At 50.1% G+C, this 120,889-nt stretch overlaps 3 protein-coding genes across 17 annotated transcripts; 1 reads left to right on the top strand and 2 right to left on the bottom strand.

Moving 5' to 3' along the window:
- Positions 1 to 12,342: 12,342 nt before the first annotated feature.
- On the top strand, positions 12,343 to 21,766 carry PRR7 (proline rich 7, synaptic). Of its 4 annotated transcripts, none has more exons than XM_082212049.1 (3): positions 12,343 to 12,627; positions 19,844 to 20,157; positions 21,014 to 21,766. In XM_082212049.1, exons 2-3 carry the CDS (start codon positions 19,860 to 19,862, stop codon positions 21,400 to 21,402), a joined length of 687 nt encoding a protein of 228 aa, XP_082068175.1. In that variant the 5' UTR covers positions 12,343 to 12,627; positions 19,844 to 19,859; the 3' UTR covers positions 21,403 to 21,766. The 4 variants fall into 4 exon arrangements, with proteins under 4 accessions (XP_082068175.1, XP_082068174.1, XP_082068172.1 ...); XM_082212048.1 differs by having other exon boundaries at positions 19,062 to 20,079; XM_082212046.1 differs by having other exon boundaries at positions 19,062 to 20,157.
- Positions 21,767 to 22,264: 498 nt separating this feature from the next.
- DBN1 (drebrin 1) lies at positions 22,265 to 65,583 on the bottom strand. Of its 9 annotated transcripts, none has more exons than XM_082213373.1 (15): positions 65,355 to 65,583; positions 39,149 to 39,204; positions 38,051 to 38,163; positions 36,077 to 36,151; positions 34,960 to 35,106; positions 34,370 to 34,447; positions 33,840 to 33,991; positions 30,442 to 30,505; positions 30,095 to 30,154; positions 29,411 to 29,522; positions 26,694 to 26,837; positions 24,922 to 25,056; positions 24,066 to 24,805; positions 23,399 to 23,501; positions 22,265 to 23,248 (listed from the first exon to the last, which is right to left on the bottom strand). In XM_082213373.1, exons 1-15 carry the CDS (start codon positions 65,438 to 65,440, stop codon positions 23,178 to 23,180), a joined length of 2,136 nt encoding a protein of 711 aa, XP_082069499.1. In that variant the 5' UTR covers positions 65,441 to 65,583; the 3' UTR covers positions 22,265 to 23,177. The 9 variants fall into 9 exon arrangements, with proteins under 9 accessions (XP_082069499.1, XP_082069493.1, XP_082069494.1 ...); XM_082213367.1 differs by lacking the exon at positions 65,355 to 65,583 and adding an exon at positions 43,215 to 43,236; XM_082213368.1 differs by lacking the exon at positions 65,355 to 65,583 and adding an exon at positions 43,215 to 43,236 and having other exon boundaries at positions 26,694 to 26,834.
- A 2,803-nt stretch (positions 65,584 to 68,386) lies between these two features.
- PDLIM7 (PDZ and LIM domain 7) lies at positions 68,387 to 110,657 on the bottom strand. Of its 4 annotated transcripts, none has more exons than XM_082213271.1 (14): positions 110,524 to 110,657; positions 105,590 to 105,696; positions 86,666 to 86,817; positions 85,362 to 85,392; positions 81,876 to 81,892; positions 80,621 to 80,704; positions 79,622 to 79,776; positions 79,047 to 79,083; positions 74,058 to 74,116; positions 73,453 to 73,693; positions 72,533 to 72,713; positions 71,431 to 71,551; positions 70,102 to 70,217; positions 68,387 to 69,674 (listed from the first exon to the last, which is right to left on the bottom strand). In XM_082213271.1, the coding sequence occupies exons 2-14, from the start codon at positions 105,692 to 105,694 to the stop codon at positions 69,588 to 69,590; spliced, it is 1,386 nt and encodes a 461-aa protein (XP_082069397.1). In that variant the 5' UTR covers positions 105,695 to 105,696; positions 110,524 to 110,657; the 3' UTR covers positions 68,387 to 69,587. The 4 variants fall into 4 exon arrangements, with proteins under 4 accessions (XP_082069397.1, XP_082069398.1, XP_082069399.1 ...); XM_082213272.1 differs by having other exon boundaries at positions 110,505 to 110,592; XM_082213273.1 differs by lacking the exons at positions 79,047 to 79,083; positions 79,622 to 79,776; positions 80,621 to 80,704; positions 81,876 to 81,892 and adding an exon at positions 83,747 to 83,919.
- Positions 110,658 to 120,889: the final 10,232 nt, after the last annotated feature.

Below are 120,889 nucleotides of genomic sequence, written 5' to 3'. Positions count from 1 at the left end.
GGAAACCATTTTGATGGCTTAAAATGAGATCCCCATTTAATCAGTTGGCAGGTGTTATCTCTCTTCTTCTTTTTTAAAGATGTGTCTAACAGTGTTAATTGAAACTGCATATGGCAAGCAACACTTTAGGAGAGGTATTGCCTCGTAGGTGAGAGAAAATGAACTGCCTCTTTTAAGATGATGCCTCCTGCGACACATCTCAAAACAAGCTAATCTTTTCTGCAGAACTATTTTTTCTCAGAACCAATCTTTTGCAGACTTAACTGCTAAAATTGTGATTTGTATGACTAAGTCTGCGGTTCCTTTAATCGATAGTACCCCAAGTTTGAATGTTCGCGAATTCAGCCTGGATAGCCTGTGCTCTTGATGAACATACGTAACCTGCACCCTTTTGCAATCACTGCATAATTTGTCTACATTTGTTGTGTTTAAAGTCTGGGTTCACTTTACATTTTCTAATCCTTTGCAGAGTTTAGCATCTAATGCCATTGGGTGTCTGTACAGCTATGCTGCAACAGATGCTTGTTCTCATACCTCATACCCTCATACCTGGATTAGCAGGTAAAACATCTTATACTGTATTTCTCCGACAGGCCTAGCTTTTGACATTTCAGCTTCAGTAGAGAGGTTGATGGGCGTGTAAGCCTGCTGCCATATATAACATAATCACTTAACAGAGTAACATTTAGTTTATGTTAAAACAAATCATTGTGAGGGTGTGTAATAGTGCTCTCTGTTGGGCTGACTGTAGCTAAAAATAAGAAGAGAAAAATCAACATTCTGTGCCAGGGAAACTTGCATTTTGTGCTTAAAACAAATTACGTCAATCCTGAAACTAATTAATTTGCATAATGTCAGTATTGCACTATTTTTGGTATATGCAAGGTTCAGATTAATTTGGCAAATTGGGATTGGCAGGGATGGGGTGGGCAATGGAGCACAGATAATGAGATAGGAGGAGGAGGTTTATGCAGCTGCCTAATTATGAACCCCACCCCCCCCCCAAAAAAAAGTATTTCCAGGGCATGTATGTCAGTCAACTATTAGTTGAGGGCTCTGGTCTTGACAGTTGAAGGTGGTAGCTCTTCCCAGAAGAGGCCAAGGATTGCCCTTCTCATCCGAAGGCTTTGGTTAAATAGCTGTTATCAAAAATCCTTACTGTAAGAGGCGGGGGGGGAGAGAGCTCTTCCCTGTTCTTTCACCCTGCCAAGAAGGAGCGAGACACGATCTCCGTGCTGCTGTTTCTCCCCGACGTCGTTTCCAAGGCGATGAGAATGGAGGAGCAAGGGGTGAGCTGAGCAAGCAGAAGCAGTCGGCGCTCTCGCTAGGGGGCGCGTGATTCTTTCCCGCTCGAGCCTCCTGTTGCTTGCAAGGGTTGCACCGCGGATGGAGGCAGATGGGGGTTGAGCGGAAACTGCGGCTGAGGGATATTTTGAGGGGGGAAGGAGGTCGGTGGTGCGCAGCACGCGAGGTGGTCTGATGGCACATGGGATTCCTGAGGGCTTCGGCAGCGTGCATCCTATTCCACGTCGCTATGCAAGGAACATGCTTAGGTTTCCTTTGTCGCTGGGATCGAATGGAACAAAAAGGGGTTGCTGTATTTTTTGACCACACACTTCAGTCTTCTAAGAGTTTTGCTACATTGTGGGGGATTATAGAACTTTTAAAGACTCATGTAAGCTCAGCTATCAGTAGATTTGTCTCATTTGGAGGTGTTTTTCAAGCAGCAGGTTGGCCTGTGTTTCAGTAGATCTGTTGAGGTTTTAGCAGATGTGGCAATATTGGAATAGCTTGAGGACATAAAGTTATTTCCTTCGTTTTGGAGGCTCTGTGTGCCTCGGCCTACCTAGCTCAGCCTGTGTGCCTAAGTAGCTGTCAGTACGGGGGTTTCTCTGAGCTGGTGCTGCAGCTGCTGTAAATTGAGAGAAGGGAGGAGGAATCTGCAGGCCTGAAGAAAGAGTTGGGCCCTGTTTATATTTTTTTTAAAACAGAGAGAACTAACAGTTAATGATCTCTGTTAGAACTTAGCAGAGCCGGGGCTGAAGAACTCAAGGGCAGAGGAGAACTGTAGCTTCTGGAGATAGGTTTTGGAGTTCGTTACTGGCTAGGATATGCTCAAATCAAGGTTTGAAACTGTAGGGGGACATATTTAGCAGGGGGATATATCCTGCTTCCCCCCCCCCATATATGCCCCTCATCCCTGAGACCTCAAACACTCAAAAAATAATAGCATGTGGTGTCCTGCTTCCTCCGGTGAGCTCACTGCAGTCCATACTGAAAGTCTGCACTGCAGACGCTACTGACCACGGTGTAAAATGGACCAGTTTAAACCACAAGCTGAGTTGTGCTTTGATGGATGACTTTCAGGATGATCCGACGCCCCTGGCGCAAGGGCCCTTCGATTTGTCTTGTCAGTGACCATAATAGGTAAGATCTCCTAACTCCTGCGGGGAAACGACCGCTGAAAAGAGGGCAATAAGCACGGAGCAAAGCATGCTTTGTGTTCCCTTTTTGTTGCTTTGATTGTGCGGTGCTGCCGGTGGGAGAGGGGAATTGGTACCTTTGGGAAATCTGCTTTAACACGCACAGCCACCCAGTCTTTGCCCCTCAAATCCTTGCAGGCAGCACTTCCAGCACGTGCTCAGCGCTGGCTCTGTCTGCTCTTTCGGAGGCTCATCTTGTTTACACGAGATTCGCCGTCTCGACATGACAGGCCCCTTAACTCGCCTCAACCGAGGCGGGTTTTGCTTGCACAACGGGAAGGGTGGGAAGTAAACACGTGGGAGGCTGAAATGCGTTATAAAGGAGGAGAGGAAGCAGCCTCGAATGCGGAGGAGTGCTTTCCTCCTTGCCGATTGGGTCGAAAAGCGCGAGGCGCTCCACTCCCGGAGCTGGGGCGGGGGGCTCCTTCCCCTTTCTAGCCCCGCCCCGCCCCTTGCCTTGGCGACGGGACGTCCTGTACCTCCGACGGACGTGGCTCCACACGGTCGACGCCCGCCCAGCCTTGTCTTGGAAATCTCCAAAGAAGGGCATTTCGCAAGCTCACAAAGGCCGTTGTTGTTCCATTGTTGAAATGCCCTTGTCCTGACGAAGTTCTTCCTAATCTTGACTCAGAATCTAGCTTCCTGTCTTTTGGAAACGGTGATAAAAACCATTGTGTTTCTCCCCCCCCCCCCGATCTACCCAACTAGGATGGAACAGGAAGAACCTTTTTATTTTTCCTTTTTTGCTTCTTTGGAGAATGCCTGGTGGTGTTGCTCGTCTTTTCCTTAACTGTACCTTTATAGGTGGTGATTGTGGCTTTCCCCTGCTGTCAGGGAAAGTGGAGGGTGAAGTGAGGTTAGGAAGAGGAGGAGGAGGAGGCTGGCGCTGGCTGGGTCATTTGAACACATCTCTCTACCTCGGCGCTTAGCAACTCCGCTTCCTTCCCAGTGACAGCTCCGCCTCTCCGATCGGGAACAGTATGTGGGGTGGAAGGCTGTCTGCCTAATTCTGGAATCATTTACACTGACTTCAGATCTGCCAACTGCGGCTGCAAAAGGACGGGGAGGGGGGGGGCGCTGTGGGAGAGAAGAGAAAAAAGATGAAGGCCCCTTTGCTATTCTTGCTTTGTAATTTACACAAAGGGGGGGGGCAGCTCCCTTTTATAGCTGAGTGAAGAGTACTTGAACCTCCAAGGTAGTAGCTAACCAGGCTATGACCCTCCTGTGCTTGTTTGACTCCAACTCCCAACAGCACCCAGCCAGCACGGTCAGTGGTCAGGGATGAGGGGAGCTGCAGTTGCCTACTTCTGCTCTAGAGGAGTGCTGTGGGCCCGGGGGTGGGGTGGGGAATAGCATGGTGTTTTCACTCACAAATGTTTCTCAACGAAACAGAAGCTCTGATCCTGTCACCTCCTCTTCCACTGAGCATTGTTAAGTGGGAATTTTGGTTTCAGATTGCCATTTTTAAAGGGGGTTCCAAAATTTGATGAGCTTCAAAAAGGCACAGGTGTAGGGACACTTGAGGGCTGTACTGTAGGTCCAATGATTTAGGCTGTCAATGTTCATGGAGCTACCTCATTCACTGCAAGTACAGGTAAAGAAGCTCTAAGGCAGGGGTCTGCAACCTTTAAGACAAAAAGAGCCACTTGGACCTGTATCCGAAGAGAGAAAAAACAGGGAGCCACAAAACCATTGCGACATTTAAAACAAATATAACACTGCATATATTGTTTCTTACCTTAATGTCCAATCTGACAGTGGGCGGGAAGGTGACGTCGGGACGGTGCGTGACTAACGCATGCACCGCCCCCATGCGACGTCACAGCCAGTACAGCACCCGCCACAGTGGGGAGTGTTGGGGCGCACAATGCGCCTCCTCCCCTCGCTAGTATCCGCCCCGGAGCCGCGGCAAATGTGTAAAAGAGCCACATGCGGCTCCGGAGCCGCGGGTTGCAGACCCCTGCTCTAAGGCATCCTCTGCATTCCAAAGTAGCTTCAGGAGGAGATGCTTTGCAATGTGAATGGCAGGGAGAGTTTAATCCTCCTGCTGTCCACGGTCTTCCCCGCTGCCCCTCAAGTAAACCCCAACAACTTCTCACCTAGCTGATTTTACTTCTGCCAGAGTTCTTACCTGGTATCTACCTCACATGAGTACACATTTTTTGAAATTGTAACTAAACGAAAATACCCCAGTTTGCAAAGATGCCACCTCCCAAAAACACACTTTGCTCAAGGAACAGAGCAGGTCAAGCTATTAGTTCCACTGTAGTTAATGGGAGAGAAACAACTGAGTTCAACACAACTGGGTTTAGATGAGCTGAACTTTTGCTGGAGTGTGCCTTATGAGCTGACACCTAAACTGGGCTTCCTTTTGAGGATGGGGCCATTGAAGTTCTGAAACTCCTTGCAAACAATTGTCTGAGATTGGGTGAGGAGGGGATTGATCCCAATTCTAAGAACCATGTCCCAGCTACATTTTCTGCAGCGCTTTGCATGAGACTGGTGAGTGCAGTTTGTTATCTTGGGAACAGTTGCCATAGAAACAGGCGGAGGTGGATGGATTTTTTCCCCCCAGCCAGCAGGAAAAGGGGGCATTTTAGGGCAAAATCCCTTCGAATATTTTAACTGCAGAGACTCAGCAGAACCAAACTCTCAGTCCTAGAGAGGAGGCCCAACACTGGTCTCCTGGAGAAGCACAATGCATCCACAGCAGGAGCAAAAATAGGGAAGGGAGTTGCCTGCAAATGGGGTCACGGCAATCTTTGTGTTCCATCAGTAATTGTTATTCATTCCCTATAGACTTATTCCCACTCCCTGGACAGCCATAATATCACACCTGCACTAGCCTTAATACTTGATGGGGTAAAATATATGAAGCTGCTTTGTACTGATGCAGACCAATAGGACTGATATTGTCTACCTTGACTGGAAGTTCTCTATGGCCTTAGACAGGGATATGTCCCCCCTCCTCCCCTAGCCTTGTTCTTCTCTTTTTGGTCCCAGTTCTACAAATGATGTCAAGTATGCATTGAACTGGTCATTTTTTCCAACAAATGTTGCTACTCAGGCAAAAGGCTCTTGTGTCAGCTTAATAGACACCAAGTTAAAACACAAATAAAATTCAACATAAATAACACACAAGAATTACAAAACCTTGACAGCAATAAAAGGAAGTCACAGAAGTCGCAATGGACCATTTATCCAATGGGCGATTCATCCAAATGTCATCCTCTTAAATGGTTTAAATTGGCTCAGTCAACTGACCAAGTGAGTTTCTTTAGGCAAATCATTCCCCGGTGAGGTTTCTACTATCAGGGAATGGGCCCTGCTCCTCATTGCCCTAAGCCTTCTTTTTGAAGGGAAAAGTACCTCCTCAGAAGGTCTCAAAATAATGGTGAGAAATGCTGGAGATCACGGTTAGCCTATGAATTCATGAGATGAAAAGAGGGCAGCATCTAGCAGTGAATCCTGAAAAGAATAGCCAAGTGTGATATTGCATTAACTACTTGCTCCTAATTCTAGAGGAAACTATCCTTCAGCTCTCAAAATTGAACCTAACCAGGACCAGTCTAACAGAGGTGAAAGCTAGAGCTAAAATAAAATTGTCCTAATAAACTGTCCCAAGAAGCAACTCGGTGTGTTTTGATATCTGCTAGATTTTTGATATATAACACTGGATGTCACGGTTTGACAATATAGTTGATTCCAACTATTGGACACATTGCAAAAGACTGCTTAATATTTCACTTTCACTAAAATAGTCTATATGACATTATCAGTGGTATCTGATATATATAAATCTATATATATGATATAGATCTATATATGATATCTATATAAAATTTTTGTATAATTTTCTCCACTATTAATGTATCTATTTATATGTTCATCATTTGATAGCTGATAGTCAACATCAGTTGACAATTATCTACATATCTTCATATTTAAAATCTACATTCCAAAGGAGTTCAGTTAATTCTTTGCAATATTGCAATCATGTTTTTTATCTGTTCTTGACAATAATTATTTACTAAGATACATTTTCTACAAGGTTCATGAATTCATAAAGGCAAATGACTGATCAACAAAACAAAGAGAGGAATAAAAGTAAAATTGTCCTTCTTTGTGGGTGCTAGAAAGTCCCAATATGATATAATTGCCCCTTAAGTTGCTATTCTCCCAGGCAGTTCCATGCAGATAGCATACTTTTTCTGTCCAAAATATATAGTTCACTATGGAGAAAAAAATTATCTGAACTTCTTCGGTAGGAAGGGTGGGATATAAATTTAATAAACAAATAGATATTTTAATGACCTGGATTGGAGTGCTGCAACAGCTTTCTCTTTAACAAGACACCTGAAGATAGCAACATGTGCAAAAATGAGACAAGCTCTTGACACAGTACACTTAGAAAACTAAAACTGCCTGAAAATGGAATAAGTACAAGTCTCACTCAAAAGCCCTAGGACACAAGACACATTCCCTCAGAGATAATTTGTGGATAGGGACAGAGCCACAACTGAGCAGCCCTTTTTATTTCTGTCACCCCTTTGTCATGCGCCTGAGGTCTGAAATGTTCACTTGCAAAGGGCATTTGAAATTAGGCTGTGGGCCACAGGTTGCCAATCCCTGTCCTATGAAGAACAATGTGCTGTCAACATAGCAGTGGTAATTGTGAAAGAGGGCCAGCCCAAGACATTTTTGTACCTGAGGTGAACCACAAAATGGCACCCTGCTCCCCACCAGGGTAGAAACTGGGAGTGAAGATCAACATCAGGAACAAAGGGGAAATAAAAATCTACATCAGATTCTGCTGCCCCTGTGGATCCTGCCGCCTGATGCGGTCTCCTCACCTTGCCTCATGGGTGGGTCGGCCCTGTTTGGAAACAAGCTACTTCTTAACTGAATGCACCAAATGTGGAGAAGCCTATCTTTTTATTGTCACAGCCATAGGTGTAAACACGATGGCAAAGTATAGAAAAGGCTACACCTCTCTTTACCACAGATGCGGTGATACATGCAAGCTCTTCCACATCCATAGCCAGAGGGTTTACCATTTCTTGATTAGATTGCCACTTACAAAATAGCCTATTAAATGTCTGACAACAACCATTTAAAAAGACTGCTCAACAGTTGAAAGCTCTTACAATCTGCCACACTTTAAATGTTGAGGCAGAATACTGCAGTTAGAATCCCAATGCTAAAACTGGAAATCTGGAGAGTTCAAAATGTCCCCCAGATCCCAAATCTGCTTTATTCCAAGCCCAGCCAATGGACTCCCCCCGCCCAACTGTTCACTGCTGGCCTGGCAATATGGCTCCCATAAAGGTATTTCAAAACCAAGCTCCCCTTCCCTTGACTCTCAATTAAACTGGGCCTATGCTACCCTCTTATCCCTGCAGCAACCTGATGTCCTGCTTCTTTTCCTGGGATTAACTGTGGGAGGCTTCTTTTCAGGGTGAGCAGCGCTCTTAGCTGTTGCTAGGAAACAGCTCCTCACTCCGCACAACACGCAGCTGATGGCAGCAGCTTTTTTGGATACTCCCTCCTTTCTCTCGATTCTAGCCATGACCTGTGCAGTTAAGAATCTAGCAGCAAACCTGATTTTTTAACTGGGTTGTGGTGGAGTTGCAGTCCCAAGTGTTGTGTGCCAAAGTCCAGAGCATTATGAGACTGTGCTACCCTACAGTATGGCACATCTGCAGGCTCCCAAAGTCTTGGGGCTTGTGCACACTTCGAGGAAGCTGGGGTCCATCCAAGCAGTTTTCTGTTTGCATTACCACTTTCCCCATTAAAATCCGCTCTTTGGTGCTGAATTGGAGCAAATGACATTCCACAGAAAACCTGATTGACATTTGCTCCGACTGAGTGGTAAAAACCAAGTTTCCCTGTGGGAAAAGGGTGGGACACGTAGAAGTCTAGATAAGCCTTTAGTGTGATCTTCCCTCAGTGTCAGTGTTTCTCAAACATTAGGCCAGGGCCAAGTGGAGATCTGCCCACTTCCAGGTAGGCCTCAGTGCCTCCCTCACTTGCCCATACCACCCCTTCACTGTGGTGAAATATTTTGGCTGGAGACCTGGAGCAATATCAGCAGCAGTAGTTCCCCACATATTGTGTAGAGGTGAGGAAGGGAGGGCCCCTCTTTTAAGGGGTGAAGGCCAGAGATGTTGTTGAACGAAATTAGAGAGATAAAAGGTTAATCTTTGTTTAAGAATAATACGAAATGGGGGAGTAGAAAGAAAGGGGACATAAGAAACTGTTATGAGGGAAGAAGTGACTGTAAAAGGACAGGGAATGAAAGAGAGGCAGCTTGGGTGGCAGATAGAGTACAAGTGTGACAGGGAAGAAATTGCAGGAGGTGAATAAAAATATTTTGAGAGGCATGGGGGCGGGGAGAGCATCCTATTCCCACCGTGGCCACCCAGATACCTGTGGGAAACTTGCAAGCGAGACCTGAACACAAGAGCGCTCTCCCTTCCAGTGACTTTCAGCAACTGGTATTTAGTTGCATTATTGCCTCTGACTGAGGAGCAGCCATTGATAGCCTTCTCCTCCATGAATATGTCCAGTCGTCTTTTTAAACCATCCAAGTTGGTGGCCTATGAAGTTATTTTATCTGTCCTGAATTGTCAAACATCCAGCTTTACTGGATGTGCATGAGTTTTAGTGTCGTGAGAGAGGGAGAAAAAGTTTTCTCTATCCACTTTCTCTACGCTATGCATAATTTTATAAACGTCTGTCATGTCGCCTCTCTTACTCACTTTTTCGCTCAACTAAAACGTCCCAAATGCTGCAACCTTTGTTATGCCCCCCCCCTTTCATTCCCTTGATCATTTGGGCTGCCCTTTTTTCAACTGTTTCCAGTTCTACAATATCCTTTTAACCAGAACTGTACACATTATTCCAAATATGGTCACACCATAGATTTGTATAACGGCATTATGATACTGGCAATTTTATTTTCGATTCCGATATGATGCAGGGTCTAACATAACTAAAGTATGCTAGTAAAACCAGGGAAATATGCTAGAAGGCTCCGGTGTTCAGTAGATTTTTGCTGAAGAATGGGCATCCGCAAGTGGCCTGTTCCAGTAGGAATACAATGTTCCATGCACAACGCTGAGTAAGTCCCAGTTCCTACCCACACACAGGAAGTGCCATTCTGGGTCACATTCCACAGGGGGCAACAGCCACAGCACAACAGAGCTGACTCACGACATGTAACTGTTTGCTCTCTCGGAGTCTATCCCATGATGCAAGTGAAGATTCCCGGACAACTCAGTGATGGCAAGGAGTGTTCATTCTTCTGTAGCAAAGGGAGCAGTCAAGTAGGTACATCAGGACCCTTAGCAACTGAGAACACTTGACATCTATTTCTTGCATCACACAGCTCCCCATGCCCAACATGGCTGCTGACTTTGCCTGGTATGTTGCATGTAACCACTTGGTAAGCTGCTTGCCAATGCTGTCTTGCTAGGTGGCAAGGGATTATTATTTTTGTCACACCCATGTTGTCCAGACACCTTGGGCAGCAGGGAGGTGGTAACATTCTCAGCACCAGAAATCAGGACATTGGAGAGATTTCAGATTGGTGCCCAAGGTGCCCTGGGGTGAGCTCTCTCAGACTGGGACAATGTGGCCACCTGGGTGATGTGGCAGCATGCTTGCCTAGGCACATCCTGTGGGTCTGTCAAGTGGTCATGCCACTTTGAGGATGCAGCTCAGTGGAAGAGCATCTGCTGTGGATGCAGAAGGCCCCAGGTTCAATTCCTCGCATCCTGAGGGACTGTCCCTCATCTAAAAGCCTGGAGAGCCACTGCCAGTCAACACTGAGCCCCAATGGCCTGACTCAAGTTTCAAGCCAGCTTCCTATGTGTGTCCACTGTCTCCCTTCCTCGCCATTTCCTTTAGGGTGAGCCATACCCAAGTCCCAATACCCTTGCTTTGCCCCTACCCTGTGGTGAGGTGACAAGGTTATCTGTCCACTTACATTTCCCTGACAGGACTCCTCACAGCTCCCCTTCCCCAGGCTTCGCCAGGCAGGCACAACACTTTTCATTAACTACTACTGAGTGGCAGCTTCGTGTGTTTCTCCCGGCTCTGTCGCCATGACAGCAGCACAGAGAGGCCTGCAGGCTGCATTATTGCTGCCATGGTGTGTGCGCGCCCCCCGCACCCCACCCTGCTTGCTTCTCTGCAGTCAGGAATGACAACTGTCAGCTCTGCAGAGAGCACATGGCTGAGTGGAGGAGGCACTGCTGACCAGCCCCAGACTCTTCCACAGGGCTCCTTGCAAATCCTCCAGTAACAATGACCCAGGCAGCCCTTCCAGGCACTATTGCCAGCCCTCTCTGGTCCATGGGGTGAAACACAGCTGGCATCATAAATGAGGAGCAGAGCACCCAGGGAGTGTGGTGCAGTGACCCTTCCAAACAGCTAATTGGGTCTTTACAAACGAAACATTAGGAAACCTCTGCGCTTGATGGTGTGCAAGTGGTTAAAGGCCAGGCTCTCCATGCTGGCAGGTTGGGTGGTTGTAAGGGGTGATGAGAGACTTTACAACCCCTAGTTAGTAAATATCCCTCACACCTCCCAGACGATCTGCAGGGAGGTTAGTCAATGGGCAGAAATGGTGGCTGAAAACCACAAAGCAAGGGTTATTGAAATTCCTGACTTGTTCTTTATAGCAATAAGTCACCAGCTTTGGGGGGAGCGGATCTGTTGCACAAGACCTCCATGTATGACCTGGGATTTGTGCCAGTGCAGTGTGTGATTATCCCACCGCAAAAACCGGCAGCAGTCGGGAAGCACCCTCTCTTGAACAAGGTGTCGGATTGCTGGCCAAGCCATGCCACATCCCACTGGAGGCCTCCCTTTGCTACACCCACCCCTCCTTTCATACCCACCCTTCACATTTGGGTTAAGAAGGAGAGGGGGCCAGGTAGGGGAAGGGCAAATTTGGGCATGGGCTTTCCATTGTTAACCCTTATCTTGTACCATTTTAAGGAGAGCCTTTCGACACATGCTTCACTTAACTGGGTCCCCTGGTGGACACCTGCACTGGGCATTCCAGAAGAGGCAGGAAAGGCCATGTCACATTAAGAAGGAATCCGTCTATCTACAGGGGGCTTCCAGAACCCAGATCTGAGAATAGCAGGGGATCTGCAGCACGGCCGGTTTTAGGTAACCCGGGGGTCTCCCCCAACCCAAGCCTTTTCTTCTGTCTTGAGGCTTTGCTGTGTTGCTGCTCACCAAGACAAGAGCCTAGGAATAGATTTCCTCTTGCGTCTGTGTGCGTTAGGGTGGCGGAGGTGGGGGGAAGGAGGCTATGAATCAAGGCCTCGGTTCCAGGGGCTATTCTTGGCTCGGGAAGCGAGGAGGGAGAGATCATGGATTTCTCTTCGGGGGGGCTGGGAGGGCCTCGGAGGTGCTTTTGCCGGACTTTCCCTGCTGCCTGGCGTTCTCCCCACCTCTGCTTTGGCCCTGACGTGCCGAGGCTACAGTCGTGACGTCGGGAGGAGAGGGAGAAGCCCGCCCGGATCGGAAAGGACAGCGAGGGAGCCAAGCGAATCCCGGCAGGAAATTCCAACGAGGAGCAAAAAAAGAAAAAAAGCAAGCAAGCCAAGGAGCCCCCAAGATCAGCGAGCCCCAGGCGCTGCCGCCACTGCTGTTTGACGCCTCCCGGCGACCCCCACCGCACCCCACTCCGGACGGCCTTGGAGTCCCGGGGTTTCTCCTAGGAAAGACCCGCGCGCCGTCCCCACGAGGCTGCAAGCCCCCCGAAGTGGGCAGGAAGAGGCTGGCGAGGGCCGCCGCCGCCGGAGGGAGGAGCCAGAGGGCGGGGCCGGCAGAGCAAGCGAGGCAGGAGCTGCTGGAGAGAGAAGAAAGAAGAAAGGAAGAGACGCGCGAGCGCTTGCGGCGGCGGCGGAGGAGACAAAGGGAGAGCCCGGCACGGCCCGCGTGGAGCTGCCGCGTCGGGCAATGGGCAAGGCGAGAGGCAGCCCACACGCCTGACGCCGCGCTCTCCCGGCCGCGCCTGCCCCAGCCCCGCTCCACGCCTCGCCGAAGCCGAAGGGATGGCTCTGCCGGCTTCCCGAGATGGGGCTCCTGCGGGCGATCCCTGATCTCGGCGCTGGAAGTGACGGTGAGAACGAAAAAGGCGAGAGACCCTGTGGGAGTCACCGGGGCCCCATCGAGGCGAGGCACCAGCACCAGCCACCTGCCAAGCGAGGCTCCTCTGCGCTTAGCTGCCTGTCTCCTGCTCTCTTCTCCCCCACCCTTCAGCTGCCCACAACTGGTGGAAGGGGCCCGGCCGGCCGCCCTTCTCCCCACTTGCAGCTGCCCCTTAAGGTGCCAGCAGACAGGACTGATGGTCTGCTCGCCCCCAAGCGAGCGGGGCGACCCCAGGGAAGACCCTCCGGGGTTGCAGCTTCGGCGCCTCCTGTTGCTTGGGCACCTGGGGACTTGGCATAGCTGGGGAACGTGGCGGCGTCACCCGGCGCTGGCAATGGACTTGCTAGGAGGCGGTTGGCAGGTTGGGGAAGGAACGCGGGGGGGGGGGCAGGAGAGAAGTCCTGCGCGCTCTCGCCTGCCTTGGTTGAGCGCGCACCCATCTCTGCGTTGTAGGGTGTGCGTGTGTGCGTTTGGTGTGTGTGCGCGCGCAATGCCAGTTTGGTAGGCGCATTCAGCTCAGGATCGGTGCCTCTCATGTTGGCTGGAGCCGCTGTGTTTGCGGGGTAGGGTGGATGATAATGGGCACTGCCACGGTAGAGACGCTATTCCGAGAGGTGGGAAGCATCTTAAGCTAGCTGTAAGCACCGGAGATCATCATGCACCAAGATGGGGGAGAGTCGGAGGGCCTTGCATAGGCTCACTGGGTTTCCCCCAAATGCAAGCAGCGTCAGAAGGTTGCTTTAGTGTTTTGAGTGGACAGGGTTAATCGGCCTTCTAGAAAAACAAAAGAGATAGATGGCCCCCCTCCCCATCCTTCAAGAGAAGGAGGCACCGTAGCTCAGTTGAGAGATCAGGCCATGGTCCTTGTTCCCCAGTTATTCTTGCTCTGATACTAATTTCTGTGCCCCACCAAAACACTTGGCCAAGGAACTTTAGCTGCTGTCAGTCTGCGAACACAACACTGAGCCAGATCAGTGGTCTGATTTTAGTATAAGGCAGCTTCCTTTGGATGACAGGCAGTGGCTAAAAAGATGTCAGTGTATTAAACCTGACCTCCAGGGTTTAATTTATGCCTGGGCTCAGCCCTGGAATTTGCTTTCTAGGCTGCATCTTGATCCTGGACCATAAGATGGAAAAGCAGGACACCAGTAACCTTTGCAGGCTGCCTCACGTGGTCACGATCAGGAGGCAGGTCTTTTAGGGCAACCTGTAAAGCTTATCAGACAAGAGACAGCAGAAGTTAAGTGCCCCTGGAAGCCATAGTGGTTCCTGGATGCCCACTTTAGGAGTGGATGGATGGCTGTGGATTTCCAGAGGGTCAGATGGACATGCTCAGTGGTGTGTTTGACTTCATGTGTATCAGCTTTAATTTAAATTAAGCCTGGGAGCTTCTGTAGTGGTGGCTAGGTAGGAAAATGTAAGAAGTGCTTGCCTAGAATCTGAGGTGCCCTCTGTGCTATCAGAGAAAATAATGGAGAGCTTGTTCAGTGTGGACACACACACACACACACACACACACACACACTGCTGCCCAGGAATGTATGTACCCTACTTGTGCACAAGGGCTGTTGGTGTCATCTGCATGGATGAGCAAAGCTGGTGTTCAAGAAGAAGCCACAGCCTGTAACAGTACAGGTAGGGACATATTACCTGTAAAGGCACCCTATCTTCAGAAGCGAACATGTGCCTGAGCGTATGTTTGAAAATGAACGGGGAAGGGCAGGCCTCATGCACACAAATGGTGGATCTGACGTTGGAGAGGCAAGGAAGCCCAGTGCTCCAGAATCACCAGAGGTTCCAGCTGCAGGCCAGAGCAGTGCCTGTTCCAGATGGATTGGCTGCCTGTGCTTTTAAGGTAGACTAGTCCTTTTGATGCAGTGCTCCTCCCTCCCTCCCTCCCAACCCCCACCCCTCCAGCAGCCATAGCCAACACAGCACACCAGTCATCTCAGTGTCCCGTAGATGCCAGCCTTGCACGAGGCCAGATTCATGCTGTGGAGGAGTCCTTGCCAAGGTGCTGCTAAGTCTTTACTTTGACATTTATTGTCGTGATTTGAGGCTGGGATCTGCATTGCCCAGCACAGGCGTAGCTGTTCTCTCCTATTTGAGGAGGAGGGGAGGCACTGGAGTCTCGGGGAGCCGTGAACAGGCCCTGTTGCAATTCCCTCCCGCATCACCAGTTGCAATGCTTTCTATGCAGAAACCCTCAATAGCATACTGAGGTGCATGTATCCATAGCCATCCTCATCTTATTAGGGACGTCTAAAAACACACCCAGAAAGGATATTTATAGGTAAAGATGAGCTACATTTGGAAGAACCATCCTGGCCTTCTCTGCTGGAATGGACCATTTTTATTAAGTATCTTAAACAGGATGTTAAGGCTGCTGGTGGAGGCATTGCCTTGAGAAGACCTTGGTACTGAGGACCGTGGGATCAGTAAGACAGGGTCATATAGTAGGTTCACTTGGAACACAAGTAGATCCCTGCTGGATCAGACCAGAGGCCTATCTACTCCAGCTTCCTGTTCTCACAGTAGCCACCCAGTTGCTTTTGGGAAGGTCACAAGCCGGACATCAGGGCAATGCCCCTCTCCCGCTGTTACCTCCCAGCAGAGGCATATATTGGTCACTGGTTTATGGCCACCTGTAACTGGAGCTTTCTGTCCTGCAGGTGTGTGAATATTGCACTGGTCTCTGCTGGAATTATACTGTTCTCATGTACAGCAGAATATTCAGGGAGATCTAGGCAGCTCTGTGACCTCTTCCTTCTGGCCAGCAGCCAGCAATCTCACCAAGTACCAAGGTTGTCCCAGGTGGAGGTCTGGCACTGTGACCTTGTCTTTGTTACAGAGTTCTCTGTGCTCTGCATTTAGAAAGTGTCTGCAATTCTATACTTTTTCGGAAGCAGGTTGTGTGTGTGTTTGCACTCAGTTAATTCTAGGAAAGCTGGATCTTTGTACAATTATGCAAATCAAAGCATATTATGCAAATCAAAGGTGAGCAAAAATTGGATAAGATGAGGTAGGCGCTCTCAGATGGCATATTTTGAGGTACCATCAAGGGGAACCAAATTGTCAGTGGTTTTCTTATTACCATTTTTCTTTTTTTAGATCTCCTGGGAGATTTTTTGGGTCATTTTGCATTATACTTTCTTCTAACCAATGGGAAGGTGCAGAGAGCTATGCACAGCCCTGTAAATCTTCTCCCTGGCAACTGAATATCCTGTTCATCTCCCACTGTGGCTTTTGAAATTTCATGGATCCCCCCCCCCCCCGTCTATTCATTACATTTATTTCTCTGCTTTCCTCCGCGTTACTCAGAGCCACATACCTTGGCCCTCTGCTATTTTTCCTTCACAACAACCCAGTGGGTTAGGCTATGCTATAGGATAGTAGCTGAACCAAGCGAGTTTCATGACTGAGTGTGGATTTGAGCCCTGGTTTCTCTGGTCCTGTCCCAGTACTCTAACCACTTAACCAGTCTGTCATGACACATTGCTTAACCTTACAAGCCTGCCTTCATGGCAATAAAGGTTAGAAACATACTTTAAACATAAATATTTCCCGGAAAGCTGAATTCAGGGCCTATTAACAAATTTCACCCTTGTACAACATGATCATTTGCAGCCTTTTTTGTGGGCATTTAGTTAATGTCAGCTTGCTGTTGACCTAATCACGCTGAAATTTTGTAGTTCCTTAGAAAATCCTGTTTTTAATTAGCAGATTTTGGGGAAGAGTAAACTGGGAGGAAGGGGGGGGGGCTTGATCTCCCCTGTTGCTGCCATATTGGCAACTGCAAAGTTGTTCTTCCTGGGCTTGTTTTAGCTCAGTCACACTTCCTTGATGGAGCCACCAACTGGGACACGTGCGTTCAAAGAAGGGACAAAGGACATTCCCATTCAACCCGTTTCACGGGCTGCTTCATTTCCTGTGTGGATTCAGCCACCCACCTGCTTACCCAGTTACACTTCCTTTTTCTTCTAACTTGTGGCCACCACTTCTGAATGTAAACTTGACAGTCTTAATGTAATTTGTGTTTTTAATAATGGGCCTGCACATAGATAAGTAGAAAGGCTTATCTATGTGCCTTGTCAAAGATTCAGAAGGCCTATAGCTCAAGGTAATATATAGTTCAGTTGGCTGAGTCCCAGATGGAATATTTGGGGGCTACTGCCTTAGAATATGGATAATAACAAAGGAAATGATCCAGACAAGCATCACACAAGTGGCAAAAGGGTCCATTCAAACCCAAAACTTTATTATAGGGCCATTATGAGGAAGACGTTAAGCAGTGGTCAACTGTATTGAGGCTAGAAGACTGACATTTCAGGCATTTTCTGTGATTGGCTGGCCTGTGGTGTCTCTTCTGACTAAACAGTTTAATGCTTACTGGTATTGATTTGCACCTGCCTTATGATGTATGGCAGGCAGGTGGAAGGTAAACAGCAGCCTACTTAGACCAGGGTCCCTGTTTCTGACAGAGCACTCAGTGCTTGTTGACTGATGGGCTTCTTGCAAAGAACACTTGGCCTTGATCTGACCTGATGTGAAGCAAGAGAACAGATCCAGGAACACAGCTTAGTTGCTAGCTGTTAACCTTAACTGTTAATGGCTGCCGATCATGCACTCTGGCTCTGTACATTTAAAACACACCAACAGGGTTGGCAGCTGACAGGGGCTCTCGGTAGCGTGAAGGAGATCCACACGAGGCTGAAGCTCAGCCCACTTCTGAAGTTTTAGCGGCTGGTTTGGGCTCTGATAAGAAGGCTGGCTTAGTGTAAGCAATAATAAAAGCTTGCAGGCTTATCTCTTAATGCCTTGATATGGTGGGGAATACCCTCTCAGCTGTGTTTGAGGTGACAGTGAGATACTTTTAAAGGAGAAATGGAGTTGTTCCTCAGTACAGAGTTACTCAGAAAGGTCTAATCCCAAATAGGTCCTGTTAACATTTGGGGAAGCTCTGATGACACTTTGAAAGGCCATTCTATGAACGGTGCTTACAGAGATTCCCAAGTTAAATAGGGTGCACACTAGCCAAAAGTGGGCAACAACAGGCCTCTCTACCTGGCCCTTGGTTGCACCCTCCCTGCCTAGGCCACGCCCCCTGCTGCCCTCTTCTGCAGCCTCCTCCTCTCTTTGCCTGGGTGGAATGTGGAATACCTCTTGCTGCATGTGTGCCGGTCTAGAATACAGCCTAAGTGTACAAAGGCAAGATTCAGATCACCTCATCCCCACAGCTTGTGATCTGATGCAGTATACATGCAGGAGGAATTCTCCCTCTGGAGTGATTGTGATTTCCTGAAATGGGGTACTGGGATCAGTCCATTTATGAAATATCCTGGGAATAACATACTTACTTGCCTTGGATTATGGTGGCCTAGCTACTGGCAGACATCAGAACTAACAAGCAGGCAGGAGGAGGGTGGAGATGGAGCTGATGGTGGGGCCTTTACCTGATGCAAGTGTCAAAGTCCAGTTTTAGCTTAGGGCAACCTGCTTTGCGCTTAGTGGTCCTTAAGCTGCATTGGAAACAGCTTTGCTATGAATGGGAGGTTGTTGCTTGGCACCCATTACCTGGGGGTAGGGGGTAAGCGAAGGCAGAGAAGGAGGAATCAGCACACATCTTGGCAGTGGCGTGAGATGCACCATGTGGAGAGCAGTCCCTTGAGGGGTGAAGCTGTGACATGTGTGGGCAGGAGGCTTCTGTGATGGTTTGTGGATGAGCAGAGGAGTGCCGTTGGGCTAGCAGTGCCATCAGGAGGAGAAGTGAGGTAGTGCTCTGGTACTTGTGCTTTGCTGTCTTCTCTTGGCCTCTCCCTTTTGTGCCCTGCTGTTTCGTGAGTCCTCCCTTTCACTGCCACAGCAGCAGCAGCAGGTCTGGAATTTGGGTTTGCTCCATCCCTGGAAGTTTATCGCCTCAGTCGGAAATGGCCAGGGCGATGGGGGTCCACAGATTTGGTTGCAACCTGTGCAAGGAGCATGCCTGAATGCTGTAAGCCCAGCCTGATCTATGAGTGTTCAGTGCATGAATGAGAGTGGGCACATGTGATGGTGAATGTGTGGGCAGTACTGTGGCTGCATGAAAGGGGGCACATGCCCACTTGGTAGTCACAGGCTTAGATTGCTGGACAGGGGTAGGAGGCTGTACAATACACCCAATTTAACCAAAAGCTTTCCTCCCCTCTACTTTGCAACGGGTGGGAAGCCAAGTCAAGCCGTAGGCTTTTGTGTTCAAGGGGAGGGCAGTGTTTGCAGTCAGGGTCTAAGCTCTACACCCCTTCATTGGACCACCAGTGGCTTGTGCTCGTTAGCTGGGGAGGGGCTTAGAGCAGGCAGGGTGGGTTCTGCAAAATAGCACTTGTCTGTCCCCTCCTACAATCAATGGCATTGTCTGTCTGTTTGCAGGGAGCGAGCTCCTGTCGGAAGTGCTGTTGGCCCTGCAAAGCCCCGAGCCAGCAATGGGAAGAAGTTGGGCTGGGTGCTGGTGTTACTGGTCGTGTTACCCCAAGTATCCAAGAACTCAGGAGTTTGAAGAAGAGAGCACAGGCCGTGCCCATGAGCCTTCCCAGCACTCTCCTTTCCTCCCTTGGGCTCCTTTAGGAGCCAGAACTCCCCCCTCTCCGTGAAAGGCCCAAGCCTGCGCCCCAGTCTCCGGCCAACCTCTTCCATGGCTGCAGTTGTGGAGCACCTCCGGGAGGCCGCGTAACTCACAAGGGGCTGAGCTGCTGCAGACCCTGCTTCCACTGCCTTGACTGAAGCAGGGCCCTGTTGGTGGTGGCCCCTGGATTGTACTGCGGCTGAAAGAGAGCACCCTGCACAATCTTTGGGGAAAAGGCAAAACTGGACGTACAAGGAGAGCAGAGGGGAAGCTTGTGATCCCATCAACATGACTAGGCAGCAAGGGAGGAAGCAGAGCAGGCAAAGGCACCCGCAGAACTCAGCCTAGTCCCTGCCTCTTTGCAGAAGACCCAAAAGTGGGGGAAAGAGAGAAAGAGTCTCCTGCCCACCCCCCACCCCCAAAGCTGGAACTGAATAAACTCCTTGGCTTCAAAGCTCGTAGGGCGAAACCTCTGCCAGTCCTCCGGAGCGAAGATGGTGATGTCCCACGGCACCTACACGTTCCTCACCTGCTTTGCCGGCTTCTGGCTGATCTGGGGGCTCATTGTGTTGCTATGTTGCTTCTGCAGCTACCTGCGGCGGCGCATGAAGCGGCGGCAGGAGGAGCGGCTGCGAGAGCAGCACCTGCGCACCCTGGAGATGGAGCCCCTCCACTACGAGGGCTATGGGGGCCCTGCCTATGGGGGCTCCGGCTACGGGGGCGGGTACATCAGGAACCCACCGGGCATCGCGGTACCTCACCGACTCCGGATCGAGCCCCATCGCCCTCACCTCCCACCCCCGAGGCCGTGGAGCTGCAGGCATGGTAAGGGCACCCGAAGGGGACTGAGCCCACTCCTGGTGCAGAATACAGTCGCGTTTGGGAGGAGCGCTGCTTCTGCAGGTGGGTAGCTGGCTGGCGAGAACAGAGGAAGTCAGGCCACTGGTCCATCTAGCCTAGGACGGGCTGGACTGGCTGGCAGGGGCTCCCCAGGGTTTCACGCAGGGATCTCCCCGCCCTCTCTGGAGATGCTGGGGATTGAACCTGCAACCTTCTGGATGCAAGGCAGATGCCCCACCACTGAGCCACAGCTAAGGGAGCCAAAGCTGCCTCCAGTAGGCTGAAAGGGTTCAGCCTTCACCCAGAGCCTGCAAAGTTTCAGCTCCCTTAATGGCAGCTCCCAGCAAAATATGAAGGAATGAAACAAAACATTGCTTTGGGCTGCCTTCAGAAGCCTTCTAAAAGTCAGATAGTTGTTTATTTCCTTGACATCTGACACAAGAGTGTTCCACAGGGTGGGTGCCACTGCAGAAATGGCCCTCTGCCTGGTTCCCTGTAAATTCACATCTCGCAGTGAGGGAAGCGCCAAAAGGCCCTCAGAGCTGGACCTGTGTCTGAATGATGGGGGTGGAGAAGCCCTTTCAGGTATGCAGGGCTGAAGTGGGCAGGATCTCAGGAAGCTTATTTAAGAGGAAGGTGAGGTCAGAATGCCCATTCCGTATATCCAAAGTCTTGCACCATCCCTGATCCCATTTGCTTGCCTGTGAAGTGTAGGTCTGTGGTTGTAGCCAGCTCTTGGGTTGTGATAATAGAGCTTAGGGTGTTTGTGTTTCTGTCTCTCCCCAAACCTTGCTTGGGACAGGTGAGCTTGTATTTTGTATGCCTGGGGGGGGGGGGGAGAGAGCAGGCAATGGTGGGATGGCACGCTTAACTGTATCAGTTCCTTGCACTCGGGTCACTGTGATTGCTTTGCTTGCAGAACCAGATCCATCCAAGCCACCTTGCTACGAGGAAGCAGTGCTGATGGCCGAGCCGCCGCCGCCTTACAGCGAAGTGCTGACGGACACGCGCGGCTTGTACCGCAAGATCACCACCCCCTTCCTGAGCCACGAGCAGCCGGAGAAGCAGGAGCAGCCGCCCAGCTACAAGCCCCTCTTCCTGGACCGGGGCTACAGCTCAGCGCTCCACCTGCCCAGCACAGCCAGCCGGGGCCCCACCTGCACCAACCTCTACTTGGAGGCTGAGCACTCGCAGCGCATCTTCCCCAGCTGGACAGACTCAGAATTCAGCGCCAGAGACAGCTATGAGCCGGGGCCCTGGCACCTGCCGGTCTCAATGCCTTTGTTTGGCAGGACTACTGCAGTTTAGCACGCCATGCCGCGCCCTGGGTGGGACTGTGGCTGCTGCTGCTGCACACAAGCTGGAGGATCCCGGCAGCCTGTTTGTTCCCTTGGTCTGCGGGAGCCACCAAGCCTCTCAGTCCGAGCCTTCCAGCCATGTCTGGGCCATGAGCCCTCACAGTGCAAAGATCTCTCCCCCCCCAGCTGCTCTTTGACCTCCTGGCCAGGGTGAGATTGGGGCTGGTCTCCCCATCTCGCCCACTCCCCTTTTTCTGGGCCCGCTACAGGCTCTGTTGGTGCTGACTGCAAGGGGGCCTTTGGGTTCGTTTCCTATTTTTCGTTTGTTACATTTTGAAAATAATAAAAGTTTGTGGAACCTGATTTATTACAAACCTGGTGCTGGGTGGTTGATGAGTCTGTGCTGTGAAAACGGTGGGTGTGCTGTGCTTTTAAAGAGTCCCATGTGCACTGTGGCAGGAAGTGAAGCAACCCCATTCCTAAATAATCCCACAGAATTAGGAGGATGGAGGCCTAGGCATGTTCCAGAAACACATTCCTTTGTTGGCAGCGACATCTAGTGGTGAGTTCTCCTGCTCAGGCTATGACTTCACGCAGGGCCCACTATAGACCAGACAATGCCACGTTCAAAGTGTTCCAGTTGCTTAAAATAATAATTCCCCTCAGCTTTCATACCCCTACCCCATCAAAGTACATTTTTGGCCCTTAAAAGCAGCTACTGAAAAAACTCTGAATAAAAGACCAGCTGTTTTGGTCTGTGGAATATGCCCACCCGACCACCCGGTGGTCTTGCGTTGCCTCATTAATCCTGCCCCACCTTTGAAAGCAAAAAAAAAAAAAAAAAAAAAGGCACCCTGCACTACAAAGCCAGCTGCCCTGCTTGGAATCAATTTATTTATTAACATACATAAGCACATTGCTGTTACAGAATTTGTGCTTTCAAAAAAACAATTACTGTACGTGAGAGAAAGGAAACCAAGCATGGAATGAAAGAGGAAAGAGGGTAGGGAAAGAGGAAAGGGTTTTTTGGAGGGGGGAAGAGCCCACCCAGAGTCTCCCCTTGTCCCAGGCTCTCAGGGCAAATAAAGGCCTAAGGAGAAGGGTCTGAAATGGGCTTATTTCTGAAACAAGAGGGGCATTTGGGCGCAGAACTCTGGAGGGGGGGGGAACGTTCCTTGCTGCTAGAGCCCAGAGATGGAGGGGGCTCTCCTTTGCTTCGCTGGGTGCCTCAGGTGTGTGTTGGGGGGACCAAACAGAGAAGTGGGGGGGTGGGAGCCAGAGCCTTGCCCACACAAGGGCCATTTTATTGCCATATTTTATTTTAAATTCGTGCAAAATACTCAAAACTCTGGGCAGAGTCTGAGAGGAGGAAGCGACCCTCCCCACCCACCCCCAAGAGCAGCACTCACAGGAGATCAACCCAGATGGTATACATGGCATTTGGGGGGGTGTCAGAAAAAACCCAATGGGCAGAGGCAATTGGGAGGGGGAAGGATCTGCAGGGAAGCTACCAACAAAGAGGGGGACCAGGCAGATTTACACGTTTCCTATTTGACAACATTAGAAAAACAGGGAGAAGAGAGAGAAAGAGAAAGAGAGCTGGAAAAAGTTACCCCGGAGTACCATGGAGAATATCCTGTCTGGCTGGGGCACAATCTTAGGCCCTGGTCCGCAGGGCTACAATACGGAGCAAGCAGGCACCAGGCCCTCACTGCGGCTGCTCCAGGCTTGCACTCGCTGGGCTCGCTGGGTGCAGGATACAGGAGTCGGGCAGGGGAGCTGGCCTTAAACGCTGCCCCCAAAGTTCTCCTCGTCTTCTGGCACTGGGTCCGCATCCCAACAGGTGATATCAATCTCTGAGGGGGGAATCAAATGCATGACCTGTGAGGGAGGGTGGCTAGCTCGTTCCCCCCTTTCAAAAGGGGTGGTCCCCAAAGCCCGCTCTTCTGGGGTCCCCAGAAGAGGAAGCGCAAAGGTGGATCTTCCCATCCATCCCTGATCCTCACCTGGGGGCTTATTGTAGAACACTGGAGGAGGAGCTTTAGCAGATGGTTCTTCTGATTGGTTAAAGTCTTCATCTTGTGATTGGCTGAAATAACCCTCGCTGGTCTGGAAGAGAAAAGCAAACCGTGGCATGTGCTGTGCTTTGGAAGGTGTCCCTATTCTTTCCCTTCCCAGTTAACCCAGAGCAACAATCACTTTCTGGTTTTGTACTCTCAGACAACGAAGGCCTGAGGAGTAAAATGCTCAAGCTACCCATGAGCTAGCACGCGTGAAAGGGTCCAAAAGTTCGTGGAACATCATCATTCTTCAACATCAATCAATAAACAAATATTTCGTCTGTGCGTGTATAAATAAGACATGAAAGAAGATGTGTCATGCATAGGGAAGGTTTAAATGTTTGATGTTTTACTGTGCTTGGTGTTTTAATTTGTTGCAAGCCACCCGGGGGTGGCTGGGCCAACCCAATCAGTTGGGCAGCACATAAATTACAAAAGTATTATTATTATTACTTCTCCAGTGGCAGGGCCCAAAGGAGACACACTTCAAATGAACACGCAGAAGCAAGCTGTGGTACCTCACGATCCTCTGTTTTGATCTGCAAGGCAGGGCTAGGAGCTTTCAGAAGTGCCCCCCAGGCCCTGCTGCCAGCCTGAGCGCCCCTCTCCTCACCTGCGTGCTTTCCTTTTGGGCCGTCTCCCCGTTGGTGAGCAGCTGGGGCTCTTGGTGCACCCCAGAAGCTTCCTGCAGGGCATGCTGGTAGCTGAGGGTCATCTGGTGCAGCCCCTCAATGGCAATGATGCTGGCCGGCTCTTCATCCTGCTCAGCGTCACAGAAGGTGGCCGGGGGCTCGGGCAGGTCGTTGAAGTTCAACAGGTTGTCTTCCAGGAGGCTGGCGGAGGGCGGGGGCTCCACCGCCCCTGGGGGGGCATCCACCTCGACCAGCATGGGGGCGGCGGGCGGCCCGTCATGAAGGTCCCACGGGGCTGGGGTGGGGGGCCCGCCCTGGAGCTCCCAGGCGGCGGGAGGGGTGGGCTCGGCCGCAGCGCTGTCATTCTGCCACAGGTCAAGGATGTTCTCTGAGGGTGGGGCGGGGGGCTGGGAGAAGCCAAAGGCCTCGCCCAGATCCAGGGCGCCTTCGCTCTGCATGGGCAGAGGGGCTGCTGGGAACAGAGGCTCTTCTTTGGGAGGCGGGGCGTCAGGGAACAGAGGCTCGTCTTTGGGCTCTGGAAACACCAGGTCTTCCGTGGGGCCAGCCCCGCCTTGCTGCGGCTCTGCCCAGTCCGCTGCCTGCCAGGCTGTGGCCCCCACAGGGGGTTCCTCGGCCTTCTCCATCGGAGGCTCCACGCTGGCAGGGGCCCAGCTCATTGCGGATGCCACTGCTGTCTCGTCACTGCTGGGGCTGGAGGAGTCTGCAGCAGGGAGGAAGCGAGAGGGGAGGTTCCTCAGCAGACCTGGAGGGAGGGAGCCTGCAGCCCGAGGACCCAGGAGGGGGGCAAGCCTATAGGGGCGAGGGGGCTGCACGTACCTTTCAATGCACCCTGCTGCGTTACCTCATCCAGGGCCCGCTCAATCTGCTCCCCAACAGGCGTCGAGGCTGTGCTGGAGTCGCAGGGGCTACTGGCGGAGGCAGAGACCTTTCTGTGCGTTTCCGACTGGCTGCCTGTGAAGGAGCCACACGGGCACTCAGGTGGGGAGCCCACAAGTCAAAGGCCACGACACCCCCCTAGCCACAGGGCCCGCCAGTTGCGCTCCCAAGCACGCAGGGCAGCTCCGTTCGAACAACAGTGACGGCAACAAGGCACCAAGATCTGACTCCTCCTGAAATGTGCCATTTCCCCAACTTACCCAGTCGACAAAATTAACCGGCTGCCCTTCAGCGACCCTAACCCTACAGCAAGTTATATGGCATAAAGGTTTCACTTTGATTTTTGCGGACAAATGTGCTGGATACAGAAGGAGTGAAGAAGGGGGAAAAGCCCTCTTTTGCGGAGGGTGGAGGCAGAACTCTTGTGTCATGTACAACCATGGGGGCCCTGAAGTTCCTCTATGTCAAATGGCACTTAAAATTAGGAATGAGGAAACCATGGCTCTCCCAGCTCCCATTGTCCACAGCCATCATGGCCAATGGTCAGGGATGATGGGAGTTGTAATCCAGCAACACTGGGAGGCCAGTTTCGCCACCCCCTCCTTTATAGAATAGGAAGTATCCTCCCCTTTTTACTATCTTTGGAAGCAGAGTCTACAGGAAAAAATAACACCCCTCCCCACTGCAAACATCAGGTGAAGGGACAACTTTAGAAGGTCATCTCTGTCCCAGACTTAGTACTGCCATCACAAACCCAGTTTGCCCAGTATATCCATCCTACACCCTGGTTCAGGGATATCCCCTGTTCTGCAGTGCAACTGGTCCAGCAGAAACATGCTCCCTGCAGCATGGTGTGTGTATGTGTGTGTGTGTGTGTGTGTGTGTGTGTGTGTGTGCCTGCCTGCCTGCCTGCATCATAGCTGTAAACCTTTTCCTTTTTTTGCAGGAAATTCCCTTATTCCAGTGCCGTTTCCCGCTGCTTCATGCTGCTATCCTGGATTGTTAGATATCCTGTAGACTGTCCCCGGGACAGTTGAGGCTGCTGATCCCTTATTTTCAAATCTGAAAGTTGACAGCTATGGTGTGCATACTGTTTGTCTCTCTGTGTGTGTACATGTGTGTGTGGTTCATCTTCTGTTTGCATAGATTTTGGCTCCCCCTTTTCTAATCTGGGGAAACGGGTGCTCTGTTCTACAGTCACAATCGGCCTAACTGGTTTTCATTTGAGGCTCTCTGTTCACTGCCTCCACCCTGCCTATAGGGCATCAATACTTGGATTTACGGTGTAGCTACTGATGTTGAGAAGTCCCTGTTGCAGCCTACCTAACCGAAGCTGTTTTTTAAAAGGTGAACCGGACGAGGGGCGTAGATGTGGGGCGCCAAAGGGGAAGTTTCCGTCTTATATACTAAGCCAGCCCTCCCGAGGGTGGTAGCTGCCGAAGCATAACGCTAGGCCCCTCTCTGCTCTTCTGGGGCTACACTCCTGCCATGCAGTGAACACGAGAGAGAGCAGGCTGCGCCCTGAGTCTTCCCTGGTCCAGTCTGCGGGGCCAGTGTTTCTCATGGACTCTTAGTCCTTCCTTTCAGAGATGCCTGCGGAGTGAGATTGGGCGTGGCCAAAGATACAAGGTGTGGGGCGGGTGGGCAAGGCCCCCGAAGCAGCTGCCTCCCCAACCGACTCCCCAAAGCCCGGCCGGGGCCTGGCTACCTACATGGGAAGAAGGAGGAGAGGTTTGGTGTGCGGTGGCAAGAGATATAGGGGAAGGGAGTCCGTGGAGGGGAGGAGGAGGAGGAGGAGGAGAAGGAAGGCGGCCCACTGTCAGCTGTCTTTATGAAAGGACAGTGCAGACGACCTGCTGAGAGAAAGACAAGACAGACGGACGGAGACAGAGAAAGCAGAAGAGAATGATCAGTCTCCCCTCCAGCTGCCCACTCCATCTCCCGCCCGCCCCCTGCTCATGCCACTGGGCAAGCAAGGCCCACGTGAGGGGCTGGGGAGGCAGGGGAAGACTGTGAGGGAGGCGGGTCTCTGCAAAGGCAAGGAGGAGGGTGGGAGGAGGCTCCTGGGGGCAGCAGTGCAGGGTGGGGGGCTGGGGGAAAGCAAAGGCAGTGGCTGGGGGGGCACGGGGGCCAGGCTGGAGCAGTGTGGAGGGGGCAGGATGGCATCAGGAAGGCTGGGCGGTGCAAGAAAGTGAAGCGGGAGAGAAAGAGGAAGCTCGGAGGCAGGATACGCAAGTGGTGCTGGGGAAGACGAGTTCATGCCAAGGTCCCTACGTCAACTGGCAACCTGGTTCCCAACAGAGAGTCGACCCAAACTATCACACAGAAGTGTGAACCCAAAGCCGTAATGCAGAGGGCTCCAGAGAGCAGAGTTCATGCCTCAGCCCTGAGGCAGGGATAGTCGCAGCTGCACCATCCTCTGCGGTGAGCAGCCCAAGGAGCCAGAAAAAGCCACAGCAGAGGTGCAAAGGAGTTCTCTAGCATGAACCACCCATGGAGGCTGCTGCAAATACAGCACTGAGTCTCTGTGCTTCTTTGCCAAAACAATGCCTGGAGGTTCTGCGGCCTACTCAGGTCTGGTGGGCTGTACAAAACTCACAAGCAGCCAAGTAGTGTGTCCTAAGCAGCAGCCAGGAATTGGGGTGGGAGAGAGCACAAGAGAAAATCTCACCCGCTGCCGCCCCTGTTTTCTTTTGTCCAGTTCCTTCCATAGGGAAACCTGGGGCCTCCCAGATAATATCAGGCTACATATCCCATCCCCTCTGATCATCAGCCGTGCTGGCTGAGGCTGAAGGAGCCCAACACCTCCTGGAGGGCCACAGGTTCTCCCTCCTGGCTACAGAGGCACAGACTCGCTTGATGCAGTGAAAACTGTGGCAGGATTTCTGGGGCCCCTGTCTTGTTTACATTGGCTTATTCCTAGTGTCCCTTTGCTCACCTGCCCACCCCAGCAGTACTATTCTTCAGACAGGACTGTCAAGGGCAGAAACAGGCTGCTAGGCCGGAGCACCCCCCCCCCCAAGGCTGGCCTGCTGCCTAGCTAACATCAGACCCACTCGCATACTGGGATGATGCAACTGAGGTGATGGAGGACCACTCTGCTGTATGGACACCACTTGGAAACTTCCCATCAGGGAAGCCAATTGTCTGCAGGATCCAGACACCATGAAAGCAGGGTGTGGTGACGACGGGCTGCCAGTACAGATTTAGCCCAGAATGGAACGTTTTCTACATCAATGACTACATGATAAATGAGCTTTTGCTTCCACGTTAAATTCTCAAAGGGTGAGAGGTTCACTATAGTGTCCTCAAAGACACATGATCTCCCAGACCCTGTCTTGAAAATCAAGCTATGCTAGGTTTGATCCACAGCCCAGAAACACACGCCTTGTGTGGCGTTGGCACCAGAAGCAACCCCTGATCCAGGAGCGATATTGTGAGCCTTGAGCAAGAGAAAGGCCGGACAACCTGCGCCGCAGATGTCTCACTCTAAGCCCCATGTGATAAATAATGACGTACAGTGGTACCTCGCAAGACGAATGCCTCGCAAGACAAAAAACTCGCTAGACGAAAGGGTTTTTTGTTTTTTGAGCTGCTTCGCAAGACGATTTTCCCTATGGGCTTGCTTCGCAAGACGGAAACGTCTTGCAAGTTTGTTTCCTTTTTCTTAACACCGTTAATACAGTTGTGACTTGACTTCGAGGAGCAACTCATAGAACGCGGTGTGGTAGCCTTTTTTGAGGTTTTTAAAGGCTTTGGTGATTTTTGAAGCTTTTCTAAAACTTTCCCGACACCGTGCTTCGCAAGACGAAAAAAATCGTAAGACGACAAAACTCGCGGAACGAATTAATTTCGTCTTACGAGGCACCACTGTAGTATAACCCTGAAGATCTCATTTCTACTGTTCTCCAAAACTGACAAAACTGTTGCCGTTTTGGACAATGAAATAGATATGAACTAGAATATATATATCCAACAACAACACCTAATCAAATTATTGGACGCAAAACTTGGTTATATGTGATAAGAAAGGACATAAGTCTTTTGTTATAGCTAGGCATTTGCCACTTTTCAGGCTTTCATAGGATGCTGGCTGTTTTCCTAATGGTGAGACTCAGCAGCAGGGAATGTCTCTTCTCTGCACCTCATTCTGTGTTCAACTGACCTCTGGTCATGTTTCTGAGGTTTTTGCATTTTGCTTCCTTAAACAACCCCCCCATCTGCTCATATCATCCGTAGCAGACATTTCCAAGTGTCTGGATGCTCCCGCTGCCTTGCCCTGAGATTTATACTTCCCCACCTTCCATTCAAAAACAAAAACAAAACCAAAACCAGGTTGCTGAAATCTTCCTGACCGCTTCCCCACCAACCCTCATCCCCCCATTTTCTGTACTCCCTGCCTGAAGCGGCGCCGGCGAGGGCTCTCTACCTGTTCTGTTGATGGGCGGGGCTGTCTCTGAACTGGCCGAAGCCACTCGCTCTTGCTGCCTGAAGAACTCGCGGGGGTTCTCGGGCCTCTGAGCAATGATGGCAGCCGCCTCCTGTCAGGATGCGAGGGGAAGAGGCGAGAGAGGACGGTCAAGGGCAGCCCAGTCCACAGGCCCACACAGACCCCGTCATAAACCCAGCCCGAACCCCCTCACACCCAGCGCTGCCCCTCCCCATGCAGTTGCCAGGGCAACAGTGACAAAACATGATACGTGCCACACACAAACAGTGTCCCTCACCCCATGCCCCACCCCCACCAGCAGCAATGGCACACAGTGACAGGGGGGGGGGGAGAGAAAAGTGACAGCACCACAATCTGTCTTCCTCTTCTGACAAAATGGAACATGTATGTAAGCAAAGGAGGAGAGACGAGGACAGCCGGGATCCCGCCTTGCTTCCCAGAGAGAGAACTGATGCCCAGCCTTGCTTAAGCACAGACTTCCGCTCATCAACAGCACACTCCAGCTTCTCCACAGGACAACAGTCGCCAGAATTGAAGGCCCCCCCTCCCCGCCAAAACTCTCCACACACAAACGCGACAACCCTCATGCGGCAAGAGCCCTGTAGGGTGCATGGAGGTCCTGCTGCCTACACAACGCATGCTGTGCCCCGGGGCCGCACTCACCTCCACCTCTGACTCAGACTTTTTGGGCTGCTGCCTGTCTTCGTCGTCCTCCTGCTCCCCCTAGGGAGAGAGGTCAGCGTCAGCCCCAGGGCACCTCAACCACACCAGAAGACCCTACATTTGTCTGTCTGTCTGTCTGTTTGCTTTACTGTTATTCTCCTGGCCTAGCACAAAGCTGGAGAGAGGAAGAGCTCTTGGGCAGCAAGGCGTCCTCACCCTGGCTGCAGAGTGGGTCCCCAATGTCACCAGCCAGCCTTGGTGCTGAATCCCTACCTCTGCCAACCTCCTTGGGGGAGCCAGTGGCACAACTGGGCAATCCTCCCCCAAGCTCTTGAAGCATCACTTACAAAGATGGACTGCTCCTTCAACCGCTGCTTGGCTTCCTCCGCCTCCAGGGTCTGCTGCTTTCGCCTGGTGGGAAGGGAAAGGAGGAGGAGAGGAAAAGAAGGCTTGAGAGATCCGGGTACTGGACTGCTGGGGCCTGGGCAGGACAGGCCGCAGGCTGACTTGGCTTTCTAACATCAATAATAATAATAATAATAATAATAATAATAATAATAATAATACCCCACCCTTCCTCGCAAAGCAGCAGGAAGTAGCCAATCAGTCAAAAGATAGCCTTATCTTTTCAGGAACCATGGAGATCCGCCTGACCTCCAGCTTTATTCCAAATTTGTGTATATTTGAAATTTTCTGTTGCACCCTCACTTAATCCTTATTATGCACCATTTCCTCCATTAGCTCCTATTTCAAGGCCTCTTAAATCATTTTCACTGGTCTCTAGAGCCCACTCTAAAGCTTGCTCTGTGCCTATTTTGCTTGCAAGCAGGAAAATCTTGAGCACCTCCGGATAGCATGGCCTTTTTTTGCTTCCTGTGGGTATTTTCTGCAATGTGTCTTTGATGCAATAATAACGCATTAGCCGTGGATTTACACTAGACAGCTCACACATCATTCCGCTTTATTAGTTGTTTGGCAATGCTACTGCATGGGCTGCTGCACGATTGCCATCGGGAGGGAGGGGCGCCCTTTTGCTATAGCACAACCAAAGCAGGACCACCCGCCCATCCCAGAAGTTGCAGGATTTCAGCAGGAAGCGATGGGGCATGCACCAGCTGGAAATGAAGCAGCATGTCCACCTCTGAACTTGCGCAGGCCCAAACAACACTGAAAGCGGAATCACGTATAGCTGCCCTAATACCATCTTGAGCACAGATCATCATGCTTTTGTGAAAAAAAGAACATTTGGAGGGGTTATCATGCCTTGTATTCTGGGAGCTGCTCTGCTAAATGCCTCCTGTCGCTCCGTGTTTTGCAAGTGTGTCCCATTCCAAATCCTATCCAGTTTCTGCCTCCCACCAAACTTTAAACGGTTACCTTCTGAGCTTCCTTTCTTAGGTGTTACACTTTACATGTTAGCCTATTGCATTCCATACCTTGTCACCTCACCAAGGTGTTCCAATTTCTTATCCTACCATTTGGCATTCTGTCTGCTGCATGTTCACCTACCTAGGAACCACTGTGTTGTTGTTTTTCCAAGTAAATTTTTATTATTTTCTTTACATATTCTTTTTCCAACAATCCATATTATTACAATACATTCCCTTTGACTCTGCCGAGTCTTGACTCCCCTCCCTCCCTGCAACTGGTATATTTAACCCCTTTTTATCGTGCACACCTAGGAACCACTGTTGTGTATGAAAATGACGAAGTGTTTGTACTCTTAATCCAGCCTACCATAGCTGTTTGGATATAAACCACAACATGAGAAAGTATGCCCAAATATGTCCTGCCCAGGCTGGGTCCAGTCTATTTCTCTATTAAAATTTCATCACTGCCACTCATGCAAATGCAAAATGATTTAAGTGCTTCACTTCAGAGACTGTCATCGTTCAGCAGTTATGAAACAGCACTGCCACCCGACACATACAGCCCTCCAAAGAGCTGCAGAAGTCCTGATAAACCTAGAAAATCACAGAAAAGGGACTGTTTATTGCACACATGGAATATGAAACCATTAAAAGCACATTGGCTACTGTCGCATGGTTCCCTTTGGTCCCAAATAAATATGCAGGAGGTGGCAAAGACCTATAATTTCAGGTGTTTCTTCAATCTATTCTGGTAGGACACAGGACAAGTGGTATGGCTTTGACCAAAGCAGCCAATCTTTCTGTCATCAGAAGAAGTAAACATTGATCAGCCCGGACACTGAGGTCCAGCACCGAGGGCCTTCTGGTGGTTCCCTCACTGCGAGAAGCCAAGTTACAGGGAACCAGGCAGAGGGCCTTCTCAGTAGTGGCACCCTCCCTGTGGAACGCCCTCCCACCAGATATCAAAGAGAAAAACAACTACCAGACTTTTAGAAGATACCTGAAGGCAGCCCTGTTTAGGGAAGCTTTTAATGTTTAACAGACTATTGTATTTTAATATTTTGTTGGAAGACGCCCAGAGTGGCTGGGAAACTCAGCCAGATGGGTGGGGTATAAATAATAAATTATTATTATTGTTGCTGTTGTTGTTGTAAATTGAAAGCTTTGGATGATCCTACAACAACAAGGAAGACCAAACAACTGGGAAAGGGCACTGTGCCAGGGTGCTGCTGTGCAGTGGCTTTCTACCGCACTCGACTGCAGATGAGAGTTCTTTCCAAACTCAACTGCTTAGCCCCCCCTCCCCCAATCTGCCATGAAATCCTTCCAAAGAACACACTCAGGTTTCTGCCAGGACTTTGGGGTCTCACCTCTACTCAGGGTGAAGTGCAAGACTGTGCTCCAACATAACATGGCAGAGAACAATCAGCAGCGGTGGGCAAGCCATTTTTCAGGGGAAATTGCCTGCCATTAATGGTCTTCACTGGCTTTCAAAGAACCCCAAGATCCCATGAAGCACAGCTTGAAAACCACTGGTATTGTGGAGAGGAAGTAGAATGCGGATTGGGGAGGTTCCAATCCCCACTCGACCCCCGAAGCGCTCTGAATGACTTCAGATCAGCTGCTACCTCCCAGCTGAACCTACCCCCTAGGAATGTTTTGGAGGAAACAGCTATTACCAGCGCAATACATTCAGTAAACATGTATATGGCTCCGTGAGCAATTAAATTCAAAACAGCAAGAGGTGAGGCTGATATAGACCTCCAACCGCACTAAATAATCATGCTGTGTTCAAGCAGACTCTCACCACCATTAGTACTGGCGGCATAACATTCAGGAAGGGCCGAGAGGCACTTAGGCCTATCCAAACAGAGGGAGGAGCAACAGCGCAGCCAATGAAACAGGACCACTTTTGCTTCCAACAAGCTAGCAACGTGGAAGAGACATCCTTGTATGACCAATCCAAGAAAGGATGGGGAAGAACCTTAGGAGAAGGGGGAATAACAGATACAACCACCCTGCTACCCAATCATGAGTGGCAAGAAGGACGGAAGACCTCATAACATCCCAAACCCAGCATGTGACACCGCTGGAATGTAGTGGACAACGAAACCCAACACTGCTGCAGATAAGAACCTAAGAAGAGCCCTGCTGGATCAGGCCAACGCCCATCTAGTCCTGCATCTTGTGCTCACAGTGACCAACCTGATGATGGGAAGCCTGCAAGCAGGATTAGAGGACAAGAGCCCTCTCCCTCCCGTGGGACGAACCAATATTTGCCCGTCTTGGCTTGCAGAGGAACCACCTGGGTTGCCTCCTTGGCTCCCTTTGCACACAGACAACACCACGGCCAGACCCTCCCTGCTGCCCCTTGCCTGTGTTCCTCAATCTGCTCCTCACGCTCCCGGTAGCGCTTCTCTCGCTCCTCCTGCTCCTGCCTCTCCTGCTCCATGCGCTCTTGCTCAAAACGCAGCCGCTCGTCCAGGGCCTTCTTCCGCTCCTCCTCCTTGCGCAGCTCCTCCTCTTTCTGCAAGGGACAGAAAAGAGGGACAGAATTAGGTGCTGCACCTCACACAGAAGGGCTGGAACAGGGATGAAGGTAAGGAAAGACGTATGTGTGTGTGTGTGTGAGTGAGAGATATATATGATAGTTTAGATAGATGATAGATAGATGATAGAGATAGAGACAGATAATAGCGATAGATGATAGATAGATAGATGGATAGATAGACAGATAGATGGATAGATGATAGATAGATAGATGATATAGATGATATAGATAGATAGATAGATAGATAGATAGATAGATAGATAGATAGATATAGATAGAGAGAGAGTCATAGTCATAGCTAATCACAGACTTGACCTGCCCAGGGAGAGGGCTTCCTTGGTAAAACCTCTCTACCTTGGCCTGCTCCCAGAACTGCTCCCGGTTGAGTCGCTTCATCTCCACAGCAGCATCAGTCTTCTGGTAGGTGGTGCCCTGGAACAAAGAAATCAAATCAGGAGAGAGAGATGTGTATGTGTGTGAATGAGAACACACAGATAACAAGACAACTTGCCAGGTTCTCACTGCCCTGGTGTGTTTCATAATGCTTTACAACAGCATGGGGGTAACTGACCAGAATATTCTTCAAGGCAGTTTATAACGTATGCTGGAGTATTTGCAGTGCACCCATCGTAGCCAGTGAGGTTAATTTGAGGTGCGATTATTGCTAACTGAAACATCCACTCCACTGTAACCATCTTTCTTACCCTGCGTCAACAGCCTTCCCCAACCTGGTGCCTGCAGATGGTGTTGGACTACAGCTCCCATCTTCCCCTAGTCCCAGGCCATGCTGGCAGGGGCTGATGGGAGCTGGAGTCCAAATCTGGGGAAGGCTGCCCTAAGTAGAAACTGCTTTCAGCAGACCAACCACACCCAAGCCCAGAAGAGGCTGGCGTTGCTTCTCCCCAGCAAGGGGAAAGGGGGGCACGGCAAAGAAGGAGCATTACCACTGGCTGCGCATTCTCATCCTCACGCAGGCGGAGACGGTGCAGCACGGGGCTGGCAATGCGGGCGAGGCCGTTGGAGAGCCGCTGCCCAATGGCTCCTGGGTCGATGTCTTCTACACTGCTAGCGTTGACAATGACATCCACACCCTGTTGAGACATTCAAACCACACTGAAAAATGAGGGTCCAGCCACCAAGCTGGAGAAGATGGACTAGGACCAGGAAATGGCAGGGAACAAGATTTCAGCTCAGCACCAGAGGACACTTCCTATTTATTGGGAAGAGAGCTGCTAGACAGTAGACAAAGACTGTGCTGGGAGGCGGTGGGCTCTCCTCCAATGGAGCTATTTAAGCGGAGTCTGGATGAGCATATTTGTCAGGGATACTGTAGCTTCAAAGGCAGGGAACCCCTTTCAGATAGAGCCTGCATTCCCTCCTGGGTAGTTTTCTGGGGGGCTGCTTGCCAGGGATGGGCAGGGCCAGAGGCAAAAGCAAGCAGGGCAAAGGATGTGTGACGTTTACCTTTGCAGAGCAGGCTCTACTCCAGCCACACAAAAGCCAGGGGATTACACCCACCTGCGCACCCGCTACCTGCCTACCTAAACTGGGCAAGCAGGAGGCATGATCATGGCTCAAGGACATATACCAGCCAGGCAAAAGCACTTTAGAAAGCCACAAACCAGGCTGATGAGAGGCAAGGACTAAGAAGAGTCCCAAGGGATGGGTGGAGAGGCCTGTAGGGCCACATCTGGCCCCTGACCTCAGGTTCACCACCCCACTTGAAGCTGCATTCTGCATTGAGCAGGAAGTCAGATGAGGATTTAAGGCAGCTGCCTTGGAGGACAACAGCGGAGACCCAGCAGCTGGCACAGGTCTCCTGCCAGCAGCTCACGATCAAAACTCCTTGCCAATCCCAGATGTGGATCATGTGCCCTTCCAGATGTTATTGGGCTACTCTCTGTCCACATCTGGAGGGCCACAGGTCTTTCCACCCCTGCATTGCAGGAAAACCACGCTCCCTCTTCCACAAAGTCCAAATCCCTTTTCCACAAGATGGGAAAGGACTGTTGCATAGGCACTCCCACCTGCGCACCCTTCCCCAAACAGTTTGCCACTGACCTGGAAGAATTCCGCGACTTTGGCCACATGGCTGGCGCAGGTACACTTGCGGGCATCAGCAACATCCTCTCCCACCTGCCAAGCATAAAGGTGCACAGGGATGGGGAAGGTTAGTGCTGGGAGATGCCACTCTTGTGAGACAGCAGCAGACAGCATCTTATTCTACATGCACATAGAGACACAGGCTACTTGGGAGAGCATCTGGAGAGCTCAGAAGGAGGAGGACAAGGGTGGCACCAGCACGCAAGAAAGCGGGACATTTCTCTGGATTTCTGAATGGAAAGCAAGAGCAGCAAGGATTTTCTCTGCAGAAAGGTCTTCCTTAATAATTTTGGATGAGATGTAGACCAGACACATCACTGTGCCAACGAGGTAGGGAAGCAACACTGCCCCACATACCTAAATCTGCAGCTTCTTCTAAGTCCTGGAGCATCAATGCTTGGCAGGAGTTTTTTTGCTGTCTTTTTGTTAAGGACTGGGAAATGACACAGAGAGTACATCTTATATTCATTCACAGTAGATTTCACCCTTGCGAAGGGGGTCTTGCTAGGGCTAGTAGCGATATTCAGTGGTTTCCAAATGGCTGGGTATTTGTTGTTCATTTCTGCCCCTGGGCAGCACTTCGTAGTGTGTTTCTTCTTTTAGGTCACTCTTCCCCAACCTGGTTCTCTCTAGATGCTTTTGGACTACAAGTCCCATCAGCCTTAGTCACCATGGCCAATACACAGGGATGCTGGAAATTGTAGTTCTGCCCAGACACTGAGGTCCAGCTCTGAGGGCCTTCTGGAGGTTCCGTTACTGTGAGAAGTGAGGTTACAGGGAAGCAGGCAGAGGGTCTTCTCGGTAGTGGCACCTGCTCTGTGGAACGCCCTCCCATCAGATGTCATGGAAATAAACAACTATCTGACTTTTAGAAGACATCTGAAGTTTTTAATGTCTGATATTTTATTGTGTTTTTAATATTCTGTCGGGAGCCGTCCAGAGTGGCTGGGGAAACCTAGCCAGATGGGTGGGGTAATAATAATAATAATAATAATAATAATAATAATAATAATAATAATAATATTCAAAATGTCTGGCGGCATCAGGCCAAAGGCAGCTGGTTCAGACTGCTAAACTCATATTTCTACAAAGGCATTTTTAAAAAGGCCTAGTGAAAGGAACTTTCCACAAAAGCAGTATTTAAAGATTGTCACAAGCTGAATATGTCAGGTAGGATAGGAAGCAAGTCTGGACAGAAAGTGGGAAGGAGAAGGAGTGGTGTGTGAGAGTGGTCAACCCTTTTAGATTCATTAAGGAAAATGGAATTTGTTCCACTAGAGGGCAGTGCAGACAAATCAATGGAAACCCAGCAGTCACAAGGGTTGTGCTAGAAAGATCAACCTCCACATTACAGGCCTCCTCAGAGCTAGCCAGCTTTATGTGCCCCTGTATTCACAGCCCAAACAGCACTCGCGCCAGCCTTCACAAATGATGGGCTGGTGCTTTTTCCTACACAGAGATTATCTTTAGGTAAACAAAGACTGTGCACGATTAGGCCCTACGGTTGAGAGACCAGGGACCTACCATCAGCCTTCACCATTCAGTGTTTCTCAAACCTGGGTCTCCAGCTGTTGTTGGACTGCAGCTCCCATCATCCCTGACCACTGGTCCTGCTAGCTAGGCATGATGGGAGTTGTAGCCCAACAACAGCTGGAGACCCAGGTTTGAGAAACACTTGGCTGTTTCTGAATCCTCCACCCTAGTTTGTACAGGGCTGCCAGCTCCAGATGCTGAGAGGATTCCTCTGCATAAAGAAGGCTGGATTTCTCCTTGTCTGGCTTTTCTCACCATAGTGGGAGGAAAAGCTGTAACTGGTGGAACTTTCCCTTCCCATGCAGTACCAAGGTCCTCTTTTGGTGTGGCCCAGTCAACTTTAATATTGCTCCCCTTCAGGACAGAGCAAGCTGCCTCCCAGACTCTTCTTGGACTTACCCAGTTAATGAGGACATATTTAGGGAGGGTGGCCTGAGGGTCTTTGACACTGCAGAATCCATACATCACTTTCTGGTTCTCAAAATGGCTGGAGAGTTCTTGTAGGCCGCCAGCTGAAGAAGCAAAGAGACAGATTTTATGGGACACAGACCACACTGCTCTTTCCCTTAGGGACATGATAGGGCACTGCCTTTCACAGAGCCAGGGCATTGGTTCATCTATCTCGGTACGGTCTGCGCAGATTGGAGAAGGCTCTCTGGGGTTTCAAGCAGGGAATCTTGGTATCTGGAGATACCAGGAACTGGACCAAAAACCTCTGCATGCAGAGCAGATGATACAGCACTGAACTTCAGCCCTTCAGGTGGGTAGACAGAGGAACACATGATAAAAGGGAATGATCTCTCAACTTACTGGGTGTGCCCTTGCCACAACTCATGGCCATTTATCTCCCCACCCCTTGCCTCTTCAACTCTAACCCTGTTGAAAAATATGGGATTTTTAGTTGTCGTCTATTCATGTATGTGACGACAGCAGCGAGGATACTACTGGCCCAGAGATGGAAAGAAGACAAAGTTCCAACCAGAAAAGAATGGCTGATGAAGATGAGGGACTATGCCAAAATGGCGAAACTGACTGGGAAAATCAGAAACCAGCAAGAGAAGAATTTTAAGAAGGAATGGAAAAAATTTACAATGTACTTAAGAGAACACTGTAAACAACTTTGGTGGGATTTGAGTAATGCTTGTAATGTACAAAAACCTATGGAAAAATGAATTACTATTTTTTTAACAAATTAAAGAAAATAAGATAAGCAGAAGGGGGAAAAAGATTGATAATGGTAACCACGGAAGGGTGGAGGGAAGTCAAGGGATTCAGAGAATCCTAATTGAAGAGGTGAATGATGTGTTTGAATTTAAATTTGTTATGTAAAACTTAATAAAAATATATTTTAAAAAGAAAAAAGAAAAAAAGGGATTTTTGTTTTTTTGTTTTTGGAGAGGGAAGTTTGGTGGAGCACTGAGAACTGCCAGGACTGGATCAGCTAAGCAACATAAGGATGCCCAGCAAGGAGGCAAGGGCAGGGACAGGAATACTCACTTCCCGAAGCAGCCAGTTTCAGGTTATCGGAGTCATCTTCGTAAGTGTACAAAGCCCTGCAAGTCAGAGAATCACACAAACAGGTTAGGAGAAGCATGTACAGATAAGGGCAGGACCGCACAAATCCTTCACTATCCAACTCCTGCACCGAGGAAATGCAGATATAGTGCTAGGTAAAATTGGAGGCTAGGGCTTGGATTAAGCAGATTTGCACATGTTGGCTTATTTTACTGAACTGGTTCTGTTCCTGTAGCCCTCGAGTAGCAGGGAGAGGAACAGAACCACAAAGCCCAACCATGTAGTCACTGCGGTTGTGGGGCTTCAGAGATCTTGGTGGGATAGATACACACTCTTCTTAGCCCCCAAGGTCTACAAACTTGATTTTAAAAATAAAATGTAGGTTTCCTGGACCAACACAATAAATACTATTTTAATAAAATGAAAGTTGACCCTTAGGATGATGAATTCTGTATTTATGTGGTGTTTGCACACGATGCAGGGATGCGGGTGGCGCTGTGGGTTAAACCACAGAGCCTAGGACTTGCTGATCAGAAGGTCGGTGGTTCAAATCCCCGCAACGGGGTGAGTTCCCCTTGCTTAGTCCCTGCTCCTGCCAACCTAGCAGTATGAAAGCACGTCAAAGTGCAAGTAGATAAATAGGTACCACTCCAGCAGGAAGGTAAACAGTGTTTCTGTGTGCTGCTCTGGTTCGCCAGAAGCGGCTTAGTCATGCTGGCCAATAAAGTGAGGTGAGTGCCGCAACCCCAGAGTCGGTCACGACTGGACCTAATGGTCAGGGGTCCCTTTACCCTTTACCTTTACTGCACATGATGCACAATAAACACAGTCCTGAGTAAAGGACAACAATGTCTTGTCCAGAGAATGCCTCTCATTCCAGAGAAAGTCTAGATCTTGCATTACAACATAATATATTTCAACCCCTCTGAAAGCCCGTGCCCCAGGAAACAGAAAGAAAGCAACAGATATTTCCAAACTTGCTTCCTTCCAAATCACATTTGGAGTCATGGGGAAGTAATGATGGGGTCACCCACACAAATCCAAGATGATGTTCACTGTCATAGGGTGATACATCTACCAGTGTCTTGGTTAGTGAGGGAAGATCCACAGCATGTTCCGGAGTCCTATTCTATCACCCCTGAAACTTTGCTCCTCCTTCCACTTGTCCCCCAAAGAGGCACATTCCACAAATTTGAGAATTATTTATAGAAAGCACCATGTATATTGGGCAGCAGGCACCCTCAGAGGACTGGGCCTCCTGGAGCATGCCTGGAGCAGATAAATTGAAAATGCCCTTGAGCAACAGCAAACTGCCTGTCTCATGTGCGATTCCCAGATGGCTATATTTGGTTTGTGTGCATGCACAGACATAGAGTCATTTGAATTAAACTATTTTCAGTAGATTTCCTAAGAAAAGCTCTGCTGAATCAGACCTTTTGTCTGTTCTGAACTTTCTGCCACTAAAGAGCTAAAGAGCCCAAGACCCAAATGTTGTAATCTTTCCTTATTTGGGAGTTTCTCCATCCCCCTGGTGACTTAGGTTGCCTGTTTCTACACAATCATCCCAGACTAGCAAGAGGCATTCTCAGGTTTCAAGGACTCATTCCAGCCAAGCAAAAGTACTTGGGTGGGAAGGAGGGCCAGTGAAGGCGTAGGGAGAGCTACGAGGGCCACATACAGAAGCCTAGAGGAGCTGCATTTAGCCATGGGGCCTAAAGTTCCTCACCCAAACAGATGCAACCCAGGACTGGCCTGTGCATGCAGGATCCGGCTGGGCTCTCAGTTCCTCCCGTCAACTTGTGTAGGTAAAGCAAGCAGGCTGCCATATTTGATATCACCAAGGCAGGCAAGTTCCCTACACTGGTGGGCTCAGTCTCCACAGACAAGCGGCCCCTAGTGGGTTACTGCAGCATGTGCTGCAATGTCCAGTCCCCTGCAACATGATGTAGACTGCAGGGGTCAGCAAACTGTTTCAGCAAGGGGCCGGTCCACTGTCCCTCGGACCTTGTGGGGGGCCAGACTATATTTTGAAATAAAAAAAATGAACAAATTCCTATGCCCCACAACTAACCTAGAGATGAATTTTAAATAAAAGCACACATTCTACTCATGTAAAAACACGCTGATTCCTGGACTGTCTGCAGGCTGGATTTAGAAGGCGACTGGGCTGGATCCGGCCCCCAGGCCTTAGTTTGCCTACCCATGATGTAGAGCAAGCATTTCTAGAACACGGCTGCTCCTCCAGCCTGCCTAGAACAAAGCCCCCATCCCATCCTGCCCGCCCTTTCTGTTTTACATTCTGTCTGGCAATGCTGTGATAAGGAGAGGCGCTCCCCAAGGTTTCAGCTGGTACATCTGCCCCAACTTCACTTCTAGAAGAGGAACAGCAGGGAAGAGCGATGAAAAGAGGGTGTTCAACATCTCCTACATTACGGGGGACAGTCTTCTGTTTGAGGGCATCCTCTGCTAGAAAGGTCATTAGGTCTAGGCCTGGTTGAAAGACAAAAGAACCCCAAGATGGCATGTGGGTGGGTGTGGGGCCCACGGGATGGGATGGGGCAGGGCACGCCAGAATCCCAGAGCCCGAGCCATGTTCTGCGCCTGTGTCCAGCAGGCCCGTGTTGCTTTTTCGGGCAGCGCGGAGCCTGCAGGTGCCTCAGCCACTGTGTCACTCCCAGGAGAGCTGTGTAGCTCAGGCGCGCTGCAGGCTCCATGGTAAGTGCTACTCCCCGCAGTGTGGTGCCCAGTGTGCCCCACCCCCTGCACTATGCCTCTGGACAGGCACAATCACCACAAACACAGAAGTGGCACAAAGGGGGCAAAAATAGCCCTAAAGAAGCACAAAAATGGCACAAAACAGTGCTTAGGAACCCCACAAGCCTTTGCATCAAGGCCTGTGGGGAGCTTGAGCAAGGTTTGGAGGGAGCGATTGTGGCGTTCATTTGCAGGCTTTTTCAATTGTGTTCTCATTACACAATTGCACTTAAATGCGTGGTGCCTCGGAACGTAACCGCTGCGTAAATGGGGAGTCGCCTGTATTGTATTTCTATTCAAATTATACTAAATTATTTCTAAATTTGCTTCCCTACAAAACTATTAGAACACGGTTTTTAAAAATGCAAATCAGCACCTGCCTTTGTCCTCTCTTTCGTTGATGCGCAAGAAAAATGCTTCCCTGGTATCAGTTCCAGGTGCTTTGTGCTCAAGTGAGAGAGACCCCCTCCGCCCATATCCCCTTGTCTCCTTAATGCTGCATGTGTCCGCAGGCCACATGCAAAAGGCTGAGGGAGGAGCTTCTGCTAAATGGGGAGAAATGAATGCGCTGCAGCAGCAGAGGCCTCACCCCTCCAGGATGGTATAATTGTTGCCCACCTGGGGAGTAAGACCCACTCACGCTTCTGGCAGTGAACTGCCTGCTGCCCAATAAGAATGTGAGGGGTGGAGTGGGGTGGGGTGTTAAGAGGCGGAGAGGGAGAAATAGTGAAATTAAAGCAGCAGTAGCAGCATATCAATGAGCCATCAGGGCTTGTGTGAAGGGGCCTCCATGGAAACCGTCTCCAAGATACCACCCTCTCTTCCATCTCTGGTGGGGTACAGCCATTCCCTCCATCCTTTGCCAATCAGCCAGCAGAAATCAGAACCAAAGGCTTTCACACCCTAGCCGAGAGCACATGGGGGTTCTGTTCTCTTCGCAACCTCATTTCGAGACCTCATGCGAAGGGGGAAGGAAGGAGCACGGAGAATTGGTCCAGGTTGTGTGGGCGAAGAGACCGAAAGGGGGGGGGGGAGACTCCCTCAGCTTATCAAAGCAACCAGCATCTCTGTGTCACCATGGCAACCACGCTGCCATCCAGCTGGGACACAGTTCATGTGAGGAGGAAGGAGGTGATTTACAGGGGAGGCTGGGGGGTGGGGTGGGGGTGGGAGGGAGGGGGGAGGTATTCGCTGGCAGCTGGCCCCAAATGCTGCTCCTCCCGTGAGCACCCACCGCCACCCTCTCGTGGCAAATTGGGAGGCGCCTTCCCTGCCCGGCCTTTCCACAGCTTACAGTGGGAGTTTGCTGAGTTGTGTCTCTTCCTGGGCATCATGTGCTCCATTTGCTGACCTGCCAAATTCTTTGGCTGTTTGCATTCCAGTAAAGGCCGGGGGGGCGCCATATGACCTCGGTTCCTTGGGCCAGAATCCTGCTGGAGTCAGAAGGGGAACTCCGCCGGCAGGAGGAAGGATGCTGGTTGCCGGGAATTGCAGGTGGGCAGAGGGCTCTTGCACGCAAGTCCCGCTCGCAGGCACGCAAGGACAGGGTGCTGGAGTAGATGGGCCTGTTGGCCTCATCCTGCAGGCCTGACACATGTTCTCAATTCCCAACATGAACTGGTTGCCTTTACTCCCTGGCCCCAAACCTTCCACAGCTGCATCTCATCACAATATTGGCTTTAGCAGGAGTTGCTTACACCATCGCTTTATCTCTTTGTTTCTCTGCGATAAGTCTAGTCCTTTGATATCGGAGGAGGGAGCAAGGCTGCCAACAGCACCTGGCATCCTGCCAGGGTCTAGCAGCCTGGTAAGGCCTCTTCCTGATTACTGCTTATGAGCCCTCGCCTTAAAGATTATCAGGCTCAGCACCAAGCACCTGAATACAGTCACCTTTTTAGTTTTCCACAACACCCTCAACCTATTAGGAGGTGTGAGGAGGGGTGGGGAACTTCAGGCCTGTGGGCCAAATGCAGCCCTCTAGGCCTCTCCTTCTGGTCCTTCTGCACCCCCGTGTGTTTTTTGCCTGGCAGAGATGTGTCCTTGTGTGCTGGTAACACTTCCTGCTTGCCTGGACGGAGAATAAAGTCGGATGTGTTTACTTTTGTAGTTTCCACACAATAAACTGCCTACTGCTGGCATGTAGGCCTTGGAGGGGTCCACAGAAAAGAATGCAGCTCTTGGGCTGCCTGCCGCAACCAGGCAAGGCCCCCACCTCTAACCCACTGACAGAAGAGACACCCCACCAGATGACACTTTGTTCACAGAATATGACTGCCTTTGACTGAGGGGAGTGAACAGTTGCCAAGGGAGGCTGGAGCTCTGCCCCGAACCTCCCCATCTCATGTTCACACGCATTTTGGCTAGATCAAGGGAGTAAGCAGAGGGTGGGTGTGTAACAGGATGAAGGGGCATACAACGATGCATGCTTTGGAGAAAGAGCTTCTCCATCTTTCGTAATATTAGAACTTGGGGCCACACAATGATGCAGAAGGGTAGGCGGCTCAGGTAGACAAAAGCAACGTTCTGATTCACACAGCACATAGGTAAACTGTGGGATTCACAGTATGTGGTGACAACCACCAACTTTGAAGGGGGATTAGACAAATTCATGGGTGATAAGGGTACCAATGGGATCCAGTATTAGAGGCAGTATGACTCTCAGGGTTCGAAATTAGCAGGGAGCCAGGAGAATTTTGCACCGAAAGATTCTCCATTTGCGAGCACCTCAAAAAGTCTGGGTGCCATTTTTTTGTGCCTGGCTGACACTCAAGGATTACTGAAATGTATGTGCTTTGAAGCTTTGAAGCATATGTTAAGGAAAGACAATATAAGGAGTTTAACAATAAAGAATAGAATATTTTGAAAACTGAAGTATGGTACGAATATTTTTATTTAAACACCAAATTAGAAACGTATTAACAATTTATGTTAGACATATGATATTAACAAGGTGTCACTTATGTGACTTGCGCATTACTTCATGCTTATCACAATAATAAATAAAAGGTGTTGCTGCCCCCCCAAAGGTGACTAGACATTCTGTTTTGGCGCCCACAACCCAGGTTCTAGGAGCCAGCCTAGCTTTTCTATCCCGATTTCTAATGCTAAATTGACTCTAAAGTTGCTGAGGAAAATGGGTGGGCTGCTAAGGGCTTCCCAGAGGCATATGGTTGGCCATTGTGGGGAATAGGCTGCTGGTCCAGATAGGCCTGTGGCCTGATTCAGTAATGTTGAAACTACAAGCCTGCCTTCTTACTCCTTTTCCCCAATCACTGTGCACGATGCTGCCATGTTCCTTGGAGTAAGCTTTGCCCCTCCCTGAGACTTTCCCCATTGATTACATCTGGTCTTGTACCTGGGCTGATGTTGCGTCTTTATTTTGCCATAGTAAGAATAGAGGATGCTCAGCATTTTTATTTCATGACTCGGGGAGGGTTACTGTGACACGGGTGGTGCTGTGGTCTAAACTACTGAGCCTCTTGGGCTTGCCAATCAGAAGGTCAGCAGTTCAAAACCCTGCAATAGAGTGTGCTCCCATTGCTCTGTCCCAACTCCTGCCAACCTATCAGTTCGAAAGCACACCAGTGCAAGTAGATAAATAGGTATCGCTGCTGTGGGAAAGTAAACGGCGTTCCCATGTGCTCTGGCTTCCATCACGGTGTTCCAGAAGTGGTTTAGTCATGCTGGCCACATAACCTGGAAAGCTGTCTGTGGACAAACATCAGCTCCCATAGTCACCTTTGACTGGACTTATCCATCCAAGGGTCCTTTACTTTTTACTGTGACCAAACTGTAAAAAAACATGACATCTGTTGTTTGACTGTACCTTCAGCCAAATTGATGGGGGGGGGGGAGAGAATACTATTCTTAAACTCATACTACATGTATATTAAGGGGGTGTTGGAAAAGAAACCTACAGAAAAAGAAACCCAATTCTTAAGCTTTTTCTACGCATCTATGGAGCTGGATGAAAGAGGACACCCATGGATTTCAAAAAACTGGGAGGGAATATTTGCCTATGGGTCTTTTTAGCCTTCCAAAGCCATCAGCATTTCCTAGCATTATAAGCACATTTTTATTACTGGCTATTGCTGCCTTTCGAACAGCAAATGGTTAGACAGTTCATCTGTGTGCTGAAAGCACCCACGTCAGCTAAAAGTAAGCTGCCTGTTGGTTCTTAGAATAGCATATTTTTACCCAAACAACCTGAAGGGACACTCAAATGTTTGGATGAGATTAAATGAGAATGATGTTATAAACAGTATTGCAATTGATTTGCCAAAGGATTTTTTTTTAAGAGGCAAGAGAAGAGACTTGGGGACTGTCGTGCCAATGCTATGCTGTTCAATACAGCTATGATGCTCTGATATAAAGGTCATCTCTTGAAACAAAGGACGTCTGGTAACTATGGCTTATGCAGACATGGAGTCACATGAAGCATACACTGAATTTATTTATCTATCTGTCTCATTCCGACAGGCGGGGGCCATGGCTTTCTGATATAGCCCAGCAGCGCCCACTGCTGCCTCCCAAGGTACGGTGCTGGTCTCACATTCACCTTTGGCCAGTCTCCGTTGGGCCAGTAAGGCTGGGGCCATCCTCTTCCTAAGCCCCTGTGGGTCACTGTGAGGAGGCACCTCTCTTTGAGGCGGCAGCTCAGAGACCAGGGAGCTGCTCAAAGGACTCCCAAGGAGAGGGGAGGAGTCTGAGGGAACACTCCACAAGGGAGGGTGCTCAAAAAAGAGCAAGAGACCACCAGCTCTGCAGGGGTGACATCACTGGGCTCCTGAGCCCCACAAGGGTGCTGCAGAAAGAATGTAGTTGGTCAAGGGAGCCGTGGACTCAAACAGGTTGAAGACCTCTGCTCTAAGGCAGAGCTGGATAACCTTTTTGGCTCTATGGGGCTGCCCACCTGTCAATTGTATGTCATTGGGTTATTTGGTGCTTTGGAGCATCCAAGTCAGGATTTCACCTTGGTCTACCCCTCTTTTTGTTTTAGCAGGGATTTAAAGGCAAACCCCTTCACTCAGCCATGCAGGGGCAACCGCTCAACCATTGCAGAATTAAACCCTATCCTTTTGCTTATCAGTTAGTGTCAATGAGTGGTATCTGCTGATTGACTTGGCATCAAAATGGAACCCTTGGTGCGTCAAGAATGGTCAGAAATTCCACAGCTCTGCTCTAAGGAGCTCATGCAGCCTATATGTGAGCTGTCTGGTGTTATCCTCATTAATGAATTTGTGGAGACACTGCAGACCAAGTGAGGATGATTGGCTACAGGCCATCCAATGAGCTGCTTGGCTGGATATGGATCTGAACCCAGGTCTCCTTTATCCAAGCCCAGCACTCAACCCCCTATGCTACCACACTGGTTTTCACTTTATACCCTCCTATAACAAGAATTTCAGAAACAGAAGAGACTATACAAGCCTTGCCAACCCTGCCATCCTCCAGATGTTCTGGACTACAACTCCCATCAGTCACTGTGGCTTGAGCTGATGTGAATTGTAGTCTAAAACATCTGGAGGGAGCCAGGACTGGCAAGGCTGAACTACACTGTTCTGTTATTTATCACCATATTATCCTAAGCAAGTTGGGGTCGGCTACTGTTTGTTTGTTTTTTTAAAAAAAATATTTATTGCTTTTAAACCTTACAAAAAAGAGAAAGGAAAAGAAAAAAGAAAAAAGAAGAGAAAAGAGGAAGAAGCGAAAGAAAAAACAATACAGTACAATATATAAACAATACACAACACAACATTAACACATTAAACAAAACAAAAACAAAAACAGTTCAAAAAACACACATCATACCATCTCAATATCCTCTCTTTCATTCCCTTGTTTCATCGACCTCCTCTCACCTCCCTTTTTGTATTCCATTTCTATTAATTATTTCAGCAAATCCCTTCCATCTTTCTCTATTTTCTGTCATATGATTATCTTAACATATTTTAACCTTATATTCCATTAATACTATAATACTTATTTATGCTTAATTCCTTAAAACATTTCTACTAAAGCCGTATAATTCCCTTCCAACATTTTTCTAACACTCATTAATTTTACATTATTTCCATATATAGATTTTAAACTTTTTCCAATATTCTTCCACCGTCTCTTCTCCCTGGTCTCGGATTCTGCCAGTCATTTCCGTCAATTCCATATAGTCCATCAACCTGGTGATCTTCTGTCCGAGGCTCTTAACTCTTTTCCAAGTCATTTCTGCAGGTCTTCTTCATATTTATACATGCACTTTACTTTGTCTTCTCCTGATCTTGTTCTTACAGTGGTGCCTCGCAAGACAAAATTAATCCGTTCCGCGAGTCTCTTCGTCTTGCGGTTTTTTCGCCTTGCGAAGCACGGCTATTAGTGGCTTAGCGGCTATTAACGGCTTAGCGGCTTTAAGAAAAAGGAAACAAACTCGCAAGAACTTGCAAGATGTTTTGTCCCTGCATGAAGGGATCTATCCAACTTTCCTTCTCCAGTCCAAGCGGGGCTCCAATCCTCAAAGGCTGACTTTCTCTAAATTCAGTCATAAAAGGCATCAACTTATAGTCATCATGTGAGGCTGGGGCTCTCTCCCTCTCCACTTGTGCTACTTTAGGTTCCACAACAACAACTTTCTCCCCCACCTTCTCCTCAATTTGCCATGTCAAAGTAGATCCCTGTATCGATTCCTAAATAGTTTCTGTATTAATATTCACTTTTTGTCCCAAATTAGTCACTTTTTGTTCCAAGTTATCAATTTTTATAATCATCACATCCGTCTTCTTATGGAGCTGTTCCAGTGAGTCATTAATCTTACATAATGCAACCACTAAGGCTTCTTCTGTCAACATTCTTAACGGTCCAAGGTCAATCCCAGACTCTCACAGTCTTATCTTGCAGCTGGAAATTTCCCCAGCTCAGCTCATGTAACAATTTCAAATGCTTCCTCTAGGGGGAAACAATTTCTATTTGTATCAATCCTTTTAAGCACAGTTCAAGCAATAAAGTTACCTTTACTCCTTTTTAAACACAGAAGGAGCCAATGGAAACAATGTATTTCTTTTCTTTAACTTACTGTCAACAAACAATCTATTCACAGTCAATGAGCATATCCAAAACTTCAGTCTTACTAGCAGCCCGTTTCCAGGTTCAGAGCGGTGGTAATTTGACTTTCTTCACTCTCTCCTGCAGGCTTACGCAGTCTAAAATTTCCCCCCTCTTCTCCTGCTTCCAAGGGGGGTTTGATGATTTTAGCCGATGGAAGTTTAATCCTTTATGAAAAGCTTTCCAAGACTTTAGCTTGCAGCCTCTTTGCTTTCAGTCTATTTACAAAAGGGGAAGGCGGACTTCCTGTTTGAAACCTCCCCCGTTTCGGTGCCAAATTAAGACGTTTAAAAATCCAATTTTCCGTTCTACTCACAGGTAGTTGTTTTAAGATCAAATTGTCCACAGGAAAAAGTCAGCGCTCTCTGGCAACAGCAATGCGGCTTCACTCCGTGAAAGAAGCAGTCAATTCGAAGCACCGCGCCACTCACCCCACGTCGCTCCGGATCCCCGAAACCAGGTTTCCCCGCAAGTAGGGGAGGCGCAAAAGGTGCCAGCCGAATCCCACATTCACAGGCTTCTCATGCCTGTGATTTATTTGTGGGTCCCCGCCTTCGCCTTGCCGGCCAGACCCTAATTTCCACGGAGCAGATTCCTCCCGGTCAGAGGAAATCCGCCATTGCCGGAGGCACCAACCCGGAAGTTCCTGGGGTTGGCTACTCTTTATCCACCTCAGGGGTTAAATAGGATAACCTTCCATATACCACACTGACAATGGAGGCTGATACCCATTGAGATGGGTAGGGCAAAGGACAGGTGGTCAACAGTAGATGGAACCAGAGCTTTGGGTCTGGTTGAGACCAGACTGAGATTAGTGGGGCAAAGCCCTATTCACTCTTATGGACCAGCCTCTACTGTACGCGAAGTTTCTTGGAAGAAAAGTGGGACACAAAAACTTGATAAATTATACAACTGTCAGCAATTTTTTTAAAAAAATCAAACAACCCCTTTCTGTTTTCTAAACAGAAAGTGCCCTAATTTTGCATGTCTCTTTGACTAGATCCTGTGCCAGAATGTCAATAGTCTGCCTTCTGGAAACTTTACCAGCTTCCTGTGTAGTACAAAGTGTGGAGCATCTGCAATGGGGACATGGAGAGCAGAGACCCAATATGAGTTGCCTGCCCAGTGCATTCCTTTAAATCAGAGGTGGGGAACCTTCTTCTGATGAAGGTTCATTGGGTCACATGAAAAGTCAAACAGGGGCCACAGCCAATGGTGGGCAGAGCCATCATCAAGAGCGGGTGGGGTCTGCAGGAAGGCATAGCACCCTTTTTGTACCACCCTATTTCCACTCTACCTTTTCCAAAGCGGAAGCAATGCCAGGGTTTTTATGCCATGGGGGGCGGACAGATGGACGGTGTGCTGGAGAACAGAAGAGGGGCTTCAGGAGGCAGAAGGGCTGGAGGATGCTGAAGGCTGCCTGAAATCAGGGCAAGGAACACAAGCCATCCCCAGGAGTCTGGTTCCCTAACCCAGCTTTAAATGGTTTTGTCAGTTTCTCTCCTGCTTGTGATTACCGTTGCAAGTAAGTTCAGACCTGTCGGGGAAAAACCAGGAAATGCACCAGGAGCTATATAGCACTCTGGTTTGCCCTTCAACATTCCTGCATCTATATACCCAAGGCAAACCCTGCTATGCAGAAGGGTGATCAGCTTCTGCCATGGTGGTGATGGCTGATGAAAGCAGGAACTGATGAATGGTTCATCAGCAGGACATTTTAAGATGTTAGACCCAAAACAAAGGCGGCATATGTGTGCACACAGCACTTGGCTCTGCTTCATCTAGCAAAACCACCCCATCACTGGGATACTGGGTTTTGTAAACTCTGGGTACGAGAGCATAATGTGCATTCTGCACATATGCAGAATTTGCCAGCAAGCTGCTTTTTAAGAATAACAAAAGATTCTAGCTCTCATGATTGCAGACATGCGTTTGGAATGACGTCGGCAGAGTCTGATATTCATAGTCAGGCTGCACTTCTGCTGATTAGTGGTGTGTGCAGGATATCAAAATGGCGCCACCTACCTCCTTGCGCTCTGCCCACCCGCTCCAAGCCCCCTGTTTCCCCTTCTCTCAGATCCCTTCCCACTTCTGTTTTCTGCCACCCGAGCTCTTGCCCGAGAACTCTAAATCCTTTTCAGAACTTGCTCATTGCAGAAGGGGAACTATGCAAAATAGAAGAATGTAAATAGTTTGATTTGCATAATTTATCTTCCAAGCAATATAATTTATACCTCTTTGGTATCAAACGCACATAGCACCATCCACCGCAAGACGCTGCGAAGCAATTTAGGGCAAAACTACCCACTGCAAGGCAAACACCGTGGTCTCTGCCCTTTAACATTCATTTTCAGGAGGTAAGGGCATTTTCAGGGAAGAATTGGTAGGGGCTGACTACCCCTTCCAGCCAACATCACTGCTCCATTGCAAACTGGTGTTTCAGTGCCAACTCGACGCAAGCCAGTTCTGCCCCTGCCCCCAACAGTCCCCCCCCGGCTTTTCCCTCCACACCAGAGGCTAGAAAATCAGCTGGAAGAAAAACAACCCATCCTGCACCCCAGGGTATATATAGGGAGAAATTAGCATCTTCAGTTAGCGTTTGGCACCCCCACCCCCAGCTGTTTCTCCCTTACAAATACAGTGGTTAAGTACTTAATTCATTCCGGAGGTCCGTTCTTAACCTCAAACTGTTCTTAACCTGAAGCACCACTTTAGCTAATGGGGCTTCCTGCTGCCGCCGGAGCACGATTTCTGTTCTCATCCTGAAGCAAAGTTCTTAACCCGAGGTACTATTTCTGGGTTAGCGGAGTCTGTAACCTGAAGCGTATGTAACCTGAAGCGTATGTAACCTGAGGTACCACTGTAGCTCCCTCTGTATTACCTTTGCAAATGCACATCTGATAAACAGGTTTTTGTTGAAGTAATGTGTGGTGTCCGTAAGCTCCACCTTTGACCAGATTCACAGGGAAATCTCCAGGCGCAACCTATGTAGAGAGGGGGCTATAGAAGACCTACCCCCAAACTGTAGCAACTGAACCATGGGGTGGCACCCTGTGGCTGCCTAGATGTTCCTGGACTCCAGCTCTCATCAACCATGACCATTGGTGATTCTGACTGAGGCTGATGGGAGTTGGAGTCCTGGAACATTTGGAAGGCCCTCATGTTCCCCATCCATGATCCAAAGCCTTCAGACTTGGTGGGTCCTTCCCCCCATCCAGCAACAAGCATGTGCTAGTGCTGCTGGAAAAGGCGCAACACCCCATTGCTCTTCTCCCCACCTTCAGTGAATGCACTAGAAGAGCTGCAGCAGCACCAACTAGCGCACTGGAAGGAGAATGTGCTGGCTAAGCATTTCTGTGTTAGGTGGGCACTGCACGCAGCCCAAGCCAGGGTAGAAGGGAAACAAGCTATGGACAATCCCTTCTCAGCCCCTCATGTATGAAGACAAGAAAATCTAATGAGTTAACCACTGGCAAGAGAACCTAACACACTTATGGCCCTCCTCTGCAAAGCTCATGCCTCCCTGGAAGAACTCTGGGGAGAGAGCTGTGGGTGGCACAGCAGGGGCAGGGACTGGCATGGAAAAGGAGCAACAAAGCTGCCCAAGGTGGGAATAGCAGAGGACTGAAGAAGAGGTGTCAACATATAAAGCAGCTTCATAGTGGGATGCTAAGCTTCTGGCTCACACCAAACCCAATTTATCCTGCAAGGGTCGTACAGCCACCATCCCCATAGTGGGAAGGCATGGTGCCATGCAGCACCCTTCCCACGGCTGGCTAGGCAAGGCAACAGCCACACTGCAGGGAGCCGGACACAGATAATGGCACAAATGAGATTGACTCTAATCCAAAAAGCCAAATCCGCTAATTGGCAGCTCAGGACCAGGCTCTTTCCGGGAATGGAGCTGCAGCTGCTTTCGGAGAAGACCTTGTGATCAGGCACACCTCTGGGCCCAGCAAGCGGCAAAGGCAGGATGTGAACTCGAGTCCCCTTGGTGGGCACATGTCTTACTGGCCCAGGCCACGCAGGCGCTGAGGCAGCGCCAGCAAACATGCCAGGATACACAAAGCCAGCTCCAGAAGGTGGCAAGATGGGAAATATGCCAGGGACTGGAGGCCAACAAGGGCTGAGGAAGCTAGGAAAAGGCAACGAGGGTGTCCTTGATTTCCTGTATAATAGCTGTCCTGTATAGTTATATCTCACTGGTTAAGGAACTATAGGGGTATTCTAATGCTCAGGAACCTCTAGCATCCTAATGGGGGTCCTGCGGATATTCAGCCAGGGTCAATAGCAAGTGAGAAAGTGGCTGAGGGGTTCTTACCTAGATTTATATGGCTTAGGAGCTGGGGACCACATCAATCTGTGCTCAGGGTTTATCGGCATGAATTATTCTGTCCCTGGAGAATTCATTAGCTCGCATGCACATTGCTGATTCCTCTTGGAATCTGGACACACTCCCTGTGAAAGCAGGTTCCTTACGGAAATTACGTCATTGCGGTTCCAGGGCTCACGGAAGGTCCAGCACTGCGAAAGACAGTCCATGGCAATCTGGGGGGGGGGGCAACTCACCTTCCTCACAGCCCATTGAGAAGAGAAAAGAACACCTTCAACCTCAGCCTGGGCCATATTATTTCATGTTGGCTTCCAGCTTACAAATGAGATATATATAGCCCGCAAATTATACTATATATTACACACACAAACATGGAATCAAAAGCCAGAGATTAGTTGGGCGGAATGTCCTCGCAGCCGTGAAGTCGCTGCCGTTTTGAAGGTAACAATGAGGCTGAACCAACATAGGCAGCTAAACACCGACAAAGAGCACGTCGACGCATGTGGCATTGCAGAACGAAGAAACAACGGACAGGGGCTGGCAGGGCAGCTCGGGGTGGGAGCGCATCAGAAAGCAAGAGGATTTAGGGGCTTTCCAGACAATGTGGTTTTCAGAAGGGTAATGAGTTCTGCTTACTAATTTACTGGGCTCCTGCCAGATGATGTCGCCCCAGCGAGAGTATCTCTTACTGAAGGTAGGGAAGAATTGTGGTTCCCCAGAACTCAACCCACTCAGCTCAACTGCTACGAATCTGAGATTCTTTTCCCAGGGAAGCACACCGACTGCACTGGAAAGTACTGTGTGTTTTGGAGTAGCGGGGGAAGTGATTAGTTACCGCCCATGACATGATCTATTGCACTCCTCATTATATGCTGGACTCCACATTATGTACTTGTGTCATCCTCCAAAACACAAACAAGAAAACCCAACCCTGTTATCCAGGCAGTAACCCAGTTTGGAAAGGTGGATTAAATGAGTTATTTCCTTATCCAGGAAATCTCAGTGCCAACAAAGACATCTAGGGGCAGAAGGGCTGGCCTAACAACCCACACACTTTACCTTGGCTGAAATGTGTAGTGGAGGAGAAGCAGGAGGAAGATTAGCACACAGTGAGGCAAACAGTTTAGAAACTAAAATTTGATAGAACCATCAAAACTTCAGAAGAATGGACAAAGCAGAAGGGTTGTGCTGGAACAAAGAGAAGGCATTAGCTTTTTAGGACAGAGCCTAGTGTTTGAACTGGGCTTACTTTCTAAAAATGGCTTTACTCAGTTCTGCTTTCTAGAAATGGTCTCACCAAGCTGGTATCTGGCCTAGTGTTCTGTCTAGCAACAGTAAACAGTAAACATTCGTTTTTGAAACTTTGGGGGAGGGGGGACTGACATGGGCTTATCAATTTTGGAGGGCCTTACTACCTAGCAGTTCGAAAGCACGTCAAAGTGCAAGTAGATAAATAGGTACCGCTCTGGCGGGAAGGTAAACAGCGTTTCCGTGCACTGCTCTGGTTCGCCAGAAACAGCTTAGTCATGCTGGCCACATGACCCGGAAGCTGTAGGTTGGCTCCCTCGGCCAGTAAAGCGAAATGAGCACTGCCACCCCAGAGTCGGCCACGACTGGACCTAATGGTCAGGGATCCCTTTACCTTTACTACTTACAGAACTGGTGTCCTTTGCTTGCCCCTCTAAGTAAGGGGGTTTTCTTGACACAGGACGCAGGGAAGCAGAAACCAGCTCACAGGAGTTTGAGGACAAGCTGCCAAAGGACCATGAGACATCCTCAGAGCCCAAGCAAGAACACTTGGTATTCTATTTTTTAAAAACAAATTACTTGTTTTATAATTTACTTTTTTATCTTTTTCACTTCTACAGATGCAAAACGCCCTGTGCCAATGCAGCAGGGAGTGCTTGCTATACTTTTACAGTCTGGGAGGAAGGAAACAGGAAACCTGCATCCCTTCTCTCCTCTCCATTGCAGACATTGCCCACCATTTCCAGCTGAATGGTTTTGTCTTTTTATTTAACCCCACCCCTTCTCACTTTAAGATATGACTACTGCACACTGCCTCTGCTTAGGACTGAAATGCATGTGCACCCTTATATGTGGTGTGTTGTTGTTTTTTAAAAAAAGCAAATAAAAATAGAAAGAGCCACAAATAGACTTTCTGGAATCTAACGAAGTGTCTATATCCTCGGCAGCGGGGTTTGTCATGCTATAGCAGCAGCAGCAGCATCAAGGATGGCCAGAATGCTTCCACTAAGGAGATGGGGGCAGGGGAAGCAGTTAAAAAACAAAACAGTGAGAAAAATGGCCTAAATCAGAAAAGCAAGTGGAGGGGAGGGGAAGAAGGAAGGATGCTTTGATCTGGCATCCAACAAAAAGTGAGTGGAAGTTTAGCTAATGTGTTTTTACGCATCTCTTCCTTTAGCAAGGAGCTTGGGGAATGTGCCCCTTCCTTCCCACTTTGGGCTGATGGCTAGAAGCCGGCCCAAGGTCACCTGGAAACAGTGTCAGAAACTCAGACAGATAAGCTAAGCACCAAATTGCACCTTATATCTAGGCTATGGTTGCTGCAATGGAATGTCTGTTCGCAAGGGGGCTGGACTAGATGACCCTTGGGATCCCTTCCAACACTACGATTCTATGATCTCGACTACATCTGCTTGACAGTAGCTTCTGCTCTTACAAGAATCTGCTCGTCCTGCTATGCAAGAAGGAGAAACAAAAAACAGTGGAAATGGAATTGGCTGTGGACTAAGGCAGAGGATTTTAAACTGGCGCCCAGAATTATCCACGTACTGCAGTTGCAACTGGACCCGCACCAGTAGCAAAATGCGCTTGGCGAATTTCGAACACGGCCTGGAAAGTATCGAGGTCAAGCGAAGATCTGGGTCTCCCAGGTCTCAGTGCAACACTCTAACCTTCCCACCACACTGCAAAATGTTGTGCTCCTGCCTGAGCTGTCCAGCTATGGCCTGAGGTGGAGAAGGGGGGCTGCTTTGCATTGGGCAGAGAAACCGCATAGCACAGTTGGTACCTTTGGAATGAATGGAGCGGATAACTGGTTAGCTATCTGCGTGAATCCAGAGCGGCTCTGTGTCCCCTTTTCCCAGGTGACCTTGTGGAGCAGCCAAGCCTAGCACTAAAAGCAGAGTCACCCACACTCACCTCCGTTCGAACAATGGGTAGCTAATTTTAGTAGTCTTTAGCCACTGCTAGTTTGCCCCCCCCCACCCCGCAGCATGCCCCAAGCTAGCAGCTGGAGTCAAACATTTCCAAGGGCACCTGCAGGCATCTGAACTTGAGCGGACAGCAAGAGATAGAGCCTTTCACAAATGACAGGGATGTCTGGCAGCCCTATCATGCGAATGGGGCAGAAAAGCTCTGAATTCCCTGTCTCCAAACCGAGCAATTAGGCTGCTAGCAGGGGCTGCATACAACTTCTCCCCGGAATATAATTGCTCCCCACGGGTGGGAATGGAAGGAGATCAGCAGCAGCTGTTTTCCTTTCACTAAACAGAGCCCCACTGAGGTCCTCCCAGCGGCACAACCCACCATTGCCACCAGCAAGCGGCAGGTGAGCCCAGGCTTCCCTTCCCGCTATTTATTATTGTGTTTATACCCCACCTTTGCAAGGAGCCTAAGGTGATGTACATGGCTCTCCCTTATCATCCTTCACAACAACCCTCTGAGGTAGGTTAGGGCTTAAGAGTTGGTGGTTGGCCCTCCTATAAGGCCACCCAGTGAGCATCGTGGCCAAGTGGGGGATTCGAACCCTTGTCTCCCAGGTCCTAGCCCGACACTCTAACCACTACACCACCATGGCTGCCTTTTTTCTTGCACTCCCAGCCAGCTCTGTAGTTTGTAGTGCCAGGATCTTGTCCAGTGATCCATGTGTTGATCCTCACTCCTCCTGCATTGCTGGTGGGTTGCAGCATGCTTCTTAGTACTAGTGAAGCTGCAAGGCCTAACCCTCTGCTCTGGATCATCCCACCATGGGCTAGTCAAAAGGAGAGGAGTGTGGGGCAATGAGGGGCTGCCCAAGCCAGACATTCTGAAATGAGAGGTGGAAGCAGCAGAGAAGAACTTCCACCCAAGACCACCTGGATGCTTACTGACTCCAGAGTTTCCTAATGCCTGCAATGTGAAGGGGGGCATGAAATTCTCCTAAAAGGAGATAAATTACACCCACCCACCCACACCCACTTAAGAGGGGGAGCTCACCTATTCCACGGCAGTCATAAATTTTACTTTTCTGTCTCCGAGTAAAAATAAACCACGCATGCACACAATACTCAAAACATGACCAGCTTGTGTTTAAAGAGACACCCTCGCTACACCTTCTCCCACCAGGCCACAATTCCAAAAGGAAGCCTTCTGTACTTATGGCTTCTGGCTTATCCCAAGTGCCTGCAGTTAAGGGAGGGCTGAATGCACTAGGCAACAAAAATGTTTTCACCACCAACCAAGTATCTGTCCGCAGCCAGGGCCACTGTAAGCATCTGCTGCATAGCCCACCAAGAGCACCAGGTTTCTGCAGACAGAGCAGGAACAAGACACCAATCCCTGCTGCCTGCCCACCACCCCCCAGCCCTGGAGTGGAAAGGGAGAGGAGCAGACCCCCACCCCCAGCGCCACCCCCCCTTGTGCAGCCCCTGGCCCATGCACATGTGTTTCTAATGCACCGCGAGCCCCAGGGAACCCGTGTGCAGAAAAACGGCACCAAATTCCTTTCTGATCGAGTAATGGGCCCCAGCAGCCTCCGCATGGGGGAGGGGCAGCTTGGACCACCAGACCCTCCGCAAAGGGGAGCGGGAGGGGGAGGGAGGAAAGAAGCACATGAAACCTCCTCCTTTTGTGGAAGGGGCAAGGCCGGAAAACAAAGCTTGGCCTGAGGATGGGGAGCGCATTTAGGGATTCTCAGAGAAAGCAAGGACTAACTGTCATCAGGCGGATCGCAGCTCTGGGTCTGTCCCACCCCCACCCCCCAAGCACGCAACTTGCTCTGGATTCCCCATTATTAGGCCACAGCCTCTGCAGGCCTGCGCTCCAATGCAATCTGCACCTGCGCAACAGGGAGCATGCCTTACAAAGAGCACGTGGGCTAATGTAATCCCAAGGCAATGGAAAACCAAAATGCGGGCAGGTACCTCTCATCCAAGGTCCACATCTAAGCACTCCCCTCCCCCCACTTCCCCCATTGTAGCCCAGGACCTCCCTCCTCCCTGCTAGCTCTCTGGGCGTCAGCTTCCAAGCAGGCCCACATGTGCCATCCCTACAGCTGGCGATTGCAGAAAGCACAATTCAGACGGGGCTGCTTCCTCAAGGGCTGCCAGTGGCCTGGCCATTTCGCCACTGCCCTGGTGGGCCAGCCCTGTAGAAGGTCACAGGTGGATGGGAGGCAGCAGCAGCAGCGCCAGAGCCGAGCCAGCACTTTCTACCCCACCCAGCGCAGAGAGGGAGAGAGGCCTTTGTCCTTCCTCCACCAGCTGTTTTTTTTTCTGCCATGTTCAGCACTTTTGGTGGCTCTCAATCAGGATTCGCTCCTGCCAGGTGATTGAATGGATGCCCCACAGCTCAGTAAGCAAGCGCTGCCTGTCTGGGGATTTACTGCTCCCCACAAAGGTAGGCAGGCTGTCTCACCCCAATGACCTTGAGCTACAGGAGCTGGCCAGGTGCCCCCCCTCCTCCACCCCCTACTGGATTTCTCAGACCACATGCGCTGGTGCATTGACAGCTGCTGGCCCACCAGGGTGGGGCTCCCCACATAAAGAAGTCATTGTTCAGCCCCACCCCTTCACCCCCAGCTGCCTCTCACAGCTCCTGCCAGGGAACATGACCCAGAAGAAGGGGTGAGCAGGCTCCTTCACCCAGTTTCCTAGAAGCCCGGGCAGGGTTTCCTTTGTGCCAAAGTTCAAGCCCAGATTTCATTTTTAAGTGCCAGAGCTGAATCCTGGAACATGCCTCTGTGTGTATGCCATGTGTCGTCCCTATGCCCTACTCGGCCCAACAACACATTTAGAGTGAAGCAGCATGGCTTTGGATTATTAGAAATTATGTACAGGGCAAACGCAGGGCGGGGCTTTTTCATGCTACATCTCTGCACAGTCTGATCTTAGTTAGCCACTTTGATGGTCTGGAGATTTTTTATTCTCTAAAGCAGCAGAGCTCCCCGCCCCCATAAACTGCACCCTAGACCTACAGAGACCACCCACGTGCCACAGCTCTTGCGAGCTCAAGCCACGCTGGAGCTGGGGAAAACTCTCCCAGAAATGGGGAAGTGACTCACAGGGAGTCAGAAAACAGGGAGCCAGGAATCTCCACTTGCAAGATGGTTTTAAGGACAAGGTACTGGGGGTTCTTTTGCAATGCTTTAGAGAGAAGGAGTGGGACCCTGCACAAGGTTTGCCTTTGATATTTGTTACCTTCAAATCCTGTTCTCCCAACTCTAGGCTCAAATCCCAGTGGTCCCCTCTATACATTTTCTCAGCTGCATGGCTTCCCAAACCCCACCCAGTGACTTGGCCTGCTCCAAAAGGGCAGCCCAACCTTCCCTCTTCCATAGTCTACATCTCTCTGTCCCACTGAATACCCTCCCAACCCTCTCCTGCTGAGAGTTCAGCCTTCTTCTGCTCTGGCCCTCGCTGATGCAGTTGTCCTTTGTCTTTGCCATCAATTTTTTTCACACGGAGAGATCTGGGCACAGCTAATGGATCAGAGGCCTGCCCTGGGCCCCCAAAGTGGGGACAGCCTCTAACCACGAAGAGAGAGAAAACACCTTGGAAGAGCACATTGCATGGGAGGGGGCGGGAAGCCCCTTCAACCCCGCACCAGATGGAAGGGACTTTCTCTCCCAAGGCCAGCTTGATGCAAGCACTTCTGCTGCTCAGGAAGCAGGAGCAGACACAGCAAGGCCAGCCAGCAGAGACGGGATCCCGGTGGCAGGGTAGTTGAGTTGCAAAAATACACGCACACAGGTGCCAGGAATCTAGATTCAGGTAGGTAGCCGTGCTGGTCTGACGCAGTCTAAATAAATAAATAAATAAAAATGTCCAGTGGCACTTTCGAGACCAACTAAGTTTGTTCTGAATAGAAGTTTTCGTGTGCATGCACACAATTTTTAAATTTATTTCAAGGTGCCAGGAAGGCAGAGAGAGACTCCAGTAGGAGGTAAGAACCAATTCGGTGTAGCGGTCAGAGAAGAAGCTGCCGACGTGGTCCTCCCAGATATTGCTCCAACTCTTGTCAGACTTGGCCAGCACAATCAATGGGCAGGAATGATGGCAGCAGAAGTCCAGCAACATCTGGGGCCCCCACACTGACTCCCTGGGTAAGGACAGGACCAGGGAGCTCAGGATTGGAATCCCTGTCCAGCCACAAAGCTAGGCCATTGGGTCAGTCTGTCTCTCTCTCTCCTTCTCCCCACCTTCTCTTTAACCCACCTTATAGGGTTGTCGTGAGGATAAAATGGAGAAGGAAAACCAAGGATGCCACAGAAAGCTTTTTGGAGGAAGCACGGGATAAAATAGCCGGAATATGATAAAATAGAGATAGGTCGCACAACAGTGGAGCAGGGGGAAAGTCACAAAAAGGAATGATAATTATAGGAAGGGGGGAATCTGGGAGGAAGGGGGTCAGTAATATTTTCACAAGGGAGGTGTAAAGTTAGCGGGTGCAGTGAGTCTGAACAGTCAAAGCTGGTTAGGAGGCTAGATTCTCTATCCAGTCTCTGGCCAGCCTGCAGCATAGTAATTTATATCCTGTGTCTGTGGAGGCGGTGGGGGTGGTTTAGCTTCTTCCTCTTCAGACTGACACAGGGCAGAGCACTAAAATCAGAGTACTGCTATAGAGCTCCCTGGCAGGAATATTTTTTGACTCGGATCCAAGATATGCTGAACCTCTAAACCTTTCTCTGCTCACTTGGAAGATCTCTTTCGCAAGCCGCTCAGAAACTGGGGCTAGAGACAGGGCAGGGTGTGGTAGGGACATAAAAGGCTAGTAGACCAATTGCTAAACCGCTGGGGACATTTACTCCGCAGAATCTTATTGGCTGCAAGGCCAGATTCTCACCCTGGCAATTGCCAGACAGGCACCAGCTTTTCAGAAAGGATCAGATTCAGGTGAGTTGAGGGCAGCCCTCTGGTGAGCAGTTCATCAAGGGGGCACTAGGTTCCACTCAGGCTGGATTCCCTTTGTGCTCTCTTCTCCTTAAGACAAGAAAACATTGCCCAGGAGACAAATCCATTAGCACACCCAGAGCACTCAGCCCACTCAGAGCACTAGACACCACTGCAGAAGCAACCCCATTTTCCATTCAAGAGATCCCCCCTCCCCCGTTTGAGGCCCTGCCAGCAGTACTGATTATATTTCCCATCACCTGTGGCCGACATCTGCCGCTCACTGTCTATCATCCCACAATGACAGTCCATTGTCCTGGTGCCTCAGCGTGGGTGCTACTAATTTTGCTTGGCTCTTCCTTCTCAATCTTCCCCAATAATCTCCTATGCACCATCATTGATAACCAAACCATTATTGTATTCCTATGGCCCTCCATACATTTTTGGACTCCAGATCCCATCTGCCCCAGCCAGCATTGCCATTATAGCCAGGGGTGATGGGAGTTGTAGTCCAACAACATCTGGAGGGCCAAAAATATATCCCTGACAATTTTACAGTGGGGAGGGGGCAGGAAGGAAAGAAAGGCCCCTGCTTTTAGGCATTTTCAGTAGGTTAAGTCTGAAAGTGGGGAGATTACTTCCTCTTCACTCTCTGCCTTCCTTAGTTTGCCTTTGTCTTGGAGGGTGACCTGTCCTCCCACCTCTCCAATTCATGCCTTTCTGAGCACACAACTGCACCCCCTCCACCCACACTGTCATCTCATTATTGTGTGTGTGTGTGTGTCCCACTTTCTACAACAAACACCACACATACCATGTGCCCGCTAACCAGCCACACTCCTTTCTGTTTGCATGTGTGTGTGCGTATCATTTGTGGGATACGTCTCCAGCTGAACAGACCAAGAGGCCTGGCTTGCAAGCTGGAAACAAGAGAGGGGTGTCTGAAGTGCCTGGGCTTTGAAAGAGAAGGAAGCAAGCAAAGAGGAGCAGCTGGAGACCTTCTGGTCTAGAAGGAAGAGGAGGAACCGGGTGGGGAAGAGCAAACTACAAAGAAGCAACAGCAAAATAAAGCACTGGGGAGGAGGGGAGGAAAACTGATAGCAGTGCAGAGTTTACTCCATTTGCACTAGCAAAGTTATAAATTGTCAGGCTGCAGCAGGTAAGAGTACTGATGAAGCTTTATCTAAAGAGAACAACCAAGCTCTATGACTCTCCACAAGCTGACATGGAGCTAGTAAGTGGCATACCAGGACCACTGCCTCCTTCCTCTGTCCCCCTGTAATCTATGTGCTGCTGATGTGGGCAGCTCCAGCACCACTGTGAAAGGAGAGGCTGAAAGGAAAGCAGCTGTGATGGGTTTCAGCTTCTGAACCAGAAGGTTCATGCCGCCCAAAGGCCACTAGCCTTTGAAAAGACCTTGCCTGGGAAGGATGCCACACACCTGAACAGCCAAGGTTAGCAAGGAATGGGGTCAGAAATGGCCCTTGGAAGTGAAAGTGTTGGCTCACAGGGAGAAGAGCACTTTCACATCCACAGGGCGCGTTTTCATTTTTTTCATTTTGGCCTTCCGGAGACAAATGAGCTTTCAGCAACCTGAGTGGGAAGAGAAAAACCACAACAGCCGATACAGAGAGCAGAGCTCCTGGCAGACAGAAAGGGCAGGGTGTGGTAGGGATAGTATGAAGTGGACCCAGGAGATGTAAGAAACTATTTGCAGAGAGAGAAAACACTGTATGTCAGTGCAGACTGAGAAAGTGAGGATCAGGGCAGAAGAAATCTCATAGGATTTCAAATTCTGGGTTAGCAACTCTGGAAGGAGAAGGGAAAAACAACAACAATTCTCCAAGCACACTATGGACTTGATTTCTTTAAGAAGCATAAAGTACTTGCCAGTTAGGTTTTCAAAAAGCAAAAGCATTTCCTAAGAGCTGCTCTGGAACAGACCAGGAAGCCTATAGTGGCTCCAATTATTATCAGTCACACACAAGCACATGTACAGTACAAAGTGATTTCCATTATTCTTTAACCAGCTCATCTGCATAACAAGGTATGGGCGGTCTCCCATTCCCATTTTACACATGGGGAACCGATGCTGAAAGAAAGTGACGTGTTCAAAAGCATCCCACAGAGGCTATAGGTGGCCACTGTTTTGAACCTAGGTCTAAGCACTTGTAAATAATTAGTCCCCCTTGTGGTGCATATTAAGGACCAGATTAAGTGCTCCATAATTGCAGGGTGAATTAATCTTACAGGAGACTACGTGGCAAGTGCTTCCTGGCAACTGAGTCCTGCCATCTTATGTTTAGGGAGCATCACTCGAGCCCTCTGTGCAATTCTGCTTCAAACAGAAAAAAAGGTCCAGAAACTGAACTACTGGGGAGAAACCTTCTGTTGCCTGGGCCATTGCTGCAGACATGGGTGGACTGCTTCATCGCTTGCAGGGAAGTCTCAAGGCATGAGGAAGGCAAAGGAAACGTAGCATGAAGTCTCTGAAGAACCTTCTGCCTCTCACAAAGTGTGAACATTCATTGGCTGGGAACGCCAAGTATGCAGGCCTCATTAACAATAACTCCCAACACCCCCAACACCCCCCCACACAATTGGGTGACTGCAGAAATGGAGCACATGTCTATTGTTTGGGGCTTTGTAGGAGATGGCTCCCATTTCATCTCGGGAGGCAGCCTTCAAATCAAGGCTTCCCCATAGAAGCAGGCCCAGAAAATTGCAAATAAAGGGTTGTGCTGAAAACATCCCCCAAGTCTATTCTGGGAAGAGCCCCTGCGAGCAGGGATGGGCCTTCGCTGCCAACCCCACCTCCAAAGAGAAAGGAGAGCCCCTTTGCCAAAGAGACAGGCGGCCTGTGGACAGCCAGGCCTCGGCAGCCCAAAAGAAAAGGATGCGGCACTTGGGGGCCCTCGACGCCTCCTCCTTGCGCGGGGATGGCTGCCGGCGGAGGGCCCCCTTGGCTCCTCTCTGCCTCTCTCCTTCTCCTTCTCCTCCCCTCCAACCCCACCTCCTCTTCTCCTCCTCACAGCCCACCAGCCCCGCCCCTCCATCCTCCAGACCCCCTCCTCCCCCTCCCCCTCGCCAGCCCCACCTTCCTTTGTGTAGCGCGTCTCTATCAGATAACTTTCAACCCAAAACTGGAGGGGAAGAGAGGCTGGTACCCGGAGGCGCGGGATAAGCGCAGATGGGCACCGGGCGCCGAGCTGGACGGCCCGGGCTGGCTCGGGAGGGCGCCGCGGGCGGACGAGCAGGTGGAAGAGGCACCGCGCGGACCCGCCCCCGCCGCATCCGAAGCGATGCGCCCGGGGATGGGGGTGCGGGGAAGGATACTGCGGGAGGGTGGGGGGAAGAAAGGGGGCGCGTCCTGGCACCGGGTGGCTCCCACAGGGCGGGTTGGTGCGCCCCTCCGACCCCCCAATTTTAGGGGTGGAAAACGCCGTCGGGACTTCTCTGAACTGCTCCCCTCCTCAAAAGAGCTCCGTGGGGCTCCAGGGCGGGACGCCGCTCAATATCCCCCCTCCGCCCCGGACTCTGAAAAGGCTGCTGGAGCATCCTCGGGCTGTGCCCTCCTTGCGCCCCACAGAAAAAGGCCTCGCCCCAGGTCCCGGGCCTGGCCGCGCGTTGCCAATGCACCATTTTGGGTTGCTAATAGCTTCTCCCCCCCCCCCGCCCCCTAGTCATGTCCCAGGTCCGGGAGGCGAGGAATCTCCCGGATCGCCTCTATGGGGAGCGGGAGGGTGGCGGGGGGGAGCGCTGTTGGCGACTCCCGGTAGAAAAGCGGGCGGGGAGACGCCGCCCACGCCCCCCTGCACAAAGCAGAGACGGCAGCCAGCGCCCCCCTCCCCACCGCGGGGACAAAGAGCCCGCTCCCCCCGGGGAGGGGGCTTACCAGTCGGTGGGGCTGTCCTCGCCGATCACCTCCTGGTACGAGGCCAGCAGCTCCAGGCGGTTGGCGCCGAAGCTCACGCCAGCCATGCCGGCGGCGGAGAGAGAGGGATGCTGCTTTCCGGGACGTCGGCGGAGGGGCAGCGAGGGAGCCGCGCTCGGATGGAGACAGGCCGCCTGCCTGCTTGCCTCGGAGACACTGCAGCAGTAGCAGCCGAGGGAGGGAGCCGGGCGGCGCGGAGAGGAGGCTCCGCCTGCTGGCGCACCCGGTCCTAGCGCCGGCCGCGGCTCAGCATCCCCCTCCCGCCCCTCGGCCGCCTCTCCAGCGCCAGCGCCGCCGCCGCCGCCCACCTCCTCTCGATTTGTCCACATGTGGTTTGCCTGGGATCAGCCATCTTGAGCTGGATCACTATAGGCACCACCACGTATGTGCGACGGCGGCTCCCGCTTACATTCGGCCCGAGGGAACGGGGAGAGCCGAAAGTTAGAACTCGAGGCACCTGCGCCGTCGGGCCCAAGTTTTTGCAACAAAAACCTGAGCTCCACAGAGGAGAAGTTCCCCCACACTTTTTAAAGCTCAGAGTTGCTGCGGCAGCGCAGAGGGGTCTAGGGAAAGGGGCACTCTGCGCACGCTCAGAGGCACTCACATTCATCGCAACTTTACACAGTTGGCAGCTGAGCCTTGCCCGGTTAAGTGTTATAGGTCTGGGAAAGAGGATCAGACTTCGCGCAGGACACAGCAGAGCAGAAGCTGGCAATTCAAATGACTAAGGTGCCGGCTGAGCTGGGATGCAGCCTCAGGCTCAGCATCAGTGATCTACACCAAACCTCCAGTTGCATTGATATTGTAGCATCAGTCAGAACTGACTCATCCTCATCTCATGCACTTCAATAGAAAGCGAAGTCTCGCTGCCTACTATAGTTCAGATCACATTCTTGTGATCTCAGGGGGGGGGGGGAACACTTGGTGGCACCGTGTGAAAAATCCCATTTTGTTGCTAGTACACTGTTTGCTATATAGCAATCATGACTAAACTTTGAGTGATTGACAGACAATACCCAGCCAAACAGAACCTCATGGTTTTGTAGTAGTAATCTCAGCACATCTCTCATTCTCCCCAGGATGCCGCCACACAAGCCAGTCTGGAACCATCATATATACTTAGCATCCTCTCAGCAAGCCCACCCCCCGGCACCACTTGTTATAGCCCTACTCAAATGGCTCTTTTGGGAATCCGGAGGAGCTCTTTAAGGATTTCTGGATCCCACTTTGCCTCTTGACTTCAAGGTCTTCTCTGAAAGTGGCCTGGAAAAGCAATCTCACTCCCATACAGTGTGGGCAGAGTCTGGGCCACCATGGCACCTTATGAAGTAGGTGCCAACATTCTTCAAGTGTGAGGTGCTTTTTCCCTCTTAGCACTGCATTTCTTTTCTCAGTCACCTGGCACTTCAAAGCAAAGACCACGTGGTTTCTAGCAGAAATGCAATTCAGACTTGAGCTACTGTGGAGGTGACCTAGTCTAGGTGATAGAGAAGCCTTTCTATAATAACAACAACAGCAACAACAACAACAGAATAAACCCAGTTGCTTTTGTCACTGTCTACCAGTACTTGCCTGGCACTCCCAAAATTCAATGGGAAAGGCTTAAGCCTCTGCAGTCTCTCCCCAAAACAGAAATCCTGGTCATGACATGCCATAAGGCCTCCCTATTTTCAAGAAGCAATTTATGAATGGAGTCAAGCTGGGGTTTCCATCTGTCCTAAAGCTCTGCTTATAGATTATCAGCTAATTACGTTCCTTGTGATTATGGCCTTTAAGAATTCATCCAGCCTGTGGCTTTGATGATGCCTTGCCTCTCTGGAAAAATCTGTTCCATTTAAGAAAAAAAAGGGAAAACACCCACATCCCCGTAAGAAGAAAAACCATTCTCCCTGCACAAAGCAAAGCAAGCGACCCCAAAGACAGTGTGACAGGACAACAGCAGCGCTCACCCTAACATACGCCCCCTTGCAAGACACAAATCAAAGCTAGCAGGAAGCACAAACCAAGTAGTTCTCTACAACAAGAACTGCAAGCATCAAGGAAGTTTCTCGCCAAATATAGGATCAGTAACCACCAAAGCAGAAGCTGGAATGAAAGCACAAATGCTACAAGCTGCACGGGGGAGGGGGACCCTGAATAGCCGGCCAAACAGAAACAGCCACACAGCAGACTTAAGCTGCATCAAGGCTGCAAATAAGGAAGTGCACGAAATACTTCTCCAAGTTGCCAACTGTGTTTATCTCTGAAAACGAGTCCTTGAAATCAAGCCATTCTCAGTCACCAACAGGTCTCTGGGCAATCTTTATGCTACCCTAAGCAGGTGCCGTGTTCTTTGGGATCAGTCATTAACTTAGACCAATGAAGCTTCATATATATGGTTTTGCCGATGCAGGTGCCTTCCTCTGTTTAGGCCCACTGTGACCATCCTCTCCTTCACTCACATTAACCTGCAAACAGCCACTGCCGCAAAAGGGCTTTGCTTATTTATGCTGGAGGCAGCCTCGCACATCACACCGCCCAATCTGCTCCCGGACTGCCTGATTTTCCATTAAAACATTTACAGTAGCAATACAGGTATGAAATCAAATTCCCGGTCAACAGGATATCACAGGCAGTTCCTGCTAAGTTGGGCAGTGCTAAGCTTTCCCTGCACCACTGTTGCTAGCATTTTCTGAAATGAAAAGTTACCACTTGGCTGAAAGTTGTTCTGCAGCTGTCACGTTTCAACAGAGAGGCCGTATTCAGTTTCAGCAATGCTGAGTTCCTTAGTCGCCTGCACAGTATTTCCATGAAACTATTCCCTTTTGCTTTTCCTCTCTGAGCATAAGAGGGAGGGCTCAGGTTGCTTCTTCCCAAGTAGGACTAATATTAGTTTCTAGAGTGTCTGTCACACCATATAACCCACCTGTATTTTTCACTGACTTTTCACCCGCTTCCAGTAGAACCACACTCTGCCCTTTTAAAGACAAAGAAATCAGCACAGCTCACATATGTGACAAAAGAATTAAAGACATATTTTATTAGGCATTCAAAGCACCACCAAGGTGGCAAAGAATTGAAAACTCCCAGCCGGACAGCACGGTTCTGGGAAACACACTTAGAGCAAATCAGAAATAATAACTCTTTGGTAGGGATGCTCTGGGGCCACATCCAGCCCAGGGCTGTGCGCTACAAGCAAACGCAGCGTTGTATGGCTGGGGAGTGAATCACACGTTCATCTCATGGTGCGAGGAGAAGCAGCTTTTGCTGGTGTGGAGAAGAGGGCTGGATCCTGTGACAACTCTGCTTGAGGTCTGTTGCAACTTTATAGCACAAGGCTCTACACACCTTGGAGGTAGTCTGTTTCCAGCTCTCGGAAAGGAGTGGCTAAGTCTTGGGAGGGGAAAGAAAACTCTTTCTTTTTCTTTTTTACTTTTGACTTGGCTCTTCCCAATTTCACTAGGGCCACATGTCTACGTGGAGGTGAGTTTCCATCACTGAAAGTGGAAATACATACTAACAGGCAGGACAGAGCCAGGCCTGGATCACAGAAATCATTTGCGATGCCTTCTCAAGGAAGGAAAGGCGGACAGGAGCCAGAGTTGGTAGTTACAACACAAAGGAGGCAAGAAGTCACGAGAACGAGCCCTACCCTGGCATTGGGAAAAGCTGTCACCCCAAGAGGGCGAGGCAGCAAGCGTTCACATACACCTGAGGCAGTTAACGGACCTCCTAGGTAAGATCAAGTGTCAACTCTGCCTGCTTTGCAACAGCCACTAACGTATGGGATCCTTCAGCTAGGAAGTAACATTTCTGGGGCTCCACCTCTTTGGCTGCAGCTGGCACAAAAGTGACAAGAGGCACGGGCAAATCCTTTGGACATATGGCGACACTATGGCTTCACAGCATGGAGAAGGGTGGTGGTGATTCTGCCCCTGTCACTCAGTGCTGGTGAAGAATGGAATTCTATTTCAAAAAGAGCAGCAGCCTACAGCTCAGACTCTAAATCCATGTACCTGAATCCTTGCAGAGTACTGAAGGGAAATCTGAGCACTGCAGCTCCACCATTGGGAATGATTGTCAAGTGAAGGGTTTGGGGTGGGGGCAGCTCTCAGGACAGGACAGGGCAAAATGTGGGGGAAAGAGGAATGCAGGGCTTGGGCGAGCAGCAGCTTGGGCAGTCAGATCTCCTCTTCCCCACCTGCTTCCTCCTCCTCACACATGCGAGAAAGCATGGCTCTTGCACAGGGGCTTATCCTTTTTAGAGTAGAATGTCTTTCCTTCCAAGTTGATCTGGCAGATCTGTGGGGGGAAGGAAGGGAGGAAGGACTCAGTGAGGCAAGCATCAGTTCCACGCTCACAGGCCCACCACCCACTTCAGCTCATCCACAGGGACAAAAGAGGAAGGGCAAAGCCAGAGGAATCACCCAATGCACCGCTGCCCAGCTTCACCCCCAACAGTCGTTGCCCTGCTAGACCTAAGGCATTGCCAGTCAGCAGGAGGCACCCGAGAGTGCTTGCCACGAAGGCAAGCAAGGACGAAAGGTTAAACCAGACAGCTCCACCCCCAGGGAAAGAGCCAAGCTCAGAAGCCTCATCGGACAAGCTTCATGCTAGCAAATTGATGCCCCTGCCTGCCAGTGATGTCCCTCTATCACGGAATGCTCCTGGAGCAAAGGCTGGAAAGGGTTAGTTAGACCAGTGGTGGGTGGTGGAAAGAGGTGCTCACCGCACAGACGAAGCAAGTGTCATGCCAGCTGAAGCCCAGCGCCTCCAGGAATCGATCGCCAGCGTCTATCTTGAAGTCACAGCCACGGCATTTGGTTCCAAACATCTTCTCATAGTCTTGAGGCAGGGAGAGAAGGGGAAGGAGAGATTAGGCCAAGGTGTTCAGAATCTGGAGGCCGAGCTAGGAAAAAGAGCGCCGCTGCTTACATGAGCCATTGCCACAGCACCACCCGTCCCACTCACCTGCCTGGCAAAGGGAGGCTGCTTGGATTGCAGCACCATGTTCAAAGAGCAGCTAGGATCAAAGGCACTTGCCTTAACACCAAGCCTGTCTGTATATCAACTGGCAAGGAGTCCTGTCCTCCCTGGCCCTACCTGGAGATGCCAGGAATTGAACCAGGGACCTTTCGCATTTAAAGCACGCACTCTACCACAGTGTCTGGATCACTGCCCCAGTGATCTCAGCTACCAGTCCCTTCCCCCTCTGATCCACAGTTCTCTGCTCCTGCTCTAGGTTCCCTTCTGTTTCTGTAGCTCTGCTTCTGTCCCACAATACTGTCCTCTCCCCAGTATTTGCTTTTCTCTGATCAGAGCCCTTCCTGAGCTAAGCAACAGATGCTCTGATGCTGCCCTGGAGCCTGTTGGGCTGGCTGGAAGACCAAAGACTCTGTGAAGAGATGGCAGACAACCGTCCCAGCCATGTCAAGCAAGGCTGCACATGCTGTTAAGAGCCCTGCACACCCCACCCGGCTTATGATGAAAGGCAGCTGTTCATTCATCTGGGAGAATTCCAGATTCTTTCACAGCATCAGATAATGTGGGGGTGGAGAGGGAAGCCACTCCATTTGTTAAGCCTTTCTCCCCCTAGAAACCTCCTCCCAATGGAATATTCCAAGAGAGGGCTGTGTTTATCAGGACTGGAATGAAAGGAAAAGAACAACACTTCCCAGCATGCTTTGCTGCATGCTTACGTGATGCAGGTACTACTCTACTGATCTCCATAGCAACCTGGCAGAATGGGCGCTGCCCGGCAACCATTACCAAGGGGCAGCCAGACCAGGGTCAGAGGAGGACGCCATTGCAAGTGTATTGTTGCCCAAGCTCTCCCTGCCACTGAAGGTCAGTACTAGGAACTGTTTCTGTGGTGTATCCCCCCACCCCTTCCAAGGAAGGCTGCTTTGGTGCTGGCTGCTCCCACTTCAGGGGGAGCTTGGGAAATCCCATATGCTTCCAATTTTATAAATCCAGAATGTTAATTAAAGGCTACCTAAAAGACTTCTAAGAAAGACCCCACTACTTTGTGGGCACCACAGCCAAGTATTAGCCATACCTCTCTCACAGTAGGGCTGCCCTTCTTCCATGTAGAAGGCACGATTGCGAATGGGCGTTTTGCAGGCAGCACAGATAAAGCAATGTACATGCCAGGTCATCTTGAGGGCATGCATAATTTCCTAAAGAAACACAAGAACGCGAGTCACTCCACTGTAGGGCTGCCCTTTGCCAACAATGCAGGGTATTTAGACAGCACACTACACATGGGCAATACTGAACTTTCCGCATGCCAGCCATACATTATTTCAACCATCCCAACAACCTGGCAGGGAAGGCCAGGATTTAGCCTCCACAGATTTGGGGAGGGTGAAGAAGGCCGGAATACAGAGCAGGTTGCTCTAGCCTGCCAAGTGAGTTCATGACTAATATGAGATTTGAAACAGAGTTCCGGCTCGTGCTCATTGCTGTGCTATGTTTGCTCTCTGGAGCAGGCCAGAGTCTGGGAGTCCCCAGCCTCAAATATAGTAGCAAGACAAGTCTATCAGGTTTGTACTATATGGCAAGAGCAGGCGTGGGGAACTTTTTGGGCTCAGTTGTCCGGATCCTTACCTGTCCACACCTCCAAGGGTCAGCTGTGACAGGTGAGTAGGACAACACACCTGTCAAAGTCCCTTGAGCAGCATTCCAAAGCACCTAACAGCTAGCTGGTTGTCTGCCACTTGGGAGTCGCAGTTCAGGGCTGGTAAAACTGCTTTGTGCAGAGACCAGACCCACACATGGGGGGCCCACAAGCATGGTTGGGGAGAAATGGCCTCACAGGCCAGCCAGAGGTCCCCCACCCCTGCTTTAAAGCATCAGCCCTTGAGTTAACATAAGGAACTAGAGAGGATCACCCCTGAGTGGAAAGGGCTAGCAGCAATGGCTGGCTCCTTCTAAGCAAGGGAAATCTCAACATCAGGGATGTGGGACCTGCGACTCTCTAGAGGTTGCCTGACTCCAACTCCCATCAACCTCAGCCAACACAGCCAATGGTGAAGGATGATGGGAGTCGGAGTTCAGAACCACTTGGAGTGCACAGATTCTTCCCCACCCCTTCCTGACTCTCAGCATGCTTGAGAGTAGGCCTGCTTCCCCTAAGGCTGCGCTCCAACCAAACTCACCCCTGTGATCTTCTTCTTGCACTTGGCACAGTTGGGGGCATAGCGTATGTCGTAGCACTTGGGGCAGAAGATGGAGCCCTTCTCCTCAAAAAACCCGCCCTCGTCCAGCACCTTCCTGCACTGCGAGCAAGTGAACTCCTCAGGGTGGTAGTAGCGTCCCAGGGCCACCAGGTAGCGCCCTCTGGTGGAAAAACAAAAAGAGGAAGGGTTAGATTTGAGGTGGGTGATGAACCTGGCCTCTTGCCTATTGGGGGAAAGGACAGGCGACCAGGGTCTTTCCCCTTCCATTGCCAGAAGACAATTCTACCTGTTGTTATGAAGCATGAGTCTACAGTACTATGGAAGGGAACACTTCCAAGGGCTGGTTTACACAGTGGTGTAGCATGGAGGACGGTTGCCCGGGGTGCAAAATTTCAGCACCCAGTGCTGCCTCAATACAACTTCGCACATCTGTCGCTGCACTCTGTTGAAAAGAGATTTTCCATGCAAACCAGGAAGGGACCTCTCCAGACAACGGAACAACTCTTCTTTTCTTATTCTGTGGCTGCAAACTCCTGGGTGATGTGGATGCCATTAGGCAGTTGAATGTGCGTGTGTCCTCCATCCATTTCCCTTCCTCCACACAGCCCTGGGCACTGACAATTCACACTATGCCACTGGGTCCGCACATTATGATTGCAGCATGCCAACATCAAGCAAGGGGCTCGCATTTGTGAACAAGCCACTGCAAGTATAGGCACCGAACTTCCAGGCCACCTCTGCACACAATATCCATTGGTGGAATCGGTGCACCCATCCAGAAGCCAGTATTCCAGGCTGCAACAGACTAAGTGAGGTGCAGGTGTACGTGTGTGCAAACCACTTCCAAGAATGGGGGGGGGGGGGAGAAAACGATCACTCCACACTGCTGCAACTCTCACCTGATTATCTTGTTGCACTGGTAGCAGATGGGTGTTTTGTCGGCACTCTCAGGGGCTTGCTGTGCTGCCTGCACAATGGAGTTGCGGTTCTGCATCGGTGTTGGCGTAGCCGGCTGGCTGTGCTTGCTCAGGACCGTGCTGGTTTTATCTGGGGCATACCGCTCAGCAAAGGAAGGATCCACAGCCCAGGGTGGGCGGCTGGCCGGGCCAGAGACAGGTGCAGGCTTCGGAGCAGCAGAGCCTGGAACAGTCACACACAAGGCAATGACACTTTTATCTCTAAACAGCAACCCACTTAAGATCTGAAGCTTGCATGACATATGCATTGGCACTGTATCTAGGGTCTGAGCAGTTCACTGGGAATAATCTCTGCCATTGGACTTGGGTGGACAGACCCTCCTTCCCAAAGGAAGGCCACTGGCCACTGCTCATTTTCAGGCACACATGCATTCAAAAATTTAAAGCTAACACAGCTTCACAGCAAGAAGCTACAACAGGTTTTGCTGTAGACACTGTGGAAGATACCAGGTGCCAGTAGGCAAAGCTTTCCCCAGCAAGCATCCCTGCCCAGAGGTTTCATCGCATGCACAGCGCTCCCAGCTTACCATATCCAGGCTCCCCTTTCAAGGCTGGCGCAGAAGACAGATCCGGTATGGAGACCTGGCTACAGAATAACCAATTAGTTCCAGGCAACCTGGGCCCATTACCCGCCCACTCCAGCAGAGGCTGCTACCATGGCCCAGGTACAGCAAGTCAATGTAGTGGGGATAGCTGTTTTTAATATTTTCACAGACCTCAAGGGGCTCACTGGAAGAATGAAGTTGGGGGACACACAAGAGCATCACTGGAGCAGATTGTGTGCAGTCAAAATATGCCCATACCCACAGTGTAGCAGTGACCCCTATTGGCTGGTGGTTTTGCTGCCCAGAGTGAGCAGCATTAAGAAGAAACAGGTCCTATTATGCTAAGCCCAGGCTACAAAGCCTGTTGCCGAGGATGCGAGGACAAGCCAACACAAAAGACATTCTCCTCGTTTATGTGCAGAGGGAGCATTCATCTTCCCTTCTCTAAAGGAGGAGTTCAAACAAGACCTGGAGGAGGAGGAGGACATGCATCATCCTGCCCTCTCAAGCACAATGACCACCACCTGCATGGATGGAGGATAAAGAACAAAGACTCCTGGGCCTGGTTTGCTCTCCTAAAAAAAAAAGTAGGACACCAGAGCAAGTTCTGCACAGGAGCACCAAAAGCATTCCTGTTAACTGTACAGTATAGCCAGGTCAGAGGCAGATGGAAAACGGAAGGCAGGATTTATTTAAGGAAGTGTTCCTTTCCTTGTGCACAGCAAGTGCCTGCTTTCCTGGCATACCTGGGGCAGTTCCTATGATCCCAAACTGGGCAGTGGTGTGAGACAAGCACTGTGATAATATCAGCATGAAGGAGCAGCACAGCCTTCAAAGCCTCCCAGCCCCAGGCTGCAGGGCAGCTCTGCATAAGAGGAACAGGCCTTAGCTCAGGGGTACAATATCTGCTTTGCAGGCAGCAAGGTGCCAGGCTCAGTTGACCAGCATCTACAGGCAAGGGGCAGAAAAGATTCCCTGTCTGAAACTCCTGGAGAGTTGCTGCCAGTCAGCGTAGATAACACTGAGCTCAATAGACCAAGAGTTTGACCTCATTATAAGGCAGCTGAGATAGCTCAGTCAGTACAGCATGAGACTCTTAAGCTTGGGGTCATGGGTTGGAGCCCCACGTTGGGCAGCAGAATCTCAGGGTCGTGGACATTGGGGAAAATATCCCTGCATTGCAAAGGGTTGGACGAGGTGAGCCTTGTGGTCCCTTCCACCTCTACAGTTCTATGATCAGCTTCCTATGGCGGGACAGGTGATGCCGCAGAAAAAGGACATGAGGCGTTATCAACCACGAAATGCACTTGTGGCCAGGGAGTAAGAGTGACAGCAATTCGCCTGTTTTGTAATCAGACACACAGCTCAGCACTGGTAGCTGGCATCTGCAGAAACCTGAGGGGCTGTGTGCTCATCTCTTGGCATAAGATTCACACAAGACAGCAAACTAGAAAGACATGCTGTTCTCTCTCACACATACACCAAATTCCACCACCTGCTCCAATGGGAGTCCAGAGTTTTGAGCTGTCAGAGGCCTGCCCCAACTTTGCTGGAAAGCACGGAAAGGCCAAGGTGCCCCAATCAACTCCTTAGCCATCTTGTGCTGCCTGCTAAATCACTTCCTTAAAGCTTCAGGTAGAAGCTTTTCCGCATGTTTAACCCCAACCCTACCTTCTTGCGGTAAACATGTTGCTTCCCATTCTTTCCTCTGAAGGTTACCATGAAGGTCCTCTTCTCTACAAGAGGCCTTTTAAATATTTCAAAGGATTTATGTGGTGTGTCGGGGGGTGCGGTGTAGACAACGTCATATTAGGGGCATGAAGCACACCCACAGACAGGTCGCCTCACATAGGGCTCCAACAAATGACACCTCAACTTGGTCCCAGGGAGAGAGCCTATTGCTCCAAGGCCATCTAGCTCAGGGCAACAGGACCATGCTACTTGCCCCACACGTTCAACGCTTTTCACTTGGGAGAGAGCCCTATGGCTTCAAGATGAACCATCAGAAGAAGTGTGGGCCTTCAGAATAACTTCCAAGGTCACATGGCCCAAGAATGAGATCTATGGCAGGGAAAGAGTGTGGAGATCTGAGGGGGAACCTGGTGACGTGGCAGGAACAGCAGCCCAGCTGTGTAGGCAGTCATTTGAGGAGACTCAAACACTCCTAGCCCAGAGCAAGAAACTACAGTCTGTTCAGGAGTAGAAGCCTATGTACAAGGAAGGAGGCGGGGAGGAGAATGGGAGATGTGTGGGGTTTGGGGAGCTGCAAATAAAGGAGAAGGGCGTCTTGAGCTGTTCCAAGTACAAGCTTGAAAATGGAAGAGAAATAAAGCCTGCCCTTGTTGAACCCCTTCCTTCCCCCTCCTGAGGTCCCCTTGGGCAACCAGTTGGGAGGCTGGAAGAAGAGACCAAGCAGGGGCCCAGGGTACACATATTCTCCCACACCACCTCCTTCCTGTACATAGGAAGCAGCTCTCTTGTCGGGAAAGGGTAGACTAGGCGCTCTCTTCTCATCATGCTCATTTCCTAAGTGTCTGACACAAGGGTAGCAGGGAGAATATTCTAACCTGAGATTCTCCACCTGCAATGAGAAAGGATACAGCTCATCAAGAGCTGAACTATGTGATTATCCAAGACAGGAGCAAACGGATTCTGCACACAAGGCTGGTTGCAGACTAAAGGAGTGTGTGTGTGTATTCATTAATTCCATTGTGCATGTTACATCTCATCCAACCTATCCAAGGGCTTTTCCTAAGGTGCAATCAACAGAAGAAGAAAAAGAGTATAGTAAATTACTATAACAGCTGTTTCAGTGCATCATGCAGGCAGAGGTGGTGAGATCCTGGCAGTCTTCTGTCTCACCACCCTGGTCCTTGCCTGCTATCCTGTGATGTGGGCCTGGGATGAAGAAGTTCACAATCCCCCATATTTATCCCAAGGAATTAAAAGTATTGCGAAAAAGGAGAGAGAGCTCAGTGCTGGCCTGCCAGTCAGGCTCCTGCTCCCAGAGGAAAACCAGGGCACAAAAGCACCCCAAAGTCATTGGTGGGCAAAGGCATTGCATCTTTGCTCAGTTTCCCAAACAACCTTACAGAGGACAGCTGGGTTTATGCTCAGCTGGAAAACAAGTCGTCCCTCTAAGAAAGAACACAGCCTACCTACTAAAGGTGTGAAGAGATTAAAAAGGAAAGGAAAGAAAGACAGGAGCCAGTTACGAGAATAGGAGGATTTATTTTACTACAAAATGAAAGGTAGTAAAGCCAGCCTCCAACTAGATTGCAAACTCCTGCCTGGGCATCGGCTCCAGGCAGCTCAGGGGGTGGATATAGCAGCTGAATTAGTGTCATGCCTGCAGTCAAAACAATGATTACACACTCTTTCTAGAGTAAGGGGCACACAGCATTTCCTCCACCGAGCAACAGGACATGCCTGCTGTGGAAGCAGGTTACCTGAAGAGCCAGAAGTCCCATCCCCTAGGGTTTTTTCCCCAAGCCCAACACAAGCAGCCATAATAAGTGTTGTCCAAATCAGAGAGCCTTTGGAAAAACTGAGGTATAATGGAGTTAATCAAGTGCAAGGAGGACAAGTCTATTACAGCGTTATGGGTGGGCAAGTTCTGCAAGCCTTCACGACCTTACCAGGCATCTAGAAGAGGAATGCTTGCCATTTCCTCAAAGTGGTAGCCACAACCAGCCACTCATAGAACAATGATGGGGAAAGGACCAGGGGCTAAGGGCATGTGCATTCACCGTTCAGTGGCAAAATAAAATAAAATGGAGAGGCCTGTTAGGAGAAGAAGTTTTATGGGTTGAGAAACAGCACTCAACAGTGGACAAAGGAGGGAAGGGGAAGATCAGCCACTACCAAGAACAGGTTTTTTTTAAAAAAAAAAAAAAATCCCATGCAGGGTTGAAAAGGAGCCCTTCCAGATATGAATGTCAGGAAATGACTTCCCTCTCTCTGAAATGCTCGGCCAGGAAGAAGAGTATTGGCAGCTCATTCAAGGCGGCAGGTCCCAAAGGAAAGAGGTCTCAGTGCAATGCCATATTGCATTGGGTAGAACCTTCCCCCTGCCTCCTTGGTTCAGTATGAAGGCCAGAAAGGAGCATACAGAGGTCTCCACAGCCAATGTCTCTTCAGTCAGGGAAGAGAAAACACAGTTCAGAAACAGCTTCCTGGTAGTACCAGAGCATCTTGCTTAGAGTTGGGAGAGTCAAGCCTCCTGCTCAAAAACATGAACCCTCTTCCATCCCCTCCACAGCTGGAGGTGTGACATGAAGCTCAAAAAGAAGCAGCCACCAATGCGGAAGACTCCTGGAACCTGACTCCAGGTTCCGCCCTGCTCAAGTCGTTCCCCAACACAGTTCAGTTGCTACGTTTCCAGGAGTTGCTGTGGATTTCTAGTGGGGGTGGGGTGGGGGGGAGGGGGGTTGTTTTGGTTTTTAAAAGTTTTGTTCAACCAGTTAGAAGGAGACAGACAGAAACACGCCCTTCCCATTCACATCGGCATGCAATAGAGAAGAGCGGAGTCGAGAAGAGAAAGGCTGGCCCATCGCAGGCAGCCTAGGAGAGCACGTTCAGAGAGGTAGCCGATCGCTGGTGGTGCCAGTCGCGCAGGCGAGTGTAACGGGGGCTCTGAAGCTCCGAGACAAACTTTTCTCTGGGAGGGGAGAGAGAAAGAGAAAGAGACACAAGGAAGAGATGGGAGGAGAAAGCAGAGACCGAGAAGGAGAAAACCAGAAGAGCATACCAGGCATGCAAGGTCAAGGGAACCAGAGCAAGGTGGGAAGAAGGCTTTCATCCCCTCCGCCCCAGACAGATGGGAATGAGACAGTGGCCCTGGGCATCCGCCAAAGCTTAGGAGCGAGTCTGGACTCTGCACTTTCATTTCCAGCCCCTGGCACTTTGGGAGTGGGGAGAAGTCAGGTAGAAACCCACAGACTCCTGGCCCTATCAAAGGGACCTTCTTACCTGGCTTTCCTAACATGCTCATCATCCGGGTCTTGCACTGGCAGCGGGAAAAGGAGAAAGAGAATATCATGGTCTGAGCCAGTCAAGCTGTTTTAGTTTTCTGAGAAGAGATGTGGATTTTTTTTTGTTTTGGGAGGGGGGTGGGGTGGGCAGGAAGAGACTAGGCACAAAATAAGAACATTCCCTGGAGGATACAGGGCCTGGGCATCAACAATAATGAGAAGGAAGCAGAATGAGGTGCCTGCAGAGCTCTTTGCAGAGCAGAGATCGACTGAATGAGGTCAGCAGAGCATCACAAGTTGGAGAAAGAGAGAGAGAGGATCCTCCTGGGATTTGCTGTAGGACAATCTGCCAGCAGAGCCCTCCCAAACTGGCCCAGGTCCAGAATCGCTTGCGGAAGGTGGCCAGAGCTGTCCCAGAACAAGCTCAGGTGCCTCTGCAACCTTTGCCTTGTCGCCGGTGGCACCAAATGCCTCGTGACTCCCTGCCACTTCCCAGGCTGGAGCCAGCCAGCCAGCCAGCTCTCAACACCACCCCCAACCTGGAGTGGCTCCCCCTGGGAGGGAGGCACTTACTGAATTCCGTGCCTGTCAGATGGGCCAGGATACGGAAAGAACGGGACTGGGTTGTGCCCGTCCGCGGTCGCCAGTCCTCTGTGTCCTCAATGAGCCTCTTTTTGCTGGAGTCATTGGGGAGGAAGGCCGGCAGGCTTGCCAGCCGCAGAGAATGCCTACGAATAGACAAGGGCACTCAGCCAGGGCTGCACTGAGATGAGCATCTGCCAGGCATGCATGACACACACAAACACAAGAAACTGCATCAAGCGGCCGGGGGGGGGGGAGAGATAAACCACCATGAGGCACAAATCAGGACATGGCCATAGTTTCATAATTCTGAAGATCGCAAGTAACCTGCCCTGCAGACACACTGAACGGATCCTGAAGCCCCTTCTGTTCCCTCTCCCCCATCTAGGCCAATTAATTATCCAGGCCTGAGGTAGCTCTGCCGGTAGAGCATGAGACTCTTAATCTCAAGGTTGTGGGTTCGAGCCCCACATTGGGCATAAGATTCCAGCATCTCGGGGCGACGGACTAGATGACCCTCGTGGTCCCTTACAACTCTACAATTCTATGATTTCAATTGTCTGGATAGTTAAAACCACACACGAGACAGTATTTGGATGAGGACGGTGTATGCATGCTGCAAAAAGCCTGTGCATTTATGAGCAGCACCAAGTCCACAATAAACGGCTGCATGGAAGTGCTCCCTTCCAGAAGGGGCCTTGACTCTGTGTGATCCTTAAACCGGAAGCCTCCCACGTCAGGCTGCAGCAAGGCCCCCAGTTCCTCAGCACTGCTCTGGTGAAAATCTCAAAGGAGATTTTTCAGTGATGAAAAATTTGAATCCTTGTTGAGGAAAGCCCTGTTACTGCTTCTAGCGCTACTCCAACTTCACCAAAGGGATATTCACACGCTATAAGGGGACGAAAGCAGGAGCACACAACATACGAGGGACACAACATCATCTGTCCGAAAGTTTCTACCCTCCCCTCCCCCACCTCTCCCAGGTCTTACTGGTCCTCCAGGTAGTAATCTCCATAATCAGGTGGGGGGTTGCTCTGGGGTGGAGCCTTCACCTCAGGGGGGTGAGCGCTAACCCTGAAGCCACGAAAAGTGAGAGAATAAGAGAAAAGATTGGACAGGTCAGGCAAGACATGCCACCCTAGTACACAACAGCACAAATAAAAGGCCACATCTCCTGAGGGAACAGCAGCTTGACTGTGCAGTGGAAAACACACACACACACACACACACACACACACACACACACACACACACTGCTCCCTGCCAGTTTTAGCACCACTTCCTTTCCCTTATCTGGGTCAGGCAGTTACTGCTAGCTACAGTTGTTAGCACAGCGTGAAGAGTCACAGCAGGCCATTCCACTCCCTTGGAAGCATCAGGAAGTTTCCCTGATGCCAAACTGCCAACATTTAAAGCCTCAGGGCAGCCACCATGCCCCCAACTGGCAGTTTCACCTCAGATTAGCCCCCAGGCCTGGTTCACATGACACGCTTAGCCAAACCATGGTTTAGTGCGTATGTGAGGCCTCCTGGAAAGAATATCTTGGACTCTTTGGTTTTTTGCTGCTGCGTCATACTGAGCTAAGCCATCATTTGGTTTAGCATATTGTCTGAATCTAGCTGTCTCCGGACTAATCGCAAGCTGTAACCAAGGTTTGTTGTGTGGGTTACGCTTCACGGTTTGTCCAAGAGAGAGCTGAACTATGAGCATAGGCTTAATTAACACACTATGCCAAAGTGTGGCTTGGCTCAGCAGCAAAACAACCAGGAAGGACCAAAGAGGTTGTGATGTCCTCTCCCAGAGTCCACACAGTCAGGCTAAGCCATGATTTAGCTTAGCATGACATGGGATCCAGGCCACCGAGTCCTTCAGACAGGCTCCAACACAAACCCAAGAAGTCAAGAGGACACAAATAATGTTGCCCCACATATTGTAAGAAATGGGGCCCTCCGCGTCCCAATTTCTACACTAAAGTCTGTTCTCCCCCTTCCCCGACTCGCAAACATGTCCTTCAAGCATCTCTTTTTATGAGGGGATATAACCCGCCATAACCACACACTCCTGTGGGAGAGTAAGATAGGGGGTAGAAAAGTCAGTGAAGCAGGGGGGGAAACTAAAAAACCCAAACTAAAAAACTGGCAAGGAATGAGGAGGGTTTTTAGGTGTTGAAAAGGAATTATGTTTAGGTCATGCGTATTAGCAATAATACACTTTAAAGTTACAGAACAGGCAAAGGCTTACTGACTTGTCAGGGTTCTGCACCTGCGAGAGAGAGAGAGAGAGAGAGAGAGAGAGAGAGAGAGATACAGAGAGAAAGAGAGAGAAAAGGGAAAAGAGCAAAAAGACAGTCAGGAAAGTGAAGGACATGTTAGAACCATTAGACAAAGTTTTTTTTAAAAAAACATGCTTCCCTTCCTGCCTCGTGTGGGTGAATAAAGCCGAGATTCCATGCACAGCTAACCTAACTGGGTCATGGATGCTCAACCTTTTGGACCCACATAAACACGCATTTGTGGACCCATTTAATATTTCACCATATATTTGTATGGTGGTAGTGCTCCTGTTATGACCCACCTTGGATAAGGTCGCAGCCCCCTAGCAGGTCCTGGCCCACCAGTTGAAGCCCAGTGCTCTAGGTCATAGAACCAGGAATGCAGGAGTATGGAATAAATGAGCAGCAGCACCATTTCTGCCAGCAAGTAGACTACGCTCACCATGGTCCCACAACTGGTGTCATCTAAGGCACCTGACTGGCAGGGGACCCCGCACAGGCCAATGAGAGAGACAGGGGCGGTCAGAGGTATACAGGACTGCATCTAGCACAGATATAAGCTTTTCCGTCTCCACCAACAAAGGTGCCAGGGACACGTCAATGCACCAAACGAGAAAGGAATCACCTCAAAAGAAGCAGCATCCAAAACCTAGAGTGTCAGGACACAATTTGCATGCAGCCAGGCACTGTTAAAATCATTTCGGGATGTTTCATGGGAGGTGATTAATAAACAAAATAAACAGAATTAATTTAGGGCTGCATTTCTAGACATGGGAAGATAGCAGTCAGAAGATGCCAGTTTCGGGCTTGAAAAAACGAAATAGTCACGACACAAGTATAGATTAATCGGTATACAATTTCACCCAAGTCATTTCCTTAATAAACTGGAAATCTGGATTTACCATAGTGCTGCTCCCTTCCAAAGGATGCCTGAGAACAGCTACACTGGTACGGGAATTTTATGCTGGGATGAGCAGAATTGGAAACTCAGCCCAAAGCCTTGATGTCAGCTACTCAGTATTTTATCTGGGGTGGACAGCTTTATGCATAATTTCTTTAAGTAATTATAAGTTTGCATATCATATTATTGTGCCCAGTGTTGAGACCTTATGGTGCAGGGCAGGTAAGAAATCTTATAAATGAAGATACTGGATCTGGGACCTAGTAAACGATGAACAGTTTGGAGACTAACTGTAGCTTAGATTGCTAGGGAGGCGGTGAGGATGGAAAGTTACATTGGGACCCATAAGCGACATTCATTCCTGGCATAGTGAGTCAGCCACAGAAGAAACCACAAGCAGATAGCACCATACCTATAGATACAGATCACTCGCCATAGCACAATGCCGCTCAGACCAAAGAATCTAGCGATTCCTTTGTGTTGGTGAGTCAAGAGAACTACTGGCTGGGGTTCCTGGGATGCAGCCCCATGCTCCTGCCTGCCGCCTACGAGAGCATTATTATTATTCTTTGCCCAGGAGATAAGACTGCAGGACTCGAAAGAAGTGAAAGATGATGAAATGCAGGCCGCTAAACGGTCTGGCTTTTTCAATTAGGCATTCCGGAATGAACAATGCACAAGAGACCTGCCAGATCTAGGCATTGTAATATGAGCTCCAGCCACCAGGGGTCACTGCAACACCAGATGTCTTAAGTTCTAGCACAGATTCTGGTACAGAGGGGGGGGAAAGCCATTGCCCACCCATAAAAAGGCCACACAGGCAGAGCCCGACATGCACAGTGTGGGCAGAACAGCACAGGGCAGAACTCCACAGTGAGGCCACTCGACTCCCCCCCCCCCGCCCCCCGACTCCCCAGGGTGTCTAAATAACACAGCGACATACCCATTGTGCTGTGTGGTGCAGACAGACGCAGAGGGAGTGTATGGCACCGATTTCGTCACCAGCCCGGGCTGGGAGTTTGGAGCAGAGCTGACTCCAAAGGGCCGGGCCGTTTTGTTGAGGGCAGAGCTGGGAGTGAAGTTATATTTCGGGCGCTCGGAGGAAGGGAGCGCATCCTGAGCAGAAGACAAAACACACAGACGCCCAAGCTGGCACAGCAGGCAGCATGCAAGTGCACCCCCTCCCCCCACTGCCAGGCCACGCCAGAGGCCACCATGCCTCAGGTGGAAGCCAGGCCAGATTCTGGCCACAAGGGCATTCCTCAAGTCCCAGGGCAATAACCACAGCCAGCCAGCCAGCCAGCCGCATTCCTGGCTGGCAGTAGCCAAGACACAAGCAAACACACCCTGTATGTGCCCAGTTGCCCACTGCCAGCTGACTTTGTTGAGCACCCTATGTGGGCAAATGTGGCCGCTCTAGAACTGACCCCGGGATGAGCCCTGGAGAGCAGGTGAGGCAGTTCAGCGTGGGCATGTGTCGTAGCAAAACTAAACCATGCATATCCATTTCTACACCCTCCATCTTGTTCCCTGCCTCCCCCAACCACAAGGGAAACTGAGGAGGGATACGCCCAAGCAGAGGGGGAAACTAGAAGACAGCCCTGGCCACAATCTTGGAGAAGCTGTTTCCCTCCACAGCCTGACTGCCTGGAAGTCTCCTACCCCCACCCAGCACTTCTTTTGTGAGGAAAGGCCTCAGATTCCAGAATAAACATTCATACAGGGTTAGACTATACAGGGAACATAGAGGAGGGCAGCAAATGGCTCTATTTGCTGCTCCAGTCCACTTAAGGCAGGCAGCTCCCGGTTCATCCTCCATCTGACCTCTGATGACCACAAATAAATTCAATACTGTGGTGGCCATTTTGAGTTTCTGGCTTCTGAAGGTTTATGGGTGCAATCAAGAGGAGTTCCATTGAACAGCAAGAAAATAAACTACCATAGATTTGGAGGGCTGGGGGAAAGGCAGCAGTGAGCTCCTTTAGTGCCAGCACACCAAAATTCAGGCTATGGTGCCTGGTTAGCTCCAAGAGTGAGCTGCCAAGGGGGGAAGATTCCACCAAAACCAGGTGCAAAAAGGAAGACGATAGCAATGGATACATACAAAAGTTGCTTGCTTGGAAACTTCAAATAATCAAAATGCCAAGGAGTTGCAAGCTGCACATCACTTATTTGAGGGCATGGTGAATGCAGTAGGAATGTCTGACTTAGAAAAGCCTTATAAGCACATGGCAGACATAGCCACAGAGTTTGGCCCACAGATGTAGAACAATCGGTGTAGCTCAAACAGACCCCTGGAGAAGGGCTGTGCAGCCTAAAACGCATTGGTATTTGTTATTATCCTGAGTTTCAGAATGGGTTCTTCACACCCCACTACAGTCTCATTTATTTATTTTGACTTTTACATCAAGCACCTAACTCAAGGAGTGTCAAACAAGGTAAGGCACTTGTGTTTACCCAACTATCCCACAGCTCCCCCTAGACCAGCGACAGAACTGGTGCCCAGCTAGGTCTGTGAGAGAACAGACCCACCATGGAAGAAGTGGAGGAAGACGTACCTTCTGAGGCTTGCCGAGGAGATTCTGGACTCTGCAAGAGAAAAGCTGCCGTTAACGAGAAGAAAGGCACTGCCTGGCAGGGACTCTCATGGGGCAGCAATAACAGGCAAGAGGGTGGCAGCAGGTGCTTTTGACTTGCAGCAACAGTGCTGCACTTCACAGCAGAGATTGTGCTCAGAGAGCAGGGCCACAGCAACATGAGGAAAGCAGCCTGCTCCCTTTCACACCATGAGGGAAGATAGTGGTGACAGCTCAGCCATGGAAGATCCAGTGACTGGATTGGTCCTGCCTAGGTTGCCTGGGAGAAAACTTTTCTGGGGCGTGGCTAAAAGCCCTCTGTCCTAAGAGCACACCCTTGGCCTCTCTCAGTGTTAATATCCACTCATTCACACACTCACTTAAGCATCACTCCGGCTGGCTGCATAAGGACCCCTGGAGAGTTAGAGAGGCTTTCTTCCACTCTCCAGTGATTCAGATGCAGCCAAGATCACTGTGGGTATAAATATGCTATGAAGCGGTGGAAGTTCACCAAAGTGAAAAGCTAGTTAGCCGACTGCTATGTTTATGAGTTAAGACAGTGCTTCTCAAAGGGCGTGGGACGCCACACTGGTGCGGCAGGAGAGGATGGAAAGCGTGGCACGAAGATTCAAGGAGAAACTTTTAAAGATTTCAGTGTAGTGTAGTATCTGTCTATATTGCAGAATATGGATAGGCATATTTTCAAAAAGAGCAAGAGCATCAAGTGATATTGAGCATCAAGTTGTGATGCAGGATTGCCATTTGAACAGTGTGCTGGCAATACTGCAGTCCCACGACACATTGTTGTGAATAGGGATATTCAACTCTGACAAATGCAAAAGATCAGAAAAGAGAAAGGCTTCTTTGTGTTGAGATGAGAGTTTGTTTGACTCAAGTTAGACCTAATATAAATGAAGCTACCAGCAAAAGCAAGCTCACACCTCTCATTCAGTTTGTATACGTGCTTAAAGTACATACGTAAGAGGCTCGTTGATCATTATATTTTGGGAATGATACATGTTATGATGTAGCTGCATTGTTCTATACTTTCTGAATCAAGCACTGCTAGTTGTTTCTCTTTTGGCTTTCCAATGTATTTCTTATCAATAAAAAAAATGGTGTGGCGTGAGCAAGTCTTTATTCTGGAAGTGTGACCCAGAGAAAAAAGTTTGAGAACTAGTGAGTTGTTATTCGGAGTGCAAGGAGTATGTCAGCTGTAACCACTTCTCGATCCTACAACGCATGCCATGCTCCTAGTATCTCAACTCACACCAAGAGCCTCTTACCTGCTCAAGCTGAGCGAGAGCTTGTCTCCGCACGCACGGATCTTGTTCTGTGCTTCAATGTGGGTCAAGGAGCTCGTGTTCTCTCCATCAATGCTTAGCACCCAGTCACCTACTCCCACACCTGCTTGGGCTGCCTTGCCCCCGGGGGTGAGCTGCAAGGAGAGGAAGAGGAGGACTCCGTGACACAGAAGAGTTACCCACATGAAGAGACAAAGGCAGGAAGCAAGCAATGTGGTTCTCAGCATTACACCATGTCTAGTGGAGCAAGATCTGGAGTAGCGGAATCAGATCCAATCCTGTCTTCCTCTGTTTACCCCATGGCTTCCGCTAAACAAAGTGTGTAAATGTTGCATGCTCCAGAGGTGATAGCACTGTAGAGAACAATGCTCAAAGTGGCTGGAACTGATTTACCGATGGGCCTGAAAGTTGGAAACCAAGATTCAAACCCAGCAGGTCGGGCAACTACAAGGCCACCCAGCTATCTTCCAGTCTAACCTGCCTCCCAGGGATGATGCAAAACTCATAGAGGAAGAGACAGGTACAAATTTATGAATGAGACATATTTCACTGCATAAGACTTTGCTGTCCCATCTCTCCTCCTGCCATTAAAAGGAGATCCCGACTTGCACCAACACCACACATGCTGGCCTCCAAAGAGGCTCCTCATGCCTAACGCATGGTCTTTGACTTTGATCAGCAATGATCAGTGTTAGAAACTCTCATATATAAGCTAGGCGCCAAATTGCTCCTTAAACCAGGGTTACAGTTGTTAAAACAAAATGTCTAGTTGCCATGTAGGGGCCAGGCGGCTCGAAAGTCCTATTTTTCAATACAACCTTTTGGTTCCTGAAATTCATTCTGTTTGCACAAATAAAATATCACGGATACAATTCTACGGGATGTGTTGTTAATGTGTGAAAACAGTAAGATCCAAGGATCCCCAGGCATGCATCTTCAGATGGTGGAGACATCATGTTCGCTTGGTCACAAGTGGCCTGGAGAATTTCAAACACTGATCAGCATATCATTTTCTGATAATATAAAGAGGCCTCTGAAACATGCCTTGGCTGCTTCTCCACAAAACCATATAGTTGCACATCTTAAATTGCCAACAATCGTATGCATGATCGGTCTGGCTTCACACTGTCCCATAGCATTCAACCCCCCGCCCCCCCCCCAAAAAAACCCACAAGCAAACACAGCCATCCAGGGTGCTGGAGAGGAGGAAACTTGATCCCTGATAAAATTCCTCTCCTAGGTCCTGCAGCCATCCTTAACAAAGCTGGACTAGCTTAAATTTGCCGAGCATCATGACACACCCAAAACCTTTCCAAACCCCAGTTCTTAGTCTCAGTGTTGCATTACTGCCGTCACTCACTGAGCTCAGTGGTACATTGATCACATCCCAGGTTTTGCATTGGTTATGTCCACACATTGGGGCATGGATGAGTTTGTGGATGAATGGTGCCAGGCGTGTGTCTGTGTGCTGACGTCTGAGTTCTTTCAATGTTATGTCTCCCAAACCTATGCTGATGTTTCCTACCTGCACAAGTGGACAGTGCCTGATGGGATCTATTTCTGCTGTGTGTTGTTGTTCCCTCCTCTCTACCTGTGTCTGTCAGTAACCCCAAGTCATTGTCGTGAGCAAAGCGATTCAGAGACATAAATATAAATAATAATCCCCCAACCCTCTGTGAGGTCTGGCATCCATTCTGGGCATGCATGCAATGGCAAACGGGCACCTTTTAAAAAACGAAAAGAAAAATTAATTATCTGTGGAATGGTGTTACAACAAACTTCTGCCAAAGCCAATGCTTCGAGCATGCTTTATAGAAGGACAGATCTGCCAGATTTGCACAAAGTGCAAGTGAAAATTTTTTTTGTTAAATGATATGTCATGGCCAGAACCACCAGTAGGTCACTGAAGAGCACCGTACAAGGATAAAAAATGGCTGGCAGGTAGATGTACAGGAACCTCCAATCTGTTTCCATTGAGAAAGTGTGCGTGTTTGCAAAGAAAGCAGGGGCCCTGCTTCATCTTCAGATAATAATTTTATTATTCATTCCTGCGCCCATCTGGCTGGGTTTCCCCAGCCACTCTCGCCAATCAAGTAATTGGAAATTGGTCACATCTCTGCATAATCATTGCTGGGAAGATGGCTCATTGCCCACCACCATGGGCACTCATTTTCAGGCACAAAGCAAATTTCCTTTTTATGTTTGATATAGCTGTTCTGCAATTTTTTTAGCAGTTTTATTATTATTTTTTTAATGCCCCTTCATCTGAGCTGACAGAAGTAAAATGGGAGTAGAGGGTGTGGTGAAAGACAGCAATGAGTGAGATGTAATGACACATGTAAAAATACGCCCCCACACAATGCGCTTCGGTATATCCAGATGTAATTTCATATTGGATATACTTTCATTATCAGATTATCCCCAAGGCTGGAGATATATAATAATGTTACGGTGGAAGGAGCATAATAATAATAGTAACAGCAGTAATTTTATTATTTGTACCCTGCCCATCTGGCTTGTCACTTGAGCGAGGAGGCCATTATGTGGACAATACCAAAAAAATTGAGGCACAAGAAGTTGCAAAACCACATTGAACTCCCATGCAGATGAGCCCACACCTGTGGGCAAAAGGAAGCAAAACTGGAGGAATAATATCTACCCCCAGAAAAAGAAAAAAGCAACTCCCGGGTTAGCTTTACAAATACATTATGGGGGGAAATAGATACCTGCAATACAAAAGCTAGCTCCTAAACAGCATAAAACTAATTCAGTAAGGGGTTAAGAATGAATTTTATGTGCCACGTGGGTGAGGGGAAGAAAAAGCACAGAATGACCAGGCTCCTGTAGCTTTAAGACTTGTAGAGAAGTGGGAATTTCAGGGAGGCGCAGCTTTTCTCACCCATGCATGGCAAGCCGCATCTTGCAGAAATTCCTTCCCTCCTGGCTTGGCGATAGAGGAGCCCTGTCCCGCTTTGCGTCCGGTCACCGTATTTGGATCCACTGCAGAGAAGTTGAGCAACGACTGCACATTTATTGTGCAATAAAAACAAATTATCTGGAAGAGCCCAGGGCCTACGGGAGAGTTTAGACTTGCTGATGAATGCAGCAGACCAGACGGAACAGCCCAAACATAACTTTGCAGTTGCCTGGCTGCTGACCCAAAGTGCACTCCTTGGCCCTTTGAGTTGGAATATGGCAATTCCCACCACAATGCTGTAGCAGCCAGGGAAGCTGCACCTGCCGATACTCTTGTCGTTCAGCTTTTAAAAGCGGGTGGTGAAAAGCCCTGTCTAGCAACACACATTCTCTCCGCCATCCCCTCCACCCTCCAGTGTTTTGGCTTTGTACTTCCCTCCTACTGCTTGTATTGGCGTTCCTCTCATGTTTGCTGCGCTTGTGGACACAGAAGCGCACAGTGCTCCCTGGGCAGGCAAGATTAAAAGTCTGATTGAATGAACCCTGTGCCCAGGTTCTCACCATTAGATTATGGCAGTGAATTAACTTCTACAAAAGGGCACCAAACTGTCAGTCTTAACCCGACTGTCTTCTTATTGCGATACCTGTAATATACAGTACACACACAACACAGGATGTGGGGGGTTCAGGGATCCCCAAATGAGTAGGCGGGGGTGTTGAAATTCACCCCTGATGATCAGGCAAAAGGAAAAAGAAAAGAAACAACCTGAGTCAAGGCTAAATGAAGTAAGAGAGAGGCACAGCATTGCAACTGATTGCACCATCTTGCCTGCTGAGCCTTGGGAGAAGAGCATTGCAGTACAAGGAGCCCATTTTTATTTATTCGAATTATACCACGCCCTTCAGCAGTTTCCCAGGGCTGCTTTGCACTAATATGTGGAACAAGAAAGGAAGGGGAGGCTGAGTGGTAGTTAGGAACCGAGGAAGCTGCCTTGCTGGCACTACCTCAGACTTAACTGGTCTGTCTGGCTCAGTCACTGACTACAGTCACTGACTGGTAGCGGTTCTCCAGAGGTTCAGAGAGGGGACAATGCCCAGCCCGACTCAGAGATGCTGGGGATTAAACCTAGGACAGCATGCACCCTACCAGACAACTACCAGACTTTTAGAAGACACCTGAAGGCAGCCCTGTTTAAGGAAGCTTTTAATGTTTAATAGGTTATTGTATTTTAGTGTTCTGTTGGAAGCCGCCCAAAGTGGCCGGGGAAACCCAGCCAGATGGGCAGGGTATAAATAATAAATTATTATTATTATTACTACTACTACTACTACTACCGCTAAGCTACAGCCCTCCACAAGGTTGAGAGTGAAGAGGGGGAATCTGGGACAGTGAGCTCCTAGAATTCCTTTCACATATTGCCCATGCAATTACTGCTGGGCAGGCTCCTGGCATATTAGTTCCCTCTCAGGCATTGCTGGGGGGACTGAGGCCATGCTTTGGGTCCTGCCCCCAGCATGCGCATGCTGGCCGCCCTCACTCACCCACCCCACCCCAGGTTGGTGTGGTTATCTGCAGGGAAGAAGCTTCAGGCATGAACGACTGCTTAATGCCCCATGCTGTCTACAGATGCCCAGGCACTAACAGGCTTTGAGCAAACACCCACCCACCCCGACCGCCTGCAGGGAATGGCTTCTCTCTTGCACACAAACCTACTTCTGTCTCTGCCCTATTTGGATATGTTTAGTACTAGTTGGAATCTTCTCAGAAACGCTCAGGACTGCTGGACAGTCATAATCTTCCACAAAGCGAACAGCACCCACACCCACAAAGCCACACCACTTCAAAACTATTTGGAAGCATCTCAGAAAAAGGGAAAGTTATGAACGATGCTTTGAAGAACGATGTTGCTTGCAGCAACGGCAGGCAGTCATAGGCGCTGAAAACTTGACAGAGAGGAAGAAAGGCGCTCCCTTTCCCCAGGGTTGAGAAGCCTCTATGAAAAACTGGAAGTACGGGAGAGGGCCACATTTATTCATTCAGAAGTAGAGTGTTACCAATGAGTGGTGTGTGTGTTCCCCCTCCACCCGTTGGACTGTGCCTTTAAACAACTGCCAGGCAAACCCAGCAGAAACCCAGCAAATAAACCCATCCTCTGCAACAGGCAGAAGTTCATCTGCAGAGTTCCTTTTTGTTGTGCTGCTAAAAAGCACAGGAAAGAAATATGACAACCCTAATTCAAATGTGAACTTCTAGAAGTCTGCAGCACCCAACAAGGCAATCTTACTGAAACCACCCACTCTCATGCCAATGTTATAGTCCAGTGTTTCCCAAACTTGGGTCTCCCATCACCCCTAGCTAGCAGGACCAGTGGTCATGGATCATGGGAACTGAGGTCCAAAAACAGCTGGAGATCCAAGTTTCAGAAACACTGGTATAGTCCATATGCAATGAGCAATCCCACTTGGAAATGGCACACCTCTTCTCCCCCTACCCCAATCGCTGATAAGCAAAGGACACCCAATATACATAGTCTCAGTGTAGACGCAAATGCTTCAAAGGGGCAGGACCATAGGAGGCTGCCTTATACAGACCATGGTCCACCTACCTCAGTATTACCTACACTAAGGGTAGCCAATGTAGTGTCTTGCAGACATTGTTGGGACTCCAACTCCCATCAGCCCCCAGCGGCATCTGCAATGGTCAGGGGTGATAGGAGTTACAGTCCAGCAAGATCCAGATAGCATCACATTGGCTATGCCTGGCTTAGGCTGACTGGCAGTGGCTCTCCAGGATGTTAGGCAGGAGTCTCTCCCAGCCCTGAAGAAACCAGGGATTGATCCTGATATGCAATGGGCTGGAAGAGGGCCATGCGATCAAGGCTGCGGCAGGAACGAGCTTTTAGGATCAGCCAAGTGGCTTTTAAAACAGAGGTAGGAATAGGCAGGTGTAACAATCCACACCGTTGGAAGTGCATGGAGAAGGTAGACATGATCCTGCAGCTTGGCCCTTGACCCCTTAACCCTGCGCAACAGCAAGTCTGCACTGAGCCACATTTTTTGTGCAGGTGATGATGCAAGCTCCAACTTACTAATAATCATTCTGCTATTAGATAGCATTTTAGATGCCACAGGGCAATTGGTCATCTTAATGAAACAGCTTGTGAAACTTAATAGAAAATGGCACTATTCTTAACTTGGAAAGAAAGGAGAAGGGGGTTGGGGAGAGGAAATGACAAATATGAAACTACCTATGATGAAAGCAGCTAAGACCGAGCCAACCCTTATCTGAGTAACCTCCACACTGCATTAATGCAAATGTTGTTTGGATAATCAACCCGAGAGCTGGTACATTCAGGAACCTGGGGGGCGGGGGGGGGAGAGGTATGTATTGGGTGGTCAAATATTTACAAGTTTAAACACAAAGGAGTCTGTAGATAACACAGAAGTCTTTCTAGCCTGCTTTACACAGTACAGAAGAGTGTGAGACTGTATAGGGAAATCCAATTATTCATAAACTTATCATCAGGCCACTCTGAGCAAAATCGTTCATCAAGCTGAGATTTCCAAAGTTCAGCCCAAGGGGCACAATTCTGGTCTGCAACTGAACAGAGTTTTAGGGGATTTTCTGCAGATTCATCTTCTGACACAATGCACAAAAGTCTTGCGGCTTGTAGGTTTTGTTTCTGCCACTCAGTTACGGCTGAGAACCAAACTACATGTTACACTCAATGTGCAGCATGCAGCTACATCTTTTGTTTGTTTGTTTTTTGCATACACCTATCTATTCCCTCACCCCGAAGAAACAAGCAGCAGTATCGCCACCCTCCATATAAGTTCCCTTATCAGTGGACTGGATATTTTGTGATCACGCTGGATGGTTACTTGTGAGTTGCTGTATGCCCTCACAGATCCTCTGGATATGTCTTCCAGATGCAAAGCATGTTGCCTTCCTGCCTACCACTCACGGAGACAATGTCCCCCACAAATAACTTTGATTTCCCAGGCTCTTTCTCAACTCAGCACGATTCAAAAAGGCATTTTCCGGGTCAAACCACCAAAGGAGGATCCACGCCACCAAAGCTTTTCCTCTCCTCATACAGCTGAACACATCTATGCGCATGCAGCTTTCACGACATGAGTCTCCTGCACGTGCTGAATCATCCGATCCCCACTTTAACAAGTTTGCGCTGGAGCTAACTGTGGAATAACTACCCATACACACCTACCATCCAGTCATCCTGTTGTGCTTTTGCAAAAGCCCCGTGGCACAGGGCCAGCCTGTTCCCAGCGTTACAAAAGCACCGTTCAGCCTCCCATTCCTTTTCTCTATTCGTAAGCCAACTAAGACACTCAGCAAAGAGGGGAAGAGCCACCATGTGCCCCTCACCCCTGCACTGGGCACCAACAGCATGCAGAGCCCCCAAAGGCAAGAGAAACCTGTCCTGCTTCTGGTGAAAGGACCTAGTGTTGAGCTTTGCTGGAGAGAAGCAGGCAGGTTTTGAGGAATCCAAGGAGCCTGTGCTCTTTTCTCCACCGCTCATCCCAAGCCCATCTCTGGACTGGCGGGACGAGGGAGGGAAGGAGGGACGAGGTGACTGGCTCCAGCATCCCCAAGGGTTTCTCCAGACTTTACTAGAGAGCAGGGCTCTGAAGGAGGGAGCCTGGAGTGAATCAATGCCTTTCCCATAACGCAATCCATGTGTCACACTCACGGCCCCGTCGGAGCTACAAAGCCACAGAAATTCCTCAAGCCTGTATGTCTGCTTAGAGAGTAGATGGGGGCAGGCAAGCAGCCCACCTCTCTCGGCAGGATCACCTCTCCCAGCCATCTCATTCATCTCCCTCTGTCAGCAGACAGAGACATTAGCTCATCAGCAGCAACGCAATACCCACCCTGGGGGCAGTGAGGCATTAATTAACCCAGAGTCTTCCTGTTCCACAAGTCCCAAGCAGAAAGAAGCAGAGGGGGAACGCGGAGCATGATTGCACCGTTTGGCCAAAAGGGAGCTAGTTGTGTCCAAGAAACTCAAGCCGCAATCATGGCTGCCTGTGGGAGGGGTCAGCAGAAGGCTACGATGTGGCTTCCTTAGGGCAGGGTTGATTTTTAAAACAGAAAAACCACTTGCGCCTGTTGAGAGCATGGAGAATTCAACTAATTTTCCAGAACAGGCCTGGATCATGGGCCCAGCCAGGGGTTTTTTTTGGGGGGGGGCAGGACTTTTGTTAGGAGGGGCCAGAACCAACGTGATTGGTCAGTTAGTTAAGCATTTCTATTGTTTACTTGACGGGAGGCAGCTGCCCCCCCCCCGGCTACGCCCATGGGCCTGGTGTCAGCACCATCAGATGCATGCTGAAGCCCATGGATCGGCAGAGGGGAAACCACCAGAGGGGCCAAGGATAAGCGTTGGCTAGCATGCAAAAGGCAGTGGTGCTCTTTCCTCCTCTGCTGCTGTGGGAGGCCCTCCCACTGGGAAACGGAAGGCTGTCCCAGGTACAGTGGTACCTTAGGTTACATACGCTTCAGGTTACAGACTCCACTAACCGAGAAATAGTACCTCGGGTTGAGAACTTTGCTTCAGGATGAGCACAGAAATCGTGCTCCGGCAGCGCGGTGGCAGCTGGAGGCCCCATTAGCTAAAGTGGTGCTTCAGGTTAAGAACAGTTTCAGGTTAAGAACGGACCTCCGGAACGAATTAAGTACGTAACCAGAGGTACCACTGTATGCAGGACCCCTTGGGGCAATTCTTCTGCTTGAGCTTGTCCATCATCACCTTCTCACCCCAAAGATGGTCATTGCTGGACAAGCTCAAGCAGGAGAAGCCAGCCTTTCTGCCCCAAGGAATGCATGGGACAGTGGTTGGTGGGTCAGGGGCCAGCATGCAGCTGGTGAGAAAGGCAAGGGCTCCCCCCGTAACATTCTTCCATTGCCTCTGCTAAGAAACCAGCAGCCTCTGTCCCTCCCTCAGCTACTACCTAATAGCAACCCTTCCATCAAGTGACCTGAACAGCTTCCATCTCAGCTGGTCATTATAAGAGCAATAGCTGTATGAGAACTGGTTCTGGAGCCTGCTCCCCACACAGTAACGCTTCCTTCCCATTCCACTCTCTTTTAGATTGTACTTCTAAGGGCAGGGACCCTCTTCCTACAGTGCTTTGGGAGCTGAAAGCTGCCTTGACTGTCCAGTATGATAACCTTTGGTCAACAGAGAGAGAGACAGGGGAAGTGCAACCCTCTTGAGTCCCTTTGATCGCCTAGCAGCTTTTGATACCATCAGCCATGGCACTCTTCTAGAGCGGCTGTCCTAGCTGGGAGTGGGTGGTACTCTAGTGGATGCACTAGACCAGTGTCTGGCCTCAGGGATGGTCTGGATGACTGTGGTGGCTCCTTGACTGTGCAATGCTCTCTCCAGAGTTATGTGTCTGGTGCCATCACCATCAGCCTTTAGGCGCAAGGTGAAGATGTTCACCCAATAATTTTGTGCTGATCTGATGTCCATCTTTTAGCAGAATGGAGCAGGATGTGTCCTTTTAGTTTTGCCTTAAGATGAACACTTTTAGTGAATAATTTTTAAAACAAATCATTTTTTTATTTGGTATGTTATCTTTTTATTATTTGGTATTTTAAAGGTTTTTTTTAAAAAAAATTGTAAGTCTCTTCGAGATACATTTTTGGAGTAAATGACAAATGAATAAATGTTTTAAAACAATAATTGGACAATTGGACACCATGACCAAATGTGTAGGGAGAAGCTGCACCAAGGGCTTTTCTGCCTGCCTGCCTGCCTGCCTGCCTGCCTGCCCCCCTAAAGGCTGAAATTGACTTTGTCCAGAACCAAAAAGAAGCCACTTGGAATAGAAGTACTATGTGCTCCCACTTCTGATTTATTGGTTTAATACCAGCTTTCTCAGGGATGCGGGTGGCGCTGTGGGTAAAACCTCAGTGCCTAGGACTTGCCGATCGCATGGTCGGCGGTTCAAATCCCCGCGGCGGGGTGAGCTCCCATCTTTCGGTCCCAGCTCCTGCCCACCTAGCAGTTCGAAAACACCCCTAAGTGCAAGTAGATAAATAGGTACCGCTTTATAGCGGGAAGGTGGGAGCAGCTTCATCACGCTGGCCACGTGACCCAGAAGTGTCTCCGAACAGCGCTGGCCCCCGGCCTCTTAAGTGAGATGGGCGCACAACCCTAGAGTCAGACACGACTGGCCCGTACGGGCAGGGGTACCTTTACCTTTTACCTTCTCAGGGACACGGGTGGTGCTGTGGTCTAAGCCACTGAGCCTAGGGCTTGCCAATTGAAAGGTCAGTGGTTCAAATCCCCACGACGGGGTGAGCTCCTGTTGTTCGGTCCCTGCTCCTGCCAACCTAGCAGTTTGAAAGCACGTCAAAGTGCAAGTAGATAAATAGGTACCGCTCCGGTGGGAAGGTAAACGGCGTTTCTGTGTGCTGCTCTGGTTTCGCCACAAGCGGCTTAGTCATGCTGGCCACATGACCTGGAAGCTGTCTGCGGACAAACGCCGGCTCCCTCGTCCAGTAAAGCAAGATGAGCGCCGGAACCCCAGAGTCATTCGCAACTGGACTTAACTGTCAGGGGTCCTTTACCTTTTTACCAGCTTTCTCTGGGGCAGGGCCAGTTACTCCTGAGGACAGTGCAACTATTTCTCTGGGCAACATCCTCTAGATATTCCCCCCTTAACCATCTGCCTGACTTGAGGATGGTGGCAAATAAACAGTCACGGGTTTAGGTTAAGTCGCTGCACCATAAGGACCAGCTACTTAGGCACATCACTAAAATGTCTCAAGTATCACTCCAGCCAACCTTTCCCTCTCCTTGCCAACTCAGCTAATACATCCTCTTAGTCGTATGAAAGGGCAGAAAACTACTGCATCCGGGGTTAAGAGCATCCAGGGTGATACAGCTTTCCACCATCCCTGCTCACTTGGGATGAAGATCTGCTGGCACTTGGAGGAAGCCCAAGTATTCTTCCAAGTCCAGCTCAACATGAACATAAAAGGAGAGTCTGCGTCTGCTGCTAGATCTCCAGGCAGCTCAGAGGGCTGGCAAACCCTCCTGCAAAGCCCAGCAGCAACTTCTCGCTTCCTTGACACAGGGCTCCGTATGAAAAATCTGGGCTTTGTACCAACACCATGACAGCCCATTGCAAGAGACCTGTGTGAAATACTGAGGACATAATGCTCTAGGAGGGCTGGAAAAGAAGCACCCTAAATGGGTGGAACTTGAAAGGAGCTCTGCCAAGGTGTTCCCCTTGGTGAAGCAGGAGTGGAGCGAATCGTTTGCCCCTAGCAGTACAAATTCGCTGTCAGCAACAAAAGATAAATTACTAAGAAAACTACATGCTGCTATATATGGCTCCCATGTTATAAGGGACATTTATGTAGGAACTTGCAGTGGCCAAATGCTCAGGGTGCTAGGGCAATTGCTCCAGGCAGCTCCTGTGTTTTCATTTTTATATGGAAAGAATCCCAGGGACAGAGCCATACACAGGGGGAGAAGTGGAGGAATGTGTGCAACTTTAGGTGGAATGCAAGAGTCCCCCGAGGGATGGAGCAGCCAGATCATAAATTTGTCTGATCTTTCAAATGGGGGGAAATGACAGCTGGAGTAGATGTGCACCAAGATATACCTTCTCCCAACCTGTTCAGTTCACCCCACCAGGCAATTCTGACAGGCCTTGCCCAGCGGGCACAATGCCACCAACTTTATATATGGTGCCAATGTATCCTTTTCCCTGGGAGTCTTTGAGGAAAATGCTTCCCAGGCATAAGGTAGTGGGAAGTCTAGAAATCAGGCCATTTCACTGTTCAGGGTGAAGGAGGTATCTGGCCCGGCATGCAAATGGCTCCCCCTAAGGAGGATGAAATCAGGAAATCAGCCCCTAAGAAAATCAGCCCTGAGTGCTCACTGGAAGGACAGATTGTGAAGCTGAGGCTCCAATACTTTGGCCACCTCATGAGAAGAGAAGACTCCCTGGAAAAGACCCTGATGTTGGGAAAGATGGAGGGCACAAGGAGAAGGGGACAACAGAGGATGAGATGGTTGGACAGTGTTCTCAAAGCTACCAGCATGAGTTTGACCAAACTGCGGGAGGCAGTGGAAGACAGGAGTGCCTGGCGTGCTCTGGTCCATGGGGTCACGAAGAGTCGGACACGACTAAACAACAACAATGAGGAGGATGAGAAGCCCAGTCCCCAACCTGCGGCCCTCTGGACATTTTGGACTACAGCTCCCATCATCCCCGGATTGGGACTGATAAGAGTTGGAGTCCAACAACACCCGGGGGCACCAGGTTGGAGAAGGCTGAACAATGCAAGGCCAGGGAAAGGCAAACTGCTATATTCAAACAGAAGGAGGATTTCCTCATTTCCACACGTACACCGAAACTATTATTGTTTTACATTTGGTTCACCAATGTAACACTTCATTCCTATTCTTTCTTTCCCCCCCAAAAAATCCTGCATCTTTAATTTGCTTTTTAACATGGTGGTGACATGACACAAAGAGCACGTCCAGAGATTAGGACAAGTTTCAACAACCCCACAATCCCAAAATCTGAAATCACAGGGGATAAAAAGACAGAGGTCATTCCACAGCAGTTATATGGTCAGAAAGAGAGAACACAGCACGTCAGGCTGGGCAGTACAGCTAATCCAGAAATGCACTAGATTTCCATCTTCTGGCACAGTCAAATCCACTCCCTCCTTCCTGCTTCCTTCCTGCCTTATTACACATGAGCAAGTCTAAAAACGACCACCCCTTTGGTGCTGTGTGTGCATTTATCAAGGCTGGGCAGGAAGTTCGTGGCTCTGCAGTTCCCTGGCCCCAGAGGACAGCCAATCTATTCCCAGCCAGCAAGCTTAGCTGGCCTCCTCCACCCCCATTGCCCACCCCACCAGTACAGAAAAAAATGAGGGTGGCTGGTCACTGTGGGAACAGGCATTTCTTCCCCACTTCCTGCCTGTGGTGAGGTTTCAATCCTGGAGCCAACTTGCATCAAACAGGGTCTGCTTTTCACCAAAGGGGGGAAGCAGTTTCCTTCCTTCAATCTCCACCCCTCTGGCCTTTCCTCTTCCCTCGATTTCAATGACCTTCACATTGGGGCGGCCCACACCTGCTTGCTGCTGCTCAGTTTTAGAAACCTGAGCCAACTCACTCCCAGCAAACATAACCAGCTCTGTTGCTGGGAAGCCACAGACTCCCCCGCTCAGCAATCACAGAGCCACCAGCTCTCAAGCACAGAGAACTGACAACTTACTTTTGCAAAACAGTTCCGTTGCTTCAAAGTAGTTTGTGTTCTGCAGTCAACACTGCAAGCTGCCTTATTCCGAGTCAGGCCATTGGTCCATCAGGCTCAGTATTGTCTACACTGACTGGCAGCAGCTTTCAAGGGTTCCAATCCAGGCAGGAGTCTTTCCAAACCCAAACTGGAGGTGCTGGGGACTGAACCTGGTCCTGCCACCTTCTGCATGCAAAGGAGGAGCGTTACCATGGAGCTGCAGAGTGGTCAGGAAGGACTTCTTCATGCCCCATGATGACTAACAAAAGCAGCAAAGATAATGCAATATTGCATGATTTGCATGATTTTAGACCTGTGGCCTTCCGAACTCCCATCAGCCACAGCCAACATGGCCAATGGTCAGGGATGATGGGAGCTGTAGACCAACAACATCTGGGCAGCTAGAGTCTCACCATCACTGATTTATAATTCTGCTTTTTAAGTGAAGGATTTTGCTCTGAGTACAGAATACACACAGCCCTGCTTTGCAGCAGCTATTATGGAAACCTGCATTTTCTTCTTCTTCATACAGCTGTACTGAAATGAAATGCGAGTGCTCACAATCTATCCTAGCAAACTGGGGCCTTTGGGAAAACGTCAAAATCCCAACGAAATTACAGCCTTGTACTCAGTTCCCTGGCAAGTTAGCACAAGTGCCTCTGAAGGTACAGCCAAGCTGCAGTACATGGGGGAGACACCCCTCTGGGACCAGCCAATGGGCTTCCTTGGACAATGCTCACCTTGCTCCATCCCTCTTTTAACAGCAAGGAGTGTATTTTTATCCTGTTCTCCATCTGACCTCAGCAGCTCTGCTTGGTTTTCAGAACTCAGCCTTGGGACAGCTGAACCAGCCAGGCATCAATCACTGCACCTGCTCTTTTCTATCACCCATCATGGCCTCATCCTTCCCCCACGGCAGGCACCTGAAATGTGTGCCCACTGCAATACCCTCCCTCCCTGTCGCTCCTCTCTAGATGGCTCTTCAAAGGAACTTACAAAAGTTAAAGACACAGGCGCTCGGTACAGAAGGAACAGGTCATTTCTGGCTGTAATGGACACAGCTAGGAACCTGAGCAAAGGACTGTCATTCTCCCCATCAGTCCTCAGCCACCCCACACTGCTCTCGGCCTGACAGTTTGTCCTGTCCCAAATATGCAGGAATAAAACCAAAATAATGTGGGTTCCTAAGGCTGTACATCAGCTGGAAGACCACTCTGACACATCCGTTTCCCAATTGCATCACCGCCCCAGATATTTCACCTCCTTGCCAGTGTGTGACACACAGAACATCTTTCTTGTATGCAGAAGTCACAAGTTCACAATGAGCTCAAGGAAGCCTGGCAGCACAGAGCAGTCCCACAGCCCATGAACCGTTAATTCGGAGGCATTGAGCTAATGAGCCAGTAGCTTCCTTCCTAACACAACTAGCCAACGTTTATTTAATACCCACCCTGCGGCGCTAAAGCTGGACAAGTGTTAAGCTCTCTATTCCTGTTCCACAGCTTCCTCCATCGCTTCGATCCAAGGAGGATGTTCCAGATCAGCCTTCCTGATTATTAGACCACAGCTCCCATCAGCCCCAGACAGCAAGGCCAAGTCAGGAATGATGGGAGCTGTGGTCCAGCAACTTCTGGAGGGGCACAGTTTCCCCACCCCAGCTCTGGGTAACCCATTCATGCAAATATCTTCCACATCCTGTTTATTAAGAGGTGCACTGTATGGTATGGGGAAGCCACTCCTGCAGATTATGCCACCAATTCATTTAACGTAGAACCCTGGACAGCAACTAGTTTTGCCAGAGGCCTGCATTGAGCAAGGGGTGCGGTGGGTCAAATGCCCAACCCAAACTCCCTACAGTGGCTTTCTGGCAAGTCCCACTGCTGCAGCTGTGCCTCCTCTTCTACATCCCTCCTTTGCTTCTGGGTTCACAATTGCAGGAGCCAAGTATCGTCCCTCAAGGGAACAGATTTGGCACAGAAGCCAAGTGTTGACAATCCTCGTCACACAGCCCAGGCAGTCTTCAGACAACTCTGGAGGAACAGTGAAGCCATTTTATCCCCTGCACCTTCTGAGATTACCAAGTTGCAAGGAATCTAATGTTTTAACAGGAACGAGCATAAAGGAGCTATGAGCTCACATAAGCTCACATTCTTCTAGGTATTCTGCTATAAACATTTGATCTTCCATTTTTAGGGGATGAAATCAACTATTCTCTAGATTGTATTAAGAGTTTCCAAAACGCTTATTTAGGTACTACCTTTTATTTAGGTCCTACTAAGGGTCAACCCCACTGGCAGTTTTGAAGATGGCAGTCAGATTCAAGGTGTACTCAGCTCTACAAGGTCAGTTACTAATATTTGCACTGGGGGAGGTCCCAATAAATGCAGGATCTGTTTTCGCCCTACTTCCTGTTTATTTTCCATGCAAGACCTTTCATCTCATGAGATAGAAGCATTTGCATCAGACACCCAGACAGACATTTCACACTGCTGTGCTTCCTATTACTCAACAACCCCCCTCCACCACCAGAGCTTCACTCCTTGCCTCCCCCCCCATATATCTCATATAGATTGCAACCATATGCTTCACTGTTTTTTATTTTTGGCATAGCAAATTATTTTAGCAGAAGAGAAACCCTTCTACCCAATTCTCACTACTTTTACAAGCCCCTGCCTTCTTCTCTCACACCTGTCTGCTGACATCTGGCATGCAGCATCAAATCAGGAAGCACTTTTGCAAAAGTTTAGCATTCCTTATTAATGGGAATGCTAAATCCCACATCTCTCAACCAGGAAGAGAAAAGTGCATTGTGCGGTAAAAAAATACCGCCACTCCCCCAAGGTCTGGGACAGTGGAGGACAAAAGCAGTGTTTGAAATTAGCCAGGTTATCAGGTGCATTTTGCACCTGGCTATTAGTGACTTGCAACCAAGTGAAGATGCCTGGGTGCCAGGATGATGCCTGACATCTCCACCACCTGGAGATCACTGGATCTGGACTGTTTTCACATGCTAATACCACATCCTGCAGAATTCTATCAGTTATATTTAATCTGCACAATCAGAATGACTTTCAGGAACCAAAATGTTTTTTCTGTGCCACCTGAGCAGGAGTTGTAACCAATGTTATAGCTAATTGTTGTAGCTTATCTTCACTTATCCTACTGCCCTGTTCACAGTTGTGAAGAATATTCTTACGTTATGAATGGTCTGTGTCCCCATTAAGTAAAAAAGGTGGGAGTAGGCCAGTATATATGTGGACTGTCCCTGGATAAAGGAACTTTTCTTCCTTAAGTTCTTAAAGTTCTTAACCTAGCTCAAGGTTGTCATCTGATCTAGCAAAGATGTTTAACTGAGAAAATAAGACTTTAGCCACCTTGCCCCCAAATGGCAATACGACATTCCGTTTTGGCGACTGCAACCTTGGTTTAAGGAGCCATTTAGCACCTGGGCAAAAGAGAAATGAGGTTAAATATGACAGTCAGTGGTGGCTGGAACCTAAAATGCCATCACAACAGCCCAGAACAGCTAAGCTCCAGTTCACTTAGTGGGACAGGGAGCATTGCACAACACTCCCTCTGAAGCTGCTACAGATGCCAGGAGCCTTGCCAAGGGAGGGCCTACAGCCAAACCACAGGAGTACCGGCTGACTGTAGCCACCTGTAGCTGCCTGAGCAGAAGCACAATGGCCTAACAAGTGAGACCCTGGCCATCCTTGGCTGTGACAGCCACAGCCAAACGCAGCAAGCCACCCTCCCCAAAGAGCACAGGAAGGAAAGACTTTCTCAAGGCCTGGCCACAAAGGCGCTCTCATACTTCTTGCAAGAGGGATGGGCTGTGGCATGCTAGCACAGGGGAAAGGAGGGGAAGGGTGCTGCTGCTGCTGCTCTAGCCTCTGGTATGTTTGCGGGAGGCGCTAGCTGGGGTCTCTCTGCAGAGAGGCTCTCCCCTGTCTAGGCAGGGGCTTTGCTAGGGATTGGCCGCGAGCCAGGAGAAACTCTTTTTTTTTAAAAAAAAAGGGAGAGAGTGAGGGAACAAAAACAGCGGAGGCTGCCTCAGCACAAAGCCCTCCAAGCAGGAAAGCAGAGCGTCCCCAGAGATGGGCTGGGAAGAATAGCTAGGAACAGAGCAGCAGAGAAAGTACAAACAAAACCTCCAGCACACAACTGATGGGGAAACCAATAAGGGGGGGAGATGGTGCTGCAAAAGATGGGGAGGACTATAAGCAGCATGTGGGTGGGGAAAGTGCCTGGCTGTGGAGCAATGGAGAGGGGGCTTTCTGGTGCCTTTCTCCAGCCCTCGGGGCTTCTCGTTTATAGAGAAACATTCCGCTTTGCCAAGCGGCTGCAAGCGTCAGCAACAGCAGCAGCGGCTGCACTCAGCATTCCAAGGCTTATAAGGCAAAAGGCGAGCAGAGCAGGAGTTGACTGCAAGCCGTCCAGCATGTGAGCACCCAAGCCAGTCCAAAGGGGAGCTTTCAGGTCAGGAGTGGCTCCCGTGGGTTGGCAGTCCAGGATGAGCAGGGGCTCCTTCAAGCCCAGAAGGAAAGCCTTGGGGTATACCAGTTCCAAGAAGAATAGGGAGCATCAAGAGAGTCCTTATTATTACTACTAAGCGGCAGGGTGTTGCCAGTTTCAACAGAAGTAGAATACTTAGTGCTTGGCTACGAGGCGCTCAAGTGCTGGAAGCACTTCACACACATCCTCAGTGCGACCCTGTGAAGCAGGCCCCTATGATTCCTATATTGCAGGTGGGAAGCCAAGGCTCTGATCCAGCCGCAAGCCTTTAAACTGTTCTGTGTGTTTATGGATGTGACGAGATTCGAACCAGTGTCAACCAGAGAGTGGTCCAGCATGACCTTGAGCCTCATTGACAGCACAGGAAAAAGTAGGGCCTGCTTGGCCGTACTCTGCCCTCCACTATCCAGGGCTAAAGGTCAGCTCTTGACGTTCTGGCAGAAGGCATTTAGAAGATGAAACAAACACTGCTGGCATCTCCCGGTGCCTGGGCTAGGAGTGTGGGGTTGAATTTCATTTCTGCTCCAGCAGAGAGTGGGTGGAGATTCCAAGAAGCCACACAGAGGGGAGAGACTGTGTGCCTTATTTCTCATCCTAAAGAAGTCAGCCCCACTTCACCCAAACAGGAGATTCATGAATATGCAAAAAAAGAGAGGGGGAGGAGCCTAAAGAAAGCATCATCTGGACAGAGAGGTTTGATTGATTAGGTACCAACAGAATCAGCTGCCAACTACAAGTCAAAGCCAGATTGCTGCCCCCTAGAAGCTGGCATTAAGATCGACTAAGTTACACGCCTTGGCATCCCTCTTGGAACAGCCGGAATATCATATTCACATTACCACAAACCCCAAGTTAGCTCCACCCAGCCACAGGCAAGAGCCATTGCCACAGATCCAAAAATAGAGCGCAGGAGCCCCAAGGAGCCCAAGATCAAGTAACAGGCTGAATGCTGAGGACCTTCTCATTACATCATGAGTGCAAAGAAGGCTGGCAGCTCTGGGCGGGGTGGGTGTGGGGAGACCTTTTGCCTTGCCTTTCCTTTGTGATAAAGAGACCAGCACACAACAGAGATGTGAGAGTGCTTGAGCCTAGGAAATGAATGGAAGCAACGGAAGAAAACAACCATGGCTGACCAGCATGGACTAGCATAGTTCCCTGAGAAAGAGCTTCTTCATGACTTACCCTGGAGATGGAGAGTGGCATGTTGAAGTCCTTGCCACCCTGCAGCCTGAAGCCCCATGGCGCCGGCCCATCCAGCAGCACCTTGTATGAGTCCATGTCACTCATTTCTGGGGAGGAGAAGAGATTATTAGCTTTAAAAGTGATGCAGCAAGGGACAGGAGAGTTGGGAGAGGACAACTGAAGAACAGGAAACATCTGCCTCACACAGTAGAGCCTTGGCTGCCCCAAGTGAGGGCAAAGGGAAGTGCAAGCTCCTTCCCTGGAAGCTGGCACCAAGGCCTAAGCACTGCCCTTCATCCTACCCCAGCCCATCCCTGTCTCCTCCCCACAGCAATGCTCTTCAGCTTTTCCTTTACGGACAAAGGAAGCAGCCTTATACCAAATTAGACTATTGGGTCCATCTAGCTCAGTATTGTTTACACCAGGTGTGGGGAACCTTTGGCCTTCCACACATTGCTGAATAGCAACTCCTCTCAGCCCCAGCAAGGGATGATGGGAGTTGTAATTCAGCAACATCCAGAGGGCCACATCTAGTCTACACTGACTGGAATCAGATCTCCACTGGGTTTCAGATTCCCAGACCTACCTAGAGATGTCAGATAATACGTTTCACTGTCTTTAGGCTAAACTCCCAAAGGCTATCCTAGTGCATCAGGCAATAAATGGCAGAGGCAGAAGCACCACACAAAGATACTCAGGAAGCATTTCCTTTCCAAGGACTCGGCCTTCCAATACCACAGAAAAGTTTGTTTTCCTCATTTTGACAATATATGTGAAACCGAGAACCTCTGTATGCAGGAATCACATATGAAATGCATATTCCGGGCAAATCCCCCCTCGTCTTTGTGTGGGCTTGTTTTGAGCTTGGTTAGCTCGAATCAATATAAGCATTTGAAGTACTTGTGTAAATGGACTTGCCACGTCCAGCCACTAGAATGGCCATGTGAAACCTATTCACACAACCAGAGTCTAAATGGCTTCCCCACAGGCCAACCCAATTTAAGCACTCACTCAAAAAACAGATATGAATTAGTTATCATCCCCCCATCCTCAAACAGAGGCCATTAGCACAATTTTAATCTGGACAAGACAGAGTCTGACCCCGCTCATATCAATCAGTAACAACTCATGAAGTGCTTGTAGGGTCTGCAAGTGCCATTTTTTAAAATAAATGCATCCCCTACAGCTGACATAGGAGATTCCAATTTGATAATATGAACATCCAAGAAGGGGGGGGGATCCAGGGATGAGGATGGAAAGACAGAATAATTGCTCTGTTCCTATGCCTTGTGTTTTAGGCAGCTGCTGGCTGATCAAGGCACCAAAAGAAAAGCCTTCAATTTGTTCCTAATTACTTAAGAGATGGCTTTTGTTAGGTGCAGTTATGGCACTTCACTGCTTTTGGCGTTTCCCAGTCAACGCACCCCTACTATATAGCAAAAGCAATCAAAAATTGCCTTCTGGACACAAAATTCTCCCTTCACCCTCCCCTCCCATTCTCCCCAGGCAGTTTGTTGTCTATATAAGGCATGCAAGACAGCACTGCCATATTCCAGTGGTTGCTCATCAGGACTGGGAGAGATGCAAATGAGTGCTGAAAACATAACTTCCTGGCTGGGTCTAAACAGAGGAAATCAGGACAATCCAGGAGGGGAAAGGAGAAAGGGAAGGGAGAGAGAAAAACAGAAACACAACCCAGGAAGACAGTGTTATTTTGGGCTGGGATCTAGGACACCCCTTCCCATCCAGTACAGAGGAAAGAGCTGCAGCAGGGCCTTCTCAGAGAGCTCCCTCTGCCAGACAGACAAAGGTGGAGCCCCTCACAGGCAGAGTACCAGCTTGTACCATCCCTCCCTGCCAGGCTGGGACACTTCAGCTTGGAGGGATTTCAGCAGCAGCTTAATACCTTCTTCTCCATGGGAATGGCAAAGGAATGCGCTCGGCTAGGAAGAGGCAGGGAGCGTTGATTTCTCCCTCCTCCTCCTCCCAAGGCTGAGTCGGCAAAACATGCCTGGACGGAGTCTTGTGCCACAGGGCTGCAGGAACAGCCCCTCGGGCCTCTGCTCTGCTCGCTCAGGAGTTGTTCTGCCTGCTTTGAAGTTTCCACACAGCATCTACAAACCCGTGGCAGCCTCAGCCAAGCAGTTCCAGGGAGGACACAGCAAACAAGGCTTAGACGACATGTTGTGTGGCCTGTAAGCCTGAGTCCCAGGGTCCCAATGCAATTCTGCATGGCTCTCTATCCAGCCCTTGGGACTTTCTCCATCCCATGCTTCCCCCCATTGAAACCACACACCCCACTGGTCCTGCTCCACACCCTCCTTGAGCCGCAACGCCTCTTGGCTGCCCAGGAGCAGGACGAAGAGATGGTGTGGGTGGGAATGCAGAAACCGCTCTGTCTTTCGCACGGCTGGAACAGAGCCCAGTGTAGAGAAACATCCATTGGGCTCTGCCCACTTTTGCCCACAGCCCTGCCCATCACTGGCATGTCCCCCTCCTCAGAAGGTGGCCCACAAGAGATTCCCGTTGGGCTGAAAAACAGTGAAATGAATGGGGCATCAAGAGCTAGCTGCTCTCAGGATAAGTAAATGAAGTTCGGAAAAAGCCAAGGCATGGTGAAAAAGAAACAGAAATCAAGCTGAATTAAGAAGATCACTAGTGAGCAGAATCAGGTTGTGTGCCACGCTGCTGCCTAGTTAATGCCCCCTACCCAGCTCAGGTCTAAGGGACCAGACTAGACTGCAAGGAGCCCATCTGGCAGGATAAGAAGTCGATATGCACTGATAAAGCACTTCCTGGAAGTGCCTGACAGAAGGCAAGAATAACAGGGGAAGGGCAGGGTTGAGGTGCATTAAGTTGAAGAACCAAGAAAAGGAGATAGCCCATTATAAGACAACTGAACAGCCAGGGCGGCAAGAATAAATAAATGCATTCTTGAAACGAAGACTACCCTGCAAAATAAAACGGCACAGCAAGACTATCTGCTGCGGTTGTTGTCGTTTTAAATCCGAATACATTTCTACACATTTGCCAGCACTAAATTAAAGTTTGCCAAATTCTCATTTTTAACAAGCAGCTGCCAGTTCTCTTGCAGAATTAAAATACTAAAAGAACGCTTATCCACAAGGAAGCAAGTTTTAAAAGAAAAATACTGGTCCCAGGCACAAAAGGAATCAGAAGTACACTTCATCACACTGCTGAGAAACACTGAGCGGAAACGTTTTTCACTTTGCACAACAGCTCTTCCTGGACTTTGGGAAAGCAAATTCCACCCTAGGAGGCTGCCATATTAAAACCTCCAGCACCTGGCAAACCTCATGATATTTGTCCTCACCCTCTCTGGATAACGTCACATGGGAATGGAGGATGCACCAGGCTCCATTTCTCCCCTTTTGCCCCTTGTGCGCATATCTCCAGATGATGACCAAGTTTATTTTTTGTTTTTGTGGATTCAGCTGGCAGCCCTCAAGGAAGGAAAGAGCTGGATGAGCAATAAATAGACCAGCAGGAAAATGCTGCACTCACTCTCTCCCCAACTCCTGGAAAAGTTCTTTTCCCTCAGTCCTCCTGCTCCCCCCCCCTCCTGCCACCACTTTTTTCTTTCACACAATGAAGAGGGTCATCAAATAAAAGCCTTGAGTGAAATAAAGTCAGGTGCCTGCCTCCTTTGCTTGTGTGAAGCATCCCTTCACATCAGTAACGGGTGCTGCTGGGTCTTTACTCCATGATCCAAAGCAGGCAAGGATTTGTGATAAATATGACAGGTTATGTCTGCCCCCTTCATTATTAAACACATTTGCTCAATATATATGCACAGAAGAAGTCTGGAGGTTAATAGCAAACTCTCACAGAATTTCTAGGTGGTCCTGATAGCAGCCCTGCAGGATCAGACCAAGGACAGCATCCTCTTTCTAACAGCAAGCAGCCAAATGCACTTGGAAGCTCAAAAAGCATGAAAAACCTGCCCCTCCCAGTGAACATTTCTATTGTGGAATGCTTTCCGCAAATCTTCACAAACAAGGCCACCAAGCTCAAGGGCCAACTGCACCTCATGTGGGTTTTTTGAAGTTGCGCTTGATAACACAGGAAAAAAAAGTTTATCAGGAACACGACCCATAATTTTAAGAAAGCCTAAGAAAGTCACTGAAGAAACAGCCATACTTGTGCCATCTTGACACTGACCGCCGCAGGCGCAATGCTTGTTCACAGCCCTTCTGGAATTCAGACCTCCTGGACATGCTGCAATATTAAGTTACAGCTCAGAGACACTTTTAGATGAACGACGAGAATAGACGTCCAGAAGAAGAGCGGGGAGCCAGGAGGGACGTGTGCCGGCGCATGCATGCCCCCCGGTTCAGACCCTTGACGGCGAGAAGCCCCGGGAGAGACTCACTCCAGCGACGGGAGCCTCCAGCACCAGCCCCTTCCCTCGGCTCAAGAGAGGATCCCTACCAGCCATCACAACCACGAAACGGGACGTCCCTGCTCCGAGCCGCCGCAGGAAACCGAGGGTGACGGTTACATCCTGGTGCCATGAGCAACACGCTAGTCTCGCTGAGACACCGCTAACGCACGTCTAGGGGGCACGCCCCAGCCCCACGGCAAGAGGACGTCCCTATGGGAAAAAGAACGGGGGGGGGCACCCAGGAGACTTCCTAAAGTACGCACGGGGAGCCGGGGAGAGAGAGAGAAGCGCGTCGGAAAACACAGAAAGGGAAAGTACGAAGGGGGGGGCGAGTGAAGAGAGGCACAAACTCTCGCTCACATCTGACCTAAAGCATGACTGGGATGGAAAAGGGGGTGGGGATATGTGGGGAAAGAGGCACTCATGTCACCCCGACGCCCTTCTCTGCCCACACGAGTCCCCAGAAAAGCCACATCACTTTCCCTTTCCTCACCCACCGCCAACGCCAACCAGGGACGGGATGCAATACCTGCAAGGTCCCCGCGCGCGACCTCCTCAGAGAAGGGCGGAGCTACTGAGCAGCCTCCGCCGCCCCGTCTCAGCCGCAGCGCCGCCGGCACCCACGGAGCCCTTATATATCTCTCTCCGGCGGGGCGCCGCCTGCTCAGCAGTTCAAGCGCAAGCCCCGCCCCCTGCTGCCCCCCCCCCCGCCTCACCATTCAACAAGCGCGCCGCCTGCTAGGTAGAAGCGCATGCGCGCCGTCGGGGCGCTTGCTCGGCGTAAGAGCGCCCCCTATTGGAGGTGTGCGGCGCCCGCGTCCCCTGGCTGGAGGAGAAAGGGCGGAGCGCGGCGCCGAAATCGCCGCGCCCTCCGCGGATGTTGCGCCCAGGAGGGCGGTGTCTCCTTGCGCAGCTGCCGCCCAAGCCCCGCCAAATAGGATTGGTACAGCCCCGTCCTTCCTTCTGGAAATCCTAGTTTCGCCTCTGAAAGATCTCCTCGCTGTTGCTTGTGAGGTGGGAGGTGCTTGTGGGTCACTCGCAGCATTCTGCACATGCTCAGGAACTGAAGAGGCGCTTTATTAATCGGGTGAGGGCATTCCCTGCGACAGCCCCTAAGTTGTGGAATTCCCAGCCCCCACCTTCACCATCGTCATGGTTATTATTTTTACTGCAGCTGCTTCACACAGCCAAGATGCTTGAAAGCTAGTGGCAGGGCCAGCACCAGGCATAGGTGAACTCGGCCCTCCATATGTTTTGGGAGTACAACTCCCATCATCCCTAGCTAACAGGACCAGTGGTCAGGGATGATGGGAATTGTAGTCCCAAAACATACGGAGGGTCGAGTTTGCCTATGCCTGGTGTACACACAATTTCTCTTTGGAAAAAAGAGAAATGGGTTTTTGTACCTAGTGCAAGTGGATAAATAGGTACCGCTCCAGAGAGAAGGTAAACGGCGTTTCCGTGCGCTGCTCTGGTTCGCCAATAAAGCGAGATGAGCTCCACAATCCCAGAGTCGGTCACGACTGGACCTAATGGTCAGGGGTCCCTTTACCTTTACTTTTAGGGGAAGAACAGAGAAAAGCTCCTGTCCAAAACATGGTGAAGGAATCTGAAATGCTTTTTTTGCAGGGTGCCCAAACTTTTCCATGGTACAGTATGCAGGAATGTGTTTTGTGCAACTGCAACACAACACAGGTATTAACAGACACTGCCAATGTCTCTCTACAGTCATACCTCATTTTATGTTTGCTTCAGGTTGCACGTTTTCAGGTTGTATCCCATGGCGACCCGAAAGTACTGGAAAGGGTTACTTCTGGGTTTTGCCGCTTGTGCGTGTGCAGACACGCAAAATGATGTCACACGCATGCGCAGAAGCGGCAAATCGCGACCAGTGCGTGCGCAGACACAGGTTGCCTTCTTTTCAGGTTGCAAATGGGCCTCCAGAACAGATCCCATTCGCAACCAGAGGTACCACTGTAGTTCAGTATAGCAGGCCAAGCACAACTATGGAGGCAGGATGAACAACTCTCATGGGGAGCCTTTCGCATTTCTGCTACCCAAGGCCCTTTTAACGTAGAGAGATCTCACATTTGAACCTGCATGCAAATGCAGTACATACAGAGTGCCATTGAGTTATGGCCCCTCTCTGGAGCTCAGCTTTCTTCAGTGACCGTAGTTCTTCATGGGTGACCACTGTGTTCCTATGCCAAAATGTAGGACAGCCACAAGCCGGATGTCACACGCTGACCACAGCTAGTCCAAAGTCTATTGGACCATAAATCCACGGTCAATAGCTCTGATGACAGCAAGTCCTTTCGTTTTACTTTCAAATTTGCAGAGCTTTCCCCAGGTGAAGCCAGCCCCTGAAAGCACTCTGTAAAAACAAAGGACCAGGAGCACAGGAAGTTCCTGTTCCAGAATGTGCACAGGCAACAGAACTGACATCATGCTATGTATGTATAGGCAGTGGCATCCAGAATGGGCAACAAGAAGACAAAAAAAAGTCAGATATTGGAGCTAAGGAAAGTGGCAGGAAAGTATGGGATAAAAAGTGCTTGGCATGCAGCCTATTTGGAAAAAAACAAAACTAAAGATGGAGATGGGGGGGAAGCATTCTGATCATGCAAAATTGCTGCCACATGTTTTGAATATTGTTGTTTGTTGGCACACAAGGCTGTAAATAAAACATCATTATACAGAATGCAGGGAGCCACAGTTCTGTGTGGGGAACGAGTACGCAAGCTCATAGCATCTTAAATCCCTCAGAGGACATCTCACAAGCGTTGTGTGACTTGCCTCTCTAGGATGCCTATTAAAACCCAGCACAGAGCCAGGGGAAGCCGCTGAACCAAAGCAAAATAGCAGCTGAATAAGGCAACTTCTCAGCCCCCTCTCCCTCTCTGGAAATCTCCAGTCACTTTCTCTTCTATTTAAGGCAGAATTCAGTGATTCATACTCAGCGCATGTTAGAAGCGGGCTGACAAATCTCAAAACGGCAGATTCTGTAAGTTATGAAACTTAATGTTTTAACCTGGAAAGAAGCCAGTTCTTTCCCAGTGAGGTCTCCGAAGTACTCATTACTTAGCACTGTCACTGTTAAAAGGTGCTGGGATTAGGAGGGCTCCCTATTCTTTATGCATCAGCTATGATTTCTACACACAGGATAAAGGATCAAGGCGGAGGAGGTTGAAAGCAATGTTTAGCTTTGCTGCTTCAGCCAGAGGAGGCTGCCAAGTTTCTCTCTGCGGGAGGTAAACAAATAGATTTATTTCATTTTTATCCCACTCCTCTTCCAAGGATCTCAGTGGTTCTTCGTTCCCTGTTTGTCATCGCAACAGCTCTGTGGGGGTAGGACGGGGCGGAGAGAGCGGATCAAGGTTAACCAGTGAGAATAATAGCCAACTGGGGATTTGATCCCACGTCTCCTTGCTCTTAATCTACTGCTCTGACCACTGACCACAGTGCTCTTTCAATAAAACACCTAGTAGTTTCCTTTAAGCCACTTTAATCCCACATACTCTTAAGTTATTGTGCCATCAAAAGCAGAAACATGGTGGGAGTGGGGGAGGAACAAACTGGTGGATGAGGGCAGAGCAAAACAAAACAGGAAGGGTGAAGCTGTGTTCATTTTTAACCTGGTCTTGGTCTTTTTCCTTTAAAGAACAAAGATTTAGGGATGTAATCTGAAATGAATGCAAATAGTTCAGTACCTAGATTTATTTGCTTTTCTTTCAACATAGGTCGGGGGTCAGCCAGCAGGGCCAGAGCGTGTATGGGCTTTTTCAGGTAGGAGTGGAATTTAAAGCTCCCTCTTTTGAAGTTTCAATTGCTGGCAATTATGCACATGGAGGATTTGTCAAGAAGTTATTGGATTTGCAGTAGCAGGAAAACTGGGCCAATGGTCAGCAATGACAACTGTACCGAGTACAGTTCCTACAGATACCCCTACAATTGCAGTCCTGGTCATGGTAACCACACATGTCCCCCCAAGTGATATGTAAAAATTTTCAGAGACACCGTTGATGGTGCTCTAATTGGAGAACAGCCTTTACCAAAGGTGTCGTGGACTTTGAAGAAACTCAAACTCAGGACAAAAGGGAGAAACATGCTAAGAGGAAGGCACGTTTGGCAAACCATCACCATGATCAGCTCCTGCCTGGAAACCTATGTCCCTGCTGTGGAAGGACATGTGGATCCAGAATTGGCCTCCACAGACACTTATGGACTCACTGTTAAGACCGTGTTCACGGAAGACAATCTTACTCTTCTACAAGCGATTGCCAAAGACGACGATGACATGTTTCTCCAGAACACCATGCATTACCTGATCAAGGCAGCTCGCCTGGCCTCTGCTCATATGTCCAAGTCAGGAGCAGTTGCTTTGATTAATGAAACCACCCTAGACCTTTATTTCCGTACTTTATTTCTATGATTACGAGAAAGTGACCTAAACACAGAGCAGAAGAAACCCTCTTTCTGCCCTCTACAGCACCCACTTAGGTGCAGACCCATTTTTTAAAAGGATGCTACTGGAAACCTGGATTTATTTACATTCTTGAAAAATGCTACCCCAAAATGCAAGCAGTTAATGGATGCCGCCTACTTTCCTTCTGCTTACAGTCCAATTAAGTACCAGCAGAGGAATCTGATAATCTGACTCCCTCTGCTGGACATAAACTGGCACTACAACAGCCATATGGCCCTGCCTTCATTTTATGCTTCAGAGCTACCCAAATGAAAACCATCCTGCTAATAAAACTTTCTCTCTCCCCGCCCTCCCTCCTCGCACCGCCAGTCTTGGATTGAACTGGTGGATTTGAGTTCAGAGAGCCTAAAGCAACTGGGATCCATTGCTACCTGCCCCAAAGTCACTACCTCACACAAATGCATTCCTAAGGAGCTTGGCATTGTCTGATCTGTCTTGTGGTGGGTTCTTCAGGCAGAGCTTCCCCTTGAACCACAGGGTTAGGCTACTGCGCTGGCAGAGCAGCGGCTGCCGCCATCCTTTTGATTGAGGCCTGGAGTTGTTTACAGCAAGCTGCCTGCTGCTTCTATTCAGAAGGCCCACATCTGGATTTGCTTAGCAAAGCAGAGCAGGAAGTGGCTCCGTTATTATCCTCAGATGGCGCCAAAGGGAAATCCCTCTTCCACTCTCTGCGTGTGCAACGCAGCCTCTTAACAACAGAGCTGCCTTGCTGTGAAAAAGACACACACACTCCCCTCATCTCCTTTTTGGAAAGCTGCTGCCATGCCTTGCATTTTAAGATTTGGCTCGTGTTTCAGAATGCCGCAGTCCCCTCTCTTATTTTACATGAACTTTCCTTCAGACATTACTCACACGCATGGTCCTGTACCATCTCCTCCTCATATGTATTTGGGGCTGCACTCTACACAGAATGTGGTGACAGACCTAATGCTACCCTTTCTGGGTCGTGGCTTTTGGAGCCCACTGATGACAACTGTTGTTCTTCTCAGGACTGGCTCTACCATTAGGTAGAGTGTGTGTTATGTACTGAGAACAATAGGATCCAAATTGCAGCAGTCTGATTAGTCCTAGAACAATAGGATTCAGAATGCAGCAGTCTGATTGGTCCTAGAACAATAGGATTCAGAATGCAGCAGTCTGATTGGTCCTAGAACAATGCAGCAGTATGATTGGTTGGCAGGAACCACCCAATCCTGCTCCAGATTGAAGTGAATCCACAACCTGATTGGCTTACAGTAGAATTCCAGAATTAGCCAATCATGTGCAGCCCATTGTGTAAATAATGTATATAAAGCAGATACTGTGAGGGGACATTCATTCATTCCTCCTCACCACTATGAGCTGAATAAAGAGCATGAAATCACTTTGCGACTCTGAGTATATTTCACTGGCGACGAAGGTGGGATCCCGCTGAGCTGACTGCCACACACAGCACCGCAGCACCGCCACCTGCCGCACCGCTGCCTTGCACCGTGTATCCAGGCTTCAGCTCCGGGACACAAGGAACTCAGAATGGCAACCGACAGCAGCTTCTCGCCATTCAACCCAGCATCTGGAGACTGGGAAGCATACGCCTCCCGTTTCACCTTCCTCCTAGAAGCCAAAGGGGTCACCGACGAAGAAGACGCCAAGAAGAGGGCGATATTCTTCAGCGTCTGCGGAGAGGAGACGTTTGAAATCGCCCGGGCTCTCCTTGTGCCTGAAGACGTCGCTACTGTTCCATACAAAACAATAATGGAACAGTTGAAGGGGCACTTCTCGCCGCAGCCCTCAGTGGTGGCTCGTCGAAATGCCTTCTACGCAAAGCGACAAGCCCCTGGGGAAACCATAACTGGGTTTGTGACCTCTCTCCGCCAAGCCGCCCGGTTCTGCAACTTCTCAGAGCTGGAGAACATGCTTCGTGACCGCCTCGTCGGTGGCCTGAAGGATGAGAAGCTGCAACGACGCCTCTACGCTAAGAAGGACCTAACGTTCCAGGTCGCTCTGGAGGAGGCCCTGGCAACGGAAGCTGCCGAGAGGTCGACGCAAGAGGCACGGCCGAGCCAGCCATCCCAACCGAGGGTCCACCACGAAGACCTCACCGACGACTCAGGATCCGACAGAGAGGAGCTGCACCGAGTACAGCAGCGCACTCAAGCAGCGCACAGACCACAGCTGCCTCGACGAGAAGGAGGAAACTGCGCAAGCTGCGGGGAGAGTCACGAGAGGAGGACCTGCCGTTTCCGCAACGCAGAGTGCAGGCAGTGCAGAAAATCGGGACACATCGCCCGGGTGTGTCGGGCTCGGCCCACCCGACACCAGGCATCAGATGACCAACCCAAGAGCCCCAGGTCCCGGGGCCCAACGCACCAAGGCAACTCGACGGAGCTCACGGACTGCCAGGTATACCAGTTGCCCCACCCCAACGTAGAGAAAATTTATGTAGAGGTACAGATAGAGGGGGCCCCATGCCGCATGGAGCTTGACACGGGTTCAACTCTATCCATAATCTCGGCAAAGACCTTAAGGAAACTGTGTCCTACTGGGGGTCCCAAACTCAAGCCGGCCCCATTCACTCTACGGGACTTCCAGAAACGTAAGGTCCCCACAATGGGGGTGGGGACCTTCAGGGTGCAATACCGAGGGCGGACGCGGCAACTGGACTTGCTTGTGGTCAAGGGCCCCTACATTAGCTTACTGGGATTGGCATGGTTTGGACCACTGGGGCTAGCTGTCACCGGGGTGAACCACACTAGCTTACAAGTGGACGTGGACGCCATATGGAAGGAATTTCCAGGGGTTTTCGACGGGAAATTGGGACAGTATACGGGCCCCCCCATTGCTCTACAGCTTGACCCCGCAGTACGACCGGTCAGGCTCAAGGCCCGCCGGGTCCCGTTCGCCCTGAAACCCCGTATAGACGAGGAATTGGACCGGCTCGTGGAGCAAGGAGTGCTGGAGCCGGTGCCTAATGCCCCCTGGGAAACCCCAATCGTCACACCCGTCAAGCCTAATGGTTCGGTCCGCATCTGCGCAGACTACAAATGTACCATAAACAAGGCCCTCACGGCCCACGCATACCCAGTGCCAGTGGTCAGCCATGTCCTTGCCACCCTGGCTGGGTCGAAAATTTTTGGGAAGCTGGACTTGGCCCAAGCATATCAACAGCTGCCAGTAGATGAGGCCACAGCAGAGGCACAGACGATTGTGACGCACAGAGGAGCGTTCAGGGTAAAGCGGCTGCAATTCGGGGTCAGCGTGGCACCAGGCATATTCCAGAATCTAATGGACTCTCTCCTTAAAGGGATTCCTGGTGTCACCCCCTTCTTCGATGATGTGTTGATTGCTGGGCCCACACCAGAGGAGTTTGAGGACCGCCTCCGCACCGTTCTGCACCGTTTCCAGACGGCGGGTCTCAAGGTGAAGCGGGAAAAATGTCTACTAGGAGTGCCTCAGGTGGACTTTCTGGGATTTATGGTGGACGCAGAAGGGGTCCACCCGACTGGGGACAAGGTACGGGCTATTTGTGATGCCCCAGCGCCCAAGAGCAAGACTGAACTTCAGGCCTTCTTGGGACTATTGAACTTTTACCATTCCTTCCTTCCCCACAAGGCGGCGGTAGCGGAGCCCCTACACAGACTCCTGGACAAGCGGGCCCCTTGGGTGTGGGGCCAGCGCCAGGAGGCCGCATTCCAGGCAGTCAAGAACTTGCTTGTCTCAAACTCTGTCTTGGCACACTTCGACGAGAGGCTGCCAGTGGTGCTAGCATGCGATGTCTCACCCTATGGCATTGGCGCTGTCCTGGGGCACCAACTCCCGGATGGAAGAGAGGTACCGGTGGCGTACTTTTCCCAGACACTCAACGCAACCGAGCGGAACTACTCGCAAATTGACAAGGAGGGTCTGGCAATCGTGAAGGGAGTAAAAAAATTCCATGATTTCTTGTACGGGCGGCCCTTCACCGTGGTGACTGACCACAAGCCGTTGCTTGGCTTGTTTGCCCCCGAAAGGCAGACCCCCCAAGTGCTGTCTCCTCGCGTCCTCAGGTGGTCAATTTTCCTTGCCAGCTACCAGTATGCACTGGTTCACCGACCTGGGAAGGCGATGGGCCATGCGGACGCCCTCAGCAGGCTACCACTACCGGAAACAGGCCCTGACCCAGCACCTGCACAAGAGGTTATGAGCCTGGAGCTGCTTCCCGACCGCCCCATTCAGGCACAAGAAGTTGCACACCATTCCAAGAAAGATAGGGTCATCTCCCGGGTCCTGGACTGGGTGTGGAGGGGATGGCCCAGCAGCAGCCCCGGGCCAGAATTCGCCGGCTACACAACCCGCAAACATGAACTGTCGGCCCACAAGGGGTGCCTGTTATGGGGAAGCAGAGTCGTTGTTCCCCAGCCCCTCCGCAAAAGGGTCCTCACAGCCCTACACGAGACACATCCAGGGGTAGTAAGAATGAAGGCCCTTGCCAGGAGTTATGTGTGGTGGCCGGGGATTGATGGAGAGATAGAGGCCTGGGTCAAACACTGCCAGGCCTGCCAAGAATCCCGCCCAGATCCCCCAAGGGCCCCAGTCCAGTCCTGGGAGTCCGCCCGAGCACCATGGTCACGCCTGCATGTGGATTTCGCTGGCCCATTTCAGGGGAAAACATTCTTCATAGTGGTGGACTCCTACACCAAATGGCTGGAAGTCGCACTGGTACCGTCCACTTCCACGTCCGCAGCCATCCGTGTACTACGCAGGCTGTTTGCAACCCACGGGCTCCCTGACACTCTCGTCTCAGACAACGGGACTGCATTTACGTCAGGAGAATTCCAAACCTTCACAGCACAGAACGCCATCCGCCACATCCGTTCGGCGCCGTTCCACCCTGCCACCAATGGCCAAGCAGAACGCATGGTGCGGACCACCAAGGACACCCTTCGCCGCATGACGCAAGGGGACTGGGAGTACCGCCTTGCCACATTCCTTCTAGCACAGCACAGCACCCCCAGCTCAACGACTGGCCGGAGCCCCGCTGAACTACTAATGGGTCGGCGCCTTGCAATCAGATTGGACCGCCTTCACCCCGATAGAGCTCAGGATGAGGTAGTGGTGGGGGAAGGCAGGAACCCCCGGACCTTCGAAGCCCAGGACCCAGTGTACGCAAAGAATTTTGGGGCAGGCCCAGCATGGGTACCCGCCACAGTCACCAGGGTCACTGGCCCAGTGTCGTATGAGGTGCTAACGGATGGGGGGCAATGCTGGCGCCGCCACTGCGACCAGATACGGCGACGATTCCCGGGAGAAACCCAGGAGGAGGACAGGTCAGAGGAGTCCCAAGGGGACAGCGGGGCAGTGAGTCCCATAGAGCAGGAGGGGCCAGCAGGAGAGGCAGAATCAGTAAATACAGAGAGGACCCGTGAGGCCGAAAGGACACCGGAACCAGAACCACGAATGAGCGAGCCGGTTGCGCCAGACCAAACAGGCCCATCACAGCCAGCATCCTTGGAACACGAGCCAGAACCTGAACCCCAGACCAGGGAACACCACAGGCCGCAACGCACACGTAGGCCGCCGGCATACCTTGAGGACTATGAATGCGACCTCCCGGGCAGGACTGGAACTTAGAGGGGAGGGGTGTTATGTACTGAGAACAATAGGATCCAAATTGCAGCAGTCTGATTAGTCCTAGAACAATAGGATTCAGAATGCAGCAGTCTGATTGGTCCTAGAACAATAGGATTCAGAATGCAGCAGTCTGATTGGTCCTAGAACAATGCAGCAGTATGATTGGTTGGCAGGAACCACCCAATCCTGCTCCAGATTGAAGTGAATCCACAACCTGATTGGCTTACAGTAGAATTCCAGAATTAGCCAATCATGTGCAGCCCATTGTGTAAATAATGTATATAAAGCAGATACTGTGAGGGGACATTCATTCATTCCTCCTCACCACTATGAGCTGAATAAAGAGCATGAAATCACTTTGCGACTCTGAGTATATTTCAGTGTGACAACTGCCTCAGGCGGCGGGTGCTGAGGGCCCGCAGAGCAGACAGAAAGGAGTGTGCCACCATCTGATCTGCACCACAGCCTCTAAGCTCACCTGCTGCCCTCTGGTGTCTAGCTGACTGCATACACACCATTTAAAGCACTCACACACAAGAGAATCCTGGGAACTGCAGTTTACTCCTCGTAGAGCTGCAATTCCCAGCACCTTTAACAAACTACAGTTCCCAATATCCCTTTTAGGGTGGGGTGAGGCAATGTGCTTTAAATGTGTGGGATACACATAGTGAAAGAAAATGCCAGAACAGTTGTCTTCTGTACTGTTACATGCAATTTGGACTGGTGGGCCAGGGTGGGGGTTCTTGTTCCAGACAGCAAAACCTCTTGGGTTGGGCCCTGCCTCTTAAGTACTGCTGAATTCATACTCAGGGCAACTTAA

Source organism: Podarcis vaucheri (assembly GCF_965113315.1).
Source record: "Podarcis vaucheri genome assembly, chromosome: 2".
In the NCBI taxonomy this organism is placed as follows: domain Eukaryota; kingdom Metazoa; phylum Chordata; class Lepidosauria; order Squamata; family Lacertidae; genus Podarcis; species Podarcis vaucheri.
This window is presented reverse-complemented; position numbering and strand designations above follow the sequence as displayed.

Excerpts from the sequence above, each read along its gene's own strand:
- PDLIM7 (XM_082213271.1), bottom strand. The coding sequence starts at position 105,694 with ATGAGTGACATGGACTCATACAAGGTGCTGCTGGATGGGCCGGCGCCA. Across the intron at positions 79,084-79,621 it reads TCTGACAGGCACGGAATTCA|TGCAAGACCCGGATGATGAG; the intron begins GTAAGTGCCTCC and ends TCCCGCTGCCAG. Across the intron at positions 72,714-73,452 it reads CAGTGCAACAAGATAATCAG|AGGGCGCTACCTGGTGGCCC; the intron begins GTGAGAGTTGCA and ends TTTTTCCACCAG.
- PRR7 (XM_082212046.1), top strand. The coding sequence starts at position 19,749 with ATGGTGATGTCCCACGGCACCTACACGTTCCTCACCTGCTTTGCCGGC. Across the intron at positions 20,158-21,013 it reads GAGGAGCGCTGCTTCTGCAG|AACCAGATCCATCCAAGCCA; the intron begins GTGGGTAGCTGG and ends CTTTGCTTGCAG.
- DBN1 (XM_082213371.1), bottom strand. The coding sequence starts at position 42,439 with ATGTGGCCTGCGGACACATGCAGCATTAAGGAGACAAGGGGATATGGG. Across the intron at positions 24,806-24,921 it reads GCAGCAGGGTGCATTGAAAG|ACTCCTCCAGCCCCAGCAGT; the intron begins GTACGTGCAGCC and ends TCCCTGCTGCAG. Across the intron at positions 23,502-24,065 it reads CCCAAAAGGAAAGCACGCAG|ACCAGCGAGGGTTATTTCAG; the intron begins GTGAGGAGAGGG and ends TTTCTCTTCCAG.